Raw genomic sequence first — 144,179 nt, forward strand, 5'->3', positions numbered from 1 at the left:
ACACTCCGAGCAAAACACATATCATGTGACGAATAAAAATATAGCTCCGGATAAGGTATACCGATGGTTTTGAAGACGAAAGAGGGGACGCCTTCCGGGGCATCCCAAAGCTTAGGCGTTTGAGTCTTCCTTGAATATTACCTTGGGGTGCCTTGGGCATCCCCAAGCTTGGGGTCTTTCCACTCCTTATTCTCCTCATATTGATATCTCAGCCAAAACTTGAAAACTTCAATCACACAAAACTTAACGGAACTTCGTGAGATGGGTTAGTATGATAAAGAGTAAATCATTCACTTTGGTACTGTCAAAGACAAGATTCATAATTGTTCTCACACAATGCCTACTATACCATATCATTTCTACAATTTATATTGAGCAATATAAACCATAGAAACTAGAAAACAAGCAAACTATGCATTGAAAACAAAATCTGCCAGAAACAGAACAGTCTGTAATGATCTGAACAACAACCATACTTATGCTACTCCAAAAATTCTGAAAAATTAGGATAATCTAGTAAATTTGTATAACAATATTGTGTAAAAAATCATATCAAAATCACACTTCTGTGATTTTTTAAAATTCTGCAATGAGCGCAAAAGTTTCTGTTTTTCAGCAAGATCAAATCAACTATCACCGTAAGCCATCCCAAAGGTCTTACTTGGCACTTTATTGAAACAAAAGCTATAAAACATGATTACTACAGTAGCTTAATCATGTGAACACACAAAAACAGTAAGGATAAATATTGGGTTGTTTCCCAACAAGCGCTTTTCTTCAATGCCTTTTTAGCTAGGCATGATATTCTAATGATACTCTTCCAAACCCAATTCCGATGATAATTTTATTCATACTCTAAAATATATAAGTGAAGTTAATAGAGCATTCTACAAATAATATAGATTTACCGATATCCAAGCTCAAAATATATAAGTGAAGCACACGAAGCATTCTATAAAGCCATACTCAAAAGATTTAAGTGAAGCACAAAGAGCATTCTATAAAGCCATACTCAAAAGATTTAAGTGAAGCACAAAGAGCATTATACAAATCAATGAAGGACTATCTCATACTAGCATGACGCATAAAGGAAAAGAAAAGAAAAATAAACTCAAAAGACACATATCGTGTGAAGAAAACAAAAACCGAGGTATACCGATAATTGTTGAAGAAGAAAGATGGGATGCCAACCGGGGCATCCCCAAGCGTAGATGCTTGAGTATCTTTGAAATATTTACTTGGGGTGCCTTGGGCATCCCCAAGCTTGAAATCTTGCCTCTCCTTATTCTTCTCATATCGGTAACTCCTCGTTCTTCGAACACTTCATCCACACGAAACTTAACAAAAAACCTTGTGAGATTCGTTAGTATAATAAAGCAAATCACTACCTTTAGGTACTGTTGTAAAATCATTCTAATTTCATATTAGCATTATATCTACTGTATTCCAACTTCACCATGGTTCATACCCCCCGATACTACCCATAGATTCATCAAAATAAGTGAACAACACATAGAAAACAGAATCTGTCAAGAACAGGACAGTCTGTAGCAATCTGGAACTTTCGTATACTTCTGTAACTCCAAAACTTCTAAAAAATATAGGACAATCTAAACAATTTGCGTAGCAGTAATGTGTAAAAATTTCAAGATTTTATCATGCTCCGATAAAAAATAAAAATTCAAATACTAAAGAAAAAGTTTTTGCTTTTCTGCTGCACACACCAAACAAGCAAATTTAAACATTCTAAAGCCAAACCTTGGCACAATACTTTTATAATACAATGAATATATACAGGGGGGTAATTATTTTTTAGAAACTTCCATGAAAAATTCTACATTGTTTCCATGAGCATGAACACAAGTGTTCAACGTTGGCCCTCACTTCTCCAATGCATAACCTTCCAATCACTTCTCTTTTCAAAAAAGTTTTTAGCCATAAGAGGTAAGTAATTTTTTTATATTTTCATTATTTTAATTTTTTTTTGTTTGTTTCACCCACAACTAAACAAAAACAGAAGGGAAAACAAAGTCTACTTAGTGAAGAAAGCAAACGAGCATACACGAGAATATCAACCCCACGCTATTGCTCCCCGGCAACGGCGCCAGAGAAGAACTTGATAATCCCCAAGTGCAAGGAATCATCGTAGCAATTTGAAAAGGTGGAAGTGATAAGTATGGAGTGTCGAACCCACAAGGAGCTAAAGGTAAGATCAATATTCTCTCAAGTCCTATCTGCCACTGATACGACTCTACGTACACCGAACGTTTGCTTCCATCTAGAAGCGAGAAATAAAACTACGTTGTGGGTATGAAGAGGATAACTTTGCATGATATCGGAGAACTAAAATATAAAAGTAGGTGTTGTTAACATAAAGTTAGAAAATATTACTATATATTATAAATAGCGGGTGTGGAATAATGATGGGTCGGTGTGCGGAATTATCCTAGGCAGTTGTTAACAAGATCGGTAGTCGTCATTGCAATTTCATATGAGGGAGAGGCATAAGCTAAGATACTTTCTCTTCTTGGATCATATGCACTTATGATTGGAACTCTAGCAGGCATCCGCAACTACTAAAGATCATTAAGGTAAAACCCAACCATAGCATTAAAGTATCAAGTCCCCTTTATCCCATACGCAACAACCCCCTTACTCGGGTTTATGCTTCTGTCACTCAAGCAACCCACTATAAGTGAATCATGAACATATTGCAACACCCTACAGCGGGAATCCTTCACGTGTCTGCGGCACGGAAGGCACCATAGGACAGCACCAAAGTAAAACATATAACTCAAACCAATCCAGATCATCAATCAACCCAAAAGACAAAAGAAATCTACTCAAAACATCATAGGACGGCAACACATCATTGGATCATAATATGTGGCATAAAGCACCATGTTCAAGTAGGGGATTAGAGTGGAGTGCGGGAGAGTGGACCGCGTAAAAGAGATGAGGATGGTGATGAAGATGGTGATGTTGATGAAGACGATCATCGCAGCGATGGCTCCCCCGATGGCACTCCGGTGCCACCGAGAGAGAAGGGGAGAGGTTCTCCCCCTTGTGCTTCCTCCTCCATGGCATCCCCCTAGATGGGGAGAGGTTCTCCCTCCGATCCTTGGCCTCCATGGTAATGATGGCCCCCTCCAGAATCCTCCTCCATAGCCTCGGGTGATGATGGCCCCCTCTGGCAGGGTGCCAGAGAGGGCCTATATTGGTTTTTCATGGCTACAGAGGCTTACGGCGGCGAAACTCCCAATCTAGGTTTATTTTGGGGGGTTTCTCTATTTATAGGAATTTTTGGCGCCGAGAACAAGTCAGGGGGGACCACGAGGGGCCCACAAGACCGGAGGGCGCCCCCAGGGGGGTAGGGCGCGCCCTCCACCCTTGTGGTGGCCTCCTGGCTCTTCTGGCCCAACTCTTTTGTTTCGGGGGCTTCTTCTGGTCCATAAAAAATAATCGTAAATTTTCATGTCATTTGGACTCCGTTTGATATTCCTTTTCTGCGAAACTCCAAAACAAGGAAAAAGCAGAAACTAGCACTGGGCTCTAGGTTAATAGGTTAGTCCCAAAAATCTTATAAAATAGCATATAAATGCATATAAAACATCCAAGATAGATAATATAATAGCATGGAATAATAAAAAAATTATAGATACGTTGGAGACATATCTATAGCCGCCACACCACCATCAAAACCTGGGGCCATCGCCCGCTCCGCAGCCGCGGCCTGAAGGCGGAGGTGGTCGTCGTGGCCGCCACCCCACTGCCGGCCACCGTGGCCATCACCCGCTCCGTCACCGCGGACCGAAGGCGAGAGGTGGTGGCCGTGGCCGCCACCTCATCGTCAGCCGTCGTGGCTGCCAGCCCACCGTCGACCGTCGGGTTCATCATCCGCTCCGCCACCACTGCCCGAAGGAGGGACAAGGAGGTGGAGGCCCGCACGTGCGTCAGCGACCTTGCGCCCTACATCGAGTTCCTGCGGGAGGAGCAGGAGCTCCTCGTCGAGCATGCAAAGAGCCTTACCGCCGCCATGACCGCAGCACACGCCGCCGCAGAGGCGAGGAATCCGGAGATCTACGAGGAGTCCCGCCGCTTCGAGAAGGGTCGTCTGGAGCAGTAGAGGGCGTTAGGGGTGAGCGTCGCTGAAGGTGCAGCAGCGGCAGGCACCGTATTGCAGTTGTCCAGCTCGTCGGTAGGCTCCTCCTCCTCTTACTGAGCGCGCTTGGCAGAGGAGAGGCTGCCAGAAGTAGTACAAAGCCCCTCCGTAGTAGTAGTATTTAGAGGCTATTTTGTTCAGTTCATCTCACTATAGATGTGGTAGAACAGTACAACGTACTTAAAATTAGCTATTTCAGTACGTGGTTGGCAACAATTGGGGAAAAGTTTGGTCGGTTCTGCTGTCGAGTTGAACTATTTGTATAAAGAACGACTGCTTAATCTATGAATGAAATCTATGCTTAATTATTGAATTTTAGTTCCAAAAATTAGATAGTGCTAGTGATTTTTAGTAGCATATTTTGAAAAATGGCAGTGTCACAAGGTTGACAAGGGCAATTTTACTAGGTCAACAAATGTCAATCTTTCTAGTTTGACAAATGGCAATATACCCAAGATGACATATGCAAATCTTACCAAATTGTCTGTACGTGGTTGCACACGGGTCATTCGAAAAAACCATTTGCATTGAAGGGATGTACAAATCCCACATGCCAGATTTTCTCTTGGCTTAGTTCCGAAGTCTCGCTTTGCATATCGTATTCAATCTGAACCGTTTGTGTTGAAGAGATGCACAAATCATGTGCGGCGAAATTTCCCTTGGCTTACTGGGGAAGACCATAGCTCTCACTTTGCGTATGGGTGTTCTACTGAAGAGCAACACAAATCCTGCTCGGCACAATTTCCCTTGGCTTGCTAGGGAAGCTGTCGGTTTGCATACATGTGTTCTATCTAAAACGTTTGTGATCAAGAGCTGCACAAATACTGCTCGGCACATTTTCCCTAGGCTTCCTGGAGAAGCTGTCGGTTTGCATACGGGTGTTCTAACTAAAACGTTTGCGGTGAGTGTTTTATATTTAAAAACCATTGACGTTTTTAAAGAAGATCATTTGATAAGTCTGTACATTCATAGAGAAATACGCGAGTTCGTTCAAATCATATCTTTCATTCAGTCACACTGTGAATTTATATTCATATGATCGAGATACAGTATTAAACCCAAAAAACTAATTCTGGCGGTGGCGGAGGCAGCAACCGCCGCGGCCAGCTCGTTCAGGGCCATGTCCATGAGGCCCATTCCTCCTTATTTTCTATCTCCTCCGGCTCGTAGTCAACTTCACCAAACTGGAAGACTAGTGGCAGATGATCCTTCTGTGCCATGGCGTTGGTGGAGGTCTGTGGGAGGGGAATGGGAGGCGAACAGTAAGGCTGCCCATATTAAATAGTGGCTCGGGCACCATTAATGGGGAGGATGCGAGCAAGGCGGGCGGCCATGGTAGTCAAAGGGCTCGCTTCCCAGTGAGCCTGCGCAGCGTACAGCCCGCATGCTTCCTGGTGAGCCTGCACATTGGAGGACAGCTTGCACGCCTCTCAGTCAGCCTGCATAGTGGACTACGCTCGCACGCCTACCGTTCAGTCAAGCAGTTGTCCGCACGGCACCTCCTAGCCATTAAAAGAGTGACGCGTGGCTTCATGTGAATGGTTAACAGAACACACACAATTTAAATTATACAAAACGTTTGAGATGTTAAAGTGGCAGCTATTTGTTTAAAAATGCCTTTGTTGGTTGTTATTCGAGTGTGCCTTCTCTCAAAATGGACATGATAAATACCACAGCATGTCGGGAGCCTTTCCATGATAGCATGCCAAGTTTCATGAATTTCAGACGAGTTTTGGATTTACTAGAATTTAAAAACAAAGTATCTCAACATTTTGCCAGCAATCAAAAGTGCCCTGGTGTTTGAAATTCGTTCCCATTAGTTGCATGGGACGTAAGCATGCACCCGAGGACACACATTTGACCATTTTTCTTCACTGGAGCATGTGCATGTAGTTCAAATTTGAATTATGCACATAAAATGCCTAGAAAACTCAGTTGATGTATAAAAATGTCCAAACGAACCCCGAAAATGCATATTTTAACATGACACTCCTGTTGCTCTATGTTGCAACTAGGAAACAAATTGAAAACGGGAAGAGGCAACGAATATCGTTTCATCCACCAAGGAGGCACATTCCCTACCCGAACCATGAGGCTTGCTGTCAGAAGCTCTGGTATGTGAGAAGCTTATACCCAAACCTACCCCAAATGGGACATTTTTTTACCACAGCATGTTGATGCTGTTCCATGATAGCATGCCAAGTTTCATGAATTTCAGGCGAGTTTTGGATTTACTAGAATTTAAAAACCATGTATCTCAATGTTTGCGGCCGAGCGACGGTGGCAAGGTGTTTGACATTCATTCTCATTTCTTGCATGGGATCTAAGCATGCAACCAAGGACACATATTTGATTTTTCAACCAATTTATATGCACTGGAGCATGTGCATGTAGTTCAAATTTGAATTATGCACATAAATGCATAGAAAACTCAGTTAAAGTATAAAAATGTCCAAACGAACCCCAAAAAATTCCAAAATTTAACACAACACTCCTATTGTTCTATGTTGACACTAGAAAAAATGAAATCAAGAAGAGGCAACGGATATCGTTTCGTCAAGAAAGTTGAAATGTTCCCTACCATAACCATGAGGTGTGTTGTGAGATGCTCTGGTTTGTGAGAAGCTTGTACCCCAACCTGGCCCAAATGGGACAATATTTTTACCACGTCATGTTGATGCCATTCCATGATAGCATGTCAAGTTTCATAAATTTCAGACACGTTTTCAATTTACTAGAATTTAAAAACCATGTATCTCAATATTAGTGGCCGAGCGACGGTGGCAAGGTGTTTGACATTCATTCCCATTTCTTGCATGGGACTTAAGCATGCAACCAAGGACACACATTTTAATTTTGAACCCATTTATATGCACTGGAGCATGTGCATGTAGTTCAATTTTGAATTATGCACATAAATGCATAGAAAACTCAGTTAATGTATAAAAATGTCCAAGCGAACCCCGAAAAATCCCAAAAATTGACACAACACTCCTGTTGTTCTATGTTGGCACTAGAGAAAAAAAATTGGAAGCAAGAAGTGGCAACGTATATCGTTTCGTCCACAAAGGTGGAACGTTCCCTACCGAAACCATCAGACTTGTTGTGAGAAGCTCTGGTTTGCGAGAAGCTTGTACCCAAACCTGCCCCAAATGGGACAATATTTTTACCACGGCATGTTGATGCCGTTCCATGATATCATGTCAAGTTTCATGAATTTCAGACGATTTTTTGATTTACTAGAATTTTAAAACCATGTATCTCAATGTTAGCGGCCGAGCAACAGTGTCAAGGTGTTTGACATTCATTCTCATTTCTTGCATGTGACCTAAGCTTGCAACCAAGGACACACATTTGATTTTTCAACCTGTTTTTATGTAATGGAGCATGTGCATGTAGTTCAATTTTGAATTATGCACATAAATGCCTAGAAAACCCAGTTAACGTATAAAAAGGTCCAAATGAACCCCGAAAAATTCCAAAATTTAACACGACACTCATGTTGTTCTATGTTGACACCAGAAAAAAATTGAAAGCAAGAAGAGGCGACGAATATCGTTTTCTCCACAAAGGTGACATGTTTCCCTACCGAAACAATGTGGTTTCTTGTGAGAAGCTTATACCATAACCTACCCCAAATGGGACAATACTTTTTAGCCTAGCATGTTGATGCCATTCCATGATAGTATGCCAAGGTTCATGAATTTCAGACGAGTAATCACAAAAGCAAGTACCTCAACATTTGTCGAAGAGCCACGGTGCCGTGGTGTTTGAAATTCATCCCCATTTCTTGCATGGGACATAAGCATCAACCCATGAACACATATATCATTTTAAAACCCATTTTGGTGCACCGAAGCATGTGCATGTAGTTAACTTTTGAATTGTGCACCTAAAATACCTAGAAAACCAAGTTAATGTATAAAAATGTCCAAACAAACCCTGAATAATTCCAATTTTTTGACGACACACCTATAGTTGCATGTTCACTACAGATAAAGTTCTAGCAATTCAAACACTCTCCTTTGCCGTTGTGACCCCATTATGTAATTCAAATCAAGACAAAAAATCAAGTAGATCCCACACAGTTTATTATCACCAACCGTGTGAGATGCAGTACAAAATATCTTGGGGCACCGTCAGAGTATAGTACGCATATGGCTTACGTGAGAAGGTGTGTCGGCTACAGTCCACACCGGGTGTGTCAAGCACACTAGCTCACTCCCCAAGTATCATTTCACTGTTCAATCGTCGCCGATGAAAGATGGGGACGTGGACCCACGTCGTGAGGGAAACTTCGGCGGCCCACTCCGGTGAGAGCGTGGCCGAAGCCACCATGTGCGTGATAACAAGCTGCGTGAGCACGGCCGCAATCTGCGACCGGGTGGCCACGGCAGCCCAAACGGCTGTTGTTGCTTCTCAGGTGGTGGCAGCAACATCTGCCTTGGGGATAGCAACTGGCGAGAGCGGCACAACAGTTGTATTTTCTGCAGTGGCGGCCTTAGCCCTAATGGAGGCCACCCATGACCATGTTGAGGCCGCCCACGCCCAGCTCCTGGCGGGCACTGCACAAATTGGACAAAGCTTCTCTGAAAACCGGCAACCCACGGCCGAAGAGTTGGAAATCGCCGAGAGTGTTCGAGCAGCCATCCGTTCCTCCGCGGCATACCTTGCCACGACGGAGCCCGTCCAAGCCCAGATCGCGGCCGCCCGCACCCAACTCGTGGCAGCCTTTTCCAAAGAGATGGCGGACACGGATGGCGAGATGCTTGCCCAGTATGGTGCGATGGATGCCGTGGAGCCCCTTCCCCAGGAGATCGTTGGGCGCGAGCTGGACATGGAGGAGGCGGTGGAGATCGACGAGCACCAGTCGGAGTAGTTCTCTTTATTTTGTTTAATTAAGAGCGTTGGTCTTTAATTTGTTAGAGTAATGTTTCGGTCAGCTAGCTCTGTTTAATTGCTCAACTTGCTCGATTAGGAAGTGTGGGTTTGCTGTAGTCTCCTTTGTGTACCCAAATTATTCAATGACGTGGATGACTGGTGTTGCTTGAACTACGTCGGTATTTCCCCAAAGAGGAAGGGATGATGCAGTACAGCTACGGTAGGTATTTCCCTCAGTTATGAAACCAAGGTTATCAATCCAGTAGGAGAACCAAGCAACACTATGTAAACGGTACCTGCACACAAATAACAAATACTTACAACCCGACGCTTATGAGGGGTTGTCAATCCCTCTACGGGTAATGGCACCAGAAATTGTCAAGTTGACGGGATCACTACTGCAGGATGCTGCTAACGCGACACTACGATCAGAGACCCTTTGATGAATCTGTGTGTGATTTATTAATCACAAATGGTGCTCTAATAAAACTATCAAAAAATATGCAAAACATTTGCGATGGCGGTGACATCAAACACGGTTCAGAATAGAGTTGTGTGTGCGATCCGTGGTAAATGGTTAATCCAGCAGAACTGTTTACGATGAGGCAGAACAACAGAAACGGGCAGCCAGATGAGGGCGTGTGCGATATACGACATATAATTCACTAGGATGAACTGTGTGTAATTAGGCAACACAATAGAAACAGTCAGCCAAATCAAGGTGTGTGCGATATACGGCATACAGTTCACTAAGATGAACTGTGTGTGATTAGGCAACACAATAGAAATGATTCAACTGAACAAGATGTGTGTGATACGTGGCAAATAGGTCCGTAATCAGAAATGTGTGTGAAGACCAATAATAACACAGACGATTGTTGCTAATAAGTCATGTGATTTGCTCTGTCTGCAGAAGAATAACATGTATATATATATATAACTGAAATAAACATCCAATTACATAAGTGACGTGGAGGGAGGAGGGCAGAGCGCCCGGAGGGATGCGAGAGCAGAGCGCGTGCGGTGGGACACGAGCAGAGTGCACTGCGGCCGCCTCAATCGCGAGCAACCACATGCATAGAGCAGTTGAACACGCACGGAATGATCGCCTACAAGCCAGCCGGCAGTTGCGTCGCTGCGTAGAGAGCGGCCGTGTGCTACTACCTCCGTATTGGTCTATTAGTCCCCTTTATATTTTGTGCCATACTTTGCCCTTAAATTTAACCAACAAAATGTTAATGCATGTTATAAAAATTATATAATTGGAAACTATGTTCAAATATGAATCCAACAATATAATCTTTGGTGACATGCATTCGTATTTTATTAGTTAAATCCTACTTATAAACCAGGACGGGGGTATAGTAGGTAATTAAATCACAAACATTTTTTTATTAACCGTATGTGTACGTGTCCTTTCATCCTCCTCTCGCACATCTTGTCACCCCGCTGTCGTAGATGGCTTCGAGCGCAAGCTTGAGCAGCACGCTGGGGCATTCTTTTGGTCAAACGGTGGTGAGCCCATTCCCGCGCAATCGCGCAGGTTCCCGCGCAAGCTTCATGCCCGACTCGGTGAAATCCCCCAAAATCCCAATGCTTACCAGCCTAATATATAAACTCTCACGGCTGGCGAGTCCTGCGTCGCATTTTTTCCTCCCTCCATGTAGCTTATCTCGTCTGCTTCTCCCACAATCGCCAATGGCACTGGTCCATCATCGTCGCTCAGCCACTCCACTGTCATCAGAGGACAGCCCCAGCTGGGAGGCTACACCGCAGCGGCGCCACAGTCCCCAGCGTAGTGTAGTGCGCGTGGCGTCCCTATTGGGTGTGCGTGGAACACCCACCACATGCTCTGCCGCCGTTGCCCGTCGGCAGCTGTTCCCGGTCGCCGTTGCCGCCACACCACCATCTGCCGCCGTGGCCGCCACACCACCGTCGAAAGCCAGGGGCATTGCCCGCTCCGCCGTCGCGGCCCGAAGGCGGGAGGTGGCCGTCATGGCCGCCACCTGACTGTCGGCCACCGTGGCCATCACCCGCTCCGTCACCATGGCCCGAAGGCGGGAGGTGGTGGACGTGGCCGCCACCCCATCGTCGCCCGCCATGGCGCCAGCCCACCGTCGACCGCCGGGATCATCACCCGCTCTGCCACCGCCGCTCGAAGGTGGGAGGCGGAGGCCCGCACATGCGTCAGTGACCTTGCGCGCTACATCGAGTTCCTGTAGGAGGAGGAGGAACGCCTCGTCGAGCACGCAAACAGCCTTACCGCAGCCGTTGCCGCAGCACACGCCGACGCAGAGGTGAGGAATCAGGAGATCTACGAGCAGTCCCGCCGCTTCGAGAGGCGTCGTCTGGAGCGGCAGAGGGCGTTCGAGGTGAGCGTCACTAAAAGTGCAGCAGCGGCAGGCACCGTATTACAGTTGTCCAGCTCGTCGGTAGGCTCCTCCTCCTCTTCCTCTTACTGAGCGTGCTCGGTAGAGGAGAGGTTGTCGGAAGTATTACGAAGCCCCTCTGTAGTAGTAGTATTTAGTGGCTATTTTGTTCAGTTCATCTGACTATAGATGTGGTGGAACTGTACAACGTACTTAAAATTAGCTAGTATATATAGTTGAACTAGCTATTTCAATACGTGGTTGGCAATAATTGGGGGAAAGTTTGGTCGGTTCAGCTGTCGAGTTGAATTGTTTGTATAAAGAACACGACTGCTTAATCTATGAATGAAATATATGCTTAATTACTGAATTTTAGTCGCAAAAATTAGATAGTGCTAGTGATTTTTAGCTGCATATTTTGACAAATCGCAGTGTTACAAGGTTGACAAATGGCAATGTTACTAGATCAAAAAATGTCAATCTTTCCAGTTTGACAAATGGAAATATACCCAATATGACAGATGCAAATCTTACCAAATTGTCTGTACGTGGTTACACACGGGTCATCTGAAAAAACTGTTTGCGTTGAAGGGAGGTACAAATCCTGCTTGCCAGATTTTCTCATGGCTTAGCGCCGAAGTCTCGCTTTGCATACCTTATTCAATCTAAACCTTTTGCATTGGAGAGATGCACAAATCCTGTGCGGCAAATTTTCCCTTGGCCTACTGCAGAAGACCATAGCTCTCACTTTGCATACAGGTGTTCTATCTTAAACGTTTGCGATGAAGAGCTCCACAAATCCTGCTCGGCACATTTTCCCTTGGCTTACTGGGGAAGCTGTCGGTTTACATACGGGTGTTCTATCTAAAAAGTTTGTGATCAAGAGCTGCACAAATCCAGCTCGGCACATTTTCGCTAGGCTTCTTGGGGAAGCTGTCGGTTTGCATACGGGTGTTCTAACTAAACCGTTTGCGATGAGTGTTTTATATTTAAAAACTGTATTAAACTGCGGCTTGGGCGCCATTAATGGAGAGGATACGATCAAGCCGGACGGCCATGGAAGTCAAAGGGCCCGCTTCCTAGTGAGCCTGCACGGCGTACAGCTCGCATGCTTCCCGGTGAGCCTGTGCATTGGAGTACAGCTCGCACGCCCACCTGTCCGCACGGGACCTCCTGGCCATTAAAAGAGTGAGGTGTGGCGTCACGTGAATGGTTAACAGAACGCACACGATTTAAATTATACAAAACATTTGAGATGTTACAGTGGCAGCTATTTGTTTCAAAATGCCTTTGTTGGTTGTTATTCGAGTGCGCCTTCTCTCAAAATGGACACAAAAATAGCACAGCATGTCGGGTGCCATTCCATGATAGCATGCCAAGTTTCATGAATTTCAGACGAGTTTTGGATTTACTATAATTTAAAAAAACAAAGTATCTCAACGTTTTGTCGGTAATCAACAGTGCCCTGGTGTTTGAAAAGTCATTCTCATTTCTTGCATGGGACCTAAGCATGCACCCAAGGACACATATTTAATTTTTTTTTAAACCAATTTATATGCATCAGAGCATGTGCCTAGAAAACTCAGTTAATGTAAAAAAATGTGCAAACGAACCTCGAAAAATTCAAAAAATTTAACACAACACTCCTGTTGTTCTATGTTCACACTAGAAATTTTTTGAAAACAATAAGAGGCAATGGATATCGTTTTGTCCCCAAAGGTGGCACATTCCCTACCGAAACCATCAGGCTTGTTCTGAGAAGCTCTGGTTTGTGAGAAGCTTATACCCCAACCTGCCCCAAATGGGACAATATTTTTACCACTGCATGTTGATGCCGCTCCATGATAGCATGTCAAGTTTCATGAATTTCAGACGAGTTTTCGATTTACTAGAATTTTAAAACCATGTATCTCAATGTTAGTGGCCGAGCGATGGTGGCAAAGGTGTTTGACATTCATTCCCATTTCTTGCAGGGGACCTAAGGTTGCAACCAAGGACACGCATCTGATTTTTCAACCCGTTTATATGCACTGGATCATGTGCATCTAGTTGAAATTTGAATTATGCACACAAACGAATAGAAAACTCAGTTAATTTATAAAAATATCGAAGCAAACCACGAAAAATCTCAAAAAATGACACAACACTCCTATTGTTCTACGTTGACACTAGAAATGTTTTGAAAGCAAGAAGAGGCAATGGATATCATTTCGTCCACAAAGGTGACACGTTTCCCTACCAGAACCATGAGGCTTCTTGTGAGAAGCTTATACCATAACCTACCCCAAATGGGACAATATTTTTTACCCCAACATGTTGATGCCATTTCATGATAGCATGCCAAGGTTCATGAATTTTAGACGAGTTTTGGATTTACTAGAATTACAAAAGCAAGCACCTCAATGTTTGCCGGAGAGCCACGATGCCGTGATGTTTGAAATTCATCCCCATTTCTTGCATGGGACATAAGCATCAACCCATGGACACATATATCATTTTACAACCCATTTTGGTGCACCGAAGCATGTGCATGTAGTTTAATTCTGAATTGTGCACCTGAAATGCCTAGAAAACCAAGTTAATGTATAAAAATGTCCAAACGAACCCTAAATAATTCCAATTTTTTGACGACACACCTATAGTTGCATGTTCACTCCAGATAAAAGTTCTAGTAATTCAAACACCATCCTTTGCAGCTGTGACCCCATTATGTAATTCAAATCAAGACAAAAATCAAGTAGATCGCACACAGTTTATTATCACCAACCGTGTGAGATGCAGCACAAAATATCTTGGAGCACCGTCGGAGTATAGTACGCATACGGCTTACGCGAGAAGGTGCATCGACTACAGTCCACAGCCAGCGTGTCAAGCACACTAGCTCGCTCTCCAAATATCATTTCACTATTCAATCGTCGCCGGCTAAAGATGGGGACGTGGACCCGCTTCGTAAGGGCAACTTTGGCGGCCCGCTCCGGTGAGAGCGCTGCCGCTGCCGCTAGGCCCGTGCTAACAAGCTTCTTGAGCGCAGCCGCAATCTGCGATTGGGCGACCAAGGCAGCCCAAATGGCCACTGTTGCTTCTGAGGTGGCGGCAGCAATATCTGCCTCGGGGATAGCAACTGGCAAGAGCGGCACAGCAGCTGTCCGTTCCGCAGCGGCGGCCTTAGCCCTGATGGAGGCCGCCCACGACCATGTCGAGGCCACCCACGCCCAGCTCATGGCGGTCACTATACAAATCAAATGAAGCTTCTCCGACAATGGTCGCCAACCCGCGGCCGAAGAGTTGGCAATCGCCAATAGCGTTCGAGCATCCGTCCGTTCCTGCGCGGCATACCTTGCCACGACAGAGCCCGCCCAAGCCCAATTCGCGGCCACCCACGCCCAGCTCGTGGCGGCCTATTCCAAAGATATGGCGGATGCGGATGGCGAGATGCTAGCCGAGTATGGTGTGATGGATGCCATGGAGCCGTGTCTGATGACACTTTGCACGCCAGTTTTGTCGTTGAACTGTGGAAATATCTACTTGCCGAGTGTTCAAAATTTTCGGCTTCCACGGAAATATCTACTTCCCCGCCCCTCCCCTTACCATAAGCCACATTTCCCCTGTTTCCGCATTCCTTTCCAAGTTTAAACCTTCACTCCTTTCTTGTAGCACCGCCTCCTCGCCGGCGACCCTCCTTCACGCTGCTCGGCCTCGTCTATCCAGGCAGGTAATCGACCCCCATCCTCCTCCTCCTTCCACATCCCACATGCCCCGACCGTCAGCGCGACACCTACCACCCAAATCATTGACACCTCCACCAAATAAGCGCCGCCCTAAGCCATGGTGAACGCAATAAAGCCAGGACCTCAAGAAGCATTTGGCAGCGGAGAAGCAAATCGCAGCCGCACACGTGGATGAGGTCGCAATGGCTGCCATTCGTGCCAACCCCCAGATCTTGGAGGAGCACCTCGCCGTCGAGGCCACCGTCGACGCCTTGCGCACTGACGTCGCGACACGGTTGGCTGCTTTAAACGACAGTTTGTGGCGTTTTCTCGAGGCCACCCATGGTGCCTTCGACGAAGACTACGAGGTGTTCTCTCAGCGTGCACGTGCTTACCTCAACTCGAGACCCAGTAGGTTGGTGCCCGGAGCTGCTCAGGCAACTCGCCACTACGACGAGGGCACCCACGATGTGGAGGCCTCGCCCTCTTCCATGTCCAAGGAGCCAATCATCATCGATATCTCCAACGACGAGGAGTAGCTTGTCTTATTAGCTCACTATAAGGACCCGTATTCAGTTTGCTAGCTACGCCAGTTAAGCATGCTCGGTTTACCCGTTGCATGTGTTGCTCCTACCTTTCCTTAACAAATTCTAGTGAATTGTGCTATCTACTTTTACCATGCAATCTGTTGCTCTAGTGTATATGTTCTATATATCGTGCAATGGGGTGCACACTTATTAAATATTTGGTTAATTAGTTGGCGTGTTCAGTTAACTGTTTGGTTCAGTTCTGCAAATGTGATGTTCAATTCTTGAGGGTGCAATTTTGTATTGTCTTCCATGTGAGAAATAAATCAAATTTATCTTTACAAAATACATGAGAAACAAATATAATTGTTATATTTCCAAGTTGTCAAGCATGCTTGCTTCGGTTAACTGTTTGATCTTCTAGTATGTTATACATTGTGTAATGTGGTGCTCAGTTAACGTTCGATTCATGTGTTGTGGTGCTTAGTTAACTGTTTGGTTCAATTCTGCAATGTGATGTTCAATTGTTGTGGGTGCATTCTGTTATTGTATACCATGTGAGAAATAAATCGAATTTGGCTGTACTAAATACATGAGAAACAAATACAATTGCTATATTTCCAAGTTGTAAAGCATGCTTGGCTTGCTTAACTGTCTGATCTTCTATTAGGAGTATGTTATATTGTTCAATGTGGTGTTTAGTTAATGTTTGGTTCATTTGTTGTGGTGTTTAGTTAACTGCTTGGTTCAATTCTGCAATGCGATGTCCAATTGTGGTGGGTAGAATTTTGTATTGTTGTGCATGTGAGGAATAAATTGAATTTGGCTGCACTTAATACATGAGAAACCTATCAATTGCTATATTTCCTAGTTCTTAATCATGCTTGGTTTGGATAAATGGGTTTTCCATGTGGCTTGAATTAATCTGATGAATCTGCAATGTGCTTATTTTTCTTCAACATATTTTACTAATAGCATGCGAACCCTCACTTAACCTGATCACTAACTACCTTATATGTGTTGCAGGGAAACAATGGGAAGCACTGAGGTTAACAATCGAGGTTTGCACATGCATGGTCCTTTGTCTAATAGCACATTATTGTGCAATTGCAGGAACGATTCCAATATTTAGGTTTTTAACAATTTGTTCTTGCACATGTAGGTCCTGCTGTCAGAGGTTTTGACCCACTGTTCGACCCTTTTTGCATATGGGGAAATGAGTTGTCCATGAATATCAGTCAAGTCAAGAAACTCAGAAAGATTGTTAGGATAAAGAAATTAGCGACAAAAAACAACAAGATCTTTGTCTGCCCAATGAACAAGAAATCAGTTCACTACAGGATGGTACTAACTATTATACCTTCGCTTTTTTATTCCTTTGCCCCATTTCCAATCTAGAGAAGATATTTATGAATATCCTTGTTTTCAGGCCTTTCCAAAGCAGTTTACTGATGATTACCTCTCAAACCACCTGTATGGTCAGGAGGCGAGGAAGGTATTCATACAACACCCACGGTTCAATATTGAAGTGTTCCTGAAGAGGACGAAGGATGGATAGTCAATCATCCACAGGAACTGACCTAAAGTTGCAAAGACCTTCAACATCAATGAAGGCTCAATATTCGCCTTCCGCTTCTGCAGTTCCCAGATGAGATTCATCTGTCTATGTACCGTCTATGATGCTAATTTCGAAAGGTTGTAGATGATGCATGTGAAACTTGGTGCCGGTGAAGTTGTGTAATGGGGTAGCTGAATGCTGAAGCTATATGATGTTGTACTCTGATGTATTTCAATTATGAAATCCTGCTTCCTTAATGTGAAAATGAAATATATTGTGTGCTTAATATGAAATGTCAATTAGATTAATAAATGGATTATTAATAATAGGACAATTAGCCTGATAATGACCAATTAGCCTTGTAATTGGGTTTTTCTATTGCAAACGGTTATTGAGAAAACACCGTGGGTGATGACTTCAGGCAACGCACACAGTTTCTAGGAATAAACCGTGTTGGATTAATGAACAAGCACACACGACATCCTCTTCAAAACTGTTTGCGTTAGGCCACCTTGCGCAAACGTTTACCACATAAAAGTGTGTGTGATGGACAGCCTATGCAACACAGTTTCTTCTACCCACAGTGTGTGATGCATTCAATAACGCAAACGATAAAATTGTTAATACCGTGTGCAATGGCAACGCTATCACAAAAAAATTAGTGGGGAAAATTGTGTGTGATGCAACTGCGAACGAAAACGTTTTCCTTTGAATGACTATGCGGAATGTATATACGAACGGAACGTACTTCTTGGATTAACTGTGTGGGATGTACATACTAATGGAAACGTACTCCTTGGATTGACTGTGTGCAATGTACATACGAATAGACACATTTAGCTGGGACTGACTGTGTGGGATGTACTTACGTCCGGAAACGATTTGGCCTGTATAATTGTATTTTTTTAGCACAACTATATGTATAACCGAATTTGATCGCTCGCCCGTCGCACATGACCTCACTTTGCCGAGCGTGTGTGACCCGAGGGCCTATCGCCGACGGTTTCTAGGTTGTGTGGGAAGGACCCCCCTATCGCAGTCACTCACTTGGCGACGGTTCAAAACACCGTCGCGGAAAGGGGTTAAAAACCGTTTGTATAGCACCTGTTGTACCAGTGGATAAAAATTGTGATAGATTGGATAAATAGATCTCGATAAAACGCAAAATAAAAGATGCGAATAAAAAGTGCAGCAAAGATTTTTTGGGTTTTTGGAATAATAGATTTGAAAATAAAAGCAAATAAAAATAGATCTCAAAGCAAATATGATAAAGAATAGACCCGGGGGCCGTAGATTTCACTAGTGGCTTCTCTCAAGAAATAGCACACTGTGGGCAAACAAATTACTGTTGGACAATTGATAGGAAATCGAATAGTTATGACGATATCCAAGGCAATGATCAATATATAGGCATCACGTCCAAGATTAGTAGACCTGCTCCTGCCTGCATCTACTACTATTACTCCACACATCGACTGATATCCAGCATGCATCTAGTGTATTAAGTTCATGGAGAAATGAAGTAATGCAATAAGAACGATGACATGATGTAGACGAGATCTATTCATGTAGGAATAGCACCCATGTTGTTATCCTTAATAGCAACGATACATGCGTGTCTTGCTGCCCCTTCTGTCACTGGGAAAGAGCACCGCACGATCGAACCCATCACAAAGCACATCTTCCCAATCGATGTAGTTGGCCTAACTAAACCAAAGATTCGAAGAAGAAATACGAGGCTATAAATAATCGTGTATATAAGAGATCGAAAGAAGACTCGAATAATATTCATGGATATAGAACTGATCATAAACTCAAAGTTCATCGGGTCCCAACAAACACACCGCAAAAAGAGTTACATCAAATAGATCTCCAAGAGACCATTGTATTGAGAATCAACAGAGAGAGAGAGAGAGATAGAGCAAGCCATCTAGCTACTACCAACGGACCCGTAGATCTATGATGAACTACTCACGCAGCATCGGGGAGGCACCAATGAGGATGATGAACCCCTCCGTGATGGTGTCTAGATTGGATCTCATGGTTCTGGAACTTGCGGCGGCTGGAATTCTGTTTCGTCGACTCCCCTAGGGTTTCTAGAATATTTGGGTATTTATAGGGCGAAGAGGCGGTGCAGGAGGCCACCGAGGTCGGCACAACCCACCTGAGCCCCTAGGCGCGCCCTGGTGGGTTGTGCTCCCTCAGAGCCCTCCTCTGGTACTTCTTTGGCCCATCTGGTGTCTTCTGGTCCAGAAAAATTCTCCAAAAAGTTTTGCTACATTTGAACTACGTTTGGTATTTATTTTCTGCGATGTAAAAAACAAGCAAAAAACAACAACTGGCACTGGGCACTATGTCAATAGGTTAGTCCCAAAAAAATGATACAAAGTTGCTATAAAATAATTGTAAAACATTCAAGAATGATAATATAACAGCATGGAACAATAAAAAATTATAGATACATTGGAGACGTATCAATGACCACTGTAACCAGGGAAATTCGGACCAAAATTTGCACGTTCAAACTGATCACACGGGGTAAGCTATATGAATCGTTTGTGATATTCACATATCGTACACAGTGCTGAATAAGGGACCATGTCTGATGACACTTTGCGTGCCGGTTTTTTCGCTGCATTCAAAATTTTTTGCTTCTGCGGAAATATCTACCTCCCCGTCCCCTCCCCCTTACGAAAAGCCACATTTCCTGTATTTTCGCCTTCCTTTCCAAGTTGAAACCTTCACTCCTTGCTTGCAGTGCCGCCTACTCGCCGACGCCCTCCTTCACGCTGTTCGGCCTCATCGATCCAAGCAGGTAATCCACACCCGACCCCCATCCTCCTCGTCCTTCCACATCCCACATGCCTTGACCGCCGGCGCGACACCTTCCACCCAAATCACCGACCCTCCCCTAAATAAGCGCTGCCCTAAGCCATGGAGCACGCAGTATAGCGAGGAGCTCAAGGAGCATTTGGTAGCGAAGAAGCAAATCTCAGCCACACGCGCGGATGAGGTCGCTATGGCTGCCATTCATGCCGACCCCCAGATCTTGGAGGAGCACCTCGCCGTCGAGGCCACCGTCGACGTCTCACACGCCAATGCCGCGACGCAGTTGGCTGCTTTAAACGTCAGTTCATGGCGTTTTCTCGAGGCCACCGTCAGTGCCTTTGACGAAGACTACGAGGTGTTTTCTCAGCGTGCTCGTCCTTATCTCAACTCGAGAGCTAGCAGGTTGGTGCCCGGAGTGGCTCAGGCAACTCACCACTACGACGAGGGCACCCACGATGTGGAGGCCTCGCCCTCTTCCATGTCCAAGGAGCCAATCATCATCGATATCTCCGACGATGAGGAGTAGCGTGTCTTATTAGCTCACTATAAGGACCTATGTTCAGTTTGCAAGCTACGTAGGTTAAGGATTCTTGGTTTACCCGTTGCATGTGCTGCTCCTGCCTTTCCTTAACAAATTCTAGTGAATTATCCTATCTATTTTTACCATGCAATCTGTTGCTCTAGTGTATATGTTCTATATGTCGTGCAATGTGGTGCTCACTTATTAACTGTTTGGTTAATTAGTTGTCATGTTCAATTAACTGTTTGGTTCAATTCTGCTAATGTGACGTTCAATTCTTTAGGGTGCAATTTTGTATTTTCTTTCATGTGAGAAATAAATCGAATTTATCTTTACAAAATACATGAGAAACTAATACAATTGCTATATTTCCAAGTTGTCAGGCATGCTTGGTTTGGTTTACTGTCTGATCTTCTAGTATGTTATATATTGTGCAATGTGGTGCTCAGTTAACGTTTGGTTCATTTGTTGTGGTGTTTAGTTAACTGTTTGGTCCAATTCTGAAATGCGGTGTTCAATTGTTGTGAGTGCATTTTGTTATTGTATACCCTCTGAGAAATAAATCGAATTTGGTTGTACTAAATACATGAGAAACAAATACAATTGCTATATTTCCAAGTTGTTAAGCATGCTTGGTTTGGTTAACTGTCTGATCTTCTATTAGGAGTATGTTATATTGTGCAATGTGGTGCTTAGTTAATGTTTCGTTTATTTGTTGTGGTGTTTAGTTAACTGCTTGGTTCAATTCTGCAATGCGATGTCCAATTGTCGTGGGTAGAATTTTGTATTGTTGTTCATGTGAGGAAAAAAACAAATTTGGCTGCACTTAATACATGAGAAACATATACAAATGCTATATTTCCTAGTTCTTAATCATGCTTGGTTTGGATAAATAGGTTTTCCATGTGGCTCGAATTAATCTGATGAATCTGCAATGTGCTTATTTTTCATCAACATATTTTACTGATAGCATGCGAACCCTTACTTAACGTAATCACTAACTACCTTATATGTGTTGCAGGTAAACAATGGGAAGCACTGAGGTTTACAATCGAGATTTGCACATGTATGGTCCTTTGTCTAATAGCACATTATTGTGCAATTACAGGAACCATTCTAATATTTAGGTTTTTAACAATTTGGTCTTGCAGATGTAGGTCCTGCTGTCTGAGTTTTGACCCACTGTTCGACTCTTTTTGCATATGGGGAAATGAGTTGTCCATGAATATCAGTCAAGTCAAGAAACTCAGAAAGATTGTTAGGATAAAGAAATTAGCGATAAAAAACAACAAGATCTTTGTCTGCACAATGAAGAAGACATCAGTTCACTACAGGATGGTACTAACTATTATACCTTTGTTTTTTTATTCCTTTGCCCCATTTCCAATCTAGAGAAGATATTTATGAACATCCTTGTTTTCAGGCCTTTCCAAAGCAGTTCACTGATGATTACCTCTCAAACCACCCATATGGTCAAGAGGTGAGGAAGGTATTAATACAACACCCACGGTTCAATATTAAAGTGTTCCTGAAGAGGACGAAGGATGGATGGTCAATCATCCACAGGCACTGACCTAAAGTTGCAAAGACCTTCAACATCAATGAAGGCTCAATATTCGCCTTCCGCTTCAGCAGTTCCCAGATGATATTCATCTGTCTATGTACCGTCTATGATGCTAATTTCGAAAGGTTATAGATGTTGCATGTGAAACTTGGTGCTGGTGCAGTTGTGCAATGGGGGTAGCTGAGTGCTGAAGCTATATGATGTTGTACTCTGATGTATTTCAATTATGAAATCCTGCTTCCTTCATACGAAAATGAAATATATTGTGTGCTTAATATGAAATATAATTTGATTAATAAATGGATTATTGTTGATAGGACAATTAGCCTGCTAATTGGATTTTCCTATTGCAAACGCTTATTGAGAAAACACCGTGGGCGATGACCTCAGGCAACGCACACAGTTTCTAGGAATAAACCGTGTTGGGTCAATGAACAATCACACACGACTTCCTCTTAAAAACTGTTTATGTTAGGCCACCTTGCGCAAACGTTTAGCACATAAAAAGTGTGTGTGATGGGCAGCCTATGCCACACCGTTTCTTCTACGCACCGTGTGTGATGCATTCAATAACGCAAACGATAAAATTGTTAATATCGTTTGCAATGGCAATGCTATCAAAAATGATTTAATAGGGAAAATTGTGTGTGGTGTACCTGCGAACGGAAATGTTTTCCTTGGAGTGACTATGTGGGATGAATATACTAATAGAAACATACTTCTTGCATTAACTGTGTGGATGTACATACTAACGGAAACGTATTCCTTTGATTGACTGTGTGGAATGTACATACGAACGAAAACGTTTAGCCAGGACTGACTGTGTGGAATGTACTTACGACCAGAAACGATTTGGCCTGTATAATTGTATTTTTTAGCACAACTGTACGTATAATCGTATTTGATCGCTCGCCCGTCTCACACGACCTCATTTTGTTGAGCATGTGTGACCGGAGGGCCTATCCCCGACGGTTTCTGGGTCATGTGGGAAGGACCCCCTATCGCACACACTCACTAGGTGACGGCTCAAAATGCTATCGCGGAAAGGGTTAAAACCGTTTGTATAGCACCTCACTGTACCAGTGTCACGTCCAAGATTAGTAGACCGACTCCTGCATGCATCTAGTGTTGAGTTCATGGAGAAACGGAGTAATGCAATAAGAACGATGACATGATGTAGAAAAGATCTATTCATGTAGGAATAGACCCCATCTTTTTATCCTTAATAGCAACTATCAATACGTGCCTCGCTACCCCTTCTGTCACTGGGTGAGGACACCGCAAGATCGAATCCATCACAAAGCACCTCTTCCCAATGCAAGAAAAATCAATCTAGTTGGCCAAACCAAACCAAAGTTTCAAAGAAGAAATATAAGGCTATAAATAATCATGCATATAAGAGATCAAAGAAGACTCAAATAATATTCATGGACATAGATCTGATCATTAACTCGAACTTCATCGGATCCCAACAAACACGCTGCAAAAAGTCATTACATCAAATAGATCTCCAAAAACAACGAGGAGAACATTGTATTGAGAATCAAAAAGAGAGAAGAAGCCATCTAGATACTGCCTATGGACCCGTAGGTTTATTGTGAACTACTCGCGCATCATTGGAGGAGCACCAATGAGGATGATGAACCCCTATGTGATCGTGTTCCCCTCTGACAGAGTGCCGGAATATGGCTCTAGATTGGATCTCGTGGTTCTGTAACTTGCGGCGGCTGGAATTGTGTTTCGTCGACTCCCCTAGGGTTTCTGGAATATTTGGGTAGTTATAGAGCTGAGAGGTGGTGGAGGAGACCCACGTTGGCCCCACAACCCATCAGGGCGCGCCAGGGGCCTCTGGCGCGCCCTAGTGTCTTGTGCGCCCCACGGGCCTCCCCTCTGGTGCTTCCTTGTCTCCCAAGTTGTCTTCTGGTCCAAAACAATCTCCAAAAAATTTCGCTGCGTTTGGACTCCGTTTGGTACTGATATTCTGCAAAGTAAAAAACAAGCAAAAACCGCAACTGGCACTAGGCACTATGTTAACAGGTTAGTCCCAAAAAAATGATATAAAGTTGCTATAAAATGATTGTAAAACATCAAAAAAAATATAACAACAAGAAACAATCAGAAATTATAGATATGTTGGAGACATATCAATGACCTTGTGTTGCACGGCCGCCTCGGCGGCGTAGTCAGCTGCAGCTTTCTTCTCCGTCACAATAGTACGCCGGGCCCTCTTGTCCGATTCATGGTCGAGCTTGGCGAGCTCCCCCGGCATGAGCTCCGGCCATGACTTCTTGGGACCCTTCTTCTTCGCCGTGGGTCGTGCAGTAGCGGCCTAGTCGCCGGGATTCTTCGGGGCGCTGCCATGGAGGATGGAGGGGAGGGGAGGGGACCGCCGGAGGGTTTTGGGTCAAAGGAAGGGAAAATGGGGTGCGTGTGTCCCTGATGGGCGGGCCAGAGGAGAACAAGAGCGCGCGTCCCGCCCATCCGCGTGCTGTCCATTTTGACGCAAACGCGACCTAAATTTAGCCCGGAAATGAATCGAAAGCGACCGAAAACGAACATTTATCTATTTTTCTTGCACATTGGACTACGTTTTTTATCCATTTACTCACATACGGACGAGGACGGACCATTTAGGGTTCATGTGTTGGAGTTGGTCTTAAAACGATAAAAGCCGGACCCGAAAGTCAAGCGCACTGCAGTACACGTGACCAGGGGTCAGCTACATTGTGGTTTGCATGGGTTGACGAGCCAGAGGCACAAGCATAACTGTGCTCCGTACAGCTTCCCTGCCGGATTTGCTCCTTCATGCGACCAATTTTACGTCGCTGCCATCCGATTCTTGGGGGTACAGTTCTTGCCCCGTGGTTTTTCTTCCAAGTCAAATGCTTTAGTATATGCGACCTTTAGAAGTTTTAGAGTAGACAGCTCTTCGAAGTCAATTGACAACGACTAGTTTAGTACTATCAGCAGAAGAAAAAAAACGACTAGCTTGTACTTCTTCAACTTTAATTATAGATTTTACTAGCAAAATATATGTGTTATACCAAAATAAAATACATCGATGGACTCGTACTCAAAAGAAGTTTTCAATAGTACTCCCTCTGTAAAAAAAATATAAGAGTGTTTATATTATTACTATTTTGCTGAATATAAATTATATATTTTGAGTTAAATTTATGGTTAAAAATTTAACTCAAGATACAAGAGACACTAATAAACGCGGACGGATGAAATACTCCTCTTGGCTGCTTTGTACGTAAAAAAGCTTTGTATCCTGGGATGATAAATTCCTTTGCAAAGGGGAACTCTTTTATATTGATGTGTTTCTTTTAGAATTCGAAATTCGAGTGCGTCGTAACATATAGTATGTGAACGTACCTGGGTGTGCGAATTATGCTTTCCAACATAAGCACACTATGCATGTATTGAGCTACCCAACTCGAAACCCGATCTTAAATTGTACATTGAGAAAAAGACGATTAAATTATATTGTGAATAGTATCTAAACAATATGATTTCAATTAAGTGATATTGCACGCCGCCGCAGATTCGCTCCTCTCCAATGGCCCTAGGGCCATGGGGCACGGTGGATCTCGGCAAGGGCCGGCGGGAGGGCCCCGTTCTTAGTCGTTTATTTCAGTTTTGCTAGGGTTTGTGTCCTGGTCAGGAAGACGAGGCGGTGGCGACTCCCTGAAGATGGAATAAAGGCCTCCCTACCTAGATCCCGTTCCGGCGGTGCGTCTAGCACCGTTGGTGGGCGTGTGGAGGTGTGTCTCCGGCGGATCTATCTTTCGTGGATTTGCTCGGATTTCGTCGTTGTTCGTCTACATTCGTGTCTTCTAGTTGGATCCTTCTAATCTACGTTCTTCATCTGTGGCGGTTGCTATTCTGGTGCGCTGGTCCTACGGGGCCTTAGCACGATGACTTCCCGACTGTCTACTACAACAAGTTGTGCCCGACTCCGGCGATGGAGGGGCGATGACGGCAGCGCACCTTCGGCTCGCTTCAGTGCTTGTAGTCGTCGCTAGGTGGTCTACGGATCTGGGTGTAATTTTTATTATTTCTAGTATTCGTTGTACTGCCATGATTGAAGATGAATAGATCACAAATTTTCTCGTATAAAAAAGTGATATTGCACAATAATATGTTTTTTTCCTTAAGTCAATAGGAATCATTTTTTGTCCGAGCTTTTTATACGAGTACAATACCAGGTCACGTTTGGCTTCATAAAAGATTTCGAAATTTTAGAACTTTTTTGGATTACTAAATTATTTGGCGTATATTGGGTGCGCTGGTACCCGACAGCACCATGTTTCCGTCCGATAATGTACCTGCTTTGTCTATTTGTTTTGTAATATATCATGACTTTTTAAATGTTCATACCAAATAGTGTGTATATTGCACCTAAGGGGCACTTTTTCTAATCATTGTACCATAAAAATAGGATGCAAAAAATGTTGGAGTAACTGTTTTGTTTTTTACATCCTTTTATTTCAAAATTGTCACGGAGTAGGGCATTTTGGAGGTCGAGCTCCATGGAAGCCTTGATTTTGAGAGAGTCAAATTTTTAACTTTTCAGTTTCAATTTTTTTTAAATAAATATACATGTATATAAGGATGTAATGTGTATGTGAAATTTCATGGTGAAGTACCTTGAATTGTGAGCTATACGGAAAAAAACATAATCATTGACTTTGAGGATGAATATCATGTGTGCTATAAAGCCACATATTCGTGTTTCTTGTGTAGCTCTCATTTTAACGTATTTCGGCTTGAAAATTTACACACCCATTATGTATATAGGTATATGTGTACTTTAAAAAAATGAAACTTAAAGTTTGAATATGAAGATTTTATATCCGGTCTACATGGAGCACGGCTTTCATTTGGCATTTTTCGTCCCTGCAGCTCTGCAAAGTTACACAGATAACAACCATGAGAGATTGACACATTTACTAATTTCCTTCAATATCTCGAGCCACATCTCGAGGATTTTTTTTTTGTGGGGGATCTCAAGGAAAATTTAAGGTATATTGCACCTATATTTGTTTGAAGTTAAACTATACAAAGTTTGACCAAATTTATATTTAAAACTATTAACATCTACATTACAATACTAAAGTTATATTGTAGGAAAATTAATTTCGTGATGTATCTGATTATATTTATTTCATAATTTGAATTCTATTTTTTACTATAATAAAGCTGTTCAAACATTACGAAGTTTGATTCCAAACAAATTTATAGGCGGACTGAAAAAAAACGAAAAGAGTATTATAAGAATAGGCAAAAACATGAATGTCACGTACTAAATCAAACATTTCAAGATCTCAAAACACATGAATCTTCAATGGCCACTTTGGCCTTGTGTGGAAAAAAGAGAAGGTGAAGGCTATATTCTACCCCGCAAAAAAAGGCTATATTCTAGCTTTTCGCAGTACTAAGTTCTGATTTAAAAAAAAATCATGTACAAAGGTGAATAGGAAATTCAACCAGCTATTTGAAATGATCGTGATCATGTTGCGCTAGCACTGGCAGGAGGCCGCGGCTTCGTTGCGGCGAAGTTTCCGGGAAACCAGCACGGCAACGCGAAGCGTACATGATGGACGGGGAGCAGGTGGCGCGAGTGAAGGGAGCAGCGAAACGCCGAACGGTCAATGAAACTGGGCATCCGCTCCACCTTCAACCCAGTCATCGCAGTAGGCTACAGCGGCAAGCGACGAGTGGGAGCTGTCAGACCACCGCAGCGGCAGCAGCCAGGCCTTCTGCCGCGGGGTGTCAGGCAAGGCGCCTCCCCTCCCCCGCCCCCACCCCCGCCGCCGGCGTGAAATTACCGGCGCGCCCCCGCCCCACCCCGCGTCCCCGCGGGGCGGCCCCGTCATTTCGCCCCCCCCGGCAAAGACAAAACCGCACGCCAGGTGAGGCGCGCGCTGCTCTCCCCCCTCGGGCAAAAGCTGGCGCGCTTCACTTCAATGCCCGTGGTACTACGCGCAGCTGCGCCCCGACCCGACCCCGTTGCCTTGCGTTTGTTTCTTTCTTTTTCTCGTGCGAGAGGCCCCTCCTGCGCTGCCCCTGCCCGCCCGCTGCCTTTTCCTTCCTCCTCTCGTTGGCCCGTGAGAGCAGCGTGAGCTCGTGAGGTTTCTCTGGCCTGGGAAGTGTGTGTCGGTGTCGCGTGCGCGTCGTACGAAAAGATTGTGCACTCTAGGGCTAGCTAGGGGTGGGGGGGACGACGTAGGACGTGGTGGACGCGGATTCAACGGCTGGTTGCTTCCGTCGGCCAGATGCGAGTTACTATGGCTAGCTATAGGAGTGACCTTTTTTTTGGAATAATTGAAATACCAGCTATAGAAGTGACTTGACTTGACCGCACCGCGCGACGCGGCTGAGCCAGACGTGATTGGAGGTCACGCGTGACAGCGTGGCAAGTGTGAACTTTTTTTTTTTTGAGGATGGTGGCAAGTGTGAACTGCTCCATCGTCTTTGAGTCCTTTTCTTCCGCGAGGGGAAAGAGTTCGAGACGACTTTTTCGGCCATAGCGCGCGCGAGAGAGACGGGCTCATTGCAGAACTGCGTGCGCGCCGCGTAAATGGTGTGCGTACGGTCGTGGAAGCGACGCACTGATGTCCTTTTTTTAAAATTGTTTGGATTGGATTGCTTACCACTTTTGTCTCTGTTGTGGTCGTACTGATGTCCTATAAATCTACAATATTACTGTTTACCAATGTAAGTGCCTTTCTGATTCCAATTTTGCGGTTTGATGCTCCTCCTACTCTGTTGCCTGAATTTGAAGTAAGAGCATCTACAGGCGGAGATAGTAAATTCAGACACTCAAACTACCGCGGACGCGTGTCCGCGAGCACTACCGGGCACGCCTCATTTGTTGGTTCCCACACCCGCGTTCCTCATATTCGAATCCTCAAAATCATACAACTCATGCAACGCTACGTTCAAACATTGCATCGCCGGACAAAAGAAGCATAGTTCATCAGAGTTCATCGGCAAATCATACTACAAACAACTTAAAACATAGTTAAAATATAAACAGAACGGGGAAGGGCGGAGGAAATTACCATTTCCTGCCCAGCCCCTTCCCCTTCCAGTCGTCGACGCGGCTGTGCCCCTCCTCCGTGTAGGCGTCGGCGTGCGGAGGTGGGTTGTCGTTGGAGTTGCACCCCATGCCCGACAGCCTGCGGAGCAGGCGGTGCTCCTTCGCATGGCGGGCCGCCTTCGCCTTCGCCGCCGCCTTCTTGTTTGTCTCGCGCTCTAATAACTCGATGGTGAGTTGGAGCGCCTTGGCATTCTTGCGGCGCCTCCACCGCGCATCCGTCTTCGCCGTCGTGAGAGAGCGGCGGAGGGCTGACGCAAAGAGCGCGGCCTCAGGATCGACCGGCACACGGAAATCGCCTTCCCCCTCTCCCTCGTCGTCGCGCTGAGCTGCACGTGCCTCGGGCTCAGGCATCCTCGTGCACGCCGGCCCCGGCACGGGCACGAGGACCCAGCGGTAGTCGGGTACCACTTCTGGACCAGAGGGTGGTGAAGGTGGGCGACGTACCTGGCGGAGCGGATCGGACGTTTGAAGTCGTAGGTGTTGTGTCGACGGGCGACAGGTGCTGAGGAAGAAAATTCGCCGTTGTCAGGGCCGCCTTGCTCGAGCAGCGACCTTCTCAAGGCGACGCGGAGGGCCACCTCCTCCACGTCGATGTTTGAGCCGCCGGATTCTTCACCGAAGCTACTGCAGCTTCAGTCGCCGGCCATCGGATCGAAGGGGAGTGGATCGGAAGTGGAGTGGACAGAGAGAGGAGTGAAGTGGAGTTCGAAATGACCGGTGTCTAGGGTTTTCCGGATGGGGATATTTGTGGGGTCGGGTAGGCCGAGCTGACGTGGCTGACGCGCCTAGGCGTGTCTAGACCGCCCCATATTTGAGCTGGATATGAGGGATGCCCGTCGGCCCAGGCAGTTGAGGCTCGTTTGAGGCGCCCGATTGAATCACATTTTCGTGACCGGTCAATGACCGAACGGGCCACCCGGACTTTTGTGGCCGGTTTGCGCCGCGCTGTTGTAGATGTTGTAGCCTAGTGATGGATCATTCTAAAGTTGATGCGCTCCCCGAGGGTGTGATTTCAATTGACGAAGATGCTTTATTTAGAGCATCTAAAACGGTGGACATCTAATTGGGGTCCATATACGCTTGCGGACATGTTTGGGGCGCTACGCCGAAGGTGAACAGGTAGATCGCATTTCTCTCCCCACAACCACACCCTCATATGCCTTATCTCAAATCAATACAAACTACGTAACCTACGTAGATTAACATATGAACATAGCAATTCAGTATAGATATAACACACTCCCTCCGTTCCCAAATATAAGTCTTTTTTAAGATTCCAACAAATGTACACATACGGAGCAAAATGAGTGAATCTATACTCTAAAATATGTCTACATACATCTGTATATTGTAGTCCATTTGAAATGTTTTAAAAGACTTATATTTAGGAACGGAAGGAGTATAAAATAACAATCCGACAAAAATATATCATTAAAAGTTAACACAATCCAATCCATGAACATTTTTGTTGAACCTTGTGAATATTTTTAAAATTTTGGAAAAACTAATAAAAATCATAAACATTTCTAAAAGAAAGGAAAACCAAAAGAAAAAGAAAATAGAAAAGTAAACAAGAAAGAAAAATCATCTGAACAAAACCAAGGAACCCGATTTAAAACAGCTCGAGAACAAGAAAAAATCACTCACCTAAATATCCTACGCGGTCTGGCCCATGACATTGCCCCCTATGCGATTGCACGACACTGAACTTGATCATGACCGAGGAAGGGCCGGGTTTAGGGGCGGTCTTGACAAAGCCTAAAAGTGAAAACCCCAAGCTCAGGCATGAACGTGTGAACAATGCACCTTTTCATTCAAAATTATCATTTAGTATTATACCTATTTGTCAACTAAAATATTTAACACAATTTGGGCTTTGTTTGGGCTTTTGGGCCGAACTTTAGGCCCAAGCCCAAGCCGGATTTCGGGCATTCAGACCGGGCTCATCAAGCCAGGTTGCTTATGAAAGGGTATACACGACACTTTGACACAATGAGTGCCAGCTGCTAGATAAGAATCCACCTAAAACTAGATAGAGGCAACCTAGCATGCCAACCTCGAACTTCATTGGATATTGGGGTTCCAAACTTTTTTTGAAGCCTGCTACGAATAATAAATTCATTAAGAATAGGCGTAATAATGCATTTAGTATCCAAAAAAGATTGAACTACATAAAATGCATTGGTTATGAGTTCTGATGTGGGCTTAGGCTTCGTGTTTACATATCAGGCTTCCATAAGGCCTGCTAGGGGTAGATCAGTCCTAAGCTAGACTTAGGACAATGAAGTGAGGGGGTTCCTAAGTGGCGTGCCACTCGGAGGAACGGCTGCTCACGCGCCCATTAAAAGGGCGAGCACTTGATCGCTTGACTTGGTCCCCCCCCCCTCGGGGTCGCTTGAGGTTGACTAGTTGACTAGTCAACCATTTACTTTTCGAAAAATATGGAAACAAATTAAAAACAAAAAAGGAAAATATTAACAAATGTGTCTCCAAAAGTGTTCACAAATTTTGAAAAGTTCACGAATTTTAAAAAAGGTTCACAGAAAATGGAAAAAAGTTCATCAAATTTTATAAAACGTTTATCAATTTAAAAAGTTTATTGAATTTGAAAAAAGTTAATTGATTTTTTAAAAAGTCATTGATTTTAAAAACTTTCATCAACTTTAAAGAAAGGTTCATCATATTAAAAAATCATTTATTTAGAAAATTAGCGCATTTGAGAAAAGAAAAAAAGAAACATGAATAAAATCTAGAAAACCCAAGTGAAAATGCATAAAAAACAAACAAACAGAAATGGCAAAATGGGCCGGCCGTTACTAGACCTAGTGTACAAGGGGGTGTGCACCCTATTCCTTTAGGTCTGTAATGGGGCCCACGGGCGCTGTTTAGGTATTGCTCCCTTATTACAACATCTGTAGTTCAAAATCACCTTTCCAAAATACGAAAATATCAAACAGCCTATGGATGTAATTCGGTTACAAATATTTTCAGAATTTTCAAAGAATATGTCACATCGTGGCCTCAAAAATAAATACAAACTTTAGAGCTATCACTATTCTTTCCTTCTCATTTTGTCTTCTTGGTCACCCTGCTACAATGGTTACAACTAAATGAGTTACAAATGTATATTGTTTTCTAATATTCATTGAGGGAGTGTATGCGTGCAGCATGAGACATCTACTATATTATAAATATGCTATAATCTACTCCCTCCGTTCCTAAATACTTGTCTTTCTAAGCATTTCAACAAGTGACTACATACGGAGTAAAATGAGTGAATCTATACTCTGAAATATGTCTACATACATCCGTATGTGATAGTCATTTGAAATGTCTAGAAAGACAAATATTTAGGAACGGAGGGAGTATGGTTGAAATATTGTAGTCATGTAAGGAAATGCTTCGCGGGAGATGAATAGGGCCGAGAATCTTGTTGACTCGTCACTTCAAAATAAACTGCTAAGCAATCGTGCTACCAAAGTCATTGGTCTCTCTGCATTTTGAGATCGAGAGATAATTTCATTGTTCAAACACGGAAAGAATTTCATGTAGTCACGCTTAGGCGCAACGGTGCTCACTCGCTGGGAGCTCCTAATCGGCGCTCTCAAGGACTTGTCGTGGGCCGGCCCAACAACCTGCTATCGAACAACAAATGCAAAGGCAAAAAAAAGTAATAGGTTGTTACTCCAGATATTAGTGGAAGAAGCGACACTCGAAGTTGACACAGGAACTATGACAACGTTAGAGCATCTCCAACAGTCGCATAAAAGTTTCGCGCGTTAAAATAGTTTTAGTTAACCACTGTAGCATTTTTAGTGCGACGGACCGAATATTGGTTTAGCAGATGCCAAAAAACAGGCGCCAAAAAAACACGCAGTGCAAATTGTAAAGCGTGCGCAATCCGGCGCCCCAAATTTGCAGCTTTTGATAGTGTTTTTTAGAGCATCTCCAACAGTCGCATAAAAGTTTCGCGCGCTAAAATAGTTTTAGTTCACCACTGTAGCACTTTTAGTGCGACGGACCCAACATTGGTTTAGCAGATGCCCAAAAACACGCAGTGCAAATTGTGAAGCGCGCACAATCCGGCACCCCAAATTTACAGCTTTTGATAGCGTTTTTTTAGCGCGTGCCCAATCTTTTTTTGCACGTGCACTATTTTACAGTTTCTGCTGGAGCTAATCGGCGCCCAAAAAATCTGAATTTTAGCGCGTGGAGCAATTTTTGTGCGCCTGTTGAAGGTGCTCTTAGCGCGTGCCCAATGTTTTTTAGTGCGTGCGCTATTTTACAGCTTCTGCTGGAGCTGTTCGGCGCTCAAAAAACCTGAATTTTAGTGCGCGGAGCAATTTTTGTGCGCCTGTTGGAGATGCTCTTAGCCAAAAATCACTCGGTCGAACTCACTTAGTTGTCTACAATCATGAAACAGTGCTATTTGACTATTTTCATAGGACAACATTAACACAGATTATGTATCTAGTATAGATTATTTGAAAAAGAATTCTTAAAAATGGTGAAAACAACCAAGAATTTTTAAAAAGTTCACTGAAATGGAAAAAGTTCACGAAATTGAGAAAAGTTGACGAATTTGAGGAAAGTTTACGAATTTGAAAAATGTTCACGAATTTGGAAACATTCACAAGCTACAAGTTTCTGAATTAGAAGAAGTTTCCAAATTGAAGGAAAGCTTCGTGAAATTAGAAAAAAGTTCACTTCACAAAACTGAAAAAAGTTCATCAATTTAAAAAAAAATCAAAAAATTGAAAAGAGTTCATTAATTTGGGGGAAAATTCACCGAGTTTGATTTTTTTCGTCAAATTTGAAAAAAAAAATCACGAATTTTGGAATATGTGTTGGGGAACGTAGTAATTCAAAAAATTTCCTACGATCATGCAAGATCTACCTAGGAGAAGCATAGCAACAAGACGGGAGAGTGTGTCCACGTACCCTCGTAGACCGAGAGCCGAAGCGTTTAGTAACGCGGTTGATGTAGTCGAACGTCTTCACGATCCAACCGATCCAAGTACCGAACGTACGACACCTCCGTGTTCAGCACACGTTCAGCACGATGGCGTCCCTCGAGCTCTTGATCCAGTAGAGGGTCGAGGGAGAGTTCCGTCAGCACGACGGCGTGGCAACGGTGATGATGAAGTTACCGGCGCAGGGCTTCTCCTAAGCACTACGACGATATGACCGAGGTGTTAAACTGTGGAACGGGGGCACCGCACACGGCTAAGAGATTGTCTGTTGTGCTTTGGGGTGCCCTCCAGCCCACGTATATAAAGGAGGGGAGGAGGAGGCCGGCCAAGGGGGAGGCGCGCCAAGGGGGGGCCCTACTAGGACTCCAAACCTAGTAGGATTCGGCCCCCCTTTCCTTTCACGGAGAGGGGGAAAGGGGAAAGGAGGGAGAGGGAGAAGGAAAGAGGGGGCCCGCGCCCCCTCCCCTTGTCCAATTCGGATTGGGGCAAGGAGGGCGCACCCCACCTCCTGTGGCCTGTCTCCTCTCCTCCACTATGGCCCATTAGGCCCAATAACTTTCCCGGGGGGTTCCGATAACCTCCCAGTACCCCGATAAATCGCAGAACCTTATCGGAACCATTCCGATGTCCGTACAAAACCTTCCAATATATCAATCTTTACCTCTCGACCATTTCGAGACTCCTCGTCATGTCCATGATCTCATCCGGGACTCAGAACAAACTTCGGTCATCAAATCACATAACTCATAATACAAATCGTCATCAAACGTTAAGCATGCGGACCCGACGGGTTCGAGAACTATGTAGACATGACCGAGACACATCTCCGGTCAATAACCAATAGCGGAACCTGGATGCTCATATTGGCTCCTACATATTCTACGAAGATCTTTATCGGTCATACCGCATAACAACATACGTTATTCCCTTTGTCATCGGTATGTTACTTGCCCGAGATTCGATCGTCGGTATCCTCATACCTAGTTCAATCTCGTTACCGGCAAGCCTCTTTACTCGTTCCGTAATGCATCATCCCGTAACTAACTCATTAGTCACATTGCTTGCAAGACTTATAGTGATGTGCATGACCGAGAGGGCCCAGAGATACCTCTCCGATACACGAAGTGACAAATCCTAATCTCGATCTATGCCAACTCAACAAACACCTTTGGAGACACCTGTAGAGCATCTTTATAATCACCCAGTTATGTTGTGACGTTTTATAGCACACAAAGTGTTCCTCTGGTATTCGGGAGTTGCATAGTCTCATAGTCAAGGAATATGTATAAGTCATGAAGAAAGCAATAGCAATAAAACTAAACGATCATTATGCTAAGCTAACAGATGGGTCTTGTCCATCACATCATTCTCTAGTGATGTGATCCCGTTCATCAAATGACAACACATGTCTATGGCCAGGAAACTTAACCATCCTTGATTAACAAGCTAGTCAAGTAAAGGCATACTAGGGACACTCTGTTTGTCTATGTATTCACACATGTACTAAGTTTCCGGTTAATACAATTCTAGCATGAATAATAAACATTTATCATGATATAAGGAAATATAAATAACAACTTCATTATTGCCTCTAGGGCATATTTCCTTCAGTCTCCCACTTGCACTAGAGTCAATAATCTAGATTACATAGTAATGATTCTAACACCCATGGAGTCTTGGTGCTGATCATGTTTTGCTCGTGGAAGAGGCTTACTCAATGGGTCTGCAACATTCAGATCCGTATGTATTTTGCAAATCTCTATGTCTCCCTCCTTGACTTGATAGCGGATGGAATTGAAGCATCTCTTGATGTGTTTTGTTCTCTTGTGAAATCTGGATTCCTTCGCCAAGGCTATTGCTCCAGTATTGTCACAAAAAAAATTCATTAGACCCGATGCACTAGGTATTACACCTAGATCGGATATGAACTCCTTCATCCAGACTCCTTCATTTGCTGCTTCCGAAGGAGCTATGCACTCCGCTTCACACGTAGATCCCGCCACGACGCTCCGCTTGGAACTGCACCAACTGAAAGCTCCATCATTCAATATAAATACGTATCCCGTTTGTGACTTAGAGTCATCTGGATCAGCGTCAAAGCTTGCATCGATGTAACCATTTACGACAAGCTCTTTGTCACCTCCATAAACGAGAAACATATCCTTAGTCCTTTTCAGGTATTTCAGGATGTTCTTGACCGCTGTCCAGTGATCCACTCCTCGATTACTTTGGTACCTCCTTGATAAACTTATAGCAAGGCACACATAAGGGCTGGTACACAACATTGCATACATGATAGAACCTATGGCTGAGGCATAGGGAATGACTTTCATTTTCTCTCTATCTTCTGCAGTAGTCGGGCATTGAGTCTGGCTCAACTTCACACCTTGTAACACAGGTAAGAACCCTTTCTTTGACTGATCCATTTTGAACTTCGTCAGAACCTTATCAAGGTATGTGCTTTGTGAAAGTCCAATTAAGCGTCTTGATCTATCTCTATAGATCTTGATGCCCAATATATAAGCAGCTTCACCGAGGTCCTTCATTGAAAAATTCTTATTCAAGTATCCTTCTATGCTATCTAGAAATTCTGTATTATTTCCAATCAACAATATGTCATCCACATATAATATTAGAAATGCTATAGAGCTCCCACTCACTTTGTTGTAAATACAGGCTTCTCCAAAAGTCTGTATAAAACCATATGCTTTCATCACACTATCAAAGCGTATATTACAACTATGAGAGGCTTGCACCATTCCATAAATGGATCGCTGGATCTTGCACACTTTGTTAGCACCTTTAGGATCGATAAAACCTTCTGGTTGCATCATATACAACTATTCTTTAAGATATCCATTAAGGAATGCAGTTTTGACATCCATTTGCCAAATTTCATAATCATAGAATGCGGCAATTGCTAACATGATTCAGACAGACTTAAGCATCTCTACGGGTGAGAAGGTCTCATCGTAGTCAACTCCTTGAACTTGTCAAAAACCTTTCGCAACAAGTCAAGCTTTGTAGACAGTAACATTACCGTCAGCGTCAATCTTCTTCTTGAAGATCCATTTATTCTCTATGGCTTGCCGATCATCGGGCAAGTCAACCAAAGTCCACACTTTGTTCTCATACATGGATCCCATCTCAGATTTCATGGCCTCAAGCCATTTTGCGGAATCTGGGCTCATCATCACTTCCTCATAGTTCGTAGGTTCGTCATGGTCAAGTAACATGACCTCCAGAACAGCATTACCGTTCCACTCTGGTGCGGACCGTACTCTGGTTGACCTACGAGGTTCGGTAGTAACTTGATCTGAAGTTTCATGATCATCATCATTAGCTTCCTCACTAATTGGTGTAGGAATCACTGGAATTTATTTCTGTGATGAACTACTTTCCAATTCTGAAGAAGGTACAGTTACCTCATCAAGTTCTACTTTCCTCCCACTCACTTCTTTCGAGAGAAACTCCTTTTCTAGAAAGGATCCATTCTTAGCAACGAATATCTTGCCTTTGGATCTGTGATAGAAGGCGTACCCAACAGTCTCCTTTGGGTATCCTATGAAGACACATTTCTCCGAGTTGGGTTCGAGCTTATCGGGTTGAAGCTTTTTCACATAAGCATCGCAACCCCAAACTTTAAGAAACGACAGTTTAGGTTTTTTGCCAAACCACAGTTCATATGGTGTCGTCTCAACGGATTTAGATGGTGTCCTATTTAACGTGAATGCAACTGTCTCTAAAGCATAACCCCAAAACGATAGCGGTAAATCAGTAAGAGACATCATAGATCACACCATATCTAATAAAGTACGGTTACGGCGTTCGAACACACCATTACGCTGTGGTGTTCCAGGTGGCGTGAGTTGCAAAACTATTCCACATTCTTTCAAATGAACACAAAACTCATAACTCAAATATTCACCTCCACGATCATATCGTAGAAACTTTATTTTCTTGTTACAATGATTTTCCACTTTACTCTGAAATTCTTTGAACTTTTGAAATGTATTAGACTTATGTTTCATTAAGTAGGTATACCCATATCTGCTCAAATCATTTGTGAAGGTCAAAAAATAATGATACCCGCCACGAGCCTCAACACTCATCGGACCGCATACATCAGTATGTATTATTTCTAATAAGTCAGTTGCTCGATCCATTGTTCCGGAGAACAGAGTCTTAGTCATCTTGCCCATGAGGCATGGTTCGCAAGCATCAAGTGAATCATAATCAAGTGATTCCAAAAGCCCATCAGCATGGAGTTTCTTCATGTGCTTTACACCAATATGATCTAAACGGCAGTGCCACAAATAAGTTGCACTATCATTATTAACCTTGCATCTTTTGGCTTCAATATTATGAATATTTGTATCACTACAATCGAGATTCAACAAAAATAGACCAGTCATCAAGGGTGCATGACCACAAAAGATATTACTCATTGATAACCCACAAGTATAGGGGATCGCAGCAGTTTTCGAGGGTAGAGTATTCAACCCAAATTTATAGATTCGACACAAGGGGAGCCAAAGAATATTTGAAGGTATTAGCAGTTGAGTTGTCAATTCAACCACACGTGGAGATTAATTATCTGCAACAAAGTGATCAGTAGCACGGTAGTTTGATAGTTTTGATAATAGTGACAGCAGTAACAGTAACGGTAACAGTGATAGTAGTAATTGTGTAGCAAGTGTAACACTGATAGCAGCAGTAGTAACTTAGTGATACCTCTCCAACGTATCTATAATTTTTGATTGTTCCATGTTATTATATTATCTGTTTTGGATGTTTAATGGGCTTTAATATGATCTTTTATATTATTTTTGGGACTAACCTATTAACCAAAGGCCCAGTGCCAGTTTCTGTTTTTTTTTGCCTATTTCAGTGTTTTGCGGAAAAGAAATACCAAACGGACTGAAACCTTTGCGATGATCTTTCTTGGAACTAAAGCAATTCAGAAGACTTGGAGTTGAAGTATGGAACTCCGCGAGGCGGCCACGAGGCAGGAGGGCGCGCCCAGGGGGTAGGGGCGCGCCCACCCTCGTGGGCCCCACGGAGCTCCACCGACGTACTTCTTTCGCCTATATATACTCTTATACCCTAAAAACATCAAGGGGAGCCACGAAACCACTTTTCCACCGCTGCAACCTTCTGTACCCGTGAGATCCCATCTTGGGGCCTTTTCCGGTGATCTGCCGGAGGGGGAATCGATCATGGAGGGCTTCTACATCAACAACATAGCCTCTCCGATGATGTGTGAGTAGTTTACCACAGACCTTCGGGTCCATAGTTATTAGCTAGATGGCTTCTTCTATCTCTTTGATTCTCAATACAAAGTTCTCCTCGATGTTCTTGGAGATCTATTCGATGTAATACTTTTTGCGGTGTGTTTGCCGAGATCCAATGAATTGTGGATTTCCTCTCGTTATGTTGAGATTGCTATTGTTTCTTTCTTCTTCCTTGCATATGCTAGATCTTGCTTGTCTTGCTAATTTGTTTTCCTATAAAAATCCTATGCATAGGAATTATGTTAGACTTAGATGTGATTTTCACATGTTTTATGATGCTCTTTTTGTGTTTCAATTACTATCTTTCATGTGAGCATCATTAAAATTATCAATACCTAGCTAGGGGCGTTAAACGATAGCGCTTGTTGGGAGGCAACCCAATTTTATTTTTGTTCCTCGCTTTTTGTTCCTGTTTAGTAATAAATAATTCATCTAGCCTATTTTTAGATGTGTTTTTATGTATTAATTAGTGTTTGTGCCAAGTAGAACCTTTGGGAAGACTTGGGTGAAGTCTTTGCGATCTTGCTGTAAAAAACAGAAACTTTAGCGCTCACGAGATTAGCTGCCATTTTTTAACTAGAGAGTGCTTTTAGGTTGATTCCTTTTGCAGATGATTAATAGACAAATTCCTCACGTCCAACAATTTATGTCAGAATTTTTGGAGTTCCATAAGTATTCTATTAAGTCATATTTCTACAGACTGTTCTGTTTTGACAGATTCTGTTTTTCGTGTGTTGTTTGCTTATTTTAATGAATCTATGGGTAGTATAGGGGGGTATGAACCATAGAGAAGTTGGAGTGCAATAGGTTTAACACCAATATAAATAAAGAATGAGTTCATTACAGTACCTTAAAGTGGTGGTTTGTTTTCTTATACTAACGGAGCTCATGAGATTTTCTGTTAAGTTTTGTGTTGTGAAGTTTTCAAGTTTTTGGGTCAAGATTTGATGGATTTTGGAATAAGGAGTGGCAAGAGACTAAGCTTGGGGATTCCCAAGGCACCACAAGGTAAAATTCAAGGACAACCAAAAGCCTAAGCTTGGGGATGCCCCGGAAGGCATCCCCTTTTCGTCTTCGTCTATCGGTAACTTTACTTGAGGCCATATTTTTATTCACCACATGATATGTGTTTTGCTTGGAGCGTCTTGTATGATTTGAGTCTTTGCTTTTAGTTTACCACAATCATCCTTGCTGTACACACCTTTTGGGAGACACACACATGAATCAGAATTTATTAGAATACTCTATGTGCTTCACTTATATCTTTTGAGCTAGATAATTTTGCTCAAGTGCTTCACGTATATCTTTTTAGAGCACGGTGGTGGTTTTATTTTATAGAAATTATTGATCTCTCATGCTTCACTTATATTATTTTGAGAGTCGTTTAGAACAGCATGGTAATTTGCTTTGGTTATAAAATTATTCCTAATATGATGGGCATTCAAGATGGGTATAATAAAACCTTTCATATAGAGTGCATTGAATACTATGAGAAGTTTGATACTTGATGATTGTTTTGAGATATGAAGATGGTGATATTAGAGTGCTAGTTGAGTAATTGTGAAATTGAGAAATACTTGTGTTGAGGTTTGCAAGTCCCGTAGCAAGGCCTACTAGATTGATCTTTCTTGCAATGGGAGAAGTGCTTAGCTTTGGGTTCAATCTCGCGGTGTCCTTTCCCAGTGACAGTAGGGGCAGCAAGGCACGTATTGTATTGTTTCCATCGAGGATAAAAAGATGGGGTTTATATCATATTGCTTGAGTTTATCCCTCTACATCATGTCATCTTGCTTAATGCATTACTCTGTTCTTATGAACTTAATACTCTAGATGCATGTTGGATAGCGGTCGATGTGTGGAGTAATAGTAGTAGATGCAGAATCGTTTCGGTCTACTTGACACGGACGTGATGCCTATATTCATGATCATTGCCTAGATATTCTTATAACTACGCGTTCTTATATCAATTGCTCGGCAGTAATTTGTTCACCCACCATAATATATGCTATCTTGAGAGAAGCCACTAGTGAAACCTATGGCCCCCGGGTCTATTTTCCATCATATAATCTTCTATTTTACATCACATAAGTTTTCGATATACAATTCTAGTTTCCTATTTATTTTACTTTGCAATCTTTACTTTCCAATCTATAAAACAAAAATACCAAAAATATTTATCTTATTATCTTTATTAGATCTCACTTTTGCGAGTGACCGTGAAGGGATTGACAACCCCTTTATCGCGTTGGTTGCAAGGTTCTTGGTTGTTTGTGCAGGTACTAGGTGACTTGCATGTTATCTCCTACTGGATTGATACCTTAGTTCTCAAAAACTGAGGGAAATACTTATGTTACTTTGCTGCATCACCCTTTCCTTTTCAAGGGAAAACCAACGCATGCTCAAGAGATAGCAAGAAGGATTTTTGGCGCCGTTGCCGGGGAGATCTATGCTCAAGTCAAGACATACCAAGTACCCATCACAAACTCTTCTCCCTCGCATTACATTATTTGCCTCGCCTCTCATTTTCCTCTCCCCCAAAACGATTTTCAAAAAGATTCGCCTTTTCTTCACCCCTCTTCCGTTCGATCTTGTGTTACCATGTGCCTTCTTTTTGCTTGCATCTTCGCTTGCTAAAAGTTTATGGATCCTCATCCACTTGCCAATCTTTTTAAGAGATCCAATTATGATGAAACAATTGCTAGTGATTTTTGTGCAGTAGATTATCTTTATGAAGTTTTGCTTGAAATTCGTGAATCTGAAACTTGTGATGAAGTACTTTATTAAGTGATTCCCGATAGATCTTTGAATAAAAAGCATGATTGCAATGATGTTATTATAAATTCTATTAATTTCAATTGTGCTAATAATATGCAAACCCTAAGCTTGGGGATGCTAGTTTTGCTATGTCCACTACTTGTTGCGATGATCATGACTGGGGTGATTCTTCTTATGATCTTGAAAATTTATTTAAGCCTCATGATGAATATGAGTTTGATAATAATGTTTGCAATAATATTGAAAGTGGGTTTGTAAGAGTGTCAACTTTAGATCCCACATATTTGGATAATGTTCAATCTTATGAAGTTTTTGATAAAAGTGGGTTTGGAGAGGTCATGACTTTAGTTGATAATGATCCCACTATTTTGGAAGAGTGTCAACTTTACATGCATGTGGATCATGTAGAGAATATGTTATGTGATAGCTATATTGTTGAATTTTATTATGATCCTACATGTAATTATTACGAGAGAGGATAATATGGTTGTAGAAATTTTCATGTCACTAAATTTCCTCTCGTTATGTTGAGATTGCTATTTTTTCTTTCTTCTTCCTTGCATATGCTAGATCTTGCTTGTCTTGCTAATTTGTTTTCCTATTAAAAGCCTATGCATAGGAATTATGTTAGACTTAGATGTGATTTTCACATGTTTTATGATGCTCTCTTTGTGTTTCAATTACTATCTTTCATGTGAGCATCATTAAAACTATCAATGCCTAGCTAGGGGCGTTAAACGATAGCACTTGTTGGGAGGCAACCCAATTTTATTTTTGTTCCTGTTTAGTAATAAATAATTCATCTAGCCTCTTTTTAGATATTTTTTATGTTTTAATTAGTGTTTGTGCCAAGTAGAACCTTTGGGAAGACTTGGGTGAAGTCTTTGCGATCTTGCTGTAAAAAACAGAAACTTTAGCGCTCACGAGATTAGCTGCCATTTTTTAACTAGAGAGTGCTTTTAGGTTGATTCCTTCTGCAGATGATTAATAGAACAATTCCTCACGTCCAACAATTTATGTCAGAATTTTTGGAGTTCCATAAGTATTCTATTAAGTCATATTTCTACAGACTGTTCTGTTTTGACAGATTCTGTTTTTCGTGTGTTGTTTGCTTATTTTAATGAATCTATGGGTAGTATCGGGGGGGGGGGGGGGGTATGAACCATAGAGAAGTTGGAATACAGTAGGTTTAACAGCAATATAAATAAAGAATGAGTTCATTATAGTACCTTAAAGTGGTCGTTTGTTTTCTTATACTAACGGAGCTCATGAGATTTTCTGTTAAGTTTTGTGTTGTGAAGTTTTCAAGTTTTTGGGTAAAGATTTGATGGATTTTGGAATAAGGAGTGGAAAGAGCCTAAATCTTGGGGACGCCCAAGGCACCCCAAGGTAAAATTAAAGGACAACCAAAAGCCTAAGCTTGGGGATGCCCCGGAAGGCATCCCCTCTTTCGTCTTCGTCTATCGGTAACTTTACTTGAGGCTATATTTTTATGCACCACATGATATGTGTTTTGCTTGGAGTGTCTTGTATGATTTGAGTCTTTGCTTTTAGTTTACCACAATCATCCTTGCCGTACACACCTTTTGGGAGAGACACACATGAATCGGAATTTATTAGAATGCTCTATGTGCTTCACTTATATATTTTGAGCTAGATAATTTTGCTCTAGTGCTTCACCTATATATTTTTAGAGCACGGTGGTGGTTTTATTTTATAGAAATTATTGATATCTCATGCTTCACTTATATTATTTTGAGAGTCTTTTAGAACATCATGGTAATTTTCTTTGGTTATAAAATTAGTCCTAATATGATGGGCATTCAAGATGGGTATAATAAAAACTTTCATATAGAGTGCATTGAATACTATGAGAAGTTTGATACTTGATGATTGTTTTGAGATATGAAGATGGTGATATTAGAGTGCTAGTTGAGTAATTGTGAAATTGAGAAATACTTGTGTTGAGGTTTGCAAGTCCCGTAGCATGCACGTATGGTAACTGTTGTGTGACAAATTTGAAGCATGAGGTGTTTCTTTGATTGCCTTCCTTATGAGTGGCGGTCGGGGACGAGCGATGGTATTTTCCTACCAATCTATCCCCCTAGGAGCATGCGCGTAGTGCTTGGTTCTGATGACTTGTAGATTTTTGCAATAAGTATGTGAGTTCTTTATGACTAATGTTGAGTCCATGGATTATACGCACTCTCACCCTTCCACCTTTGCTAGCCTCTCTTGTGCCGCGCAAATTTCGCCGGTGCCATAAACCCATCATTTACCTTCCTCAAAACAGCCACCATACCTACCTATTATGGCATTTCCATAGCCTCTCCGAGATATATTGCCATGCAACTTTCCACCGTTCCATTTATTATGACACGCTTCATCATAGTCATATTGCTTTGCATGATCATGTAGTTGACATCGTATTTGTGGCATGGCCACCATTCATAATTTTTCATACATGTCACTCTTGATTCACTTCACATCCCGGTACACCGCCGGAGGCATTCACATAGAGTCATATTTTGTTCTAAGTATCGAGTTGTAATTCTTGAGTTGTAAGTAAATAAAAGTGTGATGATCTTCATTATTAGAGCATTGTCCCATGCGAGGAAAGGATGATGGAGACTATGATTTCCCCACAAGTCAGGAAGAGACTCCAGACGAAAAAAGAGAGAAAAAGAGGCCATAAAAAAGAAAGGAGAAGGCCCAAACAAAAAAAATGATGAGAGAAAAAGAGAGAAGGGACAATGTTACTATCCTTTTCCACACTTATGCTTCAAAGTAGCACCATGATCTTCATGATAGAGAGTCTCTTATGTTGTCACTTTCATATACTAGTGGGAATTTTTCATTATAGAACTTGGCTTGTATACTCCAATGATGGGCTTCCTCAAATTGCCCTAGGTCTTCGTGAGCAAGCAAGTTGGATGCACACCCACTTAGTTTCTTTTGTTGAGCTTTCATACACTTATAGCTCTAGTGCATCCGTTGCATGGCAATCCCTACTCACTCACATTGATATCTATTGATGGGCATCTCCATAGCCCATTGATATGCCTAGTTGACGTGAGACTATCTTCCTCTTTTTTGTCTTCTCCACGACCACCATTCTATTCCACCTATAGTGTTATGTCTATGGCTCGCGCTCATATATTGCGTGAAAGTTGAAAAAGTTTGAGAATACTAAAGTATGAAACAATTGCTTGGCTTGTCATCGGTGTTGTGCATGATTGGAGCATTTTGTGTGACGAAAATGAAGCATAGCCAAACTATATGATTTTATAGGGATGAGCTTTCTTTGCCTATGTTATTTTGAGAAGACATAATTGCTTAGTTAGTATGCTTGAAGTATTATTATTTTTATGTCAATATTAAACTTTTGTCTTGAATCTATCGGATCTGAACATTCATGCCACAATAAAGAAAATTACATTGAAAAAAGTATGTTAGGTAGCATTCCACATCAAAATTTTTGTTTTTATCATTTACCTACTCAAGGACGAGCAGGAATTAAGCTTGGGGATGCTTGATACGTCTCCAACGTATCTATAATTTTTGATTGTTCCATGTTATTATATTATCTGTTTTGGATATTTAATGGGCTTTAATATGCTCTTTAATATTATTTTTGGGACCAACCTATTAACCGAAGGCCCAGTGCCAGTTTTTGTTTTTTTGCCTATTTCAGTGTTTTGCAGAAAAGGAATACCAAACGGAATCCAAACGGAATGAAACCTTTGCGATGATCTTTCTTGGAACGAAAGCAATCCAGAAGACTTGGAGTTGAAGTCTGGAACTCCGCGAGGCGGCCACGAGGCAAGAGGGCGTGCCCTGGGGGGTAGGCGTGCCCCCACCCTCGTGGGCCCCACAGAGCTCCACCGACATACTTCTTTTGCCTATATATATACTCTTATACCCTAAAAACATCACGGGGAGCCACGAAACCATTTTTCCATCGCCGCAACCTTCTGTACCCGTGAGATCCCATCTTGGGGCCTTTTCCGGCGATTTGCCAGAGGGGGAATCGATCATGGAGGGCTTCTACATCAACAACATAGCCTCTCCGATGATGTGTGAGTAGTTTACCACAGACTTTCGGGTCCATAGTTATTAGCTAGATGGCTTCTTCTCTCTCTTTGATTATCAATACAAAGTTATCCTCGATGTTCTTGGAGATCTATTCTATGTAATACTTTTTGCGGTGTGTTTGCCGAGATCCAATGAATTGTGGATTTATGATCAAGTTTATCTATGAATAATATTTGGTTCATCTCTGAATTCTTATATGCATGATTTGATATCTTTGCAAGTCTCTTCGAATTATCGGTTTAGCTTGGCCTACTAGATTGATCTTTCTTGCAATGGGAGAAGTGCTTAGCTTTGGGTTCAATCTCGCGGTGTCCTTTCCCAGTGACAGTAGGGGCAGCAAGGCACGTATTGTATTGTTTCCATCGAGGATAAAAAGATGGGGTTTATATCATATTGCTTGAGTTTATCCCTCTACATCATGTCATCTTGCTTAATGCATTACTCTGTTCTTATGAACTTAATACTCTAGATGCATGTTGGATAGCGGTCGATGTGTGGAGTAATAGTAGTAGATGCAGAATCGTTTCGGTCTACTTGACACGGACGTGATGCCTATATTCATGATCATTGCCTAGATATTCTTATAACTACGCGTTCTTATATCAATTGCTCGGCAGTAATTTGTTCACCCACCATAATATATGCTATCTTGAGAGAAGCCACTAGTGAAACCTATGGCCCCCGGGTCTATTTTCCATCATATAATCTTCTATTTTACATCACATAAGTTTTCGATATACAATTCTAGTTTCCTATTTATTTTACTTTGCAATCTTTACTTTCCAATCTATAAAACAAAAATACCAAAAATATTTATCTTATTATCTTTATTAGATCTCACTTTTGCGAGTGACCGTGAAGGGATTGACAACCCCTTTATCGCGTTGGTTGCAAGGTTCTTGGTTGTTTGTGCAGGTACTAGGTGACTTGCATGTTATCTCCTACTGGATTGATACCTTAGTTCTCAAAAACTGAGGGAAATACTTATGTTACTTTGCTGCATCACCCTTTCCTTTTCAAGGGAAAACCAACGCATGCTCAAGAGATAGCAAGAAGGATTTTTGGCGCCGTTGCCGGGGAGATCTATGCTCAAGTCAAGACATACCAAGTACCCATCACAAACTCTTCTCCCTCGCATTACATTATTTGCCTCGCCTCTCATTTTCCTCTCCCCCAAAACGATTTTCAAAAAGATTCGCCTTTTCTTCACCCCTCTTCCGTTCGATCTTGTGTTACCATGTGCCTTCTTTTTGCTTGCATCTTCGCTTGCTAAAAGTTTATGGATCCTCATCCACTTGCCAATCTTTTTAAGAGATCCAATTATGATGAAACAATTGCTAGTGATTTTTGTGCAGTAGATTATCTTTATGAAGTTTTGCTTGAAATTCGTGAATCTGAAACTTGTGATGAAGTACTTTATTAAGTGATTCCCGATAGATCTTTGAATAAAAAGCATGATTGCAATGATGTTATTATAAATTCTATTAATTTCAATTGTGCTAATAATATGCAAACCCTAAGCTTGGGGATGCTAGTTTTGCTATGTCCACTACTTGTTGCGATGATCATGACTGGGGTGATTCTTCTTATGATCTTGAAAATTTATTTAAGCCTCATGATGAATATGAGTTTGATAATAATGTTTGCAATAATATTGAAAGTGGGTTTGTAAGAGTGTCAACTTTAGATCCCACATATTTGGATAATGTTCAATCTTATGAAGTTTTTGATAAAAGTGGGTTTGGAGAGGTCATGACTTTAGTTGATAATGATCCCACTATTTTGGAAGAGTGTCAACTTTACATGCATGTGGATCATGTAGAGAATATGTTATGTGATAGCTATATTGTTGAATTTTATTATGATCCTACATGTAATTATTACGAGAGAGGATAATATGGTTGTAGAAATTTTCATGTCACTAAATTTCCTCTCGTTATGTTGAGATTGCTATTTTTTCTTTCTTCTTCCTTGCATATGCTAGATCTTGCTTGTCTTGCTAATTTGTTTTCCTATTAAAAGCCTATGCATAGGAATTATGTTAGACTTAGATGTGATTTTCACATGTTTTATGATGCTCTCTTTGTGTTTCAATTACTATCTTTCATGTGAGCATCATTAAAACTATCAATGCCTAGCTAGGGGCGTTAAACGATAGCACTTGTTGGGAGGCAACCCAATTTTATTTTTGTTCCTGTTTAGTAATAAATAATTCATCTAGCCTCTTTTTAGATATTTTTTATGTTTTAATTAGTGTTTGTGCCAAGTAGAACCTTTGGGAAGACTTGGGTGAAGTCTTTGCGATCTTGCTGTAAAAAACAGAAAATTTAGCGCCCACGAGATTAGCTGCCATTTTTTTACTAGAGTGCTTTTAGGTTGATTCCTTCTGCAGATGATTAATAGAACAATTCCTCACGTCCAACAATTTATGTCAGAATTTTTGGAGTTCCATAAGTATTCTATTAAGTCATATTTCTACAGACTGTTCTGTTTTGACAGATTCTGTTTTTCGTGTGTTGTTTGCTTATTTTAATGAATCTATGGGTAGTATCGGGGGGGGGGGGGGTATGAACCATAGAGAAGTTGGAATACAGTAGGTTTAACAGCAATATAAATAAAGAATGAGTTCATTATAGTACCTTAAAGTGGTCGTTTGTTTTCTTATACTAACGGAGCTCATGAGATTTTCTGTTAAGTTTTGTGTTGTGAAGTTTTCAAGTTTTTGGGTAAAGATTTGATGGATTTTGGAATAAGGAGTGGAAAGAGCCTAAATCTTGGGGACGCCCAAGGCACCCCAAGGTAAAATTAAAGGACAACCAAAAGCCTAAGCTTGGGGATGCCCCGGAAGGCATCCCCTCTTTCGTCTTCGTCTATCGGTAACTTTACTTGAGGCTATATTTTTATGCACCACATGATATGTGTTTTGCTTGGAGTGTCTTGTATGATTTGAGTCTTTGCTTTTAGTTTACCACAATCATCCTTGCCGTACACACCTTTTGGGAGAGACACACATGAATCGGAATTTATTAGAATGCTCTATGTGCTTCACTTATATATTTTGAGCTAGATAATTTTGCTCTAGTGCTTCACCTATATATTTTTAGAGCACGGTGGTGGTTTTATTTTATAGAAATTATTGATATCTCATGCTTCACTTATATTATTTTGAGAGTCTTTTAGAACATCATGGTAATTTTCTTTGGTTATAAAATTAGTCCTAATATGATGGGCATTCAAGATGGGTATAATAAAAACTTTCATATAGAGTGCATTGAATACTATGAGAAGTTTGATACTTGATGATTGTTTTGAGATATGAAGATGGTGATATTAGAGTGCTAGTTGAGTAATTGTGAAATTGAGAAATACTTGTGTTGAGGTTTGCAAGTCCCGTAGCATGCACGTATGGTAACTGTTGTGTGACAAATTTGAAGCATGAGGTGTTTCTTTGATTGCCTTCCTTATGAGTGGCAGTCGGGGACGAGCGATGGTATTTTCCTACCAATCTATCCCCCTAGGAGCATGCGCGTAGTGCTTGGTTCTGATGACTTGTAGATTTTTGCAATAAGTATGTGAGTTCTTTATGACTAATGTTGAGTCCATGGATTATACGCACTCTCACCCTTCCACCTTTGCTAGCCTCTCTTGTGCCGCGCAAATTTCGCCGGTGCCATAAACCCATCATTTACCTTCCTCAAAACAGCCACCATACCTACCTATTATGGCATTTCCATAGCCTCTCCGAGATATATTGCCATGCAACTTTCCACCGTTCCATTTATTATGACACGCTTCATCATAGTCATATTGCTTTGCATGATCATGTAGTTGACATCGTATTTGTGGCATGGCCACCATTCATAATTTTTCATACATGTCACTCTTGATTCACTTCACATCCCGGTACACCGCCGGAGGCATTCACATAGAGTCATATTTTGTTCTAAGTATCGAGTTGTAATTCTTGAGTTGTAAGTAAATAAAAGTGTGATGATCTTCATTATTAGAGCATTGTCCCATGCGAGGAAAGGATGATGGAGACTATGATTTCCCCACAAGTCAGGAAGAGACTCCAGACGAAAAAAGAGAGAAAAAGAGGCCATAAAAAAGAAAGGAGAAGGCCCAAACAAAAAAAATGATGAGAGAAAAAGAGAGAAGGGACAATGTTACTATCCTTTTCCACACTTATGCTTCAAAGTAGCACCATGATCTTCATGATAGAGAGTCTCTTATGTTGTCACTTTCATATACTAGTGGGAATTTTTCATTATAGAACTTGGCTTGTATACTCCAATGATGGGCTTCCTCAAATTGCCCTAGGTCTTCGTGAGCAAGCAAGTTGGATGCACACCCACTTAGTTTCTTTTGTTGAGCTTTCATACACTTATAGCTCTAGTGCATCCGTTGCATGGCAATCCCTACTCACTCACATTGATATCTATTGATGGGCATCTCCATAGCCCATTGATATGCCTAGTTGACGTGAGACTATCTTCCTCTTTTTTGTCTTCTCCACGACCACCATTCTATTCCACCTATAGTGTTATGTCTATGGCTCGCGCTCATATATTGCGTGAAAGTTGAAAAAGTTTGAGAATACTAAAGTATGAAACAATTGCTTGGCTTGTCATCGGTGTTGTGCATGATTGGAGCATTTTGTGTGACGAAAATGAAGCATAGCCAAACTATATGATTTTATAGGGATGAGCTTTCTTTGCCTATGTTATTTTGAGAAGACATAATTGCTTAGTTAGTATGCTTGAAGTATTATTATTTTTATGTCAATATTAAACTTTTGTCTTGAATCTATCGGATCTGAACATTCATGCCACAATAAAGAAAATTACATTGAAAAAAGTATGTTAGGTAGCATTCCACATCAAAATTTTTGTTTTTATCATTTACCTACTCAAGGACGAGCAGGAATTAAGCTTGGGGATGCTTGATACGTCTCCAACGTATCTATAATTTTTGATTGTTCCATGTTATTATATTATCTGTTTTGGATATTTAATGGGCTTTAATATGCTCTTTAATATTATTTTTGGGACCAACCTATTAACCGAAGGCCCAGTGCCAGTTTTTGTTTTTTTGCCTATTTCAGTGTTTTGCAGAAAAGGAATACCAAACGGAATCCAAACGGAATGAAACCTTTGCGATGATCTTTCTTGGAACGAAAGCAATCCAGAAGACTTGGAGTTGAAGTCTGGAACTCCGCGAGGCGGCCACGAGGCAAGAGGGCGTGCCCTGGGGGGTAGGCGTGCCCCCACCCTCGTGGGCCCCACAGAGCTCCACCGACATACTTCTTTTGCCTATATATATACTCTTATACCCTAAAAACATCACGGGGAGCCACGAAACCATTTTTCCATCGCCGCAACCTTCTGTACCCATGAGATCCCATCTTGGGGCCTTTTCCGGCGATTTGCCAGAGGGGGAATCGATCATGGAGGGCTTCTACATCAACAACATAGCCTCTCCGATGATGTGTGAGTAGTTTACCACAGACTTTCGGGTCCATAGTTATTAGCTAGATGGCTTCTTCTCTCTCTTTGATTATCAATACAAAGTTATCCTCGATGTTCTTGGAGATCTATTCTATGTAATACTTTTTGCGGTGTGTTTGCCGAGATCCAATGAATTGTGGATTTATGATCAAGTTTATCTATGAATAATATTTGGTTCATCTCTGAATTCTTATATGCATGATTTGATATCTTTGCAAGTCTCTTCGAATTATCGGTTTAGCTTGGCCTACTAGATTGATCTTTCTTGCAATGGGAGAAGTGCTTAGCTTTGGGTTCAATCTCGCGGTGTCCTTTCCCAGTGACAGTAGGGGCAGCAAGGCACGTATTGTATTGTTTCCATCGAGGATAAAAAGATGGGGTTTATATCATATTGCTTGAGTTTATCCCTCTACATCATGTCATCTTGCTTAATGCATTACTCTGTTCTTATGAACTTAATACTCTAGATGCATGTTGGATAGCGGTCGATGTGTGGAGTAATAGTAGTAGATGCAGAATCGTTTCGGTCTACTTGACACGGACGTGATGCCTATATTCATGATCATTGCCTAGATATTCTTATAACTACGTGTTCTTATATCAATTGCTCGGCAGTAATTTGTTCACCCACCATAATATATGCTATCTTGAGAGAAGCCACTAGTGAAACCTATGGCCCCCGGGTCTATTTTCCATCATATAATCTTCTATTTTACATCACATAAGTTTTCGATATACAATTCTAGTTTCCTATTTATTTTACTTTGCAATCTTTACTTTCCAATCTATAAAACAAAAATACCAAAAATATTTATCTTATTATCTTTATTAGATCTCACTTTTGCGAGTGACCGTGAAGGGATTGACAACCCCTTTATCGCGTTGGTTGCAAGGTTCTTGGTTGTTTGTGCAGGTACTAGGTGACTTGCATGTTATCTCCTACTGGATTGATACCTTAGTTCTCAAAAACTGAGGGAAATACTTATGTTACTTTGCTGCATCACCCTTTCCTTTTCAAGGGAAAACCAACGCATGCTCAAGAGATAGCAAGAAGGATTTTTGGCGCCGTTGCCGGGGAGATCTATGCTCAAGTCAAGACATACCAAGTACCCATCACAAACTCTTCTCCCTCGCATTACATTATTTGCCTCGCCTCTCATTTTCCTCTCCCCCAAAACGATTTTCAAAAAGATTCGCCTTTTCTTCACCCCTCTTCCGTTCGATCTTGTGTTACCATGTGCCTTCTTTTTGCTTGCATCTTCGCTTGCTAAAAGTTTATGGATCCTCATCCACTTGCCAATCTTTTTAAGAGATCCAATTATGATGAAACAATTGCTAGTGATTTTTGTGCAGTAGATTATCTTTATGAAGTTTTGCTTGAAATTCGTGAATCTGAAACTTGTGATGAAGTACTTTATTAAGTGATTCCCGATAGATCTTTGAATAAAAAGCATGATTGCAATGATGTTATTATAAATTCTATTAATTTCAATTGTGCTAATAATATGCAAACCCTAAGCTTGGGGATGCTAGTTTTGCTATGTCCACTACTTGTTGCGATGATCATGACTGGGGTGATTCTTCTTATGATCTTGAAAATTTATTTAAGCCTCATGATGAATATGAGTTTGATAATAATGTTTGCAATAATATTGAAAGTGGGTTTGTAAGAGTGTCAACTTTAGATCCCACATATTTGGATAATGTTCAATCTTATGAAGTTTTTGATAAAAGTGGGTTTGGAGAGGTCATGACTTTAGTTGATAATGATCCCACTATTTTGGAAGAGTGTCAACTTTACATGCATGTGGATCATGTAGAGAATATGTTATGTGATAGCTATATTGTTGAATTTTATTATGATCCTACATGTAATTATTACGAGAGAGGATAATATGGTTGTAGAAATTTTCATGTCACTAAATTTCCTCTCGTTATGTTGAGATTGCTATTTTTTCTTTCTTCTTCCTTGCATATGCTAGATCTTGCTTGTCTTGCTAATTTGTTTTCCTATTAAAAGCCTATGCATAGGAATTATGTTAGACTTAGATGTGATTTTCACATGTTTTATGATGCTCTCTTTGTGTTTCAATTACTATCTTTCATGTGAGCATCATTAAAACTATCAATGCCTAGCTAGGGGCGTTAAACGATAGCACTTGTTGGGAGGCAACCCAATTTTATTTTTGTTCCTGTTTAGTAATAAATAATTCATCTAGCCTCTTTTTAGATATTTTTTATGTTTTAATTAGTGTTTGTGCCAAGTAGAACCTTTGGGAAGACTTGGGTGAAGTCTTTGCGATCTTGCTGTAAAAAACAGAAAATTTAGCGCCCACGAGATTAGCTGCCATTTTTTTACTAGAGTGCTTTTAGGTTGATTCCTTCTGCAGATGATTAATAGAACAATTCCTCACGTCCAACAATTTATGTCAGAATTTTTGGAGTTCCATAAGTATTCTATTAAGTCATATTTCTACAGACTGTTCTGTTTTGACAGATTCTGTTTTTCGTGTGTTGTTTGCTTATTTTAATGAATCTATGGGTAGTATCGGGGGGGGGGGGGGGTATGAACCATAGAGAAGTTGGAATACAGTAGGTTTAACAGCAATATAAATAAAGAATGAGTTCATTATAGTACCTTAAAGTGGTCGTTTGTTTTCTTATACTAACGGAGCTCATGAGATTTTCTGTTAAGTTTTGTGTTGTGAAGTTTTCAAGTTTTTGGGTAAAGATTTGATGGATTTTGGAATAAGGAGTGGAAAGAGCCTAAATCTTGGGGACGCCCAAGGCACCCCAAGGTAAAATTAAAGGACAACCAAAAGCCTAAGCTTGGGGATGCCCCGGAAGGCATCCCCTCTTTCGTCTTCGTCTATCGGTAACTTTACTTGAGGCTATATTTTTATGCACCACATGATATGTGTTTTGCTTGGAGTGTCTTGTATGATTTGAGTCTTTGCTTTTAGTTTACCACAATCATCCTTGCCGTACACACCTTTTGGGAGAGACACACATGAATCGGAATTTATTAGAATGCTCTATGTGCTTCACTTATATATTTTGAGCTAGATAATTTTGCTCTAGTGCTTCACCTATATATTTTTAGAGCACGGTGGTGGTTTTATTTTATAGAAATTATTGATATCTCATGCTTCACTTATATTATTTTGAGAGTCTTTTAGAACATCATGGTAATTTTCTTTGGTTATAAAATTAGTCCTAATATGATGGGCATTCAAGATGGGTATAATAAAAACTTTCATATAGAGTGCATTGAATACTATGAGAAGTTTGATACTTGATGATTGTTTTGAGATATGAAGATGGTGATATTAGAGTGCTAGTTGAGTAATTGTGAAATTGAGAAATACTTGTGTTGAGGTTTGCAAGTCCCGTAGCATGCACGTATGGTAACTGTTGTGTGACAAATTTGAAGCATGAGGTGTTTCTTTGATTGCCTTCCTTATGAGTGGCGGTCGGGGACGAGCGATGGTATTTTCCTACCAATCTATCCCCCTAGGAGCATGCGCGTAGTGCTTGGTTCTGATGACTTGTAGATTTTTGCAATAAGTATGTGAGTTCTTTATGACTAATGTTGAGTCCATGGATTATACGCACTCTCACCCTTCCACCTTTGCTAGCCTCTCTTGTGCCGCGCAAATTTCGCCGGTGCCATAAACCCATCATTTACCTTCCTCAAAACAGCCACCATACCTACCTATTATGGCATTTCCATAGCCTCTCCGAGATATATTGCCATGCAACTTTCCACCGTTCCATTTATTATGACACGCTTCATCATAGTCATATTGCTTTGCATGATCATGTAGTTGACATCGTATTTGTGGCATGGCCACCATTCATAATTTTTCATACATGTCACTCTTGATTCACTTCACATCCCGGTACACCGCCGGAGGCATTCACATAGAGTCATATTTTGTTCTAAGTATCGAGTTGTAATTCTTGAGTTGTAAGTAAATAAAAGTGTGATGATCTTCATTATTAGAGCATTGTCCCATGCGAGGAAAGGATGATGGAGACTATGATTTCCCCACAAGTCAGGAAGAGACTCCAGACGAAAAAAGAGAGAAAAAGAGGCCATAAAAAAGAAAGGAGAAGGCCCAAACAAAAAAAATGATGAGAGAAAAAGAGAGAAGGGACAATGTTACTATCCTTTTCCACACTTATGCTTCAAAGTAGCACCATGATCTTCATGATAGAGAGTCTCTTATGTTGTCACTTTCATATACTAGTGGGAATTTTTCATTATAGAACTTGGCTTGTATACTCCAATGATGGGCTTCCTCAAATTGCCCTAGGTCTTCGTGAGCAAGCAAGTTGGATGCACACCCACTTAGTTTCTTTTGTTGAGCTTTCATACACTTATAGCTCTAGTGCATCCGTTGCATGGCAATCCCTACTCACTCACATTGATATCTATTGATGGGCATCTCCATAGCCCATTGATATGCCTAGTTGACGTGAGACTATCTTCCTCTTTTTTGTCTTCTCCACGACCACCATTCTATTCCACCTATAGTGTTATGTCTATGGCTCGCGCTCATATATTGCGTGAAAGTTGAAAAAGTTTGAGAATACTAAAGTATGAAACAATTGCTTGGCTTGTCATCGGTGTTGTGCATGATTGGAGCATTTTGTGTGACGAAAATGAAGCATAGCCAAACTATATGATTTTATAGGGATGAGCTTTCTTTGCCTATGTTATTTTGAGAAGACATAATTGCTTAGTTAGTATGCTTGAAGTATTATTATTTTTATGTCAATATTAAACTTTTGTCTTGAATCTATCGGATCTGAACATTCATGCCACAATAAAGAAAATTACATTGAAAAAAGTATGTTAGGTAGCATTCCACATCAAAATTTTTGTTTTTATCATTTACCTACTCAAGGACGAGCAGGAATTAAGCTTGGGGATGCTTGATACGTCTCCAACGTATCTATAATTTTTGATTGTTCCATGTTATTATATTATCTGTTTTGGATATTTAATGGGCTTTAATATGCTCTTTAATATTATTTTTGGGACCAACCTATTAACCGAAGGCCCAGTGCCAGTTTTTGTTTTTTTGCCTATTTCAGTGTTTTGCAGAAAAGGAATACCAAACGGAATCCAAACGGAATGAAACCTTTGCGATGATCTTTCTTGGAACGAAAGCAATCCAGAAGACTTGGAGTTGAAGTCTGGAACTCCGCGAGGCGGCCACGAGGCAAGAGGGCGTGCCCTGGGGGGTAGGCGTGCCCCCACCCTCGTGGGCCCCACAGAGCTCCACCGACATACTTCTTTTGCCTATATATATACTCTTATACCCTAAAAACATCACGGGGAGCCACGAAACCATTTTTCCATCGCCGCAACCTTCTATACCCGTGAGATCCCATCTTGGGGCCTTTTCCGGCGATTTGCCAGAGGGGGAATCGATCATGGAGGGCTTCTACATCAACAACATAGCCTCTCCGATGATGTGTGAGTAGTTTACCACAGACTTTCGGGTCCATAGTTATTAGCTAGATGGCTTCTTCTCTCTCTTTGATTATCAATACAAAGTTATCCTCGATGTTCTTGGAGATCTATTCTATGTAATACTTTTTGCGGTGTGTTTGCCGAGATCCAATGAATTGTGGATTTATGATCAAGTTTATCTATGAATAATATTTGGTTCATCTCTGAATTCTTATATGCATGATTTGATATCTTTGCAAGTCTCTTCGAATTATCGGTTTAGCTTGGCCTACTAGATTGATCTTTCTTGCAATGGGAGAAGTGCTTAGCTTTGGGTTCAATCTCGCGGTGTCCTTTCCCAGTGACAGTAGGGGCAGCAAGGCACGTATTGTATTGTTTCCATCGAGGATAAAAAGATGGGGTTTATATCATATTGCTTGAGTTTATCCCTCTACATCATGTCATCTTGCTTAATGCATTACTCTGTTCTTATGAACTTAATACTCTAGATGCATGTTGGATAGCGGTCGATGTGTGGAGTAATAGTAGTAGATGCAGAATCGTTTCGGTCTACTTGACACGGACGTGATGCCTATATTCATGATCATTGCCTAGATATTCTTATAACTACGCGTTCTTATATCAATTGCTCGGCAGTAATTTGTTCACCCACCATAATATATGCTATCTTGAGAGAAGCCACTAGTGAAACCTATGGCCCCCGGGTCTATTTTCCATCATATAATCTTCTATTTTACATCACATAAGTTTTCGATATACAATTCTAGTTTCCTATTTATTTTACTTTGCAATCTTTACTTTCCAATCTATAAAACAAAAATACCAAAAATATTTATCTTATTATCTTTATTAGATCTCACTTTTGCGAGTGACCGTGAAGGGATTGACAACCCCTTTATCGCGTTGGTTGCAAGGTTCTTGGTTGTTTGTGCAGGTACTAGGTGACTTGCATGTTATCTCCTACTGGATTGATACCTTAGTTCTCAAAAACTGAGGGAAATACTTATGTTACTTTGCTGCATCACCCTTTCCTTTTCAAGGGAAAACCAACGCATGCTCAAGAGATAGCAAGAAGGATTTTTGGCGCCGTTGCCGGGGAGATCTATGCTCAAGTCAAGACATACCAAGTACCCATCACAAACTCTTCTCCCTCGCATTACATTATTTGCCTCGCCTCTCATTTTCCTCTCCCCCAAAACGATTTTCAAAAAGATTCGCCTTTTCTTCACCCCTCTTCCGTTCGATCTTGTGTTACCATGTGCCTTCTTTTTGCTTGCATCTTCGCTTGCTAAAAGTTTATGGATCCTCATCCACTTGCCAATCTTTTTAAGAGATCCAATTATGATGAAACAATTGCTAGTGATTTTTGTGCAGTAGATTATCTTTATGAAGTTTTGCTTGAAATTCGTGAATCTGAAACTTGTGATGAAGTACTTTATTAAGTGATTCCCGATAGATCTTTGAATAAAAAGCATGATTGCAATGATGTTATTATAAATTCTATTAATTTCAATTGTGCTAATAATATGCAAACCCTAAGCTTGGGGATGCTAGTTTTGCTATGTCCACTACTTGTTGCGATGATCATGACTGGGGTGATTCTTCTTATGATCTTGAAAATTTATTTAAGCCTCATGATGAATATGAGTTTGATAATAATGTTTGCAATAATATTGAAAGTGGGTTTGTAAGAGTGTCAACTTTAGATCCCACATATTTGGATAATGTTCAATCTTATGAAGTTTTTGATAAAAGTGGGTTTGGAGAGGTCATGACTTTAGTTGATAATGATCCCACTATTTTGGAAGAGTGTCAACTTTACATGCATGTGGATCATGTAGAGAATATGTTATGTGATAGCTATATTGTTGAATTTTATTATGATCCTACATGTAATTATTACGAGAGAGGATAATATGGTTGTAGAAATTTTCATGTCACTAAATTTCCTCTCGTTATGTTGAGATTGCTATTTTTTCTTTCTTCTTCCTTGCATATGCTAGATCTTGCTTGTCTTGCTAATTTGTTTTCCTATTAAAAGCCTATGCATAGGAATTATGTTAGACTTAGATGTGATTTTCACATGTTTTATGATGCTCTCTTTGTGTTTCAATTACTATCTTTCATGTGAGCATCATTAAAACTATCAATGCCTAGCTAGGGGCGTTAAACGATAGCACTTGTTGGGAGGCAACCCAATTTTATTTTTGTTCCTGTTTAGTAATAAATAATTCATCTAGCCTCTTTTTAGATATTTTTTATGTTTTAATTAGTGTTTGTGCCAAGTAGAACCTTTGGGAAGACTTGGGTGAAGTCTTTGCGATCTTGCTGTAAAAAACAGAAAATTTAGCGCCCACGAGATTAGCTGCCATTTTTTTACTAGAGTGCTTTTAGGTTGATTCCTTCTGCAGATGATTAATAGAACAATTCCTCACGTCCAACAATTTATGTCAGAATTTTTGGAGTTCCATAAGTATTCTATTAAGTCATATTTCTACAGACTGTTCTGTTTTGACAGATTCTGTTTTTCGTGTGTTGTTTGCTTATTTTAATGAATCTATGGGTAGTATCGGGGGGGGGGGGGGGTATGAACCATAGAGAAGTTGGAATACAGTAGGTTTAACAGCAATATAAATAAAGAATGAGTTCATTATAGTACCTTAAAGTGGTCGTTTGTTTTCTTATACTAACGGAGCTCATGAGATTTTCTGTTAAGTTTTGTGTTGTGAAGTTTTCAAGTTTTTGGGTAAAGATTTGATGGATTTTGGAATAAGGAGTGGAAAGAGCCTAAATCTTGGGGACGCCCAAGGCACCCCAAGGTAAAATTAAAGGACAACCAAAAGCCTAAGCTTGGGGATGCCCCGGAAGGCATCCCCTCTTTCGTCTTCGTCTATCGGTAACTTTACTTGAGGCTATATTTTTATGCACCACATGATATGTGTTTTGCTTGGAGTGTCTTGTATGATTTGAGTCTTTGCTTTTAGTTTACCACAATCATCCTTGCCGTACACACCTTTTGGGAGAGACACACATGAATCGGAATTTATTAGAATGCTCTATGTGCTTCACTTATATATTTTGAGCTAGATAATTTTGCTCTAGTGCTTCACCTATATATTTTTAGAGCACGGTGGTGGTTTTATTTTATAGAAATTATTGATATCTCATGCTTCACTTATATTATTTTGAGAGTCTTTTAGAACATCATGGTAATTTTCTTTGGTTATAAAATTAGTCCTAATATGATGGGCATTCAAGATGGGTATAATAAAAACTTTCATATAGAGTGCATTGAATACTATGAGAAGTTTGATACTTGATGATTGTTTTGAGATATGAAGATGGTGATATTAGAGTGCTAGTTGAGTAATTGTGAAATTGAGAAATACTTGTGTTGAGGTTTGCAAGTCCCGTAGCATGCACGTATGGTAACTGTTGTGTGACAAATTTGAAGCATGAGGTGTTTCTTTGATTGCCTTCCTTATGAGTGGCGGTCGGGGACGAGCGATGGTATTTTCCTACCAATCTATCCCCCTAGGAGCATGCGCGTAGTGCTTGGTTCTGATGACTTGTAGATTTTTGCAATAAGTATGTGAGTTCTTTATGACTAATGTTGAGTCCATGGATTATACGCACTCTCACCCTTCCACCTTTGCTAGCCTCTCTTGTGCCGCGCAAATTTCGCCGGTGCCATAAACCCATCATTTACCTTCCTCAAAACAGCCACCATACCTACCTATTATGGCATTTCCATAGCCTCTCCGAGATATATTGCCATGCAACTTTCCACCGTTCCATTTATTATGACACGCTTCATCATAGTCATATTGCTTTGCATGATCATGTAGTTGACATCGTATTTGTGGCATGGCCACCATTCATAATTTTTCATACATGTCACTCTTGATTCACTTCACATCCCGGTACACCGCCGGAGGCATTCACATAGAGTCATATTTTGTTCTAAGTATCGAGTTGTAATTCTTGAGTTGTAAGTAAATAAAAGTGTGATGATCTTCATTATTAGAGCATTGTCCCATGCGAGGAAAGGATGATGGAGACTATGATTTCCCCACAAGTCAGGAAGAGACTCCAGACGAAAAAAGAGAGAAAAAGAGGCCATAAAAAAGAAAGGAGAAGGCCCAAACAAAAAAAATGATGAGAGAAAAAGAGAGAAGGGACAATGTTACTATCCTTTTCCACACTTATGCTTCAAAGTAGCACCATGATCTTCATGATAGAGAGTCTCTTATGTTGTCACTTTCATATACTAGTGGGAATTTTTCATTATAGAACTTGGCTTGTATACTCCAATGATGGGCTTCCTCAAATTGCCCTAGGTCTTCGTGAGCAAGCAAGTTGGATGCACACCCACTTAGTTTCTTTTGTTGAGCTTTCATACACTTATAGCTCTAGTGCATCCGTTGCATGGCAATCCCTACTCACTCACATTGATATCTATTGATGGGCATCTCCATAGCCCATTGATATGCCTAGTTGACGTGAGACTATCTTCCTCTTTTTTGTCTTCTCCACGACCACCATTCTATTCCACCTATAGTGTTATGTCTATGGCTCGCGCTCATATATTGCGTGAAAGTTGAAAAAGTTTGAGAATACTAAAGTATGAAACAATTGCTTGGCTTGTCATCGGTGTTGTGCATGATTGGAGCATTTTGTGTGACGAAAATGAAGCATAGCCAAACTATATGATTTTATAGGGATGAGCTTTCTTTGCCTATGTTATTTTGAGAAGACATAATTGCTTAGTTAGTATGCTTGAAGTATTATTATTTTTATGTCAATATTAAACTTTTGTCTTGAATCTATCGGATCTGAACATTCATGCCACAATAAAGAAAATTACATTGAAAAAAGTATGTTAGGTAGCATTCCACATCAAATTTTTTGTTTTTATCATTTACCTACTCAAGGACGAGCAGGAATTAAGCTTGGGGATGCTTGATACGTCTCCAACGTATCTATAATTTTTGATTGTTCCATGTTATTATATTATCTGTTTTGGATATTTAATGGGCTTTAATATGCTCTTTAATATTATTTTTGGGACCAACCTATTAACCGAAGGCCCAGTGCCAGTTTTTGTTTTTTTGCCTATTTCAGTGTTTTGCAGAAAAGGAATACCAAACGGAATGAAACCTTTGCGATGATCTTTCTTGGAACGAAAGCAATCCAGAAGACTTGGAGTTGAAGTCTGGAACTCCGCGAGGCGGCCACGAGGCAAGAGGGCGTGCCCTGGGGGGTAGGCGTGCCCCCACCCTCGTGGGCCCCACAGAGCTCCACCGACATACTTCTTTTGCCTATATATATACTCTTATACCCTAAAAACATCACGGGGAGCCACGAAACCATTTTTCCATCGCCGCAACCTTCTATACCCGTGAGATCCCATCTTGGGGCCTTTTCCGGCGATTTGCCAGAGGGGGAATCGATCATGGAGGGCTTCTACATCAACAACATAGCCTCTCCGATGATGTGTGAGTAGTTTACCACAGACTTTCGGGTCCATAGTTATTAGCTAGATGGCTTCTTCTCTCTCTTTGATTATCAATACAAAGTTATCCTCGATGTTCTTGGAGATCTATTCTATGTAATACTTTTTGCGGTGTGTTTGCCGAGATCCAATGAATTGTGGATTTATGATCAAGTTTATCTATGAATAATATTTGGTTCATCTCTGAATTCTTATATGCATGATTTGATATCTTTGCAAGTCTCTTCGAATTATCGGTTTAGCTTGGCCTACTAGATTGATCTTTCTTGCAATGGGAGAAGTGCTTAGCTTTGGGTTCAATCTCGCGGTGTCCTTTCCCAGTGACAGTAGGGGCAGCAAGGCACGTATTGTATTGTTTCCATCGAGGATAAAAAGATGGGGTTTATATCATATTGCTTGAGTTTATCCCTCTACATCATGTCATCTTGCTTAATGCATTACTCTGTTCTTATGAACTTAATACTCTAGATGCATGTTGGATAGCGGTCGATGTGTGGAGTAATAGTAGTAGATGCAGAATCGTTTCGGTCTACTTGACACGGACGTGATGCCTATATTCATGATCATTGCCTAGATATTCTTATAACTACGCGTTCTTATATCAATTGCTCGGCAGTAATTTGTTCACCCACCATAATATATGCTATCTTGAGAGAAGCCACTAGTGAAACCTATGGCCCCCGGGTCTATTTTCCATCATATAATCTTCTATTTTACATCACATAAGTTTTCGATATACAATTCTAGTTTCCTATTTATTTTACTTTGCAATCTTTACTTTCCAATCTATAAAACAAAAATACCAAAAATATTTATCTTATTATCTTTATTAGATCTCACTTTTGCGAGTGACCGTGAAGGGATTGACAACCCCTTTATCGCGTTGGTTGCAAGGTTCTTGGTTGTTTGTGCAGGTACTAGGTGACTTGCATGTTATCTCCTACTGGATTGATACCTTAGTTCTCAAAAACTGAGGGAAATACTTATGTTACTTTGCTGCATCACCCTTTCCTTTTCAAGGGAAAACCAACGCATGCTCAAGAGATAGCAAGAAGGATTTTTGGCGCCGTTGCCGGGGAGATCTATGCTCAAGTCAAGACATACCAAGTACCCATCACAAACTCTTCTCCCTCGCATTACATTATTTGCCTCGCCTCTCATTTTCCTCTCCCCCAAAACGATTTTCAAAAAGATTCGCCTTTTCTTCACCCCTCTTCCGTTCGATCTTGTGTTACCATGTGCCTTCTTTTTGCTTGCATCTTCGCTTGCTAAAAGTTTATGGATCCTCATCCACTTGCCAATCTTTTTAAGAGATCCAATTATGATGAAACAATTGCTAGTGATTTTTGTGCAGTAGATTATCTTTATGAAGTTTTGCTTGAAATTCGTGAATCTGAAACTTGTGATGAAGTACTTTATTAAGTGATTCCCGATAGATCTTTGAATAAAAAGCATGATTGCAATGATGTTATTATAAATTCTATTAATTTCAATTGTGCTAATAATATGCAAAACCCTAAGCTTGGGGATGCTAGTTTTGCTATGTCCACTACTTGTTGCGATGATCATGACTGGGGTGATTCTTCTTATGATCTTGAAAATTTATTTAAGCCTCATGATGAATATGAGTTTGATAATAATGTTTGCAATAATATTGAAAGTGGGGTTGTAAGAGTGTCAACTTTAGATCCCACATATTTGGATAATGTTCAATCTTATGAAGTTTTTGATAAAAGTGGGTTTGGAGAGGTCATGACTTTAGTTGATAATGATCCCACTATTTTGGAAGAGTGTCAACTTTACATGCATGTGGATCATGTAGAGAATATGTTATGTGATAGCTATATTGTTGAATTTTATTATGATCCTACATGTAATTATTACGAGAGAGGAAAATATGGTTGTAGAAATTTTCATGTCACTAAATTTCCTCTCGTTATGTTGAGATTGCTATTTTTTCTTTCTTCTTCCTTGCATATGCTAGATCTTGCTTGTCTTGCTAATTTGTTTTCCTATTAAAAGCCTATGCATAGGAATTATGTTAGACTTAGATGTGATTTTCACATGTTTTATGATGCTCTCTTTGTGTTTCAATTACTATCTTTCATGTGAGCATCATTAAAACTATCAATGCCTAGCTAGGGGCGTTAAACGATAGCGCTTGTTGGGAGGCAACCCAATTTTATTTTTGTTCCTGTTTAGTAATAAATAATTCATCTAGCCTCTTTTTAGATATGTTTTATGTTTTAATTAGTGTTTGTGCCAAGTAGAACCTTTGGGACGACTTGGGTGAAGTCTTTGCGATCTTGCTGTAAAAAACAGAAAATTTAGCGCCCACGAGATTAGCTGCCATTTTTTTACTAGAGTGCTTTTAGGTTGATTCCTTCTGCAGATGATTAATAGAAAAATTCCTCACGTCCAACAATTTATGTCAGAATTTTTGGAGTTCCATAAGTATTCTATTAAGTCATATTTCTACAGACTGTTCTGTTTTGACAGATTCTGTTTTTCGTGTGTTGTTTGCTTATTTTAATGAATCTATGGGTAGTATCGGGGGGGGGGGGGGTATGAACCATAGAGAAGTTGGAATACAGTAGGTTTAACAGCAATATAAATAAAGAATGAGTTCATTATAGTACCTTAAAGTGGTCGTTTGTTTTCTTATACTAACGGAGCTCATGAGATTTTCTGTTAAGTTTTGTGTTGTGAAGTTTTCAAGTTTTTGGGTAAAGATTTGATGGATTTTGGAATAAGGAGTGGAAAGAGCCTAAATCTTGGGGACGCCCAAGGCACCCCAAGGTAAAATTAAAGGACAACCAAAAGCCTAAGCTTGGGGATGCCCCGGAAGGCATCCCCTCTTTCGTCTTCGTCTATCGGTAACTTTACTTGAGGCTATATTTTTATGCACCACATGATATGTGTTTTGCTTGGAGCGTCTTGTATGATTTGAGTCTTTGCTTTTAGTTTACCACAATCATCCTTGCCGTACACACCTTTTGGGAGAGACACACATGAATCGGAATTTATTAGAATGCTCTATGTGCTTCACTTATATATTTTGAGCTAGATAATTTTGCTCTAGTGCTTCACCTATATATTTTTAGAGCACGGTGGTGGTTTTATTTTATAGAAATTATTGATATCTCATGCTTCACTTATATTATTTTGAGAGTCTTTTAGAACATCATGGTAATTTTCTTTGGTTATAAAATTAGTCCTAATATGATGGGCATTCAAGATGGGTATAATAAAAACTTTCATATAGAGTGCATTGAATACTATGAGAAGTTTGATACATGATGATTGTTTTGAGATATGAAGATGGTGATATTAGAGTCGTGCTAGTTGAGTAATTGTGAAATTGAGAAATACTTGTGTTGAGGTTTGCAAGTCCCGTAGCATGCACGTATGGTAACCGTTGTGTGACAAATTTGAAGCATGAGGTGTTTCTTTGATTGCCTTCCTTATGAGTGGCGGTCAGGGACGAGCGATGGTATTTTCCTACCAATCTATCCCCGTAGGAGCATGCGCGTAGTGCTTGGTTCTGATGACTTGTAGATTTTTGCAATAAGTAGGTGAGTTCTTTATGACTAATGTTGGATTATACACACTCTCACCCGTCCACCTTTGCTAGCCTCTCTTGTGCCGCGCAACTTTCGCCGTTGCCATAAACCCATCATTTACCTTCCTCAAAACAGCCGCCATACCTACCTATTATGGCATTTCCATAGCCATTCCGAGATATATTGCCATGCAACTTTCCACCGTTCCGTTTATTATGACACGCTTCATCATAGTCATATTGCTTTGCATGATCATGTAGTTGACATCGTATTTGTGGCATGGCCACCATTCATAATTTTTCATACATGTCACACTTGATTCATTGCACATCCCGGTACACCACCAGAGGCATTCACATAGAGTCATATTTTGTTCTAAGTATCGAGTTGTAATTCTTGAGTTGTAAGTAAATAAAAGTGTGATGATCTTCATTATTAGAGCATTATCCCATGTGAGGAAAGGATGATGGAGACTATAATTCCCCCACAAGTCAGGATGAGACTCCGGACGAAAAATAAAAAATGAAAAGAAAAAAGAGGCCATAAAAAAAGAAAGGAGAAGGCCCAAACAAAAAAAATGATGAGAGAAAAAGAGAGAAGGGACAATGTTACTATCCTTTTTCCACACTTATGCTTCAAAGTAGCACCATGATCTTCATGATAGAGAGTCTCTTATGTTGTCACTTTCATATACTAGTGGGAATTTTTCATTATAGAACTTGGCTTGTATACTCCAATGATGGGCTTCCTCAAATTGCCCTAGGTCTTCGTGAGCAAGCAAGTTGGATGCACACCCACTTAGTTTCTTTTGTTGAGCTTTCATACACTTATAGCTCTAGTGCATCCGTTGCATGGCAATCCCTACTCACTCACATTGATATCTATTGATGGGCATCTCCATAGCCCATTGATACGGCCAGTTGACGTGAGACTATCTTCCTCTTTTTTGTCTTCTCCACAACCACCATTCTATTCCACCTATAGTGTTATGTCTAAAGCTCGCGCTCATATATTGCGTGAAAGTTGAAAAAGTTTGAGAATACTAAAGTGTGAAACAATTGCTTGGCTTGTCATCGAGGTTGTGCATGATTGGAGCATTTTGTGTGACGAAAATGAAGCATAGCCAAACTATATGATTTTGTAGGGATGAGCTTTCTTTGGCTATGTTATTTTGAGAAGACATAATTGCTTAGTTAGTATGCTTGAAGTATTATTATTTTTATGTCAATATTAAACTTTTGTCTTGAATCTATCGGATCTGAACATTCATGCCACAATAAAGAAAATTACATTGAAAAAAGTATGTTAGGTAGCATTCCACATAAAAAATTCTGTTTTTATCATTTACCTACTCAAGGACGAGTAGGAATTAAGCTTGGGGATGCTAGATACGTCTCCAACGTATCTATAATTTTTGATTGTTCCATGTTATTATATTATATGTTTTGGATGTTCAATGGGCTTTAATATGCTCTTTTATATTATTTTTGGGACTAACCTATTAACCGAAGGCCCAGTGCCAGTTTCTGTTTTTTTGCCTATTTCAGTGTTTTGCAGAAAAGGAATACCAAACGGAATCCAAACGGAATGAAACCATTGCAATGATCTTTCTTGGGACGAAAGAAATCTAGAAGACTTGGAGTTGAAGTCTGGAACTCCGCGAGGCGGCCACGAGGCTGGAGGGCGCGCCCAGGGGGGTAGGCGCGCCCCCACCCTCGTGGGCCCCACGGAGCTCCACCGACGTACTTCTTTTGCCTATATATACTCTTATACCCTAAAAACATCAGGGGGAGCCACAAAACCACTTTTCCACCGTCGCAACCTTCTGTACCCGTGAGATCCCATCTTGGGGCCTTTTCCGGTGATCTGCCGGAGGGGGAATCGATCATGGAGGGCTTCTACATCAACAACATAGGCTCTCCGATGATGTGTGAGTAGTTTACCACAGACCTTCGGGTCCATAGTTATTAGCTAGATGGCTTCTTCTCTCTCTTTGATTCTCAATACAAAGTTCTCCTCGATGTTCTTGGAGATCTATTCGATGTAATACTTTTTGCAGTGTGTTTGCCGAGATCCAATGAATTGTGGATTTATGATCAAGTTTATCTCTATGAATAATATTTGGTTCTTCTCTGAATTCTTATATGCATGATTTGATATCTTTGCAAGTCTCTTCGAATTATCGGTTTAGCTTGGCCTACTAGATTGATATTTCTTGCAATGGGAGAAGTGCTTAGCTTTGGGTTCATTCTTGCGGTGTCCTTTCCCAGTAACAGTAGGGGCAGCAAGGCACGTATTGTATTGTTGCCATCGAGGATAAAAAGATGGCGTTTATATCATATTGCTTGAGTTTATCCCTCTACATCATGTCATCTTGCTTAATGCATTACTCTGTTCTTATGAACTTAATACTCTAGATGCATGTTGTATAGCGGTCGATGTGTGGAGTAATAGTAGTAGATGCAGAATCGTTTCGGTCTACTTGACCCGGACGTGATGCCTATATTCATGATCATTGCCTAGATATTCTCATAACTATGCGCTCTTCTATCAATTTCTCAGCAGTAATTTGTTCACCCACCGTAATATATGCTATCTTGAGAGAAGCCACTAGTGAAACCTATGGTCCCCGGGTCTATTTTCCATGATATAATCTTCTATTTTACATCATATAAGTTTCCGATCTACAATTCTAGTTATTTCCTATTTATTTTATTTTGCAATCTTTACTTTCCAATCTATACAACAAAAATACCAAAAATATTTATCTTATTATCTCTATTAGATCTCACTTTTGCGAGTGACCGTGAAGGGATTGACAACCCCTTTATCGCGTTGGTTGCAAGGTTCTTGCTTGTTTGTGCAGGTACTAGGTGACTTGCCTGTTATCTCCTACTGGATTGATACCTTGGATCTCAAAAACTGAGGGAAATACTTACGTTACTTTGCTGCATCACCCTTTCCTCTTCAAGGGAAAACCAACGCATGCTCAAGAGGTAGCACTTAGCAAGAACAATATAGGATAAATTCGTAGGCATTGGATCGGTGACTTGTTGGATGATATTCATCATGGGACAGTTATAACCTAAGGCGATACGGCACTAGCTCCAGTTCATCAATATAATGTAGGCATGTATTCCGTAAATAGTCATACATGCTTATGGAAAGAACTTGCATGACATCTTTTATCCTGCCCTCCCGTGGCAGCGGGGTCCATATTGGAAACTAAGGGATATTAAGGCCTCCTTTTAATAGAGAACCGGAACAAAGCATTAACACATAGTGAATACATGAACTCCTCAAACTACGTTCATCACCGGAAGTGTTCCCGGTTATTGTCACTCCGGGGTTGCCGGATCATAACACGTAGTAGGTGACTATAACTTGCAAGATCGGATCTAGAACATGGATATAATGATGATAACATAAACGGTTCAGATGTGAAATCATGGCACCCGGGCCCAAAGTGACAAGCATTAAGCATAGCAAAGTCATAGAAACATCAATCTTAGAACATAGTGGATACTAGGGATCAAGCCCTAAGAAAACTAACTCGATTACATGATGAATCTCATCCAACTCCTCACCGACCAGCGAGCCTACGAAGGAATTACTCACTCCCGGTGGGGAGCATCATGGAATTGGAGATGGAGAAGGGTCGGTGATGACGAAGAACGAAGGTCCCCCTCTCCGGAGCCTCAAACGGACTCCAGATCTGGCCTCCCGATGAAGAACAGGAGGTGACGGAGGCTCTGTCTCGTGGATCATGATAATTCTTTCTCCTTGATTTTTCTGGAAAAATAGGATTTATAGCGTCGGTTTTAGGGTCTGCGGGGCCACCAGGCGGGGACAACCCACCTGGGCACGCCAGGAGAGGGGGGCGCGCCCTAGTGGGTTATGCCCACCCAGGGGCCCCTCTCCGATAAGTCTTGGCTCCATAAATTCTTATATATTATATAAAAATTCCTCGCAAAGTTTCGTTCCATTCCGAGAACTTTTATTTCTGCACAAAAACAACACGATGGTAGTTCTGCTGAAAACAACGTCAGTCCGGGGTTAGTTTCATTCAAATCATGCAAATTAGAGTCCAAAACAAGAGGGAAAGCGTTAGGAAAAGTAGATACGTTGGAGACGTATCAACTCCCCCAAGCTTAAACCTTTGCTTGTCCTCAAGCAGTTCAGTTGATAAACTGAAAGTGAAAAAGAAAAACTTTTACGAACTCTTTTGCTCTTGTTTGCATAAATAAGCTTAAAAAGCACCCTGGTTTTCAGCCAACATTATAACTAACCATGCCAACAATAACTCTTAAAGATTATAATGACTCATAACAATGACATAATCAGCTAGCGAGCAATAATAAGGTATCTCAAACGGAAACACATTGTCAAAACAACCATGATATAATATGACAATAGTGGTATCTCGCTAGCCCTTTCTGAGACCGCAAAACATAAATTCAGAGCACCTCCAAAGTTCAAACAGCGACTAAACATTGTAATTCATGGTAGAAAAGATCCAGTCATGATGCAGCCAACATTAGCTACACACAATGAATAAGTCATGACAGCTGTGCTCTCAGGTTCTAGCGCTTGCTTTAGAAGGTGATGACACAACATAAAAGTAAATAGATAGTCCCTTCGCAGAGGGTGTCGGTGTCAAAACCGTCGGATCTCGGGTAGGGGGTCCCAAACTGTGCGTCTAAGGCAGATGGTAACAGGAGGCGGGGGACACAATGATTACCCAGGTTCGGGCCCTCTCGATGGAGGTAATACCCTACTTCCTGCTTGATTGATCTTGATGATATGAGTATTACAAGAGTTGATCTACCACGAGACCGTAGAGGCTAAACCCTAGAAGCTAGCCTATGATTATGATTGTTGTTGTCCTACAGACTAAACCCTCCATTTTATATAGACACCGGAGGGGGCTAGGGTTACACAGAGTCGGTTACAAGGGAGGAGATCTACATATCCGAATTGCCAAGCTTGCCTTCCATGCAAAGGAGAGTCCCACCCGGACACGGGACAAAGTCTTCAATCTTGTATCTTCATAGTCCAACAGTCCGGCCAAAGTACATAGTCCGGCTGTCCGAGGACCCCCTAATCCAGGACTCCCTTAGTAGCCCCTGAACCAGGCTTGAATGACGATGAGTCCGACGCGCAAATCGTCCTCGGCATTGCAAGGCGGGTTCCTCCTTCGAATACTCCATAGAAGATTTTGAACACAAGGATCGTGTCCGGCTCTGCAAAACAAATTCCACATACCACCGTAGAGAGTATAATATTCCACAAATATAATCTGCTGACAACTTTTCATAACGCGACATCCTGCTGTGGTTCGGTCATTACGAACCGTTTTCCCAGCTTGCCACTGCACGTGTTGCGAGGCAGTTTTATTGGCACGTCTTGTCGAAGCAGAGATCGTGTTCCCTTTATCACAGTATTCTCATCAATACGGGTGTGGGTAACCTAATCGTGCTTGCTAGTATGACTCCTCGATTTTCGGCAAGTTCCAAAACGGCCACACGGAGGACGCTTGATATTCACCCTCTTTATAAAGGGGCCAAGGCCTGTCCTTTTCTTCTCGCGCTCGATCCTTCCCTTCCCCCACCTCGAATTCCAACACCCAAGGCTTAGGCTAAGCGCTTCGGACCTTCAATCATGTCCGGATCCAACCTTCAAGGCCGGTGGATGGCCTCCTCTGTCACAGAGGAGGACATCAAGAAGCTAAGAGAAGCCAGGTATCTGACCGCCGAAATCTTGCACAGGCTGCCTGCTCAAGGGCAGGTCATTCACACTCCCGAACCCAATGAGAGTGTCGTATTTGTTTCCCACTTCCTCCGAGGGCTAGGCTTTAGTCTTGATCCCTTTGTTAGAGGGCTTATGTTCTATTACGGGATCGATTTCCATGATCTAGCTCCAGATTCCATCCTTCACATCTCGTCATTTATCGTCGTGTGTGAGGCCTTCCTTCGCATCACCCCACACTTCGGCTTATGGCTTAAGACCTTCAATGTGAAGCCGAAGATGATCGATGGGCGACACGCAGAATGCGGAGGTGCCATAATAAGCAAAGGCGCCGATGCTCCATGGCCAAAGGGTTCCTTCCCGGAGATGTCCAACTTATGGCAGCGGGAGTGGTTTTACATCACCGCTCCCCGAAGTACTAAGTGGGTAGCTGCCCCCGCCTTCCGTTCGGGACCCCCGCCACAACCGGCGTCATGGGTCAGCAAGGGGCTGGACTGGGGGCCAGTTAATGACGTGCCGACATTGCAGAGTCGCATTCGAGATCTCCTCAAGAGAGATGTCAGCCTTGTCAAGGTAATGCAAGTCATGCTAGTTCGTCGAGTCCTGCCATGCCAACGTCGACCTCTCCGTATGTGGGAGTTCAACCCGGAAGGACCGCGAACTATTCAGCAATTCTTCGGCGTGACGCTCGAAGAGATGTATGGATTGTTCTTTGGATCACGAATAAAGTGTCCGGACACCACCGAGGATGCGGGTCTAAACTGCAATCGTCCAGATACCCACGTAAGTAATTCTGCGGCCGAACATGCTGTCTTTTCATTTGTCACAACATCGTTCTGAAAAAAATCACTCTTGGTCAGGACTGGATAAGAAAGGCGAAGATGATCAGGTGTTCGGCCCCCCTTCCCGAAGGCTCACCGGATTCTGTACTAGCTAGGATGCTTGAGCACGCACCTTATCAAGTGCCATCAGGGGAAGATAAAGGGAGGAATAAAGAAGCTGAAAGCGGGCCTCACGCATTACTCATCCAAACCGGGGAATTAGTGTCTCCGCGAAGGAGGATAATCGGGGAGAAGAATCTAAAATCCCCTCTCCCCAAGGAAGGAAAAGGACCGCCTCTGAAGACTTGGAAATGAGGGTTTCCAAACGAGGGAAAAAACCTTTGCCAGGGGGCCCTGCCCCGGAGGGCATCCTTACCGCACCGTGCCCGCAAGGGGGTCAGCCCTCCACCGAGCTGTAAGTGAACAAGAGTACTTTTGGTAGATATATCTTGCTTTATCTCCGAGGACAATAACCGAGACGTGTGTCTTGCAGTCCAGATCGTAGCCCTTCTCGACAGAGTTCGTCTTCGGGGGATCTTCTTCCGGAGATGATGGAGAGCGAAACGCCTCCCCTTGTCTCCCTGCCTCATGGGGCGGACGACCCTGAGGTGTCGTCACGGAGGATTTCTCCCGATCCGCCAAGGCCAGAAGGTAATTAACCCTTTGGCCACCCGAAGTCCGGAGTATTCGGCTCCTAAGGAGAGCAACAGAAAGAGTCCGGGACTGTCCGGTGCACAACCGGACGCACTAATGGGTCTTCTGGAGCAAGCGGCTATCTCAGAGGCGCATCGTACTTTAATGGATACGGTGGTTGAGAGGATTTCATCCGCCAAAAGTGGGTTGCATGAAGCTTTTACGAGCCTGCTAAGAGGCTTTGAGGTATGCAAAGTAATATATATATATATATATATATATTTTGACGGTACCGCACACGCTAGGTGTGCCCTATACCGATAGTAGCCCCTGAGACTATGGTTGCTGTCCAGAGGCGGCAAACAGAGGATCATAGTCCCAGGTAATGATCATGCTGCTTTCGTGTGCAGGCGGCTGAGGGTCCGGTGGCTGGCCGGACTGCTGAGTTTGCCGAACTGAGGCGGCAGCTTGATGCGGCAGATGCTGACATCGCGCTTGTGAACAAGCGGCTTGACGAGGCACAGGGTATGTATTTTCGGGTGGTCAATGGATATTAAGAGGAGCATGATGCTAGTATCTATAATATGCTGTGACTGCAGATGGACCTGCCGCTGTGGAGACCCTTTGGGCGGAGCTTGCCCAAGCCAAGGAACAAGCCAGGAGAAGTGATGCGGCCGCCCTAAAGGCGGCCGAAGAGTTAAGAGCCGAACAGGCTGCTCATCGCCAGAGCAAAGATAAAATGGCCAAGATGGTTGTTGAGCTGAAAGATGCCGCCGGCCGGTATGAGCTTCTTGAAAAGGAAAGCCAAGCGAAAGCGGCGGACCTGAAGAAAGCAATGGAAGCAGCCAAGGAAACCCGCTCTAAAATCAGAGCGGCGAAGGAGGAGCTCCGTCAAGCCGGAGATATCACGGCTAGGAAGCCCTTTTTGTTGCGGACGAAGTTCAGAGATCCGAAGTATGCCCCTCTGGATCAATTATGGAGTGTCGCAGACGCGTACTTGGACTTGGCAACGAGTGCTACTGATGCGACTGAGTTTTTCAAAGATCAGAAAGATCATGAAGTGGAAAAGTTGTTCTGGCCGTAGTTCAGTGCTCCAACGCGTCCGCTGCTGTTAAATGAACAAATGGCCGAGTGGGCTGAGCTCCATAGGTTGTCCGGACTTGCCATGAGGTCTGTCGTGGATCATCTTTGGCCAGAAGGACCAAGGCCGAATAGTTATTTTAGTTTAGTGCAACGATTCCTTGGTGCTGTGCCGCATATCGACGCTGTAAAGAGGTCGGCGTGCATAGAGGGTGCGCGGATGGCTCTTGCCCGTGTTAAGACATACTGGGCAGAGATGGAGGCCACCACTATTGCATCCCGGGGTCCGGCCGTAGGCCAGGTCTCGGCCGAGCACTATTTTGAAGAAGTCCTAGAAGGCACTCGTTTAATAGAGGCTCAGTGCTCGAAGAGTATCACGTTCGAGTGACATGTATCCCAATTGTAAAAACAATGCTATTTGGATTATAAAGGCTGTGTTTATACTTTTGCCTGAAAGTATTATGATGCCTCCTGTGCGGCCGTTTATGTATGTATATAACCTGAAAGTTTGCAGTCGTCGGCTTCAGCCCCCACGCATATAATGCGGGGGTGTTCGGAAAAGCGCGTATTCACACTTGATCCAACGGCTTGGTCCATTAAGGAGGTGATAGCGCGGCAAACAAGGCAATCAGACTATATTGCTTTAACACTTTCACTTAGCCATAGGAGTTTGACGGTGGGGCTACTATATAGCCCCTGGTACTTCCGCGCTCATCCGAATACGGTGCGCGTACATACATGACCGGGAAACCGGTCCTTCATTAATGTGGAGGAATCGCGAAGATTCCGCGGAGTCATCGAGTGGTTGACCAGTCTCGCGCTTTATCATGACAGTCAATTTTTGGCTTTCTCTACTGAGGTGCTCATCCAGATGAACCAGGGCACAATCGCAGCAGTTCTCCCGGTGCCACCTTAGCCGATAGAGCGGAACGTAATGTAGCAAAACACGGGAGCCGGGCAAACCCAACTATTGACCAAAGACATGATTCGGAGCTGATGCATATAAGGCCAAACTCGTGATGCCGAACACTCCCTAAGGTATTCAGACTTTACAACATATACTGGGCTGAGTAACGCCCTCGATAATGAGCCCTGAATTTCCAGGTACGTGCATTAGTCTAACGTGACGAAATGCCAATAACGCCAGCATCCCTCTCGGTTGTGTTGAGTATCCGGAGGGTGTGAAGCAACAAGAGACAGTAAAAAAGGTTTACACAGGGTCTTAATCTAAAAAGAAACCTTTGAGCGGGGACCTGCTGCACGTCTGCGCCTGTGTCTCCGCTGTGCCGTATCCTGGAAGGGTGTAGCATGATTATCATCTGTAAAAGAGAAAATCCCAGGTGAAAGTCTTCGTGCGAAAAAATTGGTTATTCTTAATGAACCATTAAAATGTAATCTAAATAGGGTCAAGCCGAACTGTAGTCCTTTTTACATGCGGGAAGCCCCTAGTACCACCTATGGGGGTATATCCATCGACCCAATCTCAGGTTTATCTAAGCTGTTACAGCTAGTGGTGCGCCAGACTCATCTAGCCATGTCCGCGGTCTTGACGACCGATCATTTATTCTGGTTGGAGAGGCCGTTCAGCGTTCGGCTGCTAGAGCCGCCACACATTCCTCCGCACGTAAGGAACGCTCTGTGTTTCCGCTAACTATGATGATGCCTCATGGACCGGGCATCTTAAGCTTAAGATAAGCGTAATGCGGTACTGCATTAAAACGAGCGAAGGCCGTTCTTCCGAGTAGTGCGTGATAGCCGCTTCTGAATGGAGCAATGTCGAAGGTTAATTCTTCGCTTCAGAAGTTGTCGGGAGAACCGAATACAACCTCTAGTACTAGAGAGCCCGTGCAGCGGGCCTCTGGGCCTGGTATTACTCCTTTAAAGGTAGTATTGCTTTGGCTGATTCTTGTCGGGTCTATCCCCATTTTGCGAACAGTGTCCTGATATATCAGATTAAGACTATTGCCGCCATCCATAAGGACTCGGGTGAGATAGTATCCGTCGATTATTGGGTCTAGCACCAAGGCAGCCGATCCTCCGCGTCGGATACTAGTCGGGTGATCCCTGTGATCAAAAGTGATCGGGCAGGCCGACCAAGGGTTGTACTCGGGGGTGACGGGTTCCACGGCGTATACGTCTCGGAGTGCGCATTTGCGCCTCCACTTCGGTATGTGAGTTGCGTAAATCATGTTCACAGTTTTGACCTCTGGTGGGAATTTTTTCTGTCCCCGAGTGTTTGGCTGGCGAGGCTCATCCTCGTCTTCACTTGGTGCATCCCTCCCCTTGTGTTCGGCATTTAGCTTGCCGGCCTGCTTGAAGACCCAGCATTCTCTGTTGGTGTGATTTGCAGGTTTGTCGGAGGTGCCATGAATCTGACATAATCTGTCTAGAATCTTGTTTAGGCTGGACGGTCCATCTCTGCTGCCTTTAAATGGCTTTTTCTGTTGACCGGGTTGAGAGCCCCTGAATCCGGCGTTTACCGCCGTGTTGTCTGGGCTCTCTTCATTGTTTTGACGCTTGCTTTTATTGCGTTGCGGTTTCCCATTACCATCCCTGAGTTCGGATGTGCCTGGGTTGCTGGTCCCGCTACGGGCCAGCCAACTATCTTCGCCCGTGCAAAAGCGGGTCATAAGGCCTGTTAGGGCTGCCATTGTCCTCGGTTTTTCCTGGCCGAGGTGTCTGGCGAGCCATTCGTCCCGGACACTGTGTTTGAAAGCCGCTAAGGCTTCGGCATCCGGGCAGTCGATGATTTGATTCTTCTTAGTGAGAAATCTATTCCAAAGCTTTCAGGCTGACTCTCCGGGCTGTTGAATTATATGACTTAAATCGTCTGCAACCGGAGGTCGGACATAGGTCCCTTGAAAATTAGCCCTAAAAGCATCCTCAAGCTCTTCCCAACTTCCAATTGAGTTTTCAGGGAGGCTTTTCAGCCAGTGCCGAGCTGGTCCTTTCAACTTGAGGGGCAGGTATTTGATGGCGTGGAGATCATCTCCGCGAGCCATGTGGATGTGAAGGATGAAGTCCTCAATCTAGACCCCAGGGTCTGTCGTTCTGTCATATGCCTCTAGTTCACGGGTTTGAATCCCTCCAGAAATTCGTGATCCAGCACCTCATCGGTGAAGCATAGGGGGTGCGCGGCATCCCTGTATTTGGATGTGTCATGGCATTTTGACGGTTGTAGTGTTAGGTTTTGATTCCGAGCTGGTATAAGGTTAGTATAGTCGTTTGGTCGGCCATGATTCTGTGCCGGAGCGCGCTTCCTAGATCCGTAGATGGACCTGGTCATACCGCCTTTTTGGTGCAAGTCCTCACGTAAATCGCGTGCTGACTTATGTGCGACATCGTTAGCCTCCCTGTCGCAGCCATGGGGTGGTCGATCCGGCTAATCGGCCGTTTTATTTTTCGGCTGTATGGGCTCTAAAGCCTCGTCGTCGAATTCAGGCAGCAGCTTGTGCTTTGGATAGCTCTTTGTGTGGCGACTGCCATGATACTTTTCTTCAGTGTCGAGCACTTTGTTCCATCTACTGTTGAGTGTATTTTGCGCGGCCTTAAGCCTTTGCTTCTGCTTCTTCAGACTCCTCGCGGTGACAATAAGCCTTCTGTGGAGGTTCTCTTGTTCCAAGTGCCTTTCCGGGATGATGTGTGCATCGTCGTCCGGACTGTTCTCTTCTTCGGAGGCAGGTTGTGTAGCTTTACCCTCGGCGTCACCGTGATCGGACAGCGGCTCCGTACTATGTTCGCCGTTCGCTGGCTCATCCTGCTCTGTCGCTGGGTCCATGTGGTCTTCGTTTCCTTTGGAGTCAACCGGGGTATTATTCTTTCTTGCGCTGTTATCGCTGTTTTTGCTGAGGCGGGATTTCGAGCGGCGCCTACATCGTCGCTTTGGTTGCTTCTCGAGGGGATTATCCTTCGCTGCATCCTTCCGTTCCTCGTTATTGTCTTCTTTGGGTGTATCCACCATGTATATATCGTGTGATGAAGTGGCTGTCCAGCGCCCTGTGGGCGGTGGTTCCTGTTCCTCTCCTGCATCGTTGTCCATACCGTCGATGTCTTCGGAGTCGAAACCAAGCATGTCGGTTAAATCATCGACCGTGGCTATTAAGTGGGTGGTGGGTGGGGAACGAATTTCTTCGTCGTCCGCTTCCCACTCGAGCCGGATATAGTTCGGCCGAGGGTCTCCTGACAAGGAGAGAGGCCTTAATGAATCTAGCACATCGCCCAAGGGCGAGTGCTGGAAAATATCCGCGGAGGTAAACTCCATGATCGGTGCCCAATCAGATTCGATAGGCACGGATGCTAGCGGTTCGGAGCCCGTGGCCGGGGAAGAATCGAAGGGTTCGGCAACATAGGTCTCATAAGAGGTGAAGTTAGTATTCGGCTCTAACGCCGCTGAGTGTGCGACCTCCATGGCGGGGTCCATCCACCCGTCCTCGGACGGCATGATCTGCTCCGGATTGAGGGCCGGAGTAGCCATAGGTGTAATCTCCCGAACACCGTCCGATAGCAGAGCTAAGTCATGCTCATCGTGACTGTGCGGCGCACCTGACATGGGCTCGAATCCGTCGAAGATCAAGTCTCCGCGGATGTCGGCAGTATAGTTTAAGCTTCCAAACCTGACCTGACGGCCAAGGGCGTAGCTCTCGATCTGCTCCAGATGGCCAAGCGAGTTGGCCCGCAGTACGAAGCCGCCGAATACGAAGATCTGTCCGGGAAGAAAAATCTCACCCTGGATCGCATCGTTGCCGATGATCGAAGGAGCCATCAAGCCTTATGGTGACGGCACAGTGGAACTCTCAATGAAAGCACCAATGTCGGTGTCAAAACCGGCGGATCTCGGGTAGGGGGTCCCGAACTGTGCGTCTAAGGCGGATGGTAACAGGAGGCGGGGGACACAATTTTTACCCAGGTTCGGGCCCTCTCGATGGAGGTAATACCCTACTTCCTGCTTGATTGATCTTGATGATATGAGTATTACAAGAGTTGATCTACCACGAGATCGTAGAGGCTAAACCCTAGAAGCTAGCCTATGATTATGATTGTTGTTGTCCTACGGACTAAACCCTCCGGTTTATATAGACATCGGAGGGGGCTAGGGTTACACAGAGTCGGTTACAAGGGAGGAGATCTACATATCCGAATTGCCAAGCTTGCCTTCCACGCAAAGGAGAGTCCCACCCGGACATGGGACGAAGTCTTCAATCTTGTATCTTCATAGTCCAACAGTCCGGCCAAAGTACATAGTCCGGCTGTCCGAGGACCCCCTAATCCAGGACTCCCTCAGAGGGAAGCAGTGATTTGCAGAGGTGCCAGAGCTCAAGTTTTTAAAACAGAGGTAAATGATATTTTGAGACATGCACCCTTCTCATTTACTTCACGACTATCAGTTATCTTCCATGCTAAGCATGCTAGTGGCGGTTCCCAAGCGATAAAGGTAAAGGTTTTGGCTCCATTGGGAGTTTTTGTTTGATTATTTAAGAGATTAACTCTTTTTCAGTTTGCAGTTTGGGACTGGGCATCCCTATTACCGCCCTTTTCTCGTGCGATGGCGAGTGAATAAACACTCGACCTGAGAATAACCCGCTTAGTATGGTAGATACCGACCACTTCATATCGTTCCATGAACGATCCAGGCACACAAAAAGGATATTTATTTAGAAGTTTTTAGAGGTGGCACATGCAAATTTACTTAGGACCGCTGGGTAATACCGCATATAGGTAGGTATGGTGGACTCATCTGGAATAACTTTTGGGTTCAAGGTTTTTGATGTACAAGCAGAATTCCCACTTAGTACAAGCGAAGGCTAGCAATTAGATTGAGAAGCGGACAGCTAGAGAGCAACAACGGTCATAACCATGCATTATGCATAAGTAAGATTGGACACTAGCATGAGTAGGATATGAACACCATGAACATAAATATCATAGAGGCTATGTTGGTTTTGATTCAACTACATGCATGAACATGTGCCAAGTCAAGCCACTCGAACATTCAGAGGAGGATACCATACAATCATACTACATCACAATCATTTTAACGCAATATTGATATCCAAGATAAATCATTAACCACTCCAGCTACTTATGCATGGCATGAGAAACTATAATCTCTAATTGTCATTGCAAACATGTTTAATCATAATGGGCTGAATCATGGATACTAGGTTAAGCATATTTACACAAACAGAACAAGTCGAGTTCATACCAGTTTCTCTCTGCCACGACCAGTTCATCTAATGTCGTCATTATTGCCTTTCACTTGCACGACCGAACGATGTGAAAATAATAATAGTGCAAGAGTGCCGTGGACTAAGTTGGAATCTGCAAACATTTTATTCAACAGGAGAAGACAAGGTAAAATGTGCTCTTTATTAGATCAACAATTATTCATATGAGAGCCACTCAAAATTTTCATCGTGGTCTTCTCCTCGGTACAACTCGAATAAAACTAAAAGAAATTCAGAGAAACACACTAAAATATTTTTGGAGTTTTGGTTTTCTTGAACAAGCAAATAAAGAGGGAAAAGCAAAAACGAGAAAAACTATTTACACGGGAAAGCTCCCAACAAGCAAAATAAGAACAAGGAAATCTTTTTGGGTTTTATTTTTAATATTACTACTAAGCATGAATAGGAAGTAAACTAGCTACAACTAATATTTTTGGTTTTTCTAAAGCTTTTCAAACACACAAGAAGAAAGCAAGAAAAAAAATCTAAGCATGGATGATACAATGAAAAAGTGTGAACATCGACTAATTGAATAAGTGAACATGAATGTATTGTCGGTGAGAAACACGTACTCCCCCAAGCTTAGGCTTTTCACCTAACTTGGTAGTCGATCAGTAGCCTGGATAATAGTTGGCGTGGTAGCTCACGGAGGCTCTCGGTGTGGATGCCTTGGCCTGCCGCGCTGCCTCCACTGCTGTGTTGTGAGCTCAGGCCTCGCTCTCAAGTACAAAATATCTTCCTTTGTTGTGATAGTCAAAAAGAGCAAGCGCAGGCAAATATGTGTGCACAACAGATTTTTGGTTAAACAAAAGATTGTAAGTGAAGTCATCAACCTTTCCCTTGAGAATCTTATGATCTTTTAAGGTATCAAAATCTAAATACTGCGTGGGTAGGATAGGATCAAAGGGAAAAGGTGAAACACCCAGCCCTCGTGCTAAACGCGTGGCATATATTCCACCATAGAAATAGCCACTGTTAGCATCGCGCTGAAGTCTGTGTGCGACAATCGTTCCAAGGTTATAATTCCTTTCACCAGAGAGAGCAGTGTGAATGAGGCTCAAGTCTGGAGGACAGAGCGTACTACAGTCTTGCTTGCCTACTATACATTTCGCATTAAATAATGCAAAGTACTGAATTGTGGGAAAATGAATGCTCTTTATTCTACCTTGTGTCACTCCCCTCGTCTCACCGCCGCAAAGACTAGTTAAGAATGTTTGATATTCAGCCCTTGGCGGTTCCTCAAGCGAACCCCAGAACGAGAGTTTACAGTGGTAATCAAAATTCTCTAGTGGGATGGTAAATGGATTATCATAAAGCATAAACGACACCCTAGACTCACAAGGAAGGAATTTAAATCCTTTGACAAATGATTCGGTGAGAAGGTGGCGTTGTTCGCACTTATCTGAAAGGTAGGGATCGAGACCGGCATTGTGAACATATTGCTCAAATTCCTCCTTAATACCCACACACATCATATACTCATCGCAAGGCCATAAGCATGTTTTGGTGGCGGCATCTTGAGTAGAACTTTCACTTGGTTCAAGATATGACCAGCGAGCGGAACTGTCACTAGAAGATGCCCCCGAGGATCTCCTCTTCAAAGAACTCCTTCCAAACAAGTTCATCATGTTCGCGTACAATTTTCTGAAATTTTTTGGGTGACAAAGTTTTTCAACAAAACTTCAATAAATTGATAGCAACTACTCATAGGGATGCATAGAGGTCATAACAAGCATTCAAACTACTTAGAACTCTAAGAATTCAACATGCAAGTTCATCTACAGCAGCACCAAGAGTAGATAATTATTCAAAATATAAACCACTAAAACAAAAACTAATTGGACAAACGGTGGAGTCACATACCAAGCAACAATCCCCCGAAACAGTTTCGGAAATGGAGCTTCGAGCAAAGAGATCGAAATCCGCGGGTTTGAGGGTAAGAACACGGGAGAGAGAGCAATGGAGATTTTTTTCTAGATGTGAGTGATGAAGTGGGCTGAAGGGATAAGTGAGGGGGCCCACGTGGGGACCACAACCCACCAGGGCGCGCCTGGGGGTCCTGGCGCACCCAGGTGGGTTGTGCCCACCTGGTGAACCTCCCTCTGATATTATTTGCACCATAAATTCATAAATATTCAGGAAAAAAATCGTATCAAATTTTCAGGGCATTCCGAGAAATTTTATTTTTGGGTCATTTTTTTATTGCACGGGAAATTCAGAAAACAGACAAAACATGGCATTTTATTTTATCTAACTAATAAAAACAGAAAACAAAAAGTAGGGATAGAAGGTAGTGCTTACTAAATTCATCAACTTCATACCGCTAAAAAATGATCCATTAATAAGGTTGATCAGGTCTTATTAACAACCACTTTCGATTGGCATGAAACCGAAGAACTTTCATAAATCACTAAGTTACCTCAATGGGGATATGCATTTCCCCAAGAATAAGCATTTCATATATCCTTTTGACACTAGGTAGAGGTATTTGAAAACTTCCAATAGTGATTGTCGGAGATTTTTCAATAACATTAATACCATTCACTTGGAATTGTTTCTTCGGAAAGTGCACCGTATGCTCATTACCATTGATATGAAAAGTGACCATGCTTTTATTGGAATCAATAACAGCCCCTGCAGTATTCAAGAAGGGTCTACCAAGGATAATCGACATGTTGTCGTCCTCGGGCATCTCAAGTATAACAAAGTCAGTCAAAATAGTAACATTAGCTACAACAACGGGCACATCCTCACAGATACCGATAGGTATGGCAGTTGATTTTTTAGCCATTTGCAAAGATATCTCAGTAGGTGTGAGTTTATTCAAATCAAGTCTTTTATATAAAGAGAAATGCATAACACTAACAACAGCCCCTAAATCACACAAAGCAGTTTTCACATAATTCTTTTTAATAGAGCAAGGATCTCCAAGTTTTTTAGGTACTCCATCCTTAAAAGTGTAATTAGCAAGCATAGTGGAGATTTCAGCTTCCGGTATTTTTCTCTTATTAGTGATGATGTCTTTCATATACTTTGCATAAGGAGGCATTTTCAAGATATGAGTCAAGTGAGTACGCAAAAAGACTGGCCTCAGCATTTCAGCAAAGCGTTCAAATTATTCATCATCTTTCTTTTTGGTTGACTTGGGTGGAAAAGGCATATGTTTTTGAACCCACGGTTCTCTTTCTTTACCGTATTTTCTAGCAATGAAGTCTCTTTTGTCATACCTTTTATTCTTAGGTTGTGGGTTATCAAGATCAACAGGTAGTTCTATCTCAACATCATTATCTGGTTCTTTTTCATTGGGTTGAGAGTCTTCATGAACCTCATCATTATCTTTTTCATTATCATTAGGTGAGTGTTCATTATGATGACCCACAAGTACATGGGATCAATTTTAGCTCTTTTTGATAATTAAGAGTGTCGAACCCAACGAGGAGCAGAAGGAAATGACCAGTAGTTTTCAGTAAGGTAGTATCTGCAAGTGCTGAAATTGTAAGTAGCGGAGTAGTTTGATAGCAAGATAATTTGTAACGAGCAAGTAACGATAGTAGTAACAAAAGTGCAGCAAGGTAGCCCAATCCTTTTGAGGCAAAGGACAGGCCAAAACGGTCTCCTATGATAAGCAAAGCGTTCTTGAGGGTACACGGGAATTCCATCTAGTCACTTTCGTCATGTTGGTTCGATTTGTGTTCGCTACTTTGATAATTTGATATGTGGGTGGACCGGTGCTTAGGTGCTGTTCTTACTTGAACAAACCTCCTAATTATGATTAACCCTCCTGCAAGCATCCGCAACTATGATAAAATTATTAAGAATAAATTCTAACCATAGCATTAAACTTTGGGATCCAATCGGTCCCTTACGGAATAGTGCATAAACTGGGGTTTAAGTTTCTGTCACTCTCGCAACCCACCATCTAATTGCTACTCCAAAATGCATTCCCTTAGGCCCAAATATGGTGAAGTGTCATGTAGTCGATGTTCACATGACACCACTAAGGGAATCACAACATACACACTATCAAAATATCGAACACATATCAAGTTCACATGATTACTTGCAACATGATTTCTCCCGTGACCTCAAGAACAAAAGTGACTAATCACAAATAATAAACATGCTCATGATCAGAGGAGTATTAAATAGCATATTGGATCTGAACATATAATCTTCCACCAAGTAAACCATATAGTGATCAACTACAAGATGTAATCAACACTACTAGTCACCCACAAGCACCAATCTATAGTTCCGGTAACAAGATTGAACACAAGAGATGATCTAGGGTTTGAGATGAGATGGTGCTATTGAAGATGTTGATGGAGATTGCCCTCCCCAAGATGGGAGAGTTGTTGGTGATGATGATGATGATTTCCCCCTCCGAGAGGGAAGTTCCCCCAGCGGAATCGTTCCGCCGGAGGGCAAAAGTGCTCCTGCCCAAGTTTCGCCTCAAGGCGGTGGCACTTCTTCCCGAAATTCATCCTGTAATTTTTTCTAGGTCAAAATGACCTATATACCAGAAGATGGGTACCAGAGGTGGGCCAAGGAGGCCACAACACCCCAGTGCACGCCAGGGGGGCCTGGCGCGCCCAGGTGGGTTGTGCCCACCTGGTGGCCCCCCTCTGGTGGCTATTTGTTTCGGCAATTCATATTTATTCCATAAAAATTCCCCATGAAGTTTCAGCTTGTTTGGAGTTGTGCAGAATAGGTAGCCCGACGTAGCTTTTTCAGGTCCGGATTTCCAGCTGCGGGAATTCTCCCTCTTGGTGTGTACCTTGCAAATTATGAGAGAAAGGGCATTAGAATTACTCCAAAACGCATTATTATGGATAAAAACATTATAAATAACAATAAGAAAACATGATGCAAAATGGACGTATCAACTCCACCAAGCTTAGACCTCGCTTATCCTCAAGCGAAAACCAAAATCGAAAAACATGTCCACATGCTTTGAGAGAGAGGTGTCGATAAAAACAAAATACGGACATAGAAGCATCATGTTGATTATTATAACAACAACAAAATTAAACATAGGACTTTTATCATAGAACATTTATCATATACTTCTCATGAATATGTAATAGTTCATCACACAATCGAAGTATAAAGCAAAAACTCTATTAGAAACCAACAAACTATGTTCTCAGTCAACTTTGCAACTACAATTCATCATCTTTTCAGGAAGGGTCACGTATCGGAGCCTTTAGGCAAGTCCACATACTCAACCATCATATAGTCTTCTATGATTGCTAACACTCACCTCGTACCCATGAGCAAAACATTTCAACCGGACACATAGAAAGATAGGGGCTTATAGTTTCGCCTCCCAACATACTCACCTCAAGGGTGATGTCAACAATAATAACTCATGCTATCTATATTCAACTGGACATATGTGCCTAGATCTTTCCTCACCACATGATGCTTGCCAAAGGAGAAAAATAAAAGGAATAGAAGGAAAACTTTGACTCTTTGCATAAAAGTAAATACATAAAAGTAAAAGATAGGCCCTTCACAGAGGGAAGCAGAGGTTGCCATGCGCTTATTTGTTTATATGCTCAATCCCTTAGTGCAAAAGAACATCGCGTTGTATTTCCCCTTAAGATGACAACCTTTATTATGCAGTTTTGTCGCTTTTATTCTTTGTCATCCAAGTTCGTACAACACTCAATTATCTCTTACACTAAATGATCTCACACTTTTAGAAGCAATTTTTATTGCTTTTTTGCACCGATGACAACTTACTTGAGGGATCTTGCTCAATCCCTAGGTAGGTATGGTGGAGACTTGAAAGTAAGATTTGGGTTTAAGGGTTTTTGGATGCACAAGTAGTATCTCTACTTAGTGCGGAATTTTTGGCTAGCAAAGATAGGGGGCAAGCACCACATGTTGAAGGATCTATGGCAATATGACTTCTATGTGAATATAAACAAACATAAACCATTAAGTTGTCTCCCTTGTTCAACGTCAACAATTTTGGCATATAATATTCTGATGAGGGCTCACAATCACAAAAGATTTCTAGGATAGTATATTTATATGTGAATCTTCTCTTCCCTTATTAATTCTTTCATGAGTTGCATCATTGACTAATGCTATGTTTGTCAACCTCTAATAAATTTTTTCTACTTATACTTTTCCTTATGTGGTGCCATCACCTACCATAGGATTAGTATATAATCTTATTGATTTATTTCCTTTCTCTTTTTCTTTCTTTATTTCTTTTCTTTTATTTGCAACATGAAAGTAAAGAAAGCAAAAACTCAAACTAAACTTTATAACTTTATTATATAACTTGCACACAATTACAAAGATAGATTACTAAGCAAACTCTCAAAGAAGAAAGGATCAAACTAAACTTTTATTCATCTAATGCAAAAGATTGAACTAAAATAAGTAAAAGCAATAATATAGTGGGATGATACAATACCGGGGCACCTCATACCCGATACTCAGTTCTCCTTTGGTCACTACTAGAAAAAAGGCTGTTAGTGCCCCACCGGTTTTTGCTATTAATGGCGCACTATAGGTGCGCCACTATTAACACGCCACTAGTAACAAATACTAATGGCGCACCTCTGGTGCGCCATTAGTATTGCAGGTAACAGTGGCGCACCTTGTAGTGCGCCATTACTATTGCTACAGGTGCGCCACTGGTAACCTTTTTTTTGGAATTTTTTGATTTTTTTTGAATTTTGAAGGCAGGAAAATAGTAGCGGCGCACCGTCTAACCCCACCATGCGCCATTGCTATTTTTGAATTTTGAATTTGGATCTGGATCTAGATCTGGCTCATTTTTTTGGCTTGTTTTTTTGCTCATTTTTTTGCATGATTTTATTTTTCAAATTTCGTTCTCGACCTGGATCTGGTACGTTCTTTGTGCCGGGGGAGCTCCACATGTGGCCGAAAGTAGAGGAGGAGGGATGAGAGACCGTGAGGAGGAGAGGAGGGAGGAGAGACCGTGAGGATCAGGAGAGGAGGAAGGAGGAGGTCGCCGGAGAGGAGGAGGAGGACCGTGAGCAGGAGAGGAAGGAGGAGCACCGTGAGGAGGAGAGGAGGGAGGAGGAGGTCGCCGGAGGAGGAGCACCGTGAGGAGGAGAGGAGGGAGGAGGAGGTCGCCGGAGGAGGAGCACCGTTAGGATGTCACCGGAGGAGGAGCACCGTGAGGAGGAGGAGGTCGCCGGAGAGGAGGAGATGGAGTGGAGGAAAGGAGGAGAGGAGGAGATGGAGTGGAGGAGAGGAGGAGAAGAATGAAGGGTTAAGTGGTTGGCCGGCCCTTTTAAATTTCTGTCCCAACTTAGCAATGGCGCACCATGCACTGATGCGCCATTGCTATTTTTTTTGAATTGTGAAGGCGGGAAAATAGTAGTGGCGCATTATTCATAAGGTGCGCCATTGCTAACTTGTTTTTTATTTTTGTATTTTTTTGAATTTTGAAGGTGGGAAAATAGCAGTGGCGCACCATGCACTAGTGCGCCGTTGCTAATTATTTATTTTTTTGCATTTTTTCGAATTTTTTTGCCTCCAGATCTTAAAAACATCGTAACTTTTTTTCTGTTAGGTTTTTGAGGATTCTAGAAAATCGACAATGGGCGGCCTTTTGCCGAAACATGGCGGCCTTTTGCAAAAAAATTCAAAATTCATGTTTGTTAATTTTCCTAACAACTAGAACACACAACACATGGGCATCTATTTTTTTGATTTTTTTGAATCTTTTATCATTTTCTTTTATTTTTTTAAAAAACTAAAAGGCGATCTACGGGGGGGGGGGGGGGGGTGTTTGTGTGTGTGAGACGTTTGTAATGGCGCACCCTCCCTGGTGCGCGATTGCTAACCTCACACACACACGCAGGCACACCCCCACCAGACATAACAATGGCGCACCACACCTAGGCGCGCCACTACTATGTAGCACCTAGGTGTGGTGTGCCCTTGCTATGTCTGGTGGGGGGGGGATGGACCCCAAAAATAGCAATGGCGCACTGCTCATGTGGTGCGCCATTAGTAAAAACATAGCAATGGCGCACCTGATTCTGGTGCGCCACTGCTATATAGCAGTGGCACACCACATACATGGTGCGCCATTAGTGTCCATATTAGCTATAGCCATTTTTCTAGTAGTGGGTGGTGAAGAAGATGGTGGTGATGATGACAATTGTGCCTTCAAATTTTTCATATTGTAGTTGAGGAGAGCAATATCTTCCTTCATCGGCTTCCAACTCCAGCTTCAAGATCTTGTCACATAAATCCCCTTTGCTTTTGTGCCTAAAATGAAAAGGAATAGATCGGTTTTTAGACCGGTTAGCTCTCTTAGGGAGACTTGACTTCTTGAACTCCACGTGCATATCTCCAGGTTGAGGTAGAGGAGCATCCTCCTCCTGTGAGCTTGAATCATCAACCCTCATCAAGTGAGCATCCTCCTCGTCATCTGTAGTTCGACCATAAGGAGATAGATCCCCATAAGTCTTTGGGTCAGCAATGAGATGTGAGACATAGGCCTCTCTATCGTAGTCTTGGGACGACATATTTTCAAAACTGCACAGAAAACAGCAAGAAAAGGGAATAGAGGATTTCTTTGTGATACGGTGATCAACAGGTTCGGGAAATATATATAGATTTTTTATCTTGGAGGACAAGCATATAGAAGAAAAGAGGAGTCCGAAAGGTGCCCTAGGTGGGCACAACCCACCTGGGCGCGCCAGGCAAGCCTGGCGCGCCCTGGTGTATTGTGCCCACCAAGGTACGCTTCCTGGAAGTTTCTTTATTCCTAAAATTCATAAATATTCCAAAACCGATAAAAAATATTTTTGCGGATTTTTCGGAGTCCGTTTACTTACCGTATCACATACCTCCTTATTTTCACGATTCTGGAGTGTTTCGAAAGGACTCCTTTATGTGCTCTTCCGGTGTCAAAGTTTGGATAATATTACTTTCAAAATTAATAGGCGTACCTGAGATATAATGCTTTATTCGTTGACAACCTTCGGGTTAGTACCTTCGGAATTATTTATTTTGATGGCTCCAGACTGGTAAACCTCCTCGATGACATATGGGCCTTCCCATTTTGAGAGGAGTTTTCCTGCAAAGAATCTAAAACGGGAGTTGTACAAAAGAACATATTCTCCAACTTTAAACTCACGCTTTTGAATTCTTTTGTCATGCCACCTTTTAACTTTAAATAATTTTGCATTTTCATAAGCTTGGGTTCTCCATTCATCTAGAGAGCTAATATCAAATAACCTCTTTTCACCAGCAAGTTTTAAGTCATAATTGAGCTCTTTAACTTCCCAATATGCTTTATGTTCTAACTCAAGAGGCAAATGGCAAGCTTTTCCATAAACCATTTTATATGGAGACATACCCATAGGATTTTTATATGCTGTTCTATAAGCCCAAAGTGCATCATCTAATTTCTTAGACCAATTCTTCCTGGACCTATTAACAGTCTTTTGCAAAATTAATTTTATTTCTCTATTGCTAAGTTCAACTTGACCACTAGACTGAGGATAATAGGGTGTTGCAATTCTATGGTTAACATCATACTTGGCAAGCATCTTACGGAAGGCACCATGAATAAAGTGTGAACCACCATCAGTCATTAAATATCTAGGGACTCCAAACCTTGGGAAAATAACTTCCTTAATCATTTTAATAGAGGTGTTGTGATCAGCACTACTAGTTGGAATAACTTCTACCCACTTAGTAACATAATCAACAACAACAAGAATATGGGTATACCCATTAGAGGAAGGAAAAGGTCCCATGTAATCAAATCCCCAAACATCAAATGGTTCAACAACAAGAGAATAATTCATAGGCATTTCTTGACGCTTACCGATATTACTTATTCTTTGACATTCATCACAAGATGAGGCAAACTTACGGGCATCCTTGAAGAGAGTAGGCCAATAAAATCTAGATTGCAATACTTTGTGAGCAGTTCTATCTCCAGCATGATGCCCTCCATAAGCCTCGGAGTGACATTTCTGTAGGATTTGTCCCTGTTCATGCTCAGGTACACAATGTCTAATAATATCATCTACTCCTTCTTTATAATGATGTGGGGCATCCCAAAAGTAATGTCTTAAATCATAGAAGAATTTTTTCTTTTGTTGGTATGTAAAGTTAGGTGGTAAATATTTAGCAACAATGTAATGAGCATAATTAACATACCAAGGAGTACTATGACAAACATTTATTGCAGCTAACTGCTCATCAGGAAAACTATCATCAATAGGTAGTGGGTCATCAAGCACATTTTCAAGTCTAGACAAATTATGAGCTACTGGGTTCTCAGCTCCTTTTCTATCAATAATATGTAAATCAAATTCTTGCAACACGAGAACCCATTGAATAAGTCTAGGTTTGGCATCTTTCTTTTCCATAAGATATTTAATAGCAGCATAGTCTGTGTGAACAGTTACTTTTGAATCAACAATATAAGGTATGAATTTATCACAAGCAAACACCACTGCTAAAAATTGTTTTTCAGTAGTAGCATAATTTCTTTGAACACTGTCTAGAGTTTTACTAGCATAATGAATAACATTCAATTTCTTATCAATTCTTTGTCTTAGAACAACATCAAGAGCATAATCACTAGCATCAGGTGTTTGAACAATAGGTGTAAAATTAAGGCTTTCTTGAGTGTTTCAAAGGCTTCTAAACAATCATCAGAAAAAACAAAAGGAAAATCCTTCTGCAAGAGACTAGTAAGAGGCCAAGAAATTTTAGAGAAGTCTTTGATAAATCTCCTATAGAAACCAGCATGACCTAGGAAACTAAAAATACCTTTTATATCTTTAGGACATGGCATTTTCTCGATTGCATCAACCTTAGCTTGGTGCACTTCAATACCTCTTTCAGAAATTTTATGACCCAAGATAATGCCTTCATTAACCATAAAGTGGCACTTCTCCCAATTCAAGACGAGATTTGTTTGTTCACATCTCTGCAAAACTCGCTCAAGATTGCTTAAACAATCATCAAAAGACTTCCCATAAACAGAAAAGTCATCAATGAAAACCTCAACAATCTTTTCACAAAAGTCAGAGAATATAGCAGTCATACATCTTTGAAAGGTAGCAGGTGCATTACATAAACTAAAAGGCATACCTCTATAAGCATAGGTTCCAAAGGGACAAGTAAAAGTAGTCTTTTCTTGATAAGGTTGAGAAATAGGTATTTGTGAAAAGCCAGAATATCCATCAAGGAAGCAAAAGTGTGTGTGCTTAGATAATCTTTCAAGCATTTGATCAATAAAAGGCAAAGGATAATGATCTTTTCTAGTTGCTTTATTTAATTTTCTAAAATCAATTACCATTCTATAGCCTGTAACAATTCTTTGTGGACTAAGTTCATTCTTATAATTAGGAACAACAGTAAGACCTCCTTTCTTAGGAATACAATGAACATGACTTACCCATATACTATTAGCTATGGGGTAGATTATACCTGCTAAGGGAGTCCTGGACTAAGGGGTCCTCGGGTGTCTGGCCTGTTAGCCGTGGGCTGGACTGATGGGCTGTGAAGATACAAAGACCGAAGACTTTACCCGTGTCCGGATGGGACTCTCCTTTGCATGGAAGGCAAGCTTGGCGATCAAATGTGTAGATTCCTTTCTTTGTAACCGACCTTGTGTAACCCTAGATCCTCCCGGTGTCTATATAAACCGAGGAGTTAGTCCGGAGGAGGAGAGAGACTCTTTACCATAGTCATATAGGTTAGACTTCTAGGGTTTAGCCATTACGACCTCGTGGTAGATCAACTCTTGTAATACTCATATTCATCAAGATCAATCAAGCAGGAAGTAGGGTATTACCTCCATCCCAAACCTGGGTAAACATTTTGTCCCCTATCTCCTGTTACCATCGACCTTAGACGCACAGTTCAGGACCCCCTACCCGAGATCCACCGGTTTTGACACCGACATTGGTGCTTTCATTGAGAGTTCCACTGTGCTGTCCCCAAAAGGTTTGATGGCCCCTTCAATCGTCAATGACGATGCTGTCCAAAGAGAAACCTTCCTTCCCGGACAGATCTTCGTGTTCGGCGGCTTCGCACTGCGGGCCAACTCGCTTGGCCATCTGGAGCAGATCGATAGCTACGCTCCTGGCCATCAGGTCAGATTCGAAAGCTTGAACTACGTCACGGACATCCGTGGAGACTTGATTTTTGACGGATTTGAGACCGTGGCGACCGCTCCTTGTCACCCCGATGAACATGACTTAAATCTGTCATCGGACCGCATCCAGGAGATAGCTCCTATGACTACTCTGGCCCTAGATCCGGAGTAGATTGCACCATCCAAGGACGGGAAGCTCAACTCCACCACGGAGGCCACAGATTCCGTGGTGTTGGAGCCGCACATAGACTTAACCTCGCACGATATTTGTGCCACCGGAACTCCGGGCTCGTTTCCGGCTATAAGTTCCGAACCATGTGAGTCCGCGGACGCCAAACTTGATCGATTATCGATCTTTGAATTCAGCGCCGCAGACGTCTTCCAGCACTCGCCCCTCGGCGATGTGCTAAGATCGTTAAAGAATTTGTCCTTGGTACGGACGACGATGCCGATGAGGAGCAAGCCAAAACCTGCCATTTACTGGACGCTGGACGACCACTTCTTCGTATGATGTGTACATGGTCGATACACCCAAAGCAACCAACGACGATGACAAAGAAAATCCAGTTGAGAATAAACCTCCTGAGACACAGCACAAACGCCAGCGTCCTCGGCGCCGCTCTAAGTCACGTCGTTCAAAAGACAGCAACACTGGCACTGGAGAAAATAATACTCCGGACGATACCGAAAAAAATGAAGACCCTGTTGAGGTAACATCCGAACAGGAGGAACAGGAAAACGGGAAGTTAGCCCCGATGAACAGGCCATGCCCAACGACTCAGAGGACGGTAGTTATCGTCCGCTCTCCAAGGATGAGGAAAGCCTCGGCAACGAGGATTTCATCGTGCCTGAGGAACCTCTCGAGCAGGAGCGCTTCAAGCGCCAGCTAATAGCCACCGCAAGGAGTCTGAAAAAGAAGCAACAGCAGCTTCAAGCTGACCAAGATCTGCTCGGTCGACAGGTGGACCGATGTCCTGGCAGCCGAGGAATACGGCCTCAGACGCCCAGCCAAGAGTTACCAGAAGCGCAGATTGCTACCTCAGTTCGATGAAGAGGCGCCGGATCCCATACCTCCCTCGCGTAATGTGGCCAATCGACCACTACGCGGTCGGGACAGTGCGGCGGAGCGACCACCACACGGTCGGGATAAAGCGGCAACTCAGGCCGAACAGCAGCCCGCTCCACCGCCACGTAAAAATAGAGACAAAACAGTTCGGGGTCATGCATACGACCTTCGGCAGGACCTGGACAGTAGAGCAGGATATACCAGATCGATTTATGGATCGGGAGGACGTTCCTCGACACGCGATGATGGCTACCTATTCGGGCGTGACAAACCTAGTCACGCCCGGGCCGACAACTGCAGACAGACTCCATCGGTGCTACGTCACGATGCGGCCAGATATAGAGGTGCCGCACACCCTCATTGCTTCACTGATGAATTTATGGATCATGAATTTCCCGAAGGGTTCAAACCTGTGAATATTGAATCATATGACGGGACAACTGATCCCGCGGTATGGATCGAGGACTTTATCCTCCACATCCACATGGCCCGCGGAGATGACCTCCACGCTATCAAATACCTCCCACTAAAGCTTAAAGGACCAGGTCGGCACTGGTTAAACAGCCTGCCTAAAAATTCTATCGGCAGCTGGGAGGACTTGGAAGAAGCCTTCCTCGACAACTTCCAAGGTACATATGTCCGGCCACCAGACGCCGATGACTTAAGCCACATAGTTCAACAGCCTGGAGAGTCAGCCAGGAAATTCTGGACTAGGTTCCTAACTAAAAAGAACAAGATCGTCGACTATCCGGATGCCGAAGCCCTAGCGGCCTTTAAACATAGCATCCGCGACGAATGGCTCGCCCGCCACCTCGGCCAAGAAAAGCCAAAATCTATGGCAGCCCTTACGGCTCTCATGACCCGCTTTTGCGCGGGTGAGGATAGTTGGCTGGCTCGTAGTAAAAACACAGCCAGCGAGGCAGGCCCCTCCGAGGTCAAAAACAGCAACGGCAAGCTCCGATGTAATAGACACAAACGCCGATGCAATGGTGATAATACCGACGACACTACAGTGAACACCGGATTCAGCGGCTCCAAGTCCAGCCAACGGAAGAAACCATACAAAAGAAACAATCAGGGACCATCCAGCCTGGACCGCATACTCGATCGTCCGTGCCAGATACATGGCACCTCAGACAAACCAGCCAATCATACCAACAGAGATTGTTGGGTTTTCAAACAGGCCAGGAAATTAAACGCCGAGAACAAGGAAAAGGGATCGCAAAGTGAGGACGATGACGAGGAGCCCCGGCAACCGAACGCAGGGGGGCAGAAGAAGTTTCCCCCTCAAGTCAAAATAGTGAACATGATATATGCTACACACATCCCCAAAAGGGAGCGCAAGCGCGCACTCAGGGACGTCTACGCGATAGAGCCAGTCGCCCAAAAATTCAATCCATGGTCATCATTTCCGATCACCTTTGATCATCGGGATCATCCGACCAGTATCCGTCATGGCCGTTCAGCCGCGCTAGTCCTCGACCCAATCATTGATGGATTTCACCTAACGCGCGTCCTTATGGACGGGGGTAGCAGCCTCAATCTGCTCTATCAGGATACAATGCGCAAAATGGGCATTAATACATCACGGATCAAACCCACAAAGACTACCTTCAAAGGAGTCATACCAGGTGTAGAGGCCCGCTGTACGGGTTCAATCACACTAGAGGTTGTCTTCGAATCTCCGGACAACTTCCGAAGCGAGGAGTTAATCTTTGACATCGTCCCCTTTCGCAGCGGCTATCACGCACTGCTCGGACGGACCACATTCGCTCGATTCAACACAGTGCCACACTATGCTTATCTCAAGCTCAAGATGCCCGGTCCATGCGGCATCATAACGGTCAATGGAAATATGGAACGCTCCCTCCGCACAGAAGAGCACACAGCCGCCTTAGCAGCAGAAGTACAGAGCGGCCTTCTGTAGCAGAACCTTAATTCGGCTACCGAGCCCATGGACACCGTTAAGAGGGTCCGAACTACCCTGCAATAGGATAGCTCGGCTCGTCTAGAGCTCTACTAGCAATTCGGCCTCCGTCTAAGTCCCGATCAAGTGGTGGCTGTCGGTGTCAAAACCGGTGGATCTCGGGTAGGGGGTCCCGAACTGTTCGTCTAGGATCGATGGTAACAAGAGACGGGGGACACGATGTTTTACCCAGGTTCGGGCCCTCTCCATGGAGGTAATAGCCTACTTCCTGCTTGATTGATCTTGATGAATATGAGTATTACAAGAGTTGATCTACCACGAGATCGTACTGGCTAAACCCTAGAAGCCTAGCCTGTGTGACTATGGTAATGTGTATCCTTTCCGAACAAACCCCTCCGGTTTATATAGACACCGAGTGTCGGTGTCAAAACTGGCGGATCTCGGGTAGGGGGTCCTGAACTGTGCATCTAAGGCGGATGGTAACAGGAGGCGGGGGACACGATGTTTATTCAGGTTCGGGCCCTCTCGATGGAGGTAATACCGTACTTCCTGCTTGATTTATCTTGATGATATGAGTATTACAAGAGTTGGTCTACCACGAGATCGTAGAGGCTAAACCCTAGAAGCTAGCCTATGGTATGATTGTTGTTCTCCTACGGACTAAGCCCTCCGGTTTATATAGACACCGGAGGGGGCTAGGGTTACACAGAGTCGGTTACAAGGGAGGAGATCTACACATCCGTATTGCCAAGCTTGCCTTCCACGCCAAGGAGAGTCCTATCCGGACACGCAACGGTCCGGCTAAAGTATATAGTCCAGCTGTCCGAGGACCCCCTAATCCAGGACTCCCTCAGTACCCCCTGAACCAGGCTTCAATGAGGATGAGTCCGGCGCGCAGATTGTCTTCGGCATTGCAAGGCGGGTTCTTCCTCCGAATACTCCATAGAAGATTTTGAACACAAGGATAGTGTCCGACTCTACAAAACAAATTCCACATACCACCATAGAGAGAACAATATTTCCACATGTCCAATCTGCTAACAACTTCTGTAGCATGACATCACATCACGGCCCGGTCATTATTCGGACCGTTTTTCTCAACCAGCTACTGCACATATTGCGAGGCTGTTTCCTTGGCTTTTCTTGTCGAAGCAGAGATCGTGTCCCCTTTATTACGGGATTCTCATCAATACGGGTGTGGGTTACCCAACCGTGCCATCAGTTACGGCGCTTGGGGGATAAGCGGTTTCATCAGGTAAGTGGGGAGGCGCAGAATGCCTGCTGCCTTTATAAGGGAATAAGGACTTCCTTTCGTACCCACGCTTTCTTCTTCCCGATCCATTCCCCTCCGCCCAGGCTCCAACGCCCAAGCATTCATCTTCTCTGCCCACAAAGGCCTTCCAAAAATGTCCGGATCCAGAGCAGGAGGCAAATGGATGGCCTCTACCGTCCGGGATAAGGATATCAAAAAGCTTCGGGAGGCCGGTTATCTGGCCAAGAAAATCAGCCATCGTCTCTCGACGGCGGGACAGATCGTCCCTACTCCGGAACCCCACGAGAGGGTTGTATTCCTCCCTCACTTCGTCCGCGGGCTAGGTTTCCCCTCCACCCGTTCGTTCGCGGCGTCATGTATTATTATGGGATCGATCTTCGCGATCTATCCCCTAATTCCTTCCTCAACATCTCGACATTCATTGTCGTGTGCGAGGCTTTCCTCGGCATCTCGCCATATTTCGGCTTATGGATGAAGATTTTAATGTGAAGCCCAAGGTAGTGGGTGGCAAGCACACCGAGTGCGGAGGCGCCATGGTGAGCAAGATGCCCAATGTTACATGGCCAACGGGCACTTTTAACGATTCCGTCAGGGAGTGGCAACAGCAATGGTTTTATATCACCGAGCCACGCGGCACAGAATTGGCCGCTACTCCCGAGTTTCGATCCGGTGCCCCCCTACAACTTACATCCTGGGTCAAGAAGGGCCTGAACTGGTCCTCGTCCGATGAATTGTTAGTGCTCCAGACGCGCGTTAAAGATATGGGAGACAGGAACATTGAACTTGTCAACGTAGTCCAGGTGAACCTAGTTCGCCAGATCCTGCCTTGTCAACACCGGACTTGCAATCTATGGGAATTCGATCCGGCCAAGCACCAAACCTTGCGAGAGCTTTTCAGCTCCTCACACAAGGACATCTGGAAAGTGCTTTTCAAGTCCAGCAAATCATGGCCGGACTCCGCCGAAGACTGCGGGTACCAACTGTCCCGCCCTGCAAGTGCGGTAAGTAATCGTACTTTTTGTCCGCATAACCCAAGGGAAGCGCTTAATGTATTTTCCACAATTCTCCTAGGGCTGGACGAAGAAGGCGGAGCGGATCTACTGTCCGACCCTGCTGCCCGAAGAACCGGCCGTCCCACTTCTGACGAAGATGCTGGTCCCGGCGCCTTACAAGGTGCCGAAGAAGACGGCCGAGCAGGAGGCCAAAAAGGCCCGGGGCGGCCTTCGTCGCCGCGGCACTTCGGACACAATATCCGAAGGCTCTGATGCCCATTCCGCCTCCGAAGAGGACGAGGAGGAAGATGGATCTCCTGTGGGGGAAAGAAAGAAGAGGACGGCCTCCGCAAACTTGGAGGCCGAGTCGCCTAAAAGAGGAAAAGCTCCTCTTCCGGAGGAGTCCACTGCCGCCGCCGATAGCGGCCCAGTGTGGGATCCCAGGGCCCAGCCCCTGGTGAATTCATGAGTATATATAGTCCGAATATGCTTATGCATCCAGACTCATCACGGCATAATATTTTAACCTGAGCCATATTTTTTGTAGCCCGGCGAGGTCCTGTACCGAACAATCCTCATCAGAGGATTTGCTGAGCTCGGATGCTACGGCGAGCGGGACGCCCCCAAGGGCCCCTTCCTTCGAACGGGTGAATACCACCAAGGCTTCGTTCCAGAGGGACCCCGGCCAAGGAGGAAGGGAAAAGACCGTGAAGGCGGCGCTTGGAGGTCAAGCTTCAGGGGCCGAACACATGGGGAAGAAAATTCCCATGGGAGCTGACGGCGGGGGCCATCTTGAATTCGGCTCCCAGCCGGATGCCGTTCCGGAGACCAATACGGTTTCGGAGTTAGGCAAGCAGCCTCTCTCAGCTGGAGGGGGCATACCGGCAACCTCTGTCCAACCAGAGGTGTCGGGTGCCTTGTTGGCAGCGCTACAGAGCGCCTCCATCATCGACGAACACCGTGCCCTTATGGGTGCGGTGATTGAGAAGATTCAGTCTACTGAGTGTGGACTGAATGGAACCTGCGTCAGCCTTATAAAAGGTTTTGAGTTATGTATTTCGAAGAGTGTCATGGTATGGATAGTAGCCCCTGATACACTGTTCGGTGAAAGAAAGAACCGGAGAGAGGATCAAATTTATGTTTGCAGGAAGACTCATCAATTTCTCTTCTGTTATAAGCAGGAGTCTGTAGCGGCTGCTGCCTCTCATACTGCAGAGATCTCCGGACTGAATCAAAGTCTGGAGTGGGCCAAAGAAGAACTTGGCCAGTTGAAAATGCAGTTGGGAGATAAACAAGGTATGCACAAGTCTTGTTCGCGTTTATGGCGAATGAATTTTCAGCATGATGAAAATAGGCTTCATGATTTGCACTAGGGATGATGACCGAAGTCGAGGCCCTTAAGAAGGCTGTGGCCGAGGCTGATAAAAAGGCAACCACAGAGCAGGCTCTTCGTGAGAACTATGAGGCCATGGTTATTAAAGCTGAGCAGGAGCTGCAAGAGGCAGTTAAGAAATGCGAGACCTTGGAGCAGAGTTTAACGGAGAAAGAATCAGAACTCACCAAGGCGCATCACGCCACGAGCGATGCCCGGGGGGAAACCCAAAGTGCCCTGTTGGAGATCCGAGAGGCGAGGCAGATCGCGGCGGGTAAGGTTTTTTCCTTGTAAAGCAAGTATTTGAGGAGAAGATTATGTTTCTAATTTTGAATTCGGATTTCTCCAGGGGTATTTGCGGAGCTGCCCCGCAGCATATCGGATGCCGCCCAATTCTTTTTGCCGATCAACTAAAACAGCTGATCGAACTGCATAAGGCGGCGGAATTAGCCATGAAGGATTTAATTATCCGGCTGTGGCCTGCCGAGCCGATTCCAGGCAGCTACTTCGGGCTCGTGAAGCGGCTTATAAGTGCTTTCCCTCGACTGTACGTCATCAAGCGATCGGTCTGCATAAAGGGTGCGCGAATGGCCTTCACCCGCGCAAAGGTGCACTAGGGGAAGATGGATGCTGAAACGCTGATGACCGAAGGGCTGCCGGAGGGGAAGGAGCACCGCAATCCCGAATTATATTATGAAAGTGTCCTGAAAGGATCCTACCTTGCGGCAGAGCTATGCACCAAGGACATTATATTCCCATGAATGCCGATCATGTTGTAATGTTTGAACAAGGTCATTTATTTATTGCCTGTTATATAAAAGTTTACCCTCCTGTGCGGCCGTTTTATATGTTAAACCTGAGAGTTGGCCAGTCGTCGGCTTCTGCCCCCACGTAAGAAGTACGGGGGTGTTCGGGATAAACCTGAGCGCTCTTTATCCCAGTTTTGGGTCCTTCGAAGGAGGTGCTCCGCACAACGAACCGGGCAATCGGACTATAGGGATTTATCATTCTCACTTAGCCATAGGAGCTTTAGTAAGGTAGGCGCATCCCCTAGTGTTCGGAAGACCGTACTAGGGGCTCTATAAGCACCTGATCGGAGGAAAATCCGATCCATCGCACGCTACATTGGTTATGGCATTATGCGGGAGAAATCCTTAAAGATTTTACGACCTCTCGAACAGCTGACCAGCTCTCGCCGTATCATGACAGTCAATTTTCGGCTTTCTCTACTGAGGTGCTCGTCTGGAAGAACCGAGATACAATCGCAGTAGTTCTCCCAGTGCTACCTTAGCCGATATAGCGGAACGTAAGGTACCAAAACATGGGAGCCGGGCAAACCCAACTATTGACCCAAGACATGATTCGGAGCTGATGCATATAGTGCTATAAGTTCGGGGTGCCGAACTTCCACGAAGGTGTTCGGACTTTATTGCCGTACCGTGGGTAAAACGAAGCCCGTGGCACGTTTAAAGGCATATCGCGGTGTACGGATGCCACTCGACAAAAGAGTTTTAATAAGAAATGACAGCAGAAAAGCGTCATACAAATCCACATGTTTTATTTGAAGGGTACGTTGATGCGTATAAGATAGGTAATAATGAAAAAGAAATACTACTGTGGAACCTGTTGACACTAGGGAGGAAGAAGCTGCGTGCGAATCCGGAGTATAGTCGGATGGTCATCGCGGGGAATATCGAAGGATTCCCTTGCGCGTTTGGGCTGCATCCGTATTGCCCGTCCTGGTCGGCACAAAGGTGAACCTGCGAAGGAAGTGTAAGAAATGTTTGCGTGCCGGAGAGCGGTTGAGCCGCTCAGTGTGGCCTGTCCTGGCCTTCGCCGGAGTGTTTAACTGAGCTCCGGACAAGCCGGGCTATCCTTCCGCAAAGTAGTTCGGAGTCCTTTAACGGTGTCGGGGAGCCTGGCCATCGACTCGAGGTCCGGCTTCAAGGTGCTGCTCGCCGCTTCTCCCGTTAAGGCGGTTTTGTACTCGTTGATGCAGAAGTAACGTTCGTCTTTGCCATTAACTATGATGACGCCACGTGGACCGGGCATTTTGAGCTTACGGTAGGCATAATGTGGCACCGCGTTGAATCGAGCGAACGCGGGTCGTCCGAGCAGTGCCTGATAATCACTGCAGAAGGGGATGATTTCGAAGATTAACTCTTCGGTACGGTATTTGTCGGGTGATCCGAAGACTACCTCAAGGGCGATGGAGCCTGTACAGCTGGCTTCCACACCTGGTATAATGCCTCTGAAAGTGGCTTTAGTGGGTTTGATCACCGAATGATCGATGCCCATCTTGTGCACTGTGTCCTGGTAAAGCAGGTTTAAACTGGTGCCTCCGTCCATAAGGACTCGTGTGAGGTGGAACCCGTCAATTATTGGTTCGAGGACTAGTGCGGCTGGGTTGTCCTGATTGTCGTTAACCGGACGATCCGTGCGGTTGAAGGTGACCGACCCTACTTTATATTGTGGGACGACTAGTTCTGTTAGGTCGGCATCCCTAGGGGTGCGTATCCGGTGCAGGTTGTTTTGGGTGGTGTTTACCACGTTCACCATTTGGATTTGCGGGGGGAATTGCTTTTGCCCTCCTATGTTCGGTGATCTGGGCTCTTCGTCGTCATCATCGCTTTGAGACCCTCCTTTACTGTTTTTGGCGCCTGCCCTGCCGGCTTGTTTGAAGAACCAGCATTCTCTGTTGGTATGGGTGGCTGGTGTCCCTGGGGTGCCATGAATTTGGCATTGACGATCGAGTATGCGGTCCAGACTGGATGGACCTGAATTGTTGTTTTTGAGGGGCCCTTTCCGCTGACCGGACTTTGAGGCACTAAACCCGGCATTAACTGGCGTATCTTCGGCGTTTTCACCATATTTGCGACGCTTGTGTTTGTTGCGTCGTGGTTTGCCGTTGCTATCCCTGGCCTCTGATGTGCCAGGTTTGCTTGCTGTGTTGTTACTACGAGCCAACCAGCTATCTTCGCCGGCACAAAAGCGGGTCATAAGTGTTGTGAGGGCTGCCATGGATTCTGGCTTCTCTTGACCGAGGTGCCGGGCGAGCCACTCGTCGCGGATGTTATGCTTGAATGCCGCTAAGGCCTCTGCATCCGGACAGTCGACAATTTGGTTCTTCTTAGTTAGGAACCGGGTCCAGAATTTCCTGGCCGATTCCCCTGGCTGCTGAGTTATATGACTTAAATCGTCAGCCTCCGGTGGTCGCACATAAGTGCCCTGGAAATTGTCCAGGAATGTGTCTGCCAGGCTCTCCCAACTTCCAATGGAGTTTGCCGGCAAGCTATTCAGCCAATGCCGAGCCGGCCCTTTGAGTTTTAGCGGGAGGTACTTGATGGCGTGTAGATCATCCCCGCGGGCCATGTGAATGTGGAGGAAGAATTCTTCTATCCATACCGCGGGGTTTGTTGTACCATCATATGATTCAATGTTCATGGGTTTAAACCCTTCTGGGAATTCATGATCCATTACTTCATCGATGAAGCATAGGGGGTGTGCGGCGCCTCTGTGCCGGGCTATGTCACGACGCAGTTCATGCGAGTCTTATCTGCTGTATTCGGCCCGACTGGATTTGCTTTTAGCGTATCCGGCGTGACGATCATCGTCACGCGTTGGGGCGCGACCCCGCGATCCGTAGATCGAGCTTGTATGTCCTGCTTTGTTTTCCAATACGTCTCGCAGGTCCCACGTGTTGCCCCGGGCTTTGGAGTTTTTGTTTGTCTAGCGACGGGTGCGGGCTGGACTTCGGGCCGATATGCCCCACTGTCTTGGCCACGAGGTGGCTGATCAGGCATGTCATACGCCGGGAATGTAGGTTTTAATGCTTCCTCCTCGAGTTGGGGTAGCAACCTGCGCTTTGGGTAACTCTTGGTTGGGCATTCGAGTTCGTATTCCTCGGCCACCAGGACTTCAGTCCATCTATCCACTAGCAAATCCTGATCAGCTTGAAGCTGTTGTTGCTTTTTCTTCAGGCTGTTTGCTGTGGCTATAAGCCGGCGCTTGAAGCGCTCCTGCCCGACGGGATCCTCAGGCACGATAAATTCTTCGTTGCCGAGGCTCACCTCGTCTTCGGAGAGAGGCATGTAATTGTCATCCTCTGCTTCTCCGTCTGCTCCCTGTTCCGGAGGGCTAGCTTGTTCATCCTCCCGCTCGAGGTCTGGCTGGAGGGGATTGTCGTCGTCTTCGGCACTATCCAGAGCGTTATTGTCTCTTGTGCCGGTATCGCTGCTTTTGCTGTGGCGGGACTTAGAGCGGCGCCGCTGACGTTGGTGCTTGGATTGCTTCTTGGAGGGATTATCCTCTGTTGTCTTATCGCCCCCCTTCTTTGGGGGTGTCCACCATGTATATGTCATATGATGAGGTGGCAGTCCAGCGCCCTGTGGGCGGTGGTTCTTGTTCGTCCCTTGCATCGTCGTCCATACCGTCGATGTCTTTGGAGCCGAAGTCGAGCATGTCGGTTAAATCGTCGACAGTGGCTACTAAGTGGGTGGTGGGTAGGGAGCGAATTTCTTCGTCGTCCGCATCCCATTCTAGCTGGACATAGTTCGACCAAGGGTCTCCTGACAGGGAGTGAGTCCTTAACGAGTTTAGCATGTCGCCAAAGGGTGAGTGCTGAAAGATATCCGAGGAGGTAAACTCCATGATCGGTGCCCAATCGGATTCGATAGGCACGGACGCAGGCGGCTCGGAGCCCGTGGCCGGGGACGAATCCAAGTGTCCGGCAACGCGGGTCTCATAGGAAGTGATGTCAGCATTCGGCTCTATCGCCGCTGAGTTCGCGGCCTTCGTGGCGGGGTCTATCCACCCGTCCTCAGGCGGCACAATTTGTTCCGGATTGAGGGCCAGAGTAGTTGCAGGTGCGATTTCCCGAACACTTTCCGACGGCAGAGCTAAGTCATGCTCGTCGTGACTGTGCGGCGCACCTGACCTGGGCTCGAATCCGTCGAAGATCAAGTTTCCGCGGATGTCAGCAGTGTAGTTCAAGTTTCCAAACCTGACCTGATGGCCAGGAGCGTAGCTCTCGATCTACTCCAGATGGCCAAGCGAGTTGGCCCGCAGTGCGAAGCCGCTGAATACGAAGATCTGTCCGGGGAGGAAAACCTCACCCTGGATCGCATCGTTACCGATGATCGAAGGAGCCATCAAGCCTAATGGTGACGGCACAGTGGAACTCTCAATGAAAGCACCAATGTCGGTGTCAAAACCGACGGATCTCGGGTAGGGGGTCCCGAACTGTGCGTCTAAGGCGGATGGTAAAAGGAGGCGGGGGACACAATGTTTACCCAGGTTCGGGCCCTCTCGATGGAGGTAATACCCTACTTCCTGCTTGATTGATCTTGATGATATGAGTATTACAAGAGTTTTGTCTACCACGAGATCGTAGAGGCTAAACCCTAGAAGCTAGCCTATGGTATGATTGTTATTGTCCTACGGACTAAGCCCTCAGATTTATATAGACACCGGAGGGGGCTAGGGTTACACAGAGTTGGTTACAAGGGAGGAGATCTACACATCCATATTTCCAAGCTTGCCTTCCACGCCAAGGAGAGTCCTATCCGGACACGCGACGAAGTCTTCACTCTTGTATCTTCATAGTCTAACAGTCCGGCTAAAGTATATAGTCGGGCTGTCCGAGGACCCCCTAATCTAGGACTCCCTCACCGAGGGGGTCTAGGGTTACATAGAGTCGGTTACATAAGAGGGAATCTTCATAGTCGGTCGCAAAGGTTGCCTTCCACGCCAAGGAGAGTCCAATACGGACACGGGTACAGTCTTCGGCCTTCATGTCTTCACAGCCCATCAGTCCGGCCCATGGATAACAGGTCGGATGCCCGAGGACCCCTTAATCCAGGACTCCCTCAGTAGCCCCCGAACCAGTCATCAATAGCGAGTTGTTCGGCACACAAATTGTCTTCGGCATTGCAAGGCGGGTTCCTCCTTTAATGGTTTCCGAGTAATGTATTCGGCCATCGACCCAACATCGCTCCCCTCGGCTTCTGCGCGTTAAACAACTTCGTCTTCCACGTGTCGGGCGAATGTGGAAGGTCAGGGCATTTTTGCGAATAACACCCCGCCCATGTAGGGAAAAGCGCCTATTTAAAGAGATTAGATCCTAGATCCATTCGACACCACGCAGAGAAAAATCCCAGGAGACTGCTAGGAGAAACCATTCCAACATGGCTAGCCTTCGCAGCTCCTCCTCCCGTTCTGGCCCATAGAAATGCGAGTGGGAGAGGTGTTTTGTGCCCCATAGTCAATTAGCGAAGCTACAGACACAGGGATTTCTCCCCCCCGCAGATCTAGTCCCTGTTCAAGCGGGGCTAGACTCCTTCAACGGTGAGACCCAAGCAGAGGCACTACAAAAAAATACACTTCCGTGATGATACATGTTTGTCACAGTAGGTCACGTTTTTTGTCATGCATGTACATCTATGACAAATTTATGACAGAATCAAGATAGTCATACCTGTGCTGTCGTAGAAGTGTTCCATGACATTACCAAAATTATCATCACAGAATTGTCTACTTCCATGACGATAAATCGCGCGTCACAGAAGTGCTTTCGTCAAGGGTGACCGACACGTGGCATCCACCGTAACGGAATGCCGTTAAGCTATCGGGTCCGGTTTTGGATCCGATAACCCGTTAACAGCCCCGACCAATAGGGATTTTCCATGTGTAAAATCATCTTTGGCTGGAGGAAACACGTGTCGGCTCATCGTTGGGACATATGTCATCCACTAATTGGACACAAAGCGCCTATGATACGTCGACACATGGCACGGCCCAACAGAGGCCCATTCATGTGAAAAGGCCGGTGAGGGAGTCCTGGATTAGGGAGTCCTCAGACAGCCAGACTATATACTTTGGCCGGACTGTTGGACTATGAAGATACAAGATTGAAGACTTCGTCCCGTATCCGGGTGGGACTCTCCTTTGCGTGGAAGGCAAGCTTGGAAATTCGGATATGTAGATCTCCTCCCTTGTAACCGAGTCTGTGTAACCCTAGCCCCCTCCAGTGTCTATATAAACTGGAGAGTTTAGTCCGTAGGACAACAACAATCATAATCATAGGCTAGCTTCTAGGGTTTAGCCTCTACGATCTCGTGGTAGATCAACTCTTGTAATACTCATATCATCAAGATCAATCAAGCAGGAAGTAGGGTATCACCTCCATAGAGAGGGCCCGAACCTGGGTAAACATCGTGTCCCCCGCCTCATGTTACCATCCGCCTTAGACACATAGTTCGGGACCCCCTACCCGAGATCCGCCGGTTTTGACACCGACATTGGTGCTTTCATTGAGAGTTCCACTGTGCCATCACGATAAGGCTTGATGGCTCGTCTTGTTGTCAAGGACAACATTACTTCTGGGGGAGCCTTGGTGGTAGGCCAAACTCTCCGACTAGGCGGCTTCGTCATGACCACCCGTTCGGCCGTCGCGCTGACAATGACTTCTCGGGTCATCAAAAACAGCCTCCACGTCGTCTCGGGATTCGCCGAGCAGATGGATCCAATGGAGCTCGCTTCCTTGAACGAACTCTTGGATTGCATCGCCGCCCTGGGAGTCACTATGGACTATGATCGGATCGGGCTTAAACCCGACCAAAGGGAGATTAACTCTCCTCCGGTCACCCATCAGATAGCGGTGGTGGAGGAGCAATGTAGCGATTCTTCCTCTATTTTGAGGACAAACTATGTCCGGATTCCCGAGCTCTCTGAGCCGGATACCCATCTACGGGAGGACATGGCCCAAGCTTCGAACCTAGAATCAGACAACGGGACAAATCTATTGGGCAACATCCCGGAGCCCGAACTGCTAAGCTAGGAAACTCCTCCGCTCCTGGGTCTCAGATCGGGTCAGGATTTGGACCTAAATATACCCACCCACCCAGACATAAGTGATCTTTCCCACATTAGACAAGAGCCCCAAGAGATAGTACATCACTATTGGGCCAGATTCCTCCTTGTAATGAGCAAGGTCAAGGACTGTCGCGAGGAAGACGCAATTTCATTCTTTTGCAAAAATTGCACGGACAAGGGAATTCTCAACGCCATAAGTCGCCGTGACATAGCACACTTCGCTGACTTGGCGGCCATAGTACAGAAGTACTATGCGATGGAAAGCGCCTGGAAAACCCAAACAAAATTCTGGGATCCTCCGGCTCTCACTAAACCCCCTATCCGAACTAAAAGGGTGTACTCTCGTAAGTCACCCGATCCAATCACAAAGAAACCAAAGCCCACTACAGGGCGTGGAACTGTATTGGAGGGATGGCTCAATGGGCCATGCAAAATTCACAGTACACCGGATACCATGCCAACACACAACCTTAGAGCATGTTGGATACCTCGGCAGGTGGCCAAGAGCGGCGAGGATCTCCTCATCAACAATACAACAGAGCACCATCCCATGGAAAATAACAATACAGTGTTGACAGTCTTCGAGACCTTCGCCTCAAATAATAGGCGCAAGCGAGCACTCCGCAGCCTTGCCGAAGTCTGCCACGTTGCAGCAATAAATCCATGGAACGACACGGCTATAACCTTCAATGCCAGTGACGAACCTCAATTCTGAACAGCCCGAGCACCAGCCGCTTTGGTCCTTAGTCCAGTTGTGGACGGCTTCTGGCTTACTAAAGTGCTCATGGACGATGGCAGCGGATTAAACCTCATCTACGAGGAAACTCTTAGTAAAATGGAAATAGACAAGAGCCGCATTGAGCAAAGCAGCACGACCTTCAGAGGAATCATCCCTAGTCGGGAGGCACGATGTGCGGGAAAAATCACACTAGATGTGGTATTCGGCACGCCGGAGAATTATAGGTCCGAAGAAATCACATTCCATGTGGCCCCGTTCAGTAGCGGATACCACGCCCTTTTAGGGCGGGAGGCATTCACAATCTTCCAAGCTATACCCCATTACGGGTACATGAAGCTCAAAATGCCTGGGCCCAATGGAATCATCACTCTAGCTAGTGATCCGGACATAGCACTTCACGCCGAAAATAAAACCGCCGCACTATCCCTCGAGGCGTTATCCGAAGCCCTTGCGGCCGAAGAACTAATTGCGCTATGCTCCACAGTGGACAGGGATGACGTGATACTCGACAAAAGACCCAAGTCCACCTCTTTTAAACCAGCGGACGAAATAGTCAATTTACAGGTCCACCCAACGGACCCTACAAAAACATCATCCATCGGGGCACAGCTGAACCCCACAACAGACGCCGCACTGCGGGAGTTCTTGGGTGAGAATTGGGACATATTCGCCTGGCATCCTTCAGACATGCCAGGAATCCCACGCGGGCTGGCCGAGCACAGCCTTAACATTCTAAAGGGGTTCAAGCCGGTCAAGCAGACTCTCCGGCGTTTCTCTGAGCCTAAGCGACAAGCCATGGGAGTAGAGCTAGCCAAGTTACTCGAGGCCGGATTCATCCGGACTGGCTAGCAAACCTGGTGATGGTACCAAAGAAGGACAAATCCTGGCGCCTATGTGTCGATTTCAAGGACCTTAACAAGGCTTGCCCCAAGGATCCCTTCCCCCTCCCTCGCATCGATCAAATTATCGACGCTACCGCAGGACACGACTCATTGTGTTTCCTCGACGCATACTCCGGATACCATCAAATTAAGATGGCGGAGTCCGTTCAAGCCGCAACGGCATTTATCACTCCATACGGCCCCTTTTGTTTTAACACCATGCCTTTCGGGCTCAAAAACACCGGTGCAACCTATCAACGCATGATTCAGACATGCCTGGAAAGACAAATTGCCAAAACAGTGGAGGCATACGTAGACGATGTGGTCATTAAAACCAGACACGTCGAATCCTTAATAGACGACTTGAGGCCCACGTTCGACAATCTCCGAACATATGACATTAAGCTCAATCCGGAAAAATGCGTTTTCGGCGTGCCCGCCGGAAAGCTCTTGGGCTTCATCGTCTCCAATAGAGGAATTGAGGCAAATCCGGCTAAAATCCGAGCTCTGTCACAGTTGGCTATCCCAACAGACCTCAAGCAAATGCAGAAATTAACTGGATGCGTGGCCGCCTTAAGCCGCTTTATCTCCCGATTAGGAGAAAAGGCACTACCTCTTTATCGCCTTCTTCGATGCACCGAACACTTCGAGTGGACGGATGCGGCCACGGCTGGATTGGAAGAAATAAAGGCCGTCTTGGCCAGCAACCCAATCTTGGCCACGCCAAATATCGGCGAACCAATGCTGTTATATATAGCGGCAACACACTAAGTTGTAAGCGCACGAGAGACAGACGGACTAAGTTCCCGCTTCAAAAGCCGGTATACTACGTATCCACTGTCCTCACTCCATGCAAATCACGGTACCCACATTATCAAAAGATAGCATACGCGGTCTTCATGGCATCCCGGAAACTACGACACTACTTTCAAGAGTGTTCAATTACGGTGGCCTCTGAAGTACCACTCAACGACATAATAAATAACCGCGATGCCACGGGCCGGATTGCTAAATGGGCTATTGAGCTCCTCCCGTTCGACATAACATACAAACCACGGCGAGCCATTAAGTCACAAGTACTGGCTGATTTCGTCGCCGAATGGACAGAAGCCGAACTCCCTAAAGAGTATGGCCCGTACTCCAATTAGATCATGCACTTTGACGGCTCTAAAATGCTGGCTGGTCTAGGGGCAGGCGTCGTACTGACATCCCCCACCGGAGATACAGTCCAATACGTACTCCAAATATTATACACAGACTCCAACAATGCAGCAGAATATGAGGCCCTGTTACATGGTCTCCGGATGGCAGTCTCCATGGGCATTCAACGCCTAGAGGTGCGTGGGGATTCGAACCTCGCAATATCTCAAATAAATGGAGACTTCGACGCCAAGGATCCGAAAATGGCGGCTTATCGCAACGCCGTCCTCAAAATGTCAGCTCGGTTCGAGGGGCTCGAATTCCACCATGTGGTCCGAGAAAACAATCAAGCGACGGATATCCTCGCCCGCATCGGCGCTAAGCGCGACCCTGTCCCACCTAATATCTTCTTGGAAAGGCTGTTTAAGCCATCCGTGGTATGGGAAGGAGAGACCGGCAACAACAGTCCAGACTCGGCCACAATGCCAGATACCGAACACTCTGACGTAATCGGAGGCTCTGCCACCGAAATAACGCCTTCGGCCCACGTGATTATGGCTGTCATCGCCCCGTGGACAGAACCCTTCTTGGCCTGCCTAACTAGGCAAGAACTCCCTGAGGACCCAAACAAGGCACGTTGCATTGTGCGGCGGTCTAAAGCCTACAACGTCCATGGGGTAGAGCTTTATAAGAAAAGCGTTACCGGAGTACTTCACAGGTGCATCTCCGAAGAGGAAGGACGGCAACTTTTGGCAGAAATTCATGCTGGACTCGGCGGCCACCACGCCGCAGCTCGGGCCCTTGTAAGCAAGGCCTCCCGTACAGGTTTTTACTGGCCGACGGCCCGAGCAGACGCACAGGACCTCGTCCAACGTTGCGTCGGTTGCCAGCTTTTTGCAAACCAAAGCCATCTGCCACCTACTGCTCTCCAAACAATCCCCATTACTTGGCCCTTCGCGGTCTGGGGGCTTGATATGGTTGGACCCCTTAAAGGAGGAAGCCATAAGAAAAAGTACCTATTGGTCATGGTGGATAAATTCGCCAAATGGATAGAAGCCAAACCAGTTAAAACGGCCGAGTCCGGACCAGTGATAGACTTCATATCCGGGGTTGTAGACCATTACGGCGTCCCCCAGAGCATCATCACCGATAACGGCTCAAACTTTACAGCCGACGAGGTAAAAACTTGGTGCGGCAACATGGGCATTAAGCTCGATTATGCCTCCGTCTATCACCCCCAAACAAACGGTCAGGTCGAGTGAGCAAATGGTCTCATTATGAGCGGCATTAAACCCAGAATAGTGCAATCCTTGAAGGAATCAGATACGCACTGGGTTGAGGATCTCGACTCCGTACTATGGGGGCTGCGGACCACGCCGAATTGCACTACCGGATACACACCGTTTTTTATGGTGTACGACGCAGAGGCGGTACTGCCCTGCGACATCATTCATGACTCACCTCGAGTGCGCATGTATGAAGAGAAAGAAGCTGAGCTTGATCGGCAGGACAGTTTGGACGCCCTGGAGGAGGAGCGTGACGTGGCAAAAGCCCGCTCCGCATTCTATCAGCAACAGGCTCGACGGTATTAAAGCTGAGAAGTACGGGCCAAAACTTATAACGTTGGCGAACTCGTTCTACGCTTACCAGAGAAGAAAAAGGACAAGCTCAAGCCCAAATGGGAAGGTCCCTTCATTATTGACAAAGTTCTGACCGGTGGAGCGTACCGTCTGCGGGATGCATCGGACAATCGACTCGAGCCAAACCCATGGAACGCGGCCAGACTCCGAAGGTTTTACGCCTAGTGCCGGACTCTGTGTTCGTCTCCTTACCTCCGTCAATTATATATATATATATATATATATATATATATATATATATATATATCTGTTACCTATCTTTTCTTTCTTTCTTCCCTTTTTCTTCACGGCCTTAGAAGGTTAACATGTGTCTTGACTACACAATCCTGACGCGCCAGGCGTGCTCATTATACCTGGGGGCTTCTTATACAGAAGCTTAATATAACTATGTTCCGGGCTCTATGCCCCCCGCACATGTGTTACTTTTCCACATGTACCTTTTCTTCGCCATTATATGCATCGATATGACTTAAGTTTTGGCCAAGCTGGGTTGCCTGGCTCTTGTGTTTATGCCCTACGTTCCCGTTAATTCGACTAGGGCATAAGGGGAGCACCTCTGCGATTGTTACTGCCGGGTCAGCCGGATGTGTACCTCAGACTGGGTGAAGCCGAAAGCTAGCGTTCTTAAGGGAATATTCGGTCGGTGAACAAAAGATGACTTTTACTTATTTCAATACAAGCCCCCAGATGTTTATATCCTGCGTCTCTTTTCGCAGTTCGGGCATGCACATTAATGCATGCGTACCCAGGGAAAGGAACCCTTAACGGAACTATTCTCCCTGGAAGATGTTTCTTACTATCCATGTAATATAACATAGCTAGTTGGGTACTTGTCTGTTCAAGCACTTATGACCCCTACGCCTGGTTTCCAAGCGTACCCCGGTTTTTACATAACTGAGCGGGTATTCGGATACACTCCGGACTGTCGGGTCCGGAGGTCGAAGCGAAAAGGTCCGCCGTGACAAATGATTTACAATCCGGCTAGGGACAATATATGTCACTTGAAGTACACAGTCATTTAGACTGACTAAATTGTTCTTCTATACCATCCAACAGGCTGTCTAGCCTACAATCCTGTTGGGAATACTTTGCGGCTAATTTCACCTGGTCATACACCAAACTGATGGGTATCCCTTTCCCATCAGACCCCACAAGTCCGACCTCGGCCATGTGGTTCGGGTCAGCCTTGGTATATCGAGTCTTCACCATGGCCCAGGCTTCCCTTGCACCTTGCCGGTAGGCATCGGAAGCGCCGCCGCGCTCCCTTGAGCATCTCTACGAGCTCCCCCATACCTCCTGGCAGGGAGGCGGTTGGCCACAAGGCCTGGGCAATGCCCTGCATCACCTGCCGAAGTTGTTCGTGCAGTTGTGAGAGCTCTGGCAGAAGATCACTCGCAGACCCGGGCATCTCCTCTGCGGGACGACCCGTCAGCATACCTATAGATATAACTCTGTTAGCCGGTTTCTTCGCTGAACTCTATAAAAGTTCGTTCAAGCACTTACTAAAAATGCCGCGTCGAAGCCTCTTAGAGCATCTCCAGCCGTTCGGCCCCCCAGGGTGCCAAAAAACTGCGCCCTGGGGGCGAGCCGACGCTAGTTCGGCCCCTGGGGGCGGCCTAGCTCCCAGCCACGGCCCCAGGCACCCCCAGCCTTGGCAAATTCAAACGTAGTTCATTCCCACGCCCAAAAATAAATGCCACAATCCGGCGATCAAGCGGTGATCGGCGATCGATGAAAAGTTCGGCGTACAAAAATCAGAACAGAAACGCGCATCAGACGGCGAGGTCGGCCTCCGGCGTCGTTGTTGCTCTTCCTATACAGGCCGAACATGCGCAGCAACTGCACAGGGACGAAAAAACAGTTGGCGGGCGCACACGACGAAGAGAGACGGGAGACCGGCGTGGCATACCTGATCCTCAATGCTGGCGCCGCTCTCCGGGCGAGCGGCCACCTCCTCGACGACACCATGCCATTTGTTGCACGCCCCCTGGATGCGCCCCAATGGTTCGCCATCGCCATCGACCCGCGCTGCATGTAGACGCCTTTGAAGTAGGGGTCGACGAGCTTGCGCTCGTCGAACTCGGCCTTGATGCGTGCCCAATACGTGTCGATGCTCTAGTTCGCGCCGGTGGTCGGGTTGAGGCAGACGACTTTCCATGCCTCGGCGAGGCATTCCTCCTCCTTAGACGCCCACTTGATGTGCGGCTCGGCTGACCTTGCCGTCCGCTTCTTCTTCTTGCGCCTCCTCGCCGGCTCCTCCTCGTCCTCGTCCTCCTGCTCCTCCTGCTCCTCGTCGCCGTAGACGTAGCCAAGCTCGTCGTCCATGCCGCCGCTGAGATCCACCGCCTCATCCGCGGTGAACCCGGGAGACGCGGCGGCCGCGGCCGATCCGCGATGATGTCGTCCATGTCGGTCTCGGTCTCGTCGGCGTCGCCCTGGTGCGAGAAGGGCAGTGCGCAACGGCGGGGAGGGGGCGTCGGGGAGGACGCGTACGCGGGCGGCGAGTAGTTGTATGGAGGGTATTGCACGCCGGTGAAGGCGGGCGAGGGCGTGCGCTGGGCCGGGTGTCCATGCGGGAACGTGACATTTGGGTTGAACCCACCGTGCACGTCCCCGTCGGTGTAGCCTGGCGATCCCCATGGCTGCGGCGTCAGAGACCCGACACCTTGCTGGCCCCAGGGCGCGTACGTTGCGTGGTTGCCGGGGGGATTCATCATCCCCGCGCGTGCCGCCTCGGCCTCGGCCTGGTCCGCGGAAGCGGCAGCGGCACCCGCAGCCGCGCGTGCCGCGTTGTCACGGGCCTTCTTGGCGAGGGCCCTGTTCCGCCGGTCGGTGGTGACGGCCTCCCGTCGCTGTACTTCTACCCTCCAATCGGCGTTTGTCATGCCCGACGGCTTGGATGGCGGCGCCCTCGGCTTCCTCTGTTCCGGCTGGGCGACGGAGGCGGTCGCGGTGCCGCGGCGCGGGGGACGATGTAATTCTTCGGTGCCATGGCGGCCGGCTGGGAGGCGAGCGGGAGAGAGAATGGCGGGAGGAAAGGAGAAAATGGGAGGGAACTGGGGAAAAGCGGGGAGAAACAGCGGGAAGAGGCGCTCGACTCGCCGACAGGGCAGACCCACGCGCGCCTTTTCGCTTGTGCCGGCGCCCCAGGTGCCCCCCCAAGGCGCCGGGTTCTGCCTGGGTCCGCCGGCACCAGATTCGGCCCGAGCCGGCGAAAAACGGGCTTCTGGGGGGCGACTGGGCCGTTTGTTCGGCGCTGGCGCGGCAAAAACGCCTGGGGAGGGCCTGTTGGGGGCGCGGCTGGAGATGCTCTTATTCTCCTTTACGGAGTCAACAAGCTGGGCCCGAACATCTTTCAGTTCAACGCCTAGCCGAGTATTGGCATCTTGGAGATCGTTTTTCTCCCGCCTAACCTGCGTAAGCACGCGCTTGCCAGCCTCTAGCTGTCGTTGAGCGTGTTGCTCATCCCCCCGTACGACCTTCGGATTCACTCCGGGATCATCTGCAGAATCTATTGTTAGATTTGCATGCATGCCGAATACTAACTGGTACATGTCCTTCTGTTCGATAGAAACAAGTGTTATCAGATGGGGCCTTCTCAGACTCCTTCATTGCGGCAATTGCGGCCCGTAGCTGGGCTTTGCACTCCTCCAGCTCTTGAGACAACTAGGTATTCTTCTCTGTAAGAACCTACACAAATAATGATCCTTAAATCAGTTGTGTCAACTGTTTCAAGTCTTAGGGGCTACTGATATACATAATTATCAGATTTTCTTACCCGTATATCCTTTACATACTGGTCCGTGGCTCTGGCAAGACCATTTTGAGCAGCTCAGATGTACGCGTCTCCTGAGTTGAAGGCATTAAACGCCTCTTTAGAGAAACCAGGGTCGCGGAGTACGGCCCGGCGACGCCTGTGATTCATGGCACTCTCCACTTCGGAATTCGTAGCGGACAGCCTATCCGCATCCTCTGTAAGGGGAACATCCGGCGTTGTCCCCACGTTATCATCTGCCTTTGAGTCCGGCTCTGGAGCCCGGCTGGTGGAGGCGTGGCTGGCAGGCTCTCCGGATACGGTCCGGTGAGCGTTTTTCCTGCCAGGAACCATGGACGTCATTATATTTTCAAGACGACAACCACGGAGCAGGGTTCTTTTTCATACCTCTGCGATGGCGTCTCAGTCCTGACCGCCTTCCTTTTAAGCCTACCCGGTTTCGGTGCCCCTTGTTGGTGAGTCACTGCGGGTTCGGCATGGCGTTCCGAGGGCATTCCCTGTAAGACACCATATGTGTGCGGTAGGTGAAGTGCAAAAAAAGGGATCCTTCGCGGAAGTTGGGACTCCGGTTTTACTTACATGCGATGGAGGGAGCAGTCCAGGATAATCGGCTATGATGGCCACCAAGGCACTGTCGTAGCTTAACTGATAGAACGTCCTGTCGACGAGCTCCACAAATGTGTCCGGATCTTCTTCGAGTCCGGGGTCGAGGGCCCGGTCAGGGTCCTCTGGTCGTGGAGACAGGCTGTGGACCTCCCTCACAGCTTTTCGCAGTTCCTGCTATGAAATAGCAAGGTAAATACTTATGACGAAGAATGCGGGAAGGTCTGGAGTAAAAAGTAGCAGCTCACCCAGTTTGGGGGGTTGTACATGGAGAATCCATCCCGTGGCTTAATGCGGATGAACTCCTCTTCCTCTCCTTTATATAAATCGGACAGTATTTTCGCTAGAGCAGCAGCGGAGTCCGGACCTTTACGACCGCAGCGGGTGGCATCGTCTTCTCCATTGAAGTGCCACAGGGTTGTCCCCGATATTGAAGTGGCTGCACCCCCCGCATTATACATACTGACATAACCTCAATTATTATCAGTCCTGATTTGGCCAGTGTTTTCATCTGGCCCATCAGGTAAAGGACCTCTCTGTTATCTTCCTCCTGGGGGCTCCGAGGGTGCCGGTTGCGGCGTTTCTTCAGAGGGGCGTTATTAAAATCGCGAAGGCCCATCCGAATAGGGTCCGAAAGGGGGACGTCCTCCATATAAAACCACTCCGAAGGCTAGTCTTCGGATGTCTTCTTCGGAGTACCGGACAAGTATCCGGTCCCGGCGATGCGCCATATTTCGGCTCCGCCCACTTGATATATTGACCCCTCCTGTGTACGGGGTACGAGGCAGAATACCCTCTTCCATAGCTCGAAATGAGCTTCGCAGCCCAAAAACAGCTCGCAAAAGGTGACGTAGCCAGCGATGTGTAAAATGGAGGCGGCAGTAAAGTTATGCAGCTGGAGGCCGTAGAACTCCAGGAGCCCGCAGAGGAACGGATGGATTGGAAATCTGAGTCCCCTCAATAAGTAAGGGACAAGGCATACCCGCTCCCCCATGGATGGGTTGGGAAAGCTCTCCGCTTGCTCCCCGCCATTGTAAGTGGCTAGTCCGGCTCGGATGGGGACCATATACGCAGGAGGAAGAAACCCCTGGGTCTGTAACTCTACTAATTGGCTGTGGGGGACGGAACACTTCTCCCAATTGCCTGGCTTAGTGCTACGGGAGCGACAGGAGGAGCTACGATGGCCGGCCATGATGGGATGGGCTTTTCCGGGCATGCTCTGATGGATACTCGCTGTGGGAGGATGGTGTGATCTGGATCTGAGGATCCCCGGCTCTTTAAATAGACGATTTACTCACATGGTTAGGGTGGCAAGTGTAAAAATGCCCGGACTTCTTGCATTCGCTCGACACGTGGAAGATAGCCATTATTAGGCGTGGAAGCCAAGGAGTGCAACATTCATGGGAAGCCGAACACTACTCGACAGGTAATCGGAATCTGGAGAAGAACCCGCCTTGCAATGCCGAAGACAATCTGCGCGCCGGACTCATCGTCATTGAAGCCTAGTTCAGGGGCTACTAAGGGAGTCCTGGATTAGGGGGTCCTCGGACAGCCGGACTATATACTTTGGCCGGACTGTTGGACTATGAAGATACAAGATTGAAGACTTCGTCCCGTATCCGGGTGGGACTCTCCTTTGCGTGGAAGGCAAGCTTGGCAATTGGGATATGTAGATCTCCTCCCTTGTAACCGACTCTGTGTAACCCTAGCCCCCTTCGGTGTCTATATAAACCGGAGGGTTTAGTCCGTAGGACAACAACAATCATAATCATAGGCTAGCTTCTAGGGTTTAGCCTCTACGATCTCATGGTAGATCAACTCTTGTAATACTCACATCATCAAGATCAATCAAGCAGGAAGTAGGGTATTACCTCCATAGAGAGGGCCCGGACCTGGGTAAACATCGTGTCCCCCGCCTCCTGTTACCATCCGCCTTAGACGCATAGTTCGGGACCCCCTACCCGAGATCCGCCGGTTTTGACACCGACAACCGGCCCGTTTGACATGGTCAAAAGGTGGCGGGACGGCCCACGGCAAGCCTGTTAATGGCCTGTTCGCATATAGCCCATTTACAGCCCGCTATCCCAGGGCCCGTTTACGGCCTATCCAAATTAGGCCAAGTAGCGTCATCTGGGCCGTCCAATATAATTCCAGCCCGTTTTAACTTCTGGCCCATGTATGGCCCATGACGTCTTTCGGCCCATATGATGCCCTTAGTAACCCTTGGCCCCTTAACGGCCCATGGTAAAACTGGCCCGTAATGAACAATGTATCACTTTATACCCATTAACGACCCATTATTCTGTTGGGCTGTTTCCAGCCCATGATATCTTTCGGCCTTCTCAGGGCCCATTGAATCTTGGGCTCATTTCTAGCATTCGGTTACTTACGGCCCGGTACTGTCATTTTCTGCTTGTGGGCCAAATTTAGCCCGTGGTTACAGTCGGCCCATTTGCGGCCTGTTAATACGTTGGGCCGTTTTCATGTCGAAAAAAACCCGTTGGGCTGTTTTCATAGAGTTATCAAATACAGCCAATAAATGGCCCGTTATTGTCCACGGATAGTACGACCCATGATTGGCGAAATGATGATACACCCCATAGAAGGCCCATGGATCCTACGGCCCGTAAAAGGCCCATGGATCGTACGACCCGTAGAAGGCCCATGGATCCTACGGCCCGTATAGAAGGCCAATGGATCCTACGGCCCATAGAAGGCCCATGGATCATACGGCCCACATGAGGCCCATGGTTACAACAATCCATGTGTTGCCATGATTATTAGAAAAACACCAAAAAAGAACTGCAGTGATTACAAGCAACCAACTAAACAAGACAATAAGGAAATAAATAAGCAAGCAATTAACGCTAGCGTATTACCGCTATTACACATATTACATCCACTGGGCATCAAAGTTCGCCACCAGTGCAAATATAGGGAACAAAGCAACATATTACATACACTGGCCGTCAAAATTGGCCACCAGTGCAAATAAACGCGGCAGCAAAACAAGAGCATAATTGAAACAAGTTCATAAGAGCTCAAGAAACGTGGTATCCACCATGCTGGTAATAAGCTTAGCAAGCTTATTAGCTTTGTCCTGTTTGGCGCTAAAATCCTCCAACGCTTGCTGTTGCACCAGAAACTATGCATCTGAATGCTCCAGGGACTTCCGCAGTCCTTCCGCTTCTTGTCGCAGCACAACCGATCGATGTCTTTCAGCTTGTAGTTGAGACTCAAGAAACCGAACTGATTCAGACAGTGAGTTTGAATAGCTTGTGCAAGCGGTAGTGGCTAGTAACTCCAACACTAAACCAAGACAGGACTTTGGGGTTGTCTCACTGTCTTCGAGATAGTCTTCCTTAGCTGTTTTATCAGCTTTGTTGGAGACCAACAAGGATGTGTCACTATCCCGAACCTTGTCTGCATTACTTCCTTTACCATTGCTTAATAAGGCACTCTTCCACAATATTCTGTCAGCTTCTAAAAGAAGAAACAAGCAGGCACATAACAGTTTAGCATGTACTAGTATATGAAACTCATTTCGGTGAACCAGTTCATTAGTAAGGTGGACATGATTAAACTACCAAGTCTTCTATTGCCAAGTACTAGTACATAATAAAAGCATCAAACAAACATATATCTATGTCCTATGGTCACTGCATTGTCTTGCTAAATCAAAATAGAGACACGGTTCAAATCATATTAGTTCAAGACAAAGTAGCAGTGAAAGAATACAAAGCGTGGGAAACTACATGGCACAACAAGATTTCAGATGGGTACCACGGGTCTACATGTACAACAACACTATTGGCTCTGTTGTGATGCTAGTAATGTGCATGATATGAGAAGTCAACTGTATAGACAATTGAAATTGAAATCAACAGAGTTATTGATAAGAGCAAGCCTGTTAAAGAAACATGCGTGAACATACCTGCTATGCCATTGCAGTTTCGATTGGATCCTTCAATTTAAAAATAAGTTTGTATGAGTAAATATAGTGATACAAGAGCAAAGCAGTATGCACAATAGCAATCATAGTTAAGAAAGGCGCGCCTAAGCGAGCGCGTAAGCGCGCCTAGGCTCTAGGCGTTGGCGAAACGCATTGCGCATAACTACGCTTAATCTATGCATAACTGCGCATAAGCATGCACTTTGGTCAGTAAAGCGCAAGGCGGTGGCAAAACGCACAATTAACGCCTAGCGCTTTTTTGAACTATGATAGCAATGGAATCTTAAATTAGAACAGTTGTTCTTCAGGTTTAGGCACTTGTTCTACATGAACAGAGTACAGTAAGACGCAAGAATATAGTACTTAAAAATAGAAAATTAGCTCATAGACCTTACCACATTCTTGGTTCGGGACCAGTACAGAACAAGGCGTTCCCAGTCATCGTCCAGTAAATGTGTCTCAGGAGAACGTAAGGGAATTTAATGAGATTCTTTGCCGGTGAAGTACGTTTTCTTCAGGTAATTCCGATACTGCCACCAAGCATTCTTGAAGATAGCAGAGGTATTAGCACAGGTTACCTCATCCTGAGTTTCCAAATTGGTCCTTCTCTATAGAGAAAAATGGGAAAATTTGCTGTATTATAACCATCATGGAGGTAGGATGTATGGGACAAAGCAAAGTAATTGCCATGAATAACATTACTTACACATAACTCCTGGACAAACACCTGCAACTAGCATTTTCTTTCATCTTCAGTATAATATTTCCAAGATGGGAAGATACACACATACGATTTAACAACATCAAATGCGATAGATGCTAAACTACGACTAGCTGGTTGTGCTTCCTCCACAGGAATAGGCGTACTAACTAGTGGAGTTGGGGTTCGCCATGGTAGTACTGGCCCTTTGGGCACTGGAGCTGCCTTACTAACTGCTCTTGTTTGGGAGCTCTGTGGTGGAGATGGTGTTGTGTCAACAGGAACTGGGTTACTATCTGCTGGGGTTGGGGTTAGATTGGGTGAAGCTGGTTCTCTGTCCATCGCAGTAGGGGTACAATCTGCGAGAGTTTGGCTTATGTGTGGTAGGGCTGGTTCTCATGCATGTACAACCGGGGTGCTATCTCCACCAAGAGGTAGCACTGTTTTATTTGAAGACCATGTTTTTAGTCTGCTAGATGCTGGCATCACCCGCTCCAATTCAAATGGCTGATAAACAGGAAACATAGTTGAATGTACATACATTGTATGAGAGACAGATGCAATAGATAGTGTGGAAAAAAGAGGGCATGAAATAGTTGACATGTATATTGTTTAACTAAAACAGATAGCATGACATAATTTCACATATATGATGCCTATCTAAACTGGATAGCATAGCATAACATAATTCAAAGATATGATGAATAACTAAACAGGACCGCATGACATAATTCACCTACATGTTATCTAAGTAATCAGGATCGCATCATTTATTTCACATATGTTATTTATATGCTAAACAGAGGGCATTAAATATGATGTCTGAACTAAGAACATGGTGTTGAATATTGTGTATATGATGTCTAATCTATGCAATGCAAGACACCATATGCATGATATGAGCAGTATAACCATGCCAAGTTAGAGCATACACCTCAGTGGGGGAATAGGACTGGTCATCTGTCTCGGAATCCATCTCTGAGGAGCTATCGGGACCCAACAAGAGATCTGCTTCGACAGGTAGCACTGTCTGCTCAGAAGGCCTTGTTTTCACTCCAGATTTTTCAATCTCCCACCCAAATGGCTGATTCACAGGAAGAGTAGTTTAATGTACAAACATTGTCGACAAATGAAAATGTAATGAAGAAAATGATGGGCAAGATATCATTCAAATATATGATGCCTGGTTAAACAGGATGGCATTGCACATTTCACGAATATTATGGCTGGCTAAAAGACGTGAGACTGCACAATTCCCATATATGATATAGAAACTAAACAGGTGGCATTACAGAACATATCTAAACTAAGCAGATGACATATATGATTTCAAAAGTAGGCACTGCAAGGCAACATATGCATGATATGACTAACATCATCATGCCAAGGTAGAGCAAACACCTTGGGGGGTAAATAGGAGTGGTCAGCGGTGTCTGAATCCGCCTCAGAACAGATAGCTTCCTCTGGATTACAATCTGGAGAGGGGTGGGGAGGGTTTGCCATTGAACCCACCATGGAGTGACGTCTGCATGACATTGTATTGCCGCGGAAAACTCTTCTCTTTTTCTCTACATGTTCAGCATGACTGTGTACAATATCTGACATGCATACAAAAAAATATATGGTGAGATTATGTAAGGAGAGCATGCAGAAATTTAGAGTGATGGTAACAACCAGTGGATGGATCCAAAAATAATGATAGCAGGCTGATGATTGCTTTAATTTAATAAAAAGACAGATGACGATTGCTTTACTATTTGTTTCCCACCCAAGATGAACAACATAGGCATACCCTAGGTGAACCAGATATTAGACAGAGATACTATTCATTGCTTCCTCGATATGTTCCCCATAACTAATTTAGAACTCAAGTTTGAACATTAATTTGGACCTGACTTGGAGTCCAAGAGGTGAACAGGACGATAAAGTAGCATGTAATTTTAAGCAACGCATAACATAAGCAGAATCAAAAGAGTGCGACTTCTCTTGTGGACCCATGTACTCCTCAGGTTCATCTGCTGAGTCAATGATGGTGATGCCGTTGCGGTGGGTGCCGGCGGCAGGGAAGGAGATCTGAGGCGGCGAAAGACGGTCAGGAGTCGTGATGTCTGGTTTGGTGGATGTTTCTGTTGATGGAGCACCTCAGGTGAGGTGGACGACGTCGCGATAGGAGCAGGACAAACCACACAAAGTTCCCTTTGACACCTACCTGTAACTGAAGTAATTCTGTAAGGGCTCATTTGGCTTGCATGATTCTAAAAACGCAGGGATAGGAAAACACCGGAATAAGATAGGAATGCACATGGTAAACAGAGCATTTGTAAACACAGGATTTCTGTCAACTTGGGTGTTTGGTTTACAGGAATTGTAAGAGCAGAGGAATGCAAAGAAACATGGCCAAAATAAAGTGAAACCATATGAAAGTGTGTACAGTTAGAATGTTATTCTGCCACTAATGCACTTGGTCTTGTTTTCATGCATAGGATTTTGAAAAGTAGGTCCAGGTGGATGTTTTGCTTCATTCCTTTCAATAAAATGCATGAATAATTGAATAGTAGAGTGCCATTGGAAGATTCCCTATTGCTATGTTTTTCCGTCGAACCAAAATAGCCCTAATGGATCGACATGAATGTATAGTAATAAGTGATGCAACAAGTGTACAACCTCTTTGCTGTAGCCGTGTCGACCTCAGCATCATTGGGTTGGTCGCTGAAGCAGTTGAGGCAGAGGTGGCTATCGGAGGTGTGGAGGAAGATCTGAGGAATCTGTAGACGGCGTCCAGGGCACTGCTCTGTTGTGATGGATCGTTCTATCGTTGGAGCAGCCCCGGTGAGCCGTAAGACGTCAAGGCTGAAGCAGCACAAGACAGACATCGTCAATCTCAAGTGGGTTTCTAATAGCATCTCCAATAGATGATATAAAATAGATGTAAAATTTACATCACCAAAAACCACCTGACTACAACAGATGAGGTAAAAACTGTTGACTCTGAACTTAACTGTCGAAACTGAAATTTACTGTGGAATCTGAATGTTACTGTCGAAACTGAACGCAATGGTAGCAGAGAGGCACTTGACATGTAGTTTAGGGAGGGCCTGCAGTTCATCTTCAACCTGCACCCCCCTGAGCCGCCAGCCACCACCGGCCGAACCGCCATCCCCAGTGCCGCCTCGCCGCCCTGAAACAACTCCCCACCGCCGGTCCGCCGCCGCCCCGGCCAGCCCTATAGGCCCCCGCCCCCACCCTGAACCCTAAGATAGATTGTGGGGTACCTGTCCAGTGAGCCCCCGTCGCCGCTGCGGGTGGTTCTTCCTTAACTCCGGCGAGCCCCCCACCCCCTGAAAATCGACTAACCCAAAAGTCGATTTAGTCGACTGAAGTGTAGCTAAATCGGAGCAGAGCAGCAGCACGAGCGAGGGGGAGAGCAGCAGCAGCAGTGCGAGCGAGCGAGCGAGAGCCGGAGCAGCAGCAGCTGGGCGAGCGATCGATCGAGCGAGAGCCGGAGCAGCAGCAGCGCGAGCGAGCGAGCGAGAGCCGGAGTAGCAGCAGATCCAGCTGGTATGGACGCCGCCGCCGAAGGGGCCTCGCACTGGGGGAGAGCCGCCATGGAGATGTCGCCCGCGGCGCCGACTTCAAGGTAGCCGCTCCATGGGGGTGCAGGATGGAGCACCGTCGGCACCGGGAGGTCGAGCTAAGGAGAAGGTGGGATGTGATGAGTGTACAACCTCTTTGGTGGTGCCGAGTAGGCCTCGGCTTCGTCCGAGGAGTCGGTGAGGATGTTGCGGTTCCAGTGGAGCAGGTTAAGGCGGCGCCGTGGGGATGGAGCAGCCGAGATAGACGAGGCGATCGTCGAACCAGCTCCTTGGAGGTGGAGGACGGGGCGGCTGAACCGGCGGGACGATGATATGGACGACGGATCCTCATCCGGGGAGGTGGACGAGGGACGTCGAGCTGTTGTGGTGGATGACGTCGTCGGGGAAGAGGCTCCGGCTGGGCAGCGGTGAGGTGGCGGACGGAGGAGGGTGGAGTTTCGCGGCTGGAGCGGAGAGGTTATGGCGGCCTGGGATTTCGAATGGCAAGAAGGAGGCGATGGGAGGGGGTGAACCATGACTTAGGGACGCGCTTGTCCAAAATGTAAGGTGTGTTACAAAAGTACCCCGCACCGATTTGAACTAGCGGCCCTTTCGGCTCAGGGTTAGAAGGGGGATTTCGCATGTCGGGATTTGGCAGCTGGAGGGAGTTTTTGCGCGCGTTGTAATTTCGGGATAGCAAGGCGCGGGTTGTGAAGGCGCCAGTTTTGGGAGCACGATATCTGAATTTTCGGGATATAACAAGGCACGGGTTGAATTTTAGGGACAAGCCTAACGTGTAATATTGTACTTGTACGTACCAAATCAATTCGCACTTCCCTCAGCCAAAAGAAAACAAAAAAAGTAAAACTATTCACACCACACAAAGAGAGAGTCTTGCCCCGTTTTACTATAAAAATGCTATTTAAAGCTGCTCATACCAACAATTTAGTGCAATTAAATGCTATTCGGTAGTATGAATCCATGTTATGTCCAATTAAATTTTTTCGCTTGTTGTATAATGCATGTAACCTACTCATACCAACATTTTAGTGCATTCCAAATGTCTATACTACCACTGCAATTCGAACTGAATTTGAATTCGTTTCTCTATTTCAATAACAAATCTATAATCATGATTGTTGCCAACTTCAACCATCATTCGTGTATTACCTTAATAACACACCACATGATTACTATAGAGATAGATATGAACTATGTGTACTACATGAACTCGAATTCTATTTTTTGAATACACTTGATGTTGATTCCAAATAATAGTACATTTGATGTACTAACTATATATTCATAATCTAAACCATGTTCCATACGTGTACACCGTGTTTATCACACATAGGATAGTGCCCCGCCCCCTACATTATGACAAGTACTTAGACCTGAGCTGCAAAAGCCACACATTAGCCCAAATTATGATCAATGTTCTATATGTTATACGTAGTACTAGCAAGATGCCCATGCGTTCCACAGAACATCAACATGATCAAGGGGAGGCCTAATTTGCAAATATGGAGAGGGGTGTGGGTATCTTTTTTCAAAATTGCCAGAGTTTCCTTCCTATCCGTCAGATATAAATCGGACGGCCTATATTGCAGGATGACACCATCATCAACAACTCCGTTTTTTATAATAGTAGAGATAAAATATATTATATGTAGCATAACATGTTCATAACCACACCATGTGTATCACCGTTATATATATTCACACATGCGTTGGTTTAAAACACTATGAGAAATTCTTCAAATATCTGAATTCGCTTTTTATAATGAAGTATGATCTCTATTCGTCTTTTACACCCACACAATCCTCTTATCTTTGTAGCTAGCTAGCGCTAACTTTCTCTCGTGCATGCAGACGTCCGCATCCCTCTAACCCTCCCTCAGCATTCTCTAGCTCCATCGCGCAAATTCGTCTTTTCACTTTAGGTCGTTCACCCACGGTGTGTGTAGGCCCCCCCAGCTCCTTCTTTACGGCACACATCGATCGATATGCCTCTCTAGCCAGGTGTGCCTAGCACATACACAAGCTTCCCCTCTTCTCTTATCACCGTCCATGCCTCACTCCCACCACTCTTTTCATCGATCTCGTACTCGCACACTCCTTCCCCTCGATATAGTATGACTCTTGCACCACCTCCTAGATGCATCCCTCTCTCTATCCTTCTCCCCGTGCCTCATTTGCTTCTAACACACACATGCATGTATATCGATTGATCTCCCAACATATACCTAGGTCGACTTTAACTATTCCCCCCCATCGATCGACGTACCTCACAAGTTATGTCTCTCCTTTCTCTGACAAAGGACGATTGATCTTCCTATGTAGTTATGTCTGCTTACCACAGCCATATCGCCCCCCTCATCATTCGTGCATGCCTCCTGACCCGTCTCTCACACGCACGTGCACAGACAGGCATCCATCCCCTCTCTTATTGATATTGCAGGCGTGCCCTCCGGTTGTCTAGCAATCCTATTCCACCATTTGTTAGAAGCAACTCCACTACCACCCCCTCCAACACTCTAGCTCTGTCTCTCTCCCAACCTTATTCCTCTCCTGCACATATGCATGGATGCCGATCGATCTCCCTTAATACATGAGGTAGATCGATCTCCCTTAATACATGAGGTAGGCCTCTCTCCTCCTCCTCACATATACCAACCATTGTATCCATGCCACAGAGACAAACCACACCTGTCCCCTCTCTCGTTCTAGTAGGCCAACCACTCCATATCTTTGACGTGGGCACACACAAATTCGATGGCACTCTTTATCGACCGCGCGCGCACACACACACACACATCATCCCTCTCTTCGATTCTATGGACACCTCAAGTCGATGATACCTCCACTCTCTTCTCGTGGATCGCCCCCTCTATATATATGATATATCCAAGACTCTATTTCACACACATTGCATATGTTACATTTTTTGATTGACCCCCCCCTAAAAAAACTCTCACGAACCCACACAATATATCTCTCTACGTTTGTATCTCTCTCACACAACCCCACGTAGGTGGTGTACGTATACAAGAAGAGAATAGGTGCACCGTGCATGTACTCACGCTTCGTGCCCAGCCACACCCGCGCGGGTACACGGTGGAGCTCATTTCTGTACGAAATGGCAGCCCACGTGCTAATTTGAACGCGTGTACGGTTGTTTACCTACGGAGGTCGTGTACCACGCGTGCACGAAACAAAGTTTGACTTGATGCGTTGGCGCGTTATTTTTAAATAAAGTTATATCGCTCAATGGCACGTACACAGAATATGAACCGATTTTTATGGAGAAAAAGGTAGTCTACTCCACTATATACAATGGAGCCTCCCTGCCTGGTTTGTCTCTCTTCAGAGTATCTCACACAAGGCTGCGGTGGCCTCTCTCTCTCTCACCGTTGGTCACTGATCCGGCCGCATCCCGTCCGCCGGCGGAAAGGGGGGACATGCATCGTTTCTCCGTTCGACGGCGCCGAGGCAGCACGTCCCGATCTGCGGTACACGCCGTTCTCTCTGACCAAGCTCCGGCGCGGTAGGGCCTACGCCACCTACTCGCTGCCGCAATATTGGCAGATTCCGCCCGCCGCCGCTCACCTAGTTACATCCCGACGACCTCCAGGTATCCCCTCCGGCCTTGCTCCACTGCCCGTCTTCCCACGTCGCTGGATGTGGATCTTCCATAGTTCTTTGCACAAAATCTAGCTCGTCCGGCGTACTTTCCATATTGCAATCTCGTCCTCACACCGTTTTAGACAAACACAACCGTGTTGTTATCTTCCCTTAGGACAAGAAATATGCTTCTTTTTTGTCGTCGCAACTGTCATCAACAATATTTGTCTTTTTACAAATTTCAAATGGGCATATTTTAGAGTGTAGATTCACCCATTTTGCTTCGTATGTGTACTCCCTCCGTTCTAAATATTTGTCTTTCTAGAGATTTCAACAAGTGGCTACCTACGGAGCAAAATGAGTGAATCTATACTCTAAAATATGTCTATATACATCCGTATGTAGTAGTCCATTTGAATCTCTAAAAAAGACAAATATTTGAGTAGTCACTCGTTGAAATCTCTAGAAAGACAAATACTCCGGAGTATATTTAAGAACCGAGGGGGTAGTGCACAGCTGCATGGGAGACTTAGACCGGTCGTTGCGCCGCATTAATAGTGACTAATGAGCAGTCAAATCATAAGCCCCACCTTTCCCACTATAAGTTGCTCGAAAGAAGCAACCATCAATACGCTCTTCTTTGAATCCGCTCATACTACTCCATCCGTCACTGTTTATAGAGCGCGCTTCAGAAAAAGAGAAAATCTCTGGGACCAAGGCGACTAGCGATCGGCCTGAAAAATAGCATTGGTAGTTATGGCACGACGTCTATTACTAGAGGAAATAATGCGTACACACATGCATGCAGTGCTTCCACCCCGGGTAGACACATGCATGCACTTACTCCACTCCGTAGTACTACGTCGAGAGAAAATTGCGGTTACCACGCCCTAATTAATTGAGCATTAAACCAAACGTGTCTAAAGTCTCTCTGGTGGTGGAAATGCATTGAGAGAAATGCATCATAATGAAGCGCACCCTGTAAACTGTGACGGAGGGAGGAGTAGTATGAAGGTGCAAAACCAAGTACGCGTATGGCCAGTTGGTCAACGCACCTCGTCTTGGCATATCACTGACATGTGGGACCGGAGTGTGAGCAAACCGATCTCAATTGACGGCAAAATGGCCAACCCGCCGTTCCTTGAGAGAGATGAGGAGCGAGAATACACAGACGGGCTCGCACGGAGGCCAAGATATATTCGAGCATGGTTGATCGATATCATCATTACATGTTGGGCTGCCGTTTTCCGCCCTTCTCCGGAATAAATGTGTACTTTATCAAAGATTAAGAAAAATAAGAGTACAGAGGCTCCACCATGCGGTTCTAGTAGTAGCAGTACTCGTACGACTAAACCTTGCGCTTGGCTCTTCGCCTCTTCGTGAAGTCGAACAATGATGGTACTCCACATGTTCGGTACTACAGTGTATGCCTCTGGCAATCTGACACCGAATGAACTGATGCATGTCCACTGCCTGTGCGAGGTACATTGCATTAGTCAAAAGGCGTAAGCGAGCTTCACCTTGTCCTGCAAGCTTATCCTCGTTCTGTGAGTTGACGGGACACACCAACAAGTAGTGCTAGCCATACTCCCTCCTTTCCGGTTAATATGGCTTAATCTTTTTTGCGGGTAAATGAGAGAGCTTTATTCATATATAAGCATTCTTAGGACGATCAGCCAAGAAACTGGTCACTAGGAAGCGAGGTACCCCGCAAAAAAATTAGGAATCGAGGTGTTTCATCAAGCCAGCTCTCGGCCACATTCAAAGTGCAGCAAGCACGGTTCGCACAAAGATGCGCCGCAAGGTTTGCTGACCTGTTTACATGCTGGATAACAAAAAAGAGAGGAAATATTACCGAGCGCTCCTATTTGTAACAGGATATGAGCCAGAATTAAGCGAGAATTGTGGCGAGTGTTCCATGCAATCAACTTCCATTATCACATGCGAGAACCCTCGAAGAGAACCAAATGTGTTGAAGATTGCTTTATCACATTTTAAAAATATAATAAGAATGCAGACGCTCCTCCATCCGGTTCCTAGTACTAGTAAACTTTGCGCTTGGCTGTTCGCCTCTTCGGGAAGTGCAACAATAATAGTACTAGTATAGTGTATGCTTCTGGCAATCTGACACCGAATTAACTGTTGCACGTCCACCGCCTGAGCGAAGGACATCCTGCATTAGTCAAAAGTTTCTCCTTGTCCTGCGAGCCACCGCGCGCAAGCTTCTCCCGTCCTGCAAGCTTCTCCTCGTTCGGCAAGTTGACGGGACACAGCAAAGTAATGCAAGTCCATACTGCCTCCTCTCCGGTTAATATGGCTTAATTTCAAACGAGATAAATACACTGTTTGTCACTGTATATTTGTAAAAATACGGCCAGTGACTTCATAATACGCTCATTGCGCTCAATATATACATTTTTCGGTGTTTATACGGTCACTAGCTCACCCTGGCTGAGTATGTGTGTGCATGCACGGACATGCATGCATTAGGGCGTCGCGCGCGTTTTTGTGTCCATGTGTACGTGTGACTGTTGCATACACGTAGGGGGAGTACGTGTAGGGGCCACTAAAGGAGCAGTCAAATCACGCAGTAAGTTAGTCGGAAGAAGCAACCATCATTTCACTCTTCAATGACACGTACGCAATATAAAATGGTTGATATGGAGAGAAAAAGAAAACCACTATATATACACTAGCAGGAGCCTAAGCTACAAGCCTTCTTGCTTGGGTTGCTCTCTTCACAAGCATCGAATGACGGTGGCCACACCGCTGGTCACATATCCGGCCTGATCTCGCAGCTGGAGGAAGGGAACAATGTTCTGCGTAGACGCGGTCGACATCGGCGAGGGAGAAAATCCACAGTCGGTGCATCCCAATCGGGGGTCACCGCGGTATGGGCCGATGCCGCGTCCCAACCGCCCTTCTAGCTACAGCCCGACGTCCGTTTCGAAAATATTAGTGCATGTCAACAAAAATTATAGTAGTATCGCTGTTCCGTTTCGAAAAAAAAGCATATAAGCTGTTACTTCTTACCCAAAGGATCTTTATATCCAACAGACACAAAATATCCATTCGACTGTTCGAAATTACTTTCACTGCTGATCTGATGTCGAGGTAATTGCTGCATCGCCACCAAAACCCACCATCTCTTAAGCTAAAGTAGACCGAACTAACCCCTATATTAGCATATTACTAAGATAAACAAAAGGCACTGTAGAATCATTTAGGATGTGAGCTTGTCAATCTGAATGTGGAGGGACACCAGCTTAGCCCCGGCCAGCAGCTTGGGCGGAACTGTGAAGAAGGTCAGCTCCTACACGGCGACGTCGCTGGGATCCCTGCTGCTTGTCACCTCCATTTCCACCTTGACGGCGTTGGTCCTGCCTTTGGGCTCCCCCGGCGGGCCGTTCGCCCACAGCTTGGCCATGTAGTGCGGCAGTGGGGACGCCCCCGCTCTGATGCAGATGACCGACACGGCGATAGGCGCGCCGATGTCGAGCACACCGCCGACCAAGAAAAACGCGCGGCCGTCCTCCTCCGCGAACGGCAAGAGCCGTGGCTCCGACAGTGGCACTTGCAGCTGGAGCGCCTTGCCGTACTGGATCCTGTGCATGAGCATGGGATGCACGGTGCTGATGTGGTGGGAGAGCCACGGCGGTGGGCCTTCGTAGCCGCAAACGGGCACGGGGCATTTGCAGGGCGCGAGCGGACACACGCTCTGGTGATCGGCGAGCTTGTGGTAAGTGACGTAGAGCCCACAGCCTTCGTGCGGGCACTCCACCCTCACTAAGGAGAGGACGGCGTCCACCGCTGTGTTCCGCACGTCGAAGCCACAGCCGCGCTCGCACTTCTGGCACTGCCACTGGTTCCCGGGGCGCTCGACGCGACAGTCCGCGCAAGCCAGGTGCCCTCCCTTGCACTGCACAAATCAATCGAACAACACATCAATCAAGAAACCTGCACCTTGCTCGATCAGCCCAACGGACGAGGTGTATTCGAACCTCATACACTGGAGGCTTCAAGGGGTGGAGGCACAAGGGGAAGTGGAGCAAGGTGAGGTCTATCGAGACCATAGAGAGCTCCATCGCCGGGTCCTGTTCCGTCTGCATGATCTCGCCCTCCTCGTGCACAACCATCTCTCGCTTTATTAGGGCCGGGGCATTACAAAGCTTTACAGTCACATATTCATACTACTTCAAGGTGCATTAAATCAACACATGCAAGTATCAAAAGGAGAGTCACGACATGCATGCATGCGTTGTAATTAATGCATCGGTAAACACAAATTATTGAAATATATCGAGTGCAGTGCTTTGATGTGTCGCGTCAACTCGTACAAGACCGAGAAGTTTGATTACTACAACGCCCTCTCGCCTTAACCGCACCTGCCTTTGGCTGCATGACAGGTGGGCCACCGACCTGTTGGGCCCACCTGTCATGGACGCAAAGGCAGGAGCAGTAAGTCAATGAAGCTGCGTCCCTCCCTCGCCCATGAGCATGGTGGCTGGCAGGACTAGGAGAAGCTTTCGTTAGCTACACGCTCTCCCTCCTGTACGCGGTGGACATGCGGCAGTTCAATCGGTGTCAGATGGCCAGAAGCCTACTGTAGTACTCCTCCACTGCAGTAGTACTTCATCATTTTGTTCGATTTCCCGAAGAGGCGAAGAGCCAAGCGCAACCCGGACGCTCGTGTGGCAGTTTTATGTGTAGAGTAGTCTAGGATAGCGTGTACTGTGCCTGTAAGCTTAAAATCATTAGGGTCGGCTCCATGCTATATTTTTTGATTAAAATTATCTTCTGGCCCTACCTGTCATCCTGGTGATTCTAGTTTGCACGCTCATCTGGTCAAGATAGGAATATATATTTTAATTTGTGGTGGGGTAAATGTTAGAGATTGCAGCAAATGGAGTATTGTACATTGCGGGTCTTTCAGCCAAGTTTAGAGGCAACCATGTGGGGCCAGTGCTATGATGTGTCGCGTCAACTCGTACAATGAGGAGAAGCTTGATTTTACTACTACACGCCTTCTCCCTCGCCCATGCGCGCGGTGGCTCGCAGACGAGGACAGGCTTTTTCTTATACTCCCTCCTTACCAGTTTATAGGGCTCATATCTGAAATCCCACCAACCAAGGTAAATGTCTATTGGGTGAGGTGAATTGAGCTTATGTGAAAAATGCCCAATTACATCATCCTGGTATTAAATCTCAGCCTGTTCAATTGCCAATGCAATTAACTACAGCGCCCCAAGCCCGCATGCATCCCACTCTCTCTCTCTCTCATCCAGATGGCGCATGCACTGGTCAGTCTTTGTTTTTTTATCTCGTTTTAATGTCCAGTCAGCTGCATGCATGCAGTCGAGGGAAGAAAGGAGCAATGACTTGGCTCTGTGATTAATTTTCTTTTGAAAATGGTACCAGGGAATTAAATGCAACGCAGCAATAGAAAAGACCTCAGAGCTTTAACCAGGCTATTCTCAAAACAAGCCTTATAAAATGGAAATCTGAAGATTTTGAGGGAGTATAGTACTACAACAAGCTATCCCTCCCGCTTGCGGTGGACGGACATGCATCAGTGTATTCGATACTGTAGAAGCAGTAGTAGTAACATCATTGTTCGTCTTCTCGAAGAGCCGAAGAGCCAAGTGCAACCCGAACGTGGCAGTTGCGAACCTTGGAGCACGCATGTCGGAGTAAATAACCACGGGTAGCCTAGCCGGCTCCCCCTGGCTCTTAAAAAATTGTTAGGCAGAACAAGCCCTCAAGCGTCCAAGACACATGACCGCCTTCCTATGGCCGGCTGGCCCACTGGCCGGCTTCCGGAAGGCGGCAAGGCTATGCTGGCCCTCGCGAAAAGGGCCGACTCCCAGTAGCCGGCTATGAGAAGGCCGGCTCCTGGCAGGCAGCCAGGCGTCCCCCCCTCAAAGTCTGCAACCCCATAACGGCGATGAGAAAGGGCGTGGCTACAGTAGAGCCTGCCACCCCCGAATCCCGGAGCACGCATGGCCACAGTGCGCCGTCCGGCGCAGCACTGTTGCCATGTTGACCATGACGCCACCCACGACAGGCTGTCAGTACGGGCCATAGGTGGCGGGCCCCGCCAGCCGGAGAGACACCCGAAGGCGGCCAAGCCTCCCCCAGTCGGCCTGGGACGTAGCCGGCCCCCGTTAGCCGGCTACTTCCCTCCCTCGAAGTATGTGCACCATTAAGGAGACAAGACGAGGTAAGGCTACAGTGAGAGCCCTCCAGGCGGCGGCACTATAGCCATGCTTACCCCCGCAAAGCCCTCGTCATCAGGGGCGAGGCTACAGTGACCAGCCGCTGACAAGACCCCCAGGCGGTGGGGCCGGCCTGTCGGCCAAGAGGCCGGCAGCCGGCGGGACCCACCAGTCGGCGGGCCCCAGGGGCCGGCGGAGAAGCCAGCGGATACAGACACTGACGGCCTGGACCCCCATCCAGCCGGATTACCATTGTACCCCTGGGGGTAGGCCTATATAAACCCCCTAGGGCACCCATGCAAAGGGTTGATCTCTTAGAGTTTTAGACACCACATAGAGAGAAGAGGAGAGCTAGCCTTGCCCTTCTTCTTCCTCTAGCCAAACAGCTCAAGGAGCCACTTGTAGCCACTCGTGTTGATCTAGTGATCATGCGGAGACCCCGCAGAGCAGGACTAGGGGTGTTATCTCCACGGAGAGCCCCGAACCTGGGTAAGATTCGCCGGCGTGCATGTCTTCGCCTTATCCCGTTTCCGGGCACCGGCGATGTCTTACTGGCTCCCACAATGATAAGCCACCCGTTGGCATATGTCGCACCGACCACCCGACATTTGGCGCCCACCGTGGGGCCAGGTGCACCGTCGTCCGGAGACCTGTTATGGACGGGAACCCTTTTCCTTCCCAGCGAGCGTAGCCAGACCAGCACGCCCGATGGCGCTTGCCCCGACGCGCTGCAAGGCGTCGATGATGCCTGCGCGGCGAGCTGCCTCGCCGATCTTCTTGGCGAGGCTCGCATCTCCGACGAGCCTGCGTCTGATGCGGGCACAGACTGCCCCGAGAGCCACCTCATCAGCCTCCTCGACCAGCTTCACGTCTCCAGCGAGCCTGCTGTGGATTTGGAGTCGGTCGGCTCCACCGACCCGATGCTTGTCAACTCCGAGACGGCATCGCTTGACGCCTTCCCCACCAACGTGGTGATCATCGACGACCCTCTTCCTCGAGCCGACAGTGCCGGCCGCACTGTCACTGAGGTGCTGGTCATCAGCCACGGCGCCGCCTCAGGCGAGAACGCCCACGACGCCCTACAAGCCGCGCTACACGACCTGTCCGCCCCCATCCCGGCCGACGCCGACGCCGAGACACTAGAGGCACGCCGCCTCGCCCTCATCGCGGAGGGCCAGAAGATAGCATCCATGAGACGCCTCACTGAGGCTCACCAGCGCGAAGTCGACCGCACCGCCTTTGGTACGCCGCCTCTTGGCGGGCCGAGCCGACATCGTCAAGAAGCGCGGCGCGGCCATCGCCAGCATGCTGGGAGCAGACCGCCCAGTCTACGCCACGCCACTCGAGAACCTGCGTGCCGCTCAGGCGGCCGTAGATGAGCTGAACGGGCTGGAGGCCGATGAGCTCCCCTACATGACTAGACGCATCCACCAGCTGATCGATGCGGCCGCAGAGCGGCATGAAGCCAGCGCCCGCGCTGAAAGTCCTCCCCGATGCCGAGAGCACGACGCGACATCCCGGACGCCGACTGTAGGCGGCGCCCGCGCAAGAAAAGACAAGGAGCCGGCTGCTAGCCGCAGTCGGACTCGGCTCACCATCGAGCGCGATGCAGAAGGCAGCCCCCGAGCTGTGGAACGACGAGGCAATCCGCCTCCTCCCCCGCCTCGTGGGGAGAGATATCCCACCCCGCCGCCTGTTACGCATCCGACTCTCAGCGGTCGACTAGGCCACCGCGAAGGAGTCGGCGAGAATGATGCCCGCCACCGGATCGACCGCCTAGCGCGATCCCTGTCGCTAGAAGAAGAAGATGATGTCGGACCGCCTTACTTTGGCCCCCGCATCCGCGACGAGCCCTTCCCCCAAAGGGTTCTCACTCCCAAGAGACACGCCAAAATACAACGGCTCCGTGAAGCCAGAAGACTGGTTGATCGATTACTCCACCGCAGTCCGCATAGCAAACGGCAACAGGCGCGTTGCCGTGAAGTACGTCCCGCTCATGCTTCAAGGCACGACACACACCTGGTTGAACAGCCTGAAGCCCTACAGCGTCAACAGCTGGCTAGACTTCACGGAAGTCTTCATCCGCAATTTCACTAGCACATACAAGCGGCCTCCCAAGCCCCGCTAGCTCTCCTTGTGCGTCCAAGGGACCAGCGAATCAACTCGCGACTACCTCACGCGTTGGGCCGAGCTCCGCAACTCCTGCGAAGGGGTACACGAGGTTCAAACCATAGAGTACTTCACCGCCGGGTGCTGAGAGGGCACCCTCCTCAAGCACCGGCTCCTCTGCGACGAGCCGACTACCCTCGACGAGCTGTTGATCATAGCAGACAAGTACGCCACGGCCGACTCTTCAATGAAGACTGAGCTTCGAGTGGATGCCTCTGGAAAGGTGCTCGCTTCGGCTCCCAAGACGCCAGCTGGTGACTCCAATTGACGCCCGTACCCAAACGACAACAAGTGCAAGGCCCTTATGCCGCCTTCCACCAGTCGGCAAGTAGCCATAGTCGAAGACGAACAACCTGACGGGTGGCCCATGCCCAAGAAGCAGAAGGGCAGCAGGCCGGCTTGGCAGCCGGCTTTCTCCTACGAGCAAACCCTTGATGCCCCCTGCAAGTTCCACAGCGGCGCGAAGCCGTCCAACCACATGACTCGGAAGTGTCATTGGCTCACGCGAATCTCCAAAGGCGAAGGGCTGGTGCCGCCTCCACCTGCTGGCGAGCCACCTCCAGCCCCTCAGCAGCCGGCTACTCGACCAGCAGTCGGAGCCATTCAAGACGAGTTCCCGGACGAGCATGTCGCCTACGTCGTCTTTACAAGCCAAACTGAAGACAGGCGCAGTCGGCGCCGACAACACCAAGAAGTCAACGCGGTCGCCTCTAACAACCCGGAGTTTATGCATTGGTCTGAGAAGCCTATCAGCTAGAACTGGGCCGATCACCCAGAGGTGATGCCGTCTCCCGGCTCTTATGCATTGGTGTTGGACGCCACCCTCGCGACACAAAGGCGAGCTGCCCGTTTCTCCCGTGTACTGATTAACGGTGGGAGCAGCATCAACATACTGTATTGTGACACCATGGAGAAGCTGAACATCAAGACGAAGCAACTCATGCCAAGCCGGACTGTGTTCCATGGCATCGCACCCGGCCTGTCCTGCTCACCAATCGGCAAGATCAAGATAGATGTTCTCTTCGGAGACAAGGATCACTTCCGCCAAGAAGCAGTCTGGTTTGAAGTGGTGGATCTAGAGAGCCCTTACCACGCGTTGCTTGGCCGACCTGCCCTGGCCAAGTTCATGGTTGTGCCCCACTACGCCTACCTCAAGATGAAGATGCCAAGTTCAAAGGGGATCATCACCATAGCCGGAGACTACAAGAAATCCTCTGAGTGTGCTGCAGCCAGCAGTCGGCTGGCCGAGTCCCTCGTGATTGCCGAAGAAAAAAAGATGTTGTACCGAGTCGTGGCCATGGCCGGCAAGCAGCCGGCCCTGTCCCCTAACCCCAAGGAATATGATGCTCAAGGTTCCTTCCAGCCGGCCAAGGAAACAAAGAAGATACCTCTGGACCTAGAGAACTCGAAGAGGTTTGCCGTCATTGGAGCAAACCTGGACAGCAAATAGGAAGGCGAGCTCGTCGATTTCCTCCGTGAGAATCGGGGACATCTTTGCATGGTCCCCAAAGGACATGCTGGGTGTTCCGAAGGATTTCGCTGAACACAAGCTACACGTCCGAGCAGATGCAAAACCAGTCAAACAACCTCTCCGCCGACTGTCGGAGGAAAAGAGAAGGATTGTAGGAGAAGAGATAGCCCGACTTCTGGTAGCCGGCTTCATTATGGAGGTGTTTTTTCCAGAATGGCTTGCCAACCCGGTCCTTGTATTGAAGAAAAACAATAAATGGCACATGTCTATAGATTATACCAGCCTCAACAAAGCCTGCCCCAAAGATCCGTTTGCCTTACCTCTAATCGATCAAGTGATAGATTCCATAGCCGGATCTGAGCTGTTGAGTTTCTTGGATGCTTACTCAGGCTACCATCAGATCAAGTTGGATCCAGCCGACTGCCTGAAGACCGCCTTCATCACACCATTCGGAGCTTTCTGCTACCTGACTATGACATTCGGCTTGAGAAATGCCGGTGCCACTTTTCAGTGTTGCATGCAGAAATGCCTCCTCAAGCAACTCGGCAGAAATGCCCACGTCTATGTAGACGTGTAACGCCCATGATGCGGCTATACCTCCCACGTGTCGAGGCACGACTTAGAGGCATAACCTCTTAGTGGTTTTGTCGCAAGAAGGGTCATCTTCACACAATCCCATGTAATGAACAAGAATGGGATAAAGAGTTGGCTTACAATCGCCACTTCACACAATACATAAATATAATTCATACATCATCCAAAATACACACATAGACCGACTACGGTCAAGATCCAAATGAAAATAAGATAACCCCAAATGCTAGATCCCCGATCGTCCCAACTGGGATCCACTACTGATCATCAGGAAAAGACACATAGTAACGACCACGTTCCTCGTCGAACTCCCACTTGAGATCGACCCCATCATCTGCACTGGCATCGTCGGCACCTGCAACTATTTTGGTAGAATCTGTGAGTCACGAGGACTCAGCAATCTCACACCCGTGAGATCAAGACTATTTAAGCTTATAGGAAAGGAAGGTGTAATAAGGTGGAGCTGCAGCGGCAATAAGCATATATGGTGGCTAACTTGCGCAAATGAGAGCGAGAAGAGAAGCAACGGAACGGTCGTCATCTAGCAATGACCCAGAAGTGATCCTGAACTCCTACTTACGTCATACATAACTCAGACCGTGTTCACTTCCCGGACTCCGCCGAGAAGAGACCATCACGGCTACACACGCAGTTGATGTATTTTAATTGGGTCAAGTGACAAGTTCTCTACAACCGGACATTAACAAATTCCCATCTGCCTCATAACCGCGGGCACGGCTTTCGAAAGATAATACCCTGCAGGGGTGTCCCAACTTAGCCCATCATAAGCTCTCACGGTCAACGAAGGATAAACCTTCTCCCGGAAAGACCCGATCAGTCTCGGAATCCCGGTTTACAAGACATTTCGACAATGGTAAAACAAGACCAGCAAAGCCGCCCGAATGTGCCGACAAATCCCGATAGGAGCTGCACATATCTCGTTCTCAGGGCACACCGGATGAACACTACGTATAGCTAAAACCAATCCTCGATTTTCCCCAAGGTGGCGCTGCAAGTGGCTCTAGTTTGGACCAGCACTCAGAGGAACACTGGCCCGGGGGTTTAAATAAAGATGACCCTCGGGCTCGCGAAAACCCGGGGGAAAAGGCTTAGGCGGCAAATGGTAAAACCAAAGTTGGGCCTTGCTGGAGGAGTTTTATTCAAGGCGAACTGTCAAGGGGGTCCCATAAATCACCCGACCGCGTAAGGAACGCAAACTCAAGGAACATAATACCGGTATATCAGAAACTAGGGCGGCAAGAGTGGAACAAAACACCAGGCATAAGGTCGAGCCTTCCACTCTTTACCAAATATATAGATGCATTAATTAAATAAGAGATATTGTGATATCCCAACAAATCCATGTTCCAACATGGAACCAACTTCAACTTCACCTGCAACTAGCAACGCTATAAGAAGGGCTGAGCAAAAGCGGTAACTTAGCCAAACAACGGTTTGCTAGGAAAGGATGGTTAGAGGCTGACATGGCAAAATGGGAGACATGATATAGCAAGTGATAGGTAGCACAGCATGGCAATAGAGCGAACAACTAGCAAAGCAAAGATAGAAGTGATTTTGAGGGGTGGTCATCTTGCCTGCAAGGTTCTCAGAGTTGTCGAAAGCTTGATCCTCGTAAGCGTACTCAACAGGTTCCTCGTTCACGAACTCGTCTCCCAGCTCTACCCAAGACAAGAACACAAGCAACGGAACAACAATCAATCACGAGAAATGCATAAGCAATATGATGCAAAACATGTATGATATGCGAGATATGATATGCGATGCATATGCGTGCTCCGGAAGGAAAATGATGAATAAGGCAGTAACTTGGCAAACCAAGCATGCCACTGGAAAGATGAGATGATTTCGGTCGAAATCGATATAAAGATCACCGGAAACGGATGCACGGTTTGCAAATGGCAAGCAAAACAAGAATGACACGAATCTGCGATTAACAGCATCATAGCACTTAAAATGCAACAAGTAACAATGCTACAGCACTCCAACATAGCAACAAAGCATATGGAAATAATCTACAGGAGATGCTTGACAAAAACTTAACACTGAGCTACGGCTAGTTCACAACATATCAAGCTCAAACAAGCATGGCGAAATGGCAAAAGATAACAGGATCACTGACTTGGTGAAAAACTGGACATGGCAGAAAACAGCATCAGGTAGCAATGTTCAGAGCACGAAATCAACATGCTACAGGAACTTAACATAGCAAAACAAGGCATGGAAGTATTCTACTAAATGCATATGACAAAAATCCCGTACTGACCATAAGCCAAAAAGGATCAGAAGATATGATGGCAAGCATGTAGACATAGCAAGTTTCGTTATCAGGTTTCAGACTTGGCAGAAAACAGAGCATGGCAGAAACAATAATATGAGGGCACTTTGGTGAGCTTGATGCACTCACTACAGAGCAATCCATGACAAAACAAGCATACCTACAGCAAGATGGCATGTTTATGAAGCTATCCATAGCAAGAACACAAGCATAGCATGTATGGATCAACTACAACAAGCTTGGAAAAAATGAATATCATGTTAAGAATCTGCCAGAAATATTTTATAGCAAAAGTAGAGCAAGATTGCGTCATGCTGTGGCACTACATAATTGCAAACAAGGGCAGTACTGGATCCATTACAACTATAGCTACAAAACATCCTTACTGAACATCTCCAAAATATGCACGGATCTCTCTGTAGCATCAAGTTTACATGGCAACAAAATAACAGCAGACGAGGACTTAGAGAAATCACTAAGTCACTGAAATCAGAAACATTACGGGGCCTAGTTTGCATGCTTGTGCTAGTCAGCACAGAGATCACAAAAAACATAGCATACACCCTTGGAGAGATGGCATGGCATACAACAAAACACATGTAGAGCTCATGCCCATAAGATGCACAGATTAAATGATACAAAAATGACAAATCTCCAAGTTCTGTTAAGAACCAGCAGATAACAGCAACTAGCCCTCTTGCAACAGACATTTGGGCATCAAGATGACCTCTACTGAACATGGTGCAATTGAACAAAATGAAGAGCATCACGAGAAGAACAATTTGACAAATTACACGCGCGAAACGGAGCTACATGCAAGGAGTTATGCACTGATAAACATGGGCACTTATTGAGAAAAATCACAGACTTAGAAAAATATGGGGGGTCGGGGAAAGTCAACGCTAAAGTGCGGGCGATCCAGATCTGGCCTGATGGAGCTCGGGCTCGTCGCTCCCGTGGCCGGCGACGGAGGAAGGAGACGGCGGCACCGGCGCGGGGGGGGGGGGGGGGCGGCGGTGCGGGCCCCGGCGGAGGGAGGAGGCGGCGGGCCTCGGGCCGGTGAGAAGGACGGCGGCGGCGCGCCGTGGCACGGGCGGCGGAGGAGGCCGCGGCGGCGCCGGAGCTCGACGGCGAGGCGGCCGGCGCGGGCAGGAGGCGAAGGGCGCGGGCGCGTGGGCGGCGGCGGCTGGGCTCGGCGGGCCCGCGGCGGGCCTGCGGGCCGCGGCGGTGGGAGAGCCGGCGGGTGACAGGTGGCGCGACGCGGTTGGCTGCGGCCGGTGCGTCCGGCCGGCGGCGGACGTGTCCGGCGCGGCGCGAGGAGCGGGTTAGGGTTTGTGTGCGTTTGTTTTACGGGAGGGATGCATTTAAATAGGTAGAGGGAGCTAGGAGACTCCAAATGAGGTGCGGTTTTCGCCCACACGATCGTGATCGAACGACCTACAGCATGGAAGAGAGTTTGGTGGGTTTTGGGCTGTTTAAAGAGGGGTTTTTGCTACAACACACAAATGGACTTTGCGGATGCCCGGTTAACCGTTGGAGTACCAAACGACCTCCAAATGGAACGAAACTTGACCGGTGGTCTCCGGGTGGTATACTAGGGCCACTTGACAAGCCTCAGTCCATTCCGAGAAAGTTTGACACCCGCTCATGAAAGAAAACAAGAGGGGTGCACCGGAGGAGATAGGAGCGCCGGATTGCAAAACGGACAACGGGAAAAATGCTCGGATGCATGAGACGAACACGTATGCAAATGCAATGCACATGCTGACATGATATGAATTGCATGACATGAACAAAATGCAAAACGAAAAACAAAACCCGACCACGAAGGGAATATCATATCACATAGCCGAAAATGGCAAGAGTCGGAGTTACAAATATGGAAAGTTACATGCGGGGTGTTACAAGACGATATTGTGGTGAAGACGGAGAAGCGCGGCACCCTCCTGGAAGACCTCAGAGAAACATTTGACAACTTGTGCTGGTTTCAGATCAAGCTCAACCCTGAGAAATGCGTGTTCGGAGTACCAGCCGGCCAGCTTCTAGGCTTCTTGGTCTCCGAACGAGGCATCGAGTGCAACCCAGTGAAGATCAAGGCCATAGAGAGAATGGAGATTCCTACCAAGCTGCGAGACGTCCAAAACTTTACCGGGTGCCTGGCCTCCCTGAACCTCTTCATCAGCCGGCTAGGAGAGAAGGCTCTCCCCCTGTACCGACTCATGAAAAAGTCCACCCACTTCGAGTGGAACGACCAAGCAGACCAAGCTTTTCATGAGTTGAAGAAGATGCTGACCACGCCACCTGTCTTGGCGGCGCCAACTGAGAAAGAGCCCATGCTCCTTTACATTGCCGCGACTAGCCGAGTGGTCAGCACAGTTATTGTGGTCCAACGCCCAGAAGAAGGCCGAGCTCAGTTAGTCCAGAGGTCGGTATATTATTTGAGCGAAGTACTGTCCACCTCGAAGCAAAACTACCCGCACTACCAGAAGATGTGATATGGAGTATACTTCGCCGCCAAGAAGCTGAAGCCCTACTTTCAAGAGCATCCCATCACGGTCGTATGTACTGCCCCGCTTGCCGAGATGATAGGCAGCCGGGATGCATCCGGCCGGGTGGCCAAGTGGGCCATTGCGCTGGCTCCTTACACGATCTTCTACCAGCCTCGCACCGCCATCAAGTCCCAAGCATTGGCCGACTTCCTTGTCGACTGGGCCGAGACCCAGTACCTACCGGCTTGGGAGCCGGCATCGTCCTCACCTCCCCCAAGGGCGACAAACTCAGATACACATTGCAAATTCATTTTGTCGCCTCAAACAATGTGGCCGAGTACGAGGCGCTCATACATGGGCTCCGGCTAGCCAAAGAGCTCGGCATCCGCCGGATCCTGTGCTATGGCGACTCGGATTTGGTAGTCCAACAATCATCTGGCGACTGGGACGCCAAGGACGCAAACATGGCGAGCTACCGATTCCTCATTCAGCAAATCAGCGGATACTTTGAAGGATGCGAGTTCCTCCACGTGCCACGGGCCGATAACGAGCAAGCAGATGCCCTGGCACAAACGGCTCCACCCGACAAGCTATACCAACCAGCGTCTCTCTCCAACGCCTCCTCAAACCGTCTGTCAAGCCGTCTCCAGAATCAGACTCCGTCTTCGTACCGCCTGACCCTGATGCAGTCGGATCCGACTTAGGGAACCCAGCAGATGGCTCGGGTACTTCGACAGGCGGCTCGGGGACTG

The sequence above is a fragment of the Aegilops tauschii genome, chromosome 3 (assembly GCF_002575655.3).
Source record: "Aegilops tauschii subsp. strangulata cultivar AL8/78 chromosome 3, Aet v6.0, whole genome shotgun sequence".
NCBI classification, from domain to species: Eukaryota; Viridiplantae; Streptophyta; class Magnoliopsida; order Poales; family Poaceae; genus Aegilops; species Aegilops tauschii.